Raw genomic sequence first — 137,809 nt, forward strand, 5'->3', positions numbered from 1 at the left:
AGCGCACCCTTGTGGACACATATTGAACTTTAACAGCACTGATTATCTTCTCCTTGTTGAATTGTTGCTATGGCCACAGACTACACTCTCTCACACACACACACACAACATGTACAGTAGTTCTTAACGGGACCTTTATCCATCACAGTAACATTTACTTCATACTTAAATACCTTATCTCTTGTACTGAGGTCACTGAGTGTCTATTGATCGTACCATATTGCGATGACATAGCTTCACATGGAAGCTTCTTGAAAATGACAACAACAATGTCTGATAACACTAGGCCTGTTTCACTGAACCACTTCATGCATATCATGTTGACGATTGCATTGCTGGTTATAGTATGCATATTGTTTATTTATTTCTTGCTGTTTTTTTATTGTGTTTTTATCACATGATCTTGGTGAACAGCCCATCCATTTAACCTGGTAGGACCCCTAACTAAGGATCATGCCTGCAGTCCCGTGGCTCTCAGATGGCCCATAGTGGGCCCCTTCCTGTGTCCTGGGGCCAGGGTACAGAGTGCAGTAAGCAGGTCTCTGATTATTGATGATTAAATCAGGCGTTGGTTCAGTGGAGGCTCCCAGGCTGTCCTGGGCTGTCTGGCTGTCCGGTCTGTCTGGCTGTCCAGTCTGTCTGTCTCACATTCCTGGGTCTATTCCTGCAGTAATATCTGAAGGTATGGCTGTAATATGAGCCAGGCTGCCTGCTAAACGTGCCTCCACTTAGAGAGGCCTCTTCCACAGGCAATGAGAGTCATGGGATGGGCTGGGTGTGATTGGAAGTAGTGTGTGTGTGTGTGTGTTTCTTATATAGGCCTAGTCAGTATCTAATCATGTTTTAAATTGAGAAAATGTCTGCATCATGACACAGATGATTTGTTTTATGACTGGTGTCACACTTTTTGTATTATGCACTGCAAAAAATGTTGATCTTATCTAGATATCTCTTACCATTAGAATGCATTAACTTGACCAGTCACTGGTCGTCTTCAATACATACAATTATATAATGCAGTATCAAGTTTATTAAAGATGCATGAACGCCAGAGTTTAGACAGAAATGGTTTATTCAAGCCATAGTTTACTTTGTGATGGGCAATTCCAAGGTAAAGTTATGCTGAGACACAGATTCTTCACTTTAAAATGTATGCCAAACAAAAAACATTAATTTAGAGTTTAACAAACCATACAATTCTATGCATAATGACAACTTCGAACAATTTACACAGTAAAAAAAAAAAAAAAAGAGTTACTGGAAAAACTGCAGATGCAAAGTTTGGAAACAGAATTACAGTAAAAACTCCCTCAATTTTATTCTGTTACCAAACTTTATCTGCACAGTTCTTCCGGTAACATTTTCTGTGGAAAGTAGTCCTTGTGCATAAAGTTGTATGGTTTAACCTGGTAGGACCCCTAACTAAGGATCATCCCTGCAGTCCCGTGGCTCTCAGATGGCCCAAGTTGATTAAACTTAGATATTTCACTTTAAAATGTATACCAAACAAAAAACATTGATTCCAGAGTCTCAGCGCAATTCCTTTACCATGGAATTGCCATGACCCATTTTTTTTTTTTTTTTACATCTGGAGGCCTCCACAAGTTGTTCAAACTACAGTGTGAACTTTGAACCCTCATGTCACTGTGGTTCAGTCTGTATCTGGGTGCCCAGATACACGTGAGCAGTAGGGAGTGCTGGAAAATGAACCCTCTCTTCCAGGTCAACCAATACCATACGTGTCATGAGGAAAAACACAGCAACTGGCGAAGGGTTTAAGTTTAACGTTGCCACTGGCATACACACACCCACACACACACACACCCACACACACACACACACACACACACACACACACACACACACACACAGATGTATAAATAGCAGCTGCTCGGTATAAAGGTCAGTTCATTTTATCAACAAAGAGAGGTTCAGGAGCCAACAGGCTAGAGACATTAGTTGATCATTGATTCTCTGCGTACACATCTCTGGTTCAAGAAAAACACATTTTCAAAAGAGTAGCTAAGTGATCAGGAAAGTTTTCCAAATCAGCATGTACTTGAAGGTACAGGCTAGTACGCAAGCTGAGGTGGTAACATCGAGAATTGGGTGAAAGGTTAAGGTACAACGTTTGGGAACTGGTAAGGAGTTCAAGATATAATTGACAGTATAAGGATGACTCAGCTCAGAAGTAGGCCTAGCGGACATTTTCAACATAAATGCAGGTTATTAGTGGCCTAAGCATACCCACATATTTACATGAACAAAGACACATTCATAAGATATGAGGATCCCACCACTGGCTGTAAGGATATCCCTCCATGCCATGACAGTCTCCTAATATGGTGGATGTGACACAAACACACATCAGCTACTTTACACACATTCCCAGGTATTCCCCAAATCAATGATCTTGGTAAGGGAGCACCCTAACATGGCAGAGCACCCTGATATGTTTGACACACTGACACATAACTCACCACTCCCAAATATAGCGGGAAAAGGAACCGACATGTTCCCTTCTCTTCAGTCAGCTGGAGAAACGTCATCCATAGTGAACTGAAACTAACTTCTGGCAAACTTATGTTGTTATCCAATTTTAGAGCATTTTACAAGTCAATTGTTTATCATTCAATTGTCGTTTTATTTAAGTTTAAGACATTGTATTATATGTCTGATGGTGATTTGTGTTATTGTTCACTAGACTCTAAATTACATTACCATTTCAAGCCCCAGGCTACTGCCAGTCCAGATTGACAAAATAATAATATATTTTGACACTCATATAATCCTCTGATGGCAATGTTTATACTTTGTTATTCCGTTATTATTAACTATATTAAATATAAACAACAGAAGGTGCTAGAAGAAAGGGGGGCGAGAGAGAGACAGAGGACAGAGACAGAGGACAGAGACAGAGGACAGAGACAGAGGACAGAGAGGCATAGACAGAGGACAGAGGACAGAGAGACAGAGGACAGAGAGGCATAGGAATGGGGCAGAGGGAGGAAGATCCGATTTAAACAGATATTAATGAGTAACGTGTTCTAGAGTAGACCATTGACCCCGGTTCACAGAAGAGCTGTGGGTTCTCATGAAGAAAAAAAACGCTTGTCCTTGCCAAGTTGTGTCTGACACTAGATCAATACAAACACATGACATGACTTTATGTCACAAAGGCTATTAGACTGACTGTTGGTGACAATACTGTAGATTGCTATTTTACATCCAGATGCATCTGTTTTATCATTGAGTGATTATAGATTTCTATTTTACATCCAGATGCATCTGTTTTATAATTGAGTGAGGAGTTAAGCGTATACTTAATCCATCTAGTACTGTAATGGTATTTAACAGTGAATGGCTTCCTTTTAACAACCCGTCCCTCAACGTCACTAAGACCAAGGAGCTGATAGTGGACTACAGGAAAAAGGGGGGCGAGCACGCCCCCATCCACATCAACAAGGCTGTAGTGGAGCGGGTCGAGAGCTTTAAGTTACTTGGTATCCACACACACCCACACAGTTGTGAAGAGGGCATGACAGCGCCTCTTTCCCCTCAGGAGGCTGAAAAGATTTGGAATGGGCCCCTCAGATCCTCAAAAGGTTATACAGCTGCACTATTGAGATAATCTTGACTGGCTGCATCACCGCTTGGTATGGCAACTGTACTGCCCTCGACTGCAAAGCGCTACAGAGGGTGGTGAGGACAGTCCAGTACATCACTGGGGCTGAGCTCCCTGTCATCCAGGACCTTTATATCAGGCGGTGTCAGAGGAAGGCCCAAAAATGGCCAAAGACTTCAGCCACCCAAGCCATGGGCTGTTCTCCCTGCTACCGTCCAGCAAGCAGTACTGGAACATCGGGTCTCGGACTATCTGGACTATCAGCCTTGACCCTATTTTTGCACTGACAGTACTGTATACACACTCACAATACTATCTTGTGATGAGTGTGATGAAAGGAGTCAGGTGCAGGAGGGTAATCACCGAATACAGAGTTTATTCCTTCGATGACACACAAATGTGCTCAAATAGCGATCAACGAAACAGGCACAGGGGAAACTCTAATTCCTGGCAAATACACGGTAACGGTAGAATCCAATAATACATAGGCACAGGGGAAACTCTACCCTGGCAACAAAATGTACGAGTAGCTCCACCGAGCTATACTACTCTCACAACTAACAATCACCCACAAGGACAAGGGGGCAGAGGGAACACTTATACACAGACTAATGAGGGGATTGACAAGACAAGACAAATGTGATGATGATTGGGGCGGCAGTGGTTAGTAAGCCGCTGACGACGAACACCGAAGCCTGCCCGAACAAGGAGAGGAGGCAGCCTCGGCCGAAGTCGTGACATATCTACACACACACTGACACTCTCACACAAACCCACACACACATATACTACATACACACACACACACACACACACACACACACACTACATAACACACACACATACTGACGCCACACATAAACACACAGAGACACACACACATACTTTCAGACTCATCATATACGCTGCTGCTGCTCTGTTCCTTTTTTCCTCTTATTATTCTCCATACTCTGTCTATATGTACTGTCTCTACCTGCACATTGATATGGTACTGGTACTCCCTCTATCTAGCTTAATTATTGTGTATTTCTATTCTTTGTGTTATTACTATAATTTGTCTTGTTTTTTTAAACTGCATTGTTGGGTAAGGGCTCATAAGCAAGCATTTCACGGTTATGTCTACACCTGTTGTATTCGGCGCATGTGACGAATACAATTTTATTTGTTTTGCATATGCTATTCTAAAATAACTAGAAAACCAAATGATACCATTCACCTGCTGACACAACACATATCCATGTGTTTCCAGCCAAAAAAAAACACAAGGTAGTATTTGGTTTCAAAGTCCGAAAGTGTTCATCTAAACACTACTCATATTTCAGAACACACGGTAAGGTTTCAAATGACACCAACACTGGCTTTGTAGTATCTACAGACTCATCGTTGTAGTTTCTTAAAGAAGGCCTGGGTATGGGCAAAATATCAAAATTGTAATTAGTTATTTCTCAATTATTATTTAGAATACTGATTTCAAACAAACCAAAGCCAACTACTTATATACAAGAGTGCAGAGATCAGCTAAGAAATAAGGTAATGTTCATCAGTGTAGTTGATGTTTGATAACCTGCCCTGATTCTACAAGTGGTGCATCCTAATGAGCCTATATTGTACATTGACTCAAAGTAATACTCAATCACACATGAACCTGTGTATTATATTGGTCAGTTTCCCAGACTAAAAAGTTATTTCAATTGAGACTCCTAGATTCCTTTTTCGTCCAAGAGCCCTAGAAGAACTACTAAACTGTACCCACATCCACACACTGGCTACTGTGTGTTCCCAAAATACTGGGGAAGATCATGGGATATCGTAGTGAGTCTTGGCAAAAAGACTACAAAGCTGTAATCTTATCTGATAAGGGAAACAAGTTCTCAAGCTCTCCCTCTGGCTCTATGCCAGTTTTTGTAACTGTATTACAAGTCCAGAGGATGTATGATGCTCACACACAGCATAAGAAAGTCAGGATATACTTCCCTATCACGCTAAGCCGACAGGGAAAGGACTATTACATAAAAAGTGGTAATGGACTTCCATATGGTCAAAATCACTGCAGAGTAATTCCATAAGGACTCAGTGTTATTAGAGCATCTACATATGTAGGATCTTAATTTGAGCCAGTTTGCTAAAGCAGGAAAATAATCCTGCAGCAACAGGAAATGTGAATTATTATGTGGATTATAATTAATGGACATTTTTTGAAAGGGTTATTACATTCTTCGTTAGGGCATTACAAACGTTAAATGCCTTTTTAAACCTTGAAAACACTACAAGTTTGCATTTCCTGCTGTGCAGGAAAATTCTCAGCAACAAAAGAGTGATCAAACTACATCTGTAGTGAGAAACATCCGGTGAATTTTGTTCATAACTCCTCTACACGCTACCGGGCCGGCCGGGTACAACCAGTCATTCAGGGTCTTCTGGATACCACCACAGACATACAACTTCTGGAGAACCAGCAACTTCAGGAGGACCAGGAATTGTTGCACTAAATGTGATTTATGTCATCCACTAGCTGATCTAATGGCTGAATTCATCATAGAATGAATGTGTAAGGGCCAAACAATACTAGCAACTACAGTTATGCTAATTGAACCTGGCTATAGGTTGTAAATGGACAATGGGTCAGATCTTCTTCTGCGGACTTGCATGACAAAGGTCAATACTTCAGGTCAGTGACCACTCATGGCTCACTCTCTCTCTCTCTCGGTCGTCCATACAGAAAGCGGTCAGTCAGTAATGTGATTAGTGTAGAGCACCATGTGGCACATGATCTGGCCTTGTCAAATTGCAGCTTTAATCATAAAACCAAGTGGCGTACGGATTTTATTCTCTAGCTCAAATGAGTAAACTGCATTTTGTCCTTAACTCCGATGGCTCAAGTCACCTCCCAGATGCAGTTCACTTGCACACACACACAATCTATGTATACCTCTCTCATCCAAAGTATTCAGGCCATGTACCCCCACTGTTATGAAAACAAATGTATAGAGGCTAAATAAGGGTTTCCCAAACTCTGACCCCAAGCAGCGCACATTTTGGTTTTTGCCCTAGCACTCCACAGCTGATTCTAATAATCAACTAATCATCAAGCGTTGATAATTTGAATCAGCTGTGTAGTGTTAGGGCAAAAACCAAAACGAGTTTGGGAAACGCTGGGCTAAATCAATGATAAGTAGCATGTTATACCAAGGTTGTGGTCACCAATGTCCCAAATCCTCCTACACACGTCATGCATAAGATGCAAGCTACCAGCATATCCTTATTTTCAAACCCCACTGTGTGTTTGGTTTGTTTTATGTGCAAAAGATCCTAGTTGGTTACATAACAGCTTTCCATGAGGGAGGTCAATATTATTGTATGTATGTGTGATTGACACTCCCTCTGAGCTGAACAAATCTCCAACTCTTGGTATAGGATGCCAAGGGTGTGCCTGTTCACACTGGCCACTATAACAAGGACCTTTTCAAGGCGGCCATGTTGTTTTGGTTGGTAGTAGTCCAACTGAAATGTTTACATAGGACCACACAGTCAGACTTACTTTCCAACCATTCAGTTCAAGAATGCGGTCAGAAGGATATTGCATTGCAAAACACTGACATGCATAACATTTCACTTTAGTGATCTTTGTCCTTACTCAAGAAGTTATCTTAACTTTCACCTCCCTCTAAATCACAGGCTTCACAAGCCTGTTACTTACGCATTCTAAATAAGAACTACCCTGCATTTCAAATTCAATGTTCGTGTCAGTTACGCACTTACAAAGAACAGCAGTTGCAGTAGTTCAGGGAACATGGACGTGTATAAACAGACAAGCTATGCCTTCTGTAAGGCAATCAGAGGCAAAACGACAAAGTGGAGTCGCAATTCAACGGCTCAGACACGAGACGTATGTGGCAGGGACTCCAGACAATCATGGATTATAAAGGGAAAACCAGCCATGTTGTGGACACCTTCTTCGCCCGCTTCAAGGAAAACACTGAGCTGACGATGCAGGACACCACCGCTCACGAGGACTGTGTGCTCTTGTTCTCTGTGGCCAATGTGAGTAAGACATTTAACCCTCGCAAGGCTGCAGGCCCAGACGGCATCCCAAGCCACGTCCTCAGAGCATGCGCAGACCAGCTGGCTGGAGTGTTTACAGACATATTCAATCTCTCCCTATCCCAGTCTGTTGTCCCCACTTGCTTCAAGATGTCCACCATTGTTCCTGTACCCAAGAAAGCGAAGGTAACTGAACTAAATGACTACAATTTGCATACCACTCCAACAGATCCATGGATGACACAATCACCATCGCACTTCCCTATCCCATCTGGACATGAGGAATACTTATGTAAGAATGCTGTTCATCGACTACAGCTCAGGGTTCTGAACCCCACCCTGTGCAACTGGGCCCTAGACTTCCTGACTGGCCGACCCCAGGTGGTGAAGGTAGGCAACAACACCTCCTCCACGCTGATCCTCAACACGGAGGCCCCAAAAGGGTGCGTGCTCAGCACCCTCCTGTACTCCCTGTTCACCCATGAATGCGTGGCCCAACATCGTCTCCAACTCAATCATCAAGTTTGCTGACGAGACAACAGTGGTAGGCCTAATTACCAACAACGACGAGACAGCCTACATGGAGGAGGTAAGGGTCCTGGTGGAGTGGTGCCAGGAAAATAACCACTCCCTCAATGTCAACAAAACAAAGGAGCTGATTGTGGACTTCAGGAAACAGCATAGAGAGCACGCCCCCATCCACATCGACGGTGCCCCAGTGGAGAGGGTGAAAAGCTTCAACTTCCTTGAAATGGTCCATCCACAGAAGGCTGAAGAAATTTGGCTTGGCCCCTAAGACCCTCACAAATTTCTACAGATGCACCACTGAGAGCATCCTGTCGGGCTGTACCACTGCCTGGTACAACAATTGCACTATCCGCAGCCACAGGGCTCTCCAGAGGGTGGTGCGGACAGCCCAACGCATCACTGGGGACACACTGCCTGCCCTTCAGGACACCTATAGCACCCGGTCTCACAGAAAGGCCAAGAAGATCATCAAGGACCTCAGCCACCCGTACCACTGCCTGTTCACCCCGCTACCATCTAGAAGGAGGAGACAGTACAGGTGCATCAAAGCTGGGACAGAGAGACTCCAGGCCATCAGACTGGTAAATAGTCACCACTAGCCGGCCTCTGCCCAGTACCCTAGCCTGAACTTAGTCACAGTTACTAGCTGGCTACCACCCGGTACTCAACCCTGCACCTTAAAGACTGCTGCCCTATGTAGATAGTCATTGAACACTGGTCACTTTAATAATGTTAACATACTGTTTTACCCACTTCATATGTATATACTTTGGATACCATTATAAGACACATCATTGCACAATGTATGAATCACTAAATTGGTTGTCACTCCCAAACAGAAGACAACTGCATTGGTACCAATTTATTTGTAAATGTATCAACTGAAATGTCCCTGTATATACTGGATCAAGGACCACCTACCTTTACAAGACTCACACTACTCCTTTCAACAACAGCAGAAATTACAAATTCCAAGGGTACATCATGAGGTTGGAGTAAGACCTTTAACATACAAAGGCCCAACTGACTGGGATAATTTACCTATTGAAATCAGGGCATTAAAATCACACATAGTGAATTTAAGAAAGCCCTTTTTCAAATGTTAAGATCAAACTGTTTAAACTAATAGAAACATCCCCATGTAAAGATATTTGTAAATATGTATGTATTGCCCTCAGAATAGCCTCAAGTCGTCGGTGCATGGACTCTACAAGGTGTCGAAAGCGTTCCACAGGGACGTTGGCCCATGTTGACTCCAATGCTTCCCACATTTGTGTCAAGTTGGCTGGATGTCCTTTGGGTGGTGGACCAATCTTGATACACACAGGAAACTGTTCAGCATGAAAAACCCAACAGTGTTGCAGTTCTTGACACAAACCGGTGCGCCTGGCACCTACTACCATGACCCGTTCAAAGGCACTTACATCTTTTGTCTTGCAAGGTCACCCTCTGAATGGCACACATAGCTTTCACCTGGATTCACCTGGTCAGTCTATGTCATGGTAATGTTTTGTATACTCTGTGTATATTATAGGTACTTCGTTTTAGTAGTTGTATTAGTAGTTGTAGCAGTAGTTTTATTAGTTGTAGGCCTATTAGTAGTTATACACAACTTTTTTATCCTACTAATGTATGTTTCTTTTCTTATTATTATTACATTGTTATTATAATTATTAAACAGTAGTTGCCATGTCATTATTGTTATTAAGTATTTCATTTTTTTCATTTGGACACTTGAAAATGAGGTGCATCTCAAGAGATTTCTTCAAAGTTTCAAGTAAATAAATAAACTGCATTCTAGTCAAGGCTCATCCTAAATAACTACTGCTGTACACACCTTTCTTATTCATAGCCTACTGTCTATAAATCAAATTCAACTTTATTTGTAACATGCGCCGAATACAACAGGTGTAGACCTTACAAGCCCTTAAGTAACAATACAGTTCAAGAAAGAGTTAAGAAATGATTTACCAGATAAACTAAAGTAAAAAATAATAAAAAGTAACACACTATACACACCATCATATACAGTGGGGGGAAAAAATATTTAGTCAGCCACCAATTGTGCAAGTTCTCCCACTTAAAAAGATGAGAGAGGCCTGTAATTTTCATCATAGGTACACGTCAACTATGACAGACAAAATGAGAAAAAAAAATCCAGAAAATCACATTGTAGGATTTTTAATGAATTGAAAATAAGTATTTGGTCAATAACAAAAGTTTCTCAATACTTTGTTATATACCATTTGTTGGCAATGACACAGGTCAAACGTTTTCTGTAAGTCTTCACAAGGTTTTCACACACTGTTGCTGGTATTTTGGCCCATTCCTCCATGCAGATCTCCTTTAGAGCAGTGATGTTTTGGGGCTGTCGCTGGGCAACACGGACTTTCAACTCCCTCCAAAGATTTTCTATGGGGTTGAGATCTGGAGACTGGCTAGGCCACTCCAGGACCTTGAAATGCTTCTTACGAAGCCACTCCTTCGTTGCCCGGGTGGTGTGTTTGGGATCATTGTCATGCTGAAAGACCCAGCCACGTTTCATCTTCAATGCCCTTGCTGATGGAAGGAGGTTTTCACTCAAAATCTCACGATACATGGCCCCATTCATTCTTTCCTTTACACGGATAAGTCGTCCTGGTCCCTTTGGAGAAAAACAGCCACAAAGCATGAGGTTTCCACCCCCATGCTTCACAGTAGGTATGGTGTTCTTTGGATGCAACTCAGCATTCTTTGTCCTCCAAACACGACGAGTTGAGTTTTTACCAAAAAGTTATATTTTGGTTTCATCTGACCATATGACATTCTCCCAATCCTCTTCTGGATCATCCAAATGCACTCTAGCAAACTTCAGATGGGCCTGGACATGTACTGGCTTAAGCAGGGGGACACGTCTGGCACTGCAGGATATGAGTCCCTGGCGGCGTAGTGTGTTTACTGATGGTAGGCTTTGTTACTTTGGTCCCAGCTCTCTGCAGGTCATTCACTAGGTCCCCCCGTGTGGTTCTAGGATTTTTGCTCACCGTTCTTGTGATCATTTTGACCCCACGGGGTGAGATCTTGCGTGGAGCCCCAGATCGAGGGAGATTATCAGTGGTCTTGTATGTCTTCCATTTCCTAATAATTGCTCCCACAGTTGATTTCTTCAAACCAAGCTGCTTACCTATTGCAGATTCAGTCTTCCCAGCCTGGTGCAGGTCTACAATTTTGTTTCTGGTGTCCTTTGACAGCTCTTTGGTCTTGGCCATAGTGGAGTTTGGAGTGTGACTGTTTGAGGTTGTGGACAGGTGTCTTTTATACTGAAAACAAGTTCAAACAGGTGCCATTAATACAGGTAACGTGTGGAGGACAGAGGAGCCTCTTAAAGAAGAAGCTACAGGTCTGTGAGAGCCAGAAATCTTGCTTGTTTGTAGGTGACCAAATACTTATTTTCCACCATAATTTGCAAATAAATTCATTAAAAATCCTACAATGTGATTTTCTGGATTTTTTTTCCTCCTTTTGTCTGTCATAGTTGACGTGTACCTATGATGAAAATTACAGGCCTCTCTCATCTTTTTAAGTGGGAGAACTTGCACAATTGGTGGCTGACTAAATACTTTTTCCCCCCACTGTATATATTTATTTATATTCCAGACTGACATTGTTTGTTTGGATATTTCTTAATTTAAATTTTTGGGATTTGTGTATATTGTTAGTGTCACGACTTCCTCCGAGGCTGCCTCCCCTCCTTGTTCGGGCAGGTTTCGGCGTTCGTCGTCACCGGCTTACTAGCTGCTGTCGATCCATTTATCATCACTCCACTTGTCTTGTCTAATTAATCACACACACCTGGTCCTTATCCCCAATTAGTCATTGTATAAGTGTTCCCTCTGCTTCCTTGTCTGTGTGGGTGATTGTTTGTAGTGAGCTGTGTGTAGCTCGGTTGAGCTACCCTTACCTTGTTGTTGCCAGGGTAGATATTTCCCCTGTGCCTGAGTTTTGTTGTCGCATGCTTGCGCAACTGTTTATCGATGGAATAAACTCTTTGGATGCATATTACTCTCCTGTGCCTGACTCCTTCAATCACACGCATCACAGAATCACCCACCTGCCACTGTCCCTGGAGCGGGTCGCACCCGGCTCGTGCCGGGTGCTTGATGCCAGAAGCTTGGGGCTCGCCTCCCCGCCTCACCAGGTAAGTGAAAAAACGATAAGAGTTCCACAACGACCATGGTCTCACCTTAGCATTGATTTTCTGACTGATCTTCCCCTCTCCCAAGGTAACACCACCATCCTGGTCGTTGTGGACCGCTTCTCAAAGTCCTGCCGCCTCCTTCCTCTGCCCGGTCTCCCCACGGCCCTGCAGACTGCGGAGGCCCTGTTTACTCACGTCTTCCGGCACTACGGGGTACCAGAGGATATAGTGTCTGACCGAGGTCCCCAGTTCACGTCCATGGTCTGGAAGGCGTTCATGGAACTTCTGGGGGTCTCGATCAGCCTGACCTCTGTGTTCCACCCCGAGAGTAATGGGCAGGTGGAACGGGTAAATCAGGACGTGGGTAGGTTCCTGCGGTCCTACTGCCAGGAGTGGGGGAGTGGTCGGTGTTCTTGCCATGGGCAGAATATGCCCAGAACTCTCTCCGCCACTCCTCCACTAACCTAATGCCTTTCCAGTGTGTTCTAGGTTACCAACCGGTTGTGGCACCAGAGCCAGTCCGAGGCTCCTGCGGTGGATGACTGGTTTCGGCGCGCAGAGGAGACGTGGGATGCTGCCCACATTCACCTCCAACGCGCTGTGCGTCGTCAGAAGGCCAACACTGACCGCCACCGCAGTGAGGCCCCCGTCTTTGTATCGGGGGATCGGGTCTGGCTCTCGACCCGGAATCTGCCCCTCCGCCTGCCCTGCCGGAAGCTGAGCCCGCGGTTTGTGGGGCCGTTCAAAGTCCTGAGGAGAGTCAACAAGGTCACATATAGGTTATTACTTTCCCCTGATTACCGTATTAACCCCTCGTTTCATGTGTCTCTCCTCAGGCCGGTGGTAGCTGGTCCGCTCCAGGAGTCTGAGGTGCGGGAGGTCCCTCCACCTCCCCTGGACATCGAGGGGGCCCCGGCGTACTCAGTCCGTTCCATCCTGGATTCGAGGCGTTGGGTGGGGGGCCTTCAGTACCTCGTGGAGTGGGAGGGGTACGGTCCGGAGGAACGGTGCTGGGTCCCGGTGAGGGATATCCTCGATCCCTCCATGTTACGGGATTTCCACCGTCGCCATCCGGCTCGCCCTGCTCCGCGTCCTCCTGGCCGTCCATGAGGCCGGGGTCAGCGCGCTGCTGGAGCCGCACGTCAAGGGGGGGGGGGGGGTACTGTCACGACTTCAGCCGAGGCTGCCTCCCCTCCTTGTTTCGGCGTTCGTTGTCACTGGCTTACTAGCTGCTGCCGATCCATTTATCATCACTCCACTTGTCTAATTAATCACACACCTGGTCCTTATCCCCAATTAGTCATTGTATAAGTGTTCCCTCTGCTTCCTTGTCTGTGTGGGTGATTGTTTGTAGTGAACTGTGTGTAGCTCGGTTGAGCTACCCTTACCTTGTTGTTGCCAGGGTAGATATTTCCCCTGTGCCTGAGTTTTGTTGTCGCATGCTTGCGCAACTGTTTATCGACTGAATAAACTCTTTGGATGCGTATTACTCTCCTGCGCCTGACTCCTTCTATCACACTCATCACAGTTAGGTATTGTTAGGTATGCTGCACTGTTGGAGCTAAACATAAGTATTTCGCTGCACCTGCGATAACATCTGCAAAATACACTAAATGACCAAAAGTATGTGGTCACTAGGTCGTTGAACATCTCATTCAAAAATCATGGGCATTAATATTGAGTTGGTCCACCCTTTGCTGTTAGAACAGTGTCCACTCTTCTGGGAAGACTTTCCACATGGAACATTACTGCGGGGATTTGCTTCCATTCAGCCACAAGAGCATTAGTGAGGTCAGGCACTGATGTTGGGTGATTAGGCCAAGCTCATCCCAAAGGTGTTTGATGGGGTTGAGGTCAGGGCTCTGTGCAGGCCAGTCAAGTTCTTCCACACCAATCTTGACAAACCATTTCTGTATGGACCTCGCTTTGTGCACGGGGGCATTGTCATGCTGAAACAGGAAAGGGCCTTCCCCAAACTGTTGCCACAAAGTTGGAAGCACAGAATTGTCTAGAATTTCATTGTATGTTGTAGCATTAAGTTCCCTTCACTGGAACTAAGGGGCCTAACCTGAACCATAAAAAACAGCCCCAGACCATTATTCCTCCTCCACCAAACTTTACAGTTGGCACTATGCATTCGGGCAGGTAGCGTTTTCTTGGCATCCGCCAAACTCAGATTTGTCCGTAGGTGTCCCAGATGGTGAAGTGTGATTTTTCACTCCAGAGAACGCGTTTCCACTGCTCCTGAGTCCAATGGCAGAGAGTTTTACACCACTCCAGCCAACGCTTGGCAGTGCTTATGGTGATCTTAGGCTTGTGTGCGGCTGCTTGGCTATGGAAACCCATTTCATGAAGCTCCTGACTAACAGTTCTAGTGCTGATGTTGCTTCTAGAGGCAGTTTGGAACTTGGTAGTGAGTGTTGCATCCGAGGACAGACGATTTTTACGCGCTACGCATTTCAGCACTTGTCGGTCCAGTTCTGTGAGCTTGTGTGGCCTACCACTTCACGACTAAGCTGTTGTTGCCCATAGACATTGTTGCTCGAAGATGTTTCCACTTCACAATAACAGCACTTTTGGGCAGCTCTAGCAGGTCAGAAATTTGAAGAACTGACTTGTTGGAACAGTGCCACATTGAAAGTCACTGAGCTTTTCCATTAGGCCATTCTAATGCCTATGTTTGTCTATGGAAATTGCATGGCTGTGAGCTCGATTTTTTACACCTGTCAGCAACGGGTGTGGCTGAAATAGCCGAATCCACTAATTTGAAGGGGTGTCCACATACTTTTGTTGATATAGTGTATGTGCACGCGACCAATACAAATGTTATTTGATTGATTTGAAGCTTGCTGTAGCAAAGCACAAGCACTATCACGCATCCATTCAAAGCCTGATCACGTGAAAAAGTAGTGATGGGGCGGGATTTAATAACGTACTGCTACACATCCGCCAATCACAGCCTTTGTTTTGCGGCTTCCATTCGACGATAAACATTCTGACCTGTCGCTGTAGCATTCAGTGAGGCAAGGCGTGAAGGCGAGCAATGTAAGAGTCAGGCAGAAGGTGTGCCGGGGTATAAGTATATCACAACGAATTTGATTTATTCACTAGAAAAAGTCATCCACTATGGCAAAATAGTATCCCTGTTAACACGGAAGAGACGCATAGTCACTGTCGAGACCGCGAAGTTTTCAATCCCGGGAAGGCAACGGTTAGTCTGGGAAGCTAGCTAACTAACGCGTTACATATACTCGTTTTTGCTAGCAACTGACCTCCAACACAACACGGCGCATTGGACTAGTGATCAATAAGTTACCCATTCTTTGTCGTCAGGCCCCCTTGTCTCCCAACCCAAAGTGGTGCCCTGCGTACGGGTCCTGGGAATATGAGACAGAATGAGTCAGAGAGATACCCTCGTTCATCTGTTTGCTGGAGGGTGAGTATCATTGCTAATCGCTAGCTAGCTACAGTCCACGGCAACGTTAGTTACCATCATGGAATGGAAGATGAAGCTAGCTAAAGCAAGCTATATAAAATGCAAATATGTCTAGACTTATTCATGACTATACTTATTCATGATGATGTGCCTGCAGCAGCTGTTTTGCTAGCTAACATTAGCTAGCTAAATTAAATGACAACTGACGCTGTCTGCTTTTGGTAGGAAAATCTATTTTGCGGCGCAAAATTGCCAGCTGTTCCATTGTATACGAGTTTTGCTATTACTATTCTCTAAATACAAACGTATATATTGTCCGACTATTAGCCATGACCCACGCTGATGCACTCGTTTTAGCACGTGCGCTCGGATGCCATTGTTTTGACCTTATTTCACATATTCTAACATTATCTAATGTTAATGTTGCCTGTCATCCCTTACTATCAAACAATTGAGCTAATCATGCAACTAATGCACAATTAACGATCAAAAGAACGACGTCGAACATCATGGTAAGCCGTAAACTATCCGGTTTCTCTCACTGAGGTATAAGGGGTTTCTCTCAAAGGCCGCCAGTGGCATCTGGTCAAGATGCGGCGTCAGAACCAAAACAAATGCCCTCCAAGGTCATACCATGGCCAGCTATAAATTACCTGAACTGCCGCAGCCGATGGGGAAACTGTGCAGGCCGAAGTTGTAATGGTAAATACATAGTCATGATGCCCACACTGTGTCGGTGTGACATTGTAGCGAGCTATGAGGACTAGCCCAAGATGTGCTTGTAAAGAGTCTGTTACCGTTACCCCTTAAGGTTCAAGGTATGTTATTTTCAGAGGTAGTAGACTGGCTCTGGCAGCCAAAACAGCCACCTAAACGTGAATCGATTCGAAATTAGCATACGATTCTAGAAACAGAAAGCCCTTTTTCTTTCATATAATATAAAAATAATGTTACATGCAAAATACACACTTACTGTACACTGTTTTAACCGGCCTTCTTTCATTACACTCATGTGTCTGGAGCATGCGTGATAGCTAATTAGCACAGGTGGTCACATCTGTCTTCGGTAAACACGCGCTGTAACATGGAGCTATGGCAGTGTGGGAACACTAACCCTATAAAGGTGTTTATCAATTTAACCTTTTGTTTTTAGAAAATAATTTCATGCTGATATAAAAGATAAGGTCCTTATGCTTCCAAAACCGTGATGCTTGTTAATGTTCAGACCAAGAGTCAGGGCTCTTAACAAAACTTCCCTGTACAGAAGACGCCTTAGTCCAATGACTCTTATGTGTAATGGAATGGAACTGAGAGTCATGACCAAGGGCTAGATGACATTTACATTTAAGTCATTTAGTAGATGCTCTTATCCAGAGCGACTTACAATTAAAAATTAAAAATATTAATAAAGTTTAAAAAATTATGACGACTTGATTTGTAAATAACCACAACGTTCAAGGGCTGTAGCAAAATAATCTCAAAGGTTGACAGGTCAAAAAGATATAGACTCTTACTATGCACATTCATATGGACAATTGCGTGATGCAACAGATGGGATGTTTTCAAGATTATGTTGAAGATTTCAGGACTCAAGTTTCAGCTGGTTCGCTGTAGTGTGTGAAGGCACATGCTGAGCTTGAGGCTGCAGGGCAAGAAGCATTCCTGCATGTTACTCACAGACTCATGGCAGAAGACTGAGATGGATAAAGACTGAGATGGATGAATACAGAGCAGGAGAGCTCCTGAATGCTTGTAAACTAAGGCACATGGCCAATTTCAGCTCAGACAACCAGTTGTGTAATATGTCAGGGAGGATTGGAAGACCCCTACTGTATGTGGTATGAGGGTGACTTGACATCAATACATTAGTGTACCTCCATATTCCTTCCAGAATGGTTATTGTTAGTTCATGATGAGCAGTGGCCTAATCAACAGGGCTGGAATTCCGACGTCACATAAAATTTAGTTTTTATTTAAAAAATACGTATTTTAGCACCCAAAGAATAGCCTGCATTTACACAGTAGAATGTCATTTACACAGTACTATTCTTTGGGTGCTGAATTTGTCCTGTGTAAATGCGGGCTGTTCTTTGGGTGCTGAAATCTGTAGTTTTTGATAAAAATGTAATTTTACGTGATGTCGGAACTCCTGTCAGCCCACAGTAGTCGCTGCTCAACTCCATCGTAAATCGTTGAGTTTAATTGGATGGCCCCTTTCCTGTAACTGTGTCATGCGGGTCTCCATAACATTCGGCTGTGTCTCAAGTCTTTTATTGTCTCCTATCTTTTTATTGACATCATTATAAAAAACACAACAGTTTGTGGCAATACATATGACAGACGTATTGAGAAATAGGCCTAGACATGTTCTCCTTTCCTTCAAAATAACATCAGTCGCTTGACATAGGACTATTGGTCCCAGGTAAGGAAGGGATAGTTTAGCCCCGCACCCTCCCATTGGTTACCTTTTCTAATGTCCTCCACAGTGCTCATGCTCTGTCGCAGTCCACATGTGCCAGGTATGCATGTCGGCTTCCCTCAGTCCCACCTCTGTTTACTGTGGGCATCTCCCTCTGTATCTGCCTCCAATAGAAGTATGGATTAATGGTCAACCACCATACCAACAGAGATAGGCCTGTATCTGTCATTTACTGGGGCTTGGCTGAAAATATTCCCTCACTGTCCTATCATTCAATTGTAATTATTTTGCACTATGGCCTATTTATTGCGTTTCCTCCATAACTTGCTACATTTGAACACACTGTATATATATTTTCTGTTGTATTTTTGACTTTATGTTTTGTTTTACCCCATATGTAACTCTGTGTTGTTTTTATCGCACTGCTTTGCTTTATCTTGGCCAGGTCGCAGTTGTAAATGAGAACTTGTTCTCAACTGGCTTACCTGGTTAAATAAAGGTGAATAAAATTAAAATTCACACTCTTATCTGTGTCTTTTTATAGTTTATGATACAACACAGGGCAATTGCTCAGGGCCGCCCCTAGTCTCCACACTGCTCCCCAAGCCTCCCCTAGTCTCCACACTGCTCCCCAAGCCCACCCTAGTCTCCACGCTGCTCCCCAAGCCCACCCTAGTCTCCACGCTGCTCCCCAAGCCCACCCTAGTCTCCACACTGCTCCCCAAGCCCACCCTAGTCTCCACACTGCTCCCCAAGCCTCCCCTAGTCTCCACGCTGCTCCCCAAGCCTCCCCTAGTCTCCACACTGCTCCCCAAGCCTCCCCTAGTCTCCACGCTGCTCCCCAAGCCTCCCCTAGTCTCCACGCTGCTCCCCAAGCCTCCCCTAGTCTCCACACTGCTCCCCAAGCCTCCCCTAGTCTCCACGCTGCTCCCCAAGCCTCCCCTAGTCTCCACACTGCTCCCCAAGCCTCCCCTAGTCTCCACACTGCTCCCCAAGCCTCCCCTAGTCTCCACACTGCTCCCCAAGCCTCCCCTAGTCTCCACACTGCTCCCCAAGCCCACCCTAGTCTCCACACTGCTCCCCAAGCCTCCCCTAGTCTCCACACTGCTCCCCAAGCCCACCCTAGTCTCCACGCTGCTCCCCAAGCCCACCCTAGTCTCCACGCTGCTCCCCAAGCCTCCCCTAGTCTCCACACTGCTCCCCAAGCCTCCCCTAGTCTCCACGCTGCTCCCCAAGCCCACCCTAGTCTCCACACTGCTCCCCAAGCCCACCCTAGTCTCCACACTGCTCCCCAAGCCCACCCTAGTCTCCACGCTGCTCCCCAAGCCCACCCTAGTCTCCACACTGCTCCCCAAGCCCACCCTAGTCTCCACACTGCTCCCCAAGCCTCCCCAAGTCTCCACACTGCTCCCCAAGCCTCCCCTAGTCTCCACACTGCTCCCCAAGCCCACCCTAGTCTCCACACTGCTCCCCAAGCCTCCCCTAGTCTCCACACTGCTCCCCAAGCCCACCCTAGTCTCCACGCTGCTCCCCAAGCCTCCCCTAGTCTCCACACTGCTCCCCAAGCCCACCCTAGTCTCCACACTGCTCCCCAAGCCTCCCCTAGTCTCCACACTGCTCCCCAAGCCCACCCTAGTCTCCACACTGCTCCCCAAGCCTCCCCTAGTCTCCACACTGCTCCCCAAGCCGCAGATCCTCTGGATTCCATCCACCGTGTATTTCTGTAATGGAATCAGCACCTTCCATCCAGAAAGCCAGTTTGTCTGCTGCTTTTCTCGAGCAGTTGAGTGATTACATGCTGCCACCTCAAAAAAGCATACAATTCTACCTCTGTCTTCGTAGCTGTTCCATCAGTTTGTGTGGGTTGTTTGCTCTGACACACTCGCTCTCCCTCTCTCTACCCTTTCCTATCCCTCTGTTTTCTTCCCCACTCTGTTCTCTCTCCCTCTCTCCGCTCTCCTCCTCTAGGTGTGGGGGAACGGTAGGAGCCATCCTGACCTGTCCCCTGGAGGTGGTGAAGACCAGACTCCAGTCATCCCACATCACACTCTACGTGTCTGAGGTGCAGCTCAGTACCGTCAATGGGCCCAGCGTAGCACGTATGTCCCCTCCAGGACCCCTGCACTGCCTCAAGTGGGTATTATATTCTGCCTGCATAATTTGATTTACTAGCATTGTCATATTAACATACAGTATCAGCTCACAAGATCAAACAGGCGTAGGCTTTTATTTCAATGTCTAGTGATGTTTATTGTTAACCATCAAATACAATAGTTTATGCTTGTGTTATTGGTTTTGATAGTTTTGGATTTATTACTGTCATTGCCCTCTAGCTTTGCACATTAAACTTCACAGTAAACAGTCCTAAGTAGCCTAACGTGTAGAAATCTCAAAATACCAGAGAGTAAAAATGAGCTGGTCTATTTTGGGTGTTTGCACGCCCTCCGCTTTACCCCCTATCCCCTTGTGGGGTTTGGCTGCAGGATCCCTCCCTCCTCACGAAATCCCATGTTGCTCTGGCCCATTTCTCCTTGGCAGGCAGAGCCATGTGGACTGAAATCCAACTCCTAGAGCACCTCTCTCTCTCCTACCTTCAGAGGAAGGCCTGTCTGGGGATCTGTAGCCTACCCCAGCAGCAGGATATATCACATCAGTCCTATCCTATCATACTTAATGTTTTTCTCTCTGCAAGTTGTTGTTGCAACCCAGCAAGGCTTTCGGCAGACCCTATTCCTAGTTCTTTTTTATGAACTCCACTGAAGTTTCAGTGAAAAGAATGTGAGTGTTTGTGTGGTGGGTAAGGGAATTGAGATGTTCTGTTTTTGTCTTCAGGTTGATTCTTGAGAAAGAAGGAGCCCGCTCTCTGTTCAGGGGCCTGGGGCCTAATCTAGTGGGCGTGGCCCCCTCCAGGTAAGCACCTAACATTACTTTTAAAAATGTAGATACAGTTGAAGTCGGAAGTTTACATACACTTAGGTTGGAGTCATTAAACTCGTTTTTCAACCACTCCACAAATGTCTTGTTAACAAACTATAGTTCTGGCAAGTCGGTTAGGACATCTACTTTGTGCATGACACAAGTAATTTTTCCAACAATTGTTTACAGACAGATTTTTTAGCTTATAATTCACTGTATCACAATTCCAGTGGGTCAGAAGTTTACATACACTAAGTTGACTGTGCCTTTTAAACAGCTTGGAAAATTCCAGAAAATGATGTCTTGGCTTTAGTAGCTTCTGATAGGCTAATTGACATCATTTGAGTCAATTGGAGGTGTACCTGTGGATGTATTTCAAGGCCTACCATCAAACTCAGTGCCTCTTTGCTTGACATCATGGGAAAATCAAAAGAAATCAGCCAAGACCTCAGAAAATAATTGTAGACCTCCACAAGTCTGGTTCATCCTTGGGAGCAATTTCCAAACGCCTGAAGGTACCACGTTCATCTGTACAAACAATAATACGCAAGTATAAACACCATGGGACCACGCAGCCGTCATACCGCTTAGGAAGGAGACGCATTCTGTCTCCTAGAGATGAAAGTACTTTGGTGCGAAAAGTGCAAATCAATCCCAGAACAACAGCAAAGGGCCTTGTGAAGATGCTGGAGGAAACGCATACAAAAGTATCTATATCCACAGTAAAACGAGTCCTATATCGACATAACCTGAAAGGCCGCTCAGCAAGGAAGATGCCACTTCTTCTAAACCGCCATAAAAAAGCCAGACTACGGTTTGCAACTGCACATGGGGACAAAGATCATACTTTTTTGGGAAAATGTCCTCTGGTCTGATGAAACAAAAATAGAACTGTTTGGCCATAATGACCATTGTTATGTTTGGAGGAAAAAGGGAGTTGCTTGCAAGCCGAAGAACACCATCCCAACCGTGAAGCACGGGGGTGGCAGCATCATGCTGTGGGGGTGCTTTGCTGCAGGAGGGACTGGTGCACTTCACAAAATAGATGGCATCATGAGGAAGGAAAATTATGTGGATATATTGAAGCAACACCTCAAGACATCAGTCAGGAAGTTAAAGCTTGGTCGCAAAACATACTTCCAAAGTTGTGGCAAAATGGCTTAAGGACAACACAGTCAAGGTATTGGAGTGGCCATCACAAAGCGCTGACCTCAATCCTATAGAAAATGTGTGGGAAGAACTGAAAAAAAAAGTGTGCGTGAGCAAGGAGGCCTACAAACCTGACTCAGTTACACCAGCTCTGTCAGTAGGAATGGGCCAAAATTCACCCAACTTATTGTGGGAAGCTTGTGGAAGGCTACCTGAAATGTTTGACCCAAGTTAAACAATTTAAAGGCAATGCTACCAAATACTAATTGAGTGTATGTAAACTTCTGACCCACTGGGAATGTGATTAAATAAATAAAAGCTGAAATAAATCATTCTCTCTACTATTATTCTGACATTTCACATTCTTAAAATAAAGTGGTGATCCTAACTGACCTAAGACACTGCATTTTTACTAGGATTAAATGTCAGGAATTGTGAAAAACTGAGTTTAAATGTACTTAGCTAAGGTGTATGTAAACTTTCAACTGTAAATGAAATGATAGTACTGTATGATAATTTCATATTTCAGGATAAACAATATCACCAACCACATTTCCATACAACTATTTCATGCGGATGAATTACCTGACGCATGAAAGAAGTCACAACCAGGCTGATGGAAACATTAAATGCCAGTACAATTTTATAAATGCCGACAGACAATTTGTTCATTCGACATGTTGGGATCTTTTTGTTTCTGTAAAATTAATTATGCGAGAAATGGCGGTGGAAACGCCATTATGCGCAAATATTGATATAATAATCACAATTTTGAAGTAAACTTTGAGTCACACAATGATATGTTGTGTGGTCCTCCCACTACGACTCGAGAGAGCATGCAGTTTATTAGGCTACAGATTAAATAAGATGAACATCACAGGGTGGTGAAAGTGCAAGGTGATGAGCTTGATGCTCCTTTCCAATAAATATCAAGGGTCTTATTCTGGTGACATGATTATCGATGCTTGGCTGCCGTTTGACAAATGCAAATAATATCACTCTTATCCAATAATAATAATCTCATGTAGACTAGCCTACCCACACTGTATCTGCCAGCTGTTGGCTAGAGCGCATGTGCCAAGACGTTACATTTTAGTCATTTAGCAGACGCTCTTATCCAGAGCGACTTACAGTTAGTGAATGTGCCCAGCACATTATATATCTTTTTCCTACCCCCTGTGGGAATCGAACCCACAACCCTGGCGTTGCAAACGCCATGCTCTATCAACTGAGTTACATCCCTGCCGGCCATTCCCTCCCTTACCCTGGACGACGCTGGGCCAATTGCGCGCCGCCCCATGGGTCTCCCCCGGTCGCGGCCGGCTACGACAGAGCCTGGATACGAACCAGGATCTCTAGTGGCACAGCTAGCACTGCGATGCAGTGCCTTAGACCACTGCGCCACTCGGGAGACAGACCAAAGGTATTCACTAAGTTGATGGTTTATATTTAGAATAATGTTTTACAGCTTTTTCCTTCCATCTAAAATCACCTCATTAAATTTGTTCATATATTTTACATGTGATAAGGCCACACGGAGGACCAGAGACTATTAAAGACACTTGTGATAATCTAAGGTACCCACAAGGGCAGCTAGATATCTTGTGATATATTACATAAAATCCTTGATAGATACCAAAATTCTGGTAGTTTACTGGTTAACTTAAAAAGTTTCCAGTAATATACCCTCCCTTTACAACTCTAATCTAGCCTATGTGGAAAGAGCTACTATTAACATTATCTGACATTGACCCACTGGCAGTCAACTGCACTTTTACACACAGACACACAGTCAATGTTAGCACTGGAGTCTTTGAGTTCTCAGTTGTCGTGTAGGAATGTCTGAGGGGTCACTTTGTTGCCATTTGTTAATAGAGTCAAAGTGTTCTGGGAGGTTACTGTGTCACTATGGGGTTTGGGGTCATCAAGTTGACGGGGGTCCATTTTACATCTTACAATGGTGCTTTTACAGAGAGGAGTTCTGAATCAATCACTATCACAGTGATTATCTTACTCTTGGTTCATCTTTTAGACTGGACAAACAGCACTAATGCCCAGCGCTAATGCCCAGCACCAGGCTGTCCATCCCACAGGTTTAAGGCTGTTACATAACACTGTCGGTCACTGTGGAGGATAAAGGAGAGGAAAACAACCAAACTAGGGTTTCTGGATGAGAGAGAGAAGCCGATCACAGCTGCAATGATCAGGGCTCTGAGTAGCACTGTACTCTAGCCAGCGAGTTAGCCAACCATCTGTAGGAGTGAGAGAGAAAAGATTAGATGCTAAATTGCTACTAATGCTAATTAGCCCCTGGCCCGCTGCTGATGACGAGTCTAGGTGGTAGCTAATGGTAGACTCTAGCTAATAGTTAATGGTAGATGCTAGCTAATGCTACGTCTAACAAAAGCTTGTGCTAAGCATATGCAGAGTGCTTTGTTGACACTCAGGGTAGACGCTGATGCAGATCTCTCCCAGGGTCAAACCACCTGGGCCTCTGACGCAACACAAAACGTATAGCCTAGGCTACACACACACACACTGACTGATAAGCTTTTAGTGGTCAGTTCTGAAGTGGTTTTTAGAATTTGTTTTGCTCAGGGCAAGTTTGACATAACATGTTTGATGGATGGAGGTATAAACTACCTGTAGTGTGCCTGACTGTCTCTGCAGTTAACAATGCTACATCTCTGCCAAGCCAAACACAGTGAGACAATGACAAATTGGCTGAAGAAGCAGAAACAGCCTGGCACCGGCTAGACACAAACTTTGTCACTTTGAAAATGTGCTTCTAGACCTACAGGTATCTAATTGTTGAAAAAAGACTAAGAGATTAGACCTAGTACTTGTGTGTGTACTGAATGTATTTACTTAAGGTTTGCAAAATTCCAGTAACTTTCCCAAAATTCTTAGGTTTTTCATAAACCCTGGTTGGAAGTTTCCCAGTACCAAGAGGGAATAAGCAGGATTCCGGAATCCTCCAACCAGGACTTCTGGAAAACTGGTGATAAAAAAATAAATATATATATATATATATATATATATACACCAGAATTTTGCATTCACTACTCTTTTTAGCACTGTGTGTTTTGTCCAATAATGCCTATTTAAACTGAAACGCTCAGCCCAGTCGTTTGATGCTGTTGGCTTTATTCTTAATTAGCGGGTGTGTAATTTACATTTACATCATTTAGCAGACGCTCTTATCCAGAGCGTAATGGTTCACCAAATCCACGGTTCGTTATATATTGCAGTTTTGGGGTCACGTTTCGGTACAGCGGGAAAGTGAAATGCCAACAGTAACTATATATATAAAGATGCACTATGCAGAAATTGCTCAGCCGTTTCCTGGTTGCTAAAATTTTAATAGTTTGCCTAATTTAAGTTTATGTCACAAAACAAGTATATTGTAGAGAATCATTGTACCATCTAAACCGCTGTGAAATATATTTTCTATAATCAAATATATAGTATGTTTCAGCTCTTGGAAGCTAATGCACAAAACCGAAAGTAAAAGACGCAAAAACGAAACTTAAAAACGGGAAGCATAGAAATATCGCACATCGAACAGATCTACCGCTTCTTAGACTTACTTTCAATGAGAATTCACATTTCCCAAAAAAAGTTAATACAAAGTGTTAACTAATTTATTTGGCCCGGTCAGAATCAGCTGCGAAGGGCTGCTTGAATGCAGAAGGGAGACTAAGTTTTTATTTTTTGCGTTTCCGTCTTGCTCTGATGGTAGGAATACTGGGGTGACGTCGGTGTAAATGTGTCAACATGTTTGAGGTGTTGGCAGCTGCATAGGTTATTCTCGTTGAGCAGTAGCGACTTACTGTTAACGTTTTATCCACAACTCTCCATTGCCATTGTAATCTACTGGGAAACCAACATTTTTCTCAAACTGGAGATCTAAACAATGATTGAGAATCCTCCTGGTTTATCGACCCCACCACTCACCATCATACAAAACTAAGACTGTTTTGAAATGCGGAAATTTAAGATTACAATGTTGATTACAATGTGTGCATAGGCTCTAGTTGTTTTAACAGAATAGCCTGAAATGATTTTTTCAGCTGTGATTTACTCTGAGGCATACAACACAGCGTAGACATTGCCTATAGGCCTAGTGTTTTAAATGTTGATATATTTTTTATGTGTTGACCGAACCAAGGTCCCCATACCGAACGGTTCAGTAGGAATACATGTTACACCCCTATTAATCAGCCCAGTCGTTGCGGCTGTTGGCTTTATTCTTAATTAGCCCAGTCAGATTAGTAGGTAGCTGGACAATAACGTTTAGTGTGTTTAGTAATGTTGTCATTAATTAGCTACACTGCTGCTGGAAGAAGACTAGTGGCTTACATGCGTAAGAGGCTGTTGTTCTTTACATAACATGGGTTACGAGAGCGACTAATTAGTTTTGCACTAAAGATGTTGCCTAACCGTAACGTTCAATACTTTATTTTCTTCACTGTGTTTGTATGTGGTGTGTAGGCCTTCTACTGTTTTTTGTAAGTTCCTTGGCAGGACAAGGGATTCCCCACCAGGGACGGTGAAGATATTGATTCCTGTGCTGTACAGTCTGTTTAATCCCTGGACCCTGTCTCCTCCTCCAGAGCCATCTATTTTGCTGCGTACTCCAGTGCCAAAGAGAGACTGAATGAAGTGTTTGAGCCTGACTCTACACAGGTCCACATGGTATCTGCTGGCTTGGCAGGTAACAACACCAACCACCCACTTTCTAACACTATACCATGTAGTCTTTTTTTTAAACCGTTTTATTTATAGATTTTTCATTGGTAGGTATACTTTTCAGTCATTTAATTTTTCTGTGAGTATTTAGTCAACTGTAGCTAGTAAAATTGGATGATAGCCTAACCTGGAGTGTCATGTGATGTGACCACTTCTAATGTGTTAGTCAGACATGCCAGAGGACTGGACCTGACTGGGTCAGTGGTGGTAAGTCCAGTCAAACCCAGACTGACTAGTTCTGTAGAGGTCCCCTACCTCACCTTCCTATTATAGGGTTAGGTTTCTATATTCTAGTCTCGGGCTACAGTATACAGTTGAAGTCAGAAGTTTACATACACTTAGGTTGGAGTCATTAACTTGTTTTTCAACCGCTCGACAAATGTCTTATTAATCAATCAATCAATTTTATTTTATATAGCCCTTCTTACATCAGCTAATATCTCGAAGTGCTGTACAGAAACCCAGCCTAAAACCCCAAACAGCTAGTAATGCAGGTGTAGAAGCACGGTGGCTAGGAAAAACTCCCTAGAAAGGCCAAAACCTAGGAAGAAACCTAGAGAGGAACCAGGCTATGAGGGGTGGCCAGTCCTCTTCTGGCTGTGCCGGGTGGAGATTATAACAGAACCATGCCAAGATGTTCAAAAATGTTCATAAGTGACAAGCATGGTCAAATAATAATCAGGAATAAATCTCAGTTGGCTTTTCATAGCCGATCATTAAGAGTTGAAAACAGTAGGTCTGGGACAGGTAGGGGTTCCATAACCGCAGGCAGAACAGTTGAAACTGGAATAGCAGCAAGGCCAGGCGGACTGGGGACAGCAAGGAGTCACCACGGCCGGTAGTCCCGACGTATGGTCCTAGGGCTCAGGTCTCTCAGTTGGCTTTTCATAGCCGATCATTAAGAGTTGAAAACAGCAGGTCTGGGACAGGTAGGGGTTTCGTAACCGCATGCAGAACAGTTGAAACTGGAATAGCAGCAAGGCCAGGCGGAATTAACAAACTATAGTTTTGGCTAAATCCTATAGAAAATGTGTGGGCAGAACTGAAAAAGCGTGTGCGAGCAAGGAGGCCTACAAACCTGACTCCGTTACACCAGGAGGAATGGGCCAAAATTCACCCAACTTATTGGGGAAGGTTGTGGAAGGCTACCCAAAACGTTTGACCAAAGTTAAACAATTTAACGGCAATGCTACCAAATAGTAATTGAGTGTATGTAAACTTCTGACCCTCTGGGAATGTGATGAAATAAATAAAAGCTGAAATAAATCACTCTACTATTATTCTGACATTTCACATTCTTAAAATAAAGTGGTGATCTTAACTGACCTAAGACAGGGAATTTTTACTAGGATTAAATGTCAGGAATTGTGTAAAACTTAGTTTAAATGTATTTGGCTAAAGTGTATGTAAACTTCCGACTTCAACTGTATCTGCCCAGCAGCTCTTAGCCTATTGTTTCCTGTGACAGCTCCCCATATTACCTAATCCTCTAGCCTAGTGGCTAAACTAGTTTCTGACATGAGGCGTCCCTCTTTGTCTTTCCATGTGCATGTAATTAGGACATTATTGTTTTTTCAAAGGCAAGGGAGTAGAATAAAGTATATTTATTTTTGACGTTCCATCTGCAAAGCCTTTTTCAAGAAAAGTCTCAGTTAGGCCTAATATAATGCAAGACCTCAAACCTAGACATTCCCCTAGGCCTCCTGTACGCAAACACTGGCTTATCCCGTTTCCCCTGGCCGTTCCCCAAGTAAGCATGCCTATTATCATAAAATTATATTGTAAAACTCATACTTGTGCGCAATTCCACACACACAGACGGACAGACAGACATACACTGGCCTTTTCTAGATGAGGAAATAGTCTCTCTAGACGATTCGTTCTGTCCAGTGTCACAGTGATCCTAGGAGGAATGCAATATGTCATGTAGCCTAGACTCCTGGCTTCTACCCTTTTAGAATTTAGGTCTGTCAGGCAAGCTGGGCTTTTAAAGAGCGCTGCGTGTTTGTGTAACGTGAACGTGAGACTGTGTTTTTGACAAGTTAACGTTAACACCCTATCCTTCTGAGCAACATGACTCGGTCCTTCCACCAGTCAAGTCAAGGTCAGCTCTGCTTTATTTATTCTGCTCATGTATGCCCCAAATACCCCCTCTAGTGGCCACGCCATGAGGTGCAGCTACCTGTAGAACCAGTATTAGCCACCTAACAGGCTTTCTCTGTGATACAGGAGCTCAGGGAGGGGAATAGACTGGCTCCAGTATGAGAGTGATGTGTTGACAGGCTGGTGAGAAAAGACGCCTGTTTGCCATTGGTACATCGTAGTTATGTGATACAGAGAGCTGTGTAGCCAAGTGGCTTCTGCAGAGCTAGGAATAACCCTGAGATCAGTGTCAACATGACTCCCGGGCTAAAGTAGCCTAATACTGATATTATGGGAGTGTAACCTTTACACACACTAACATGCACACACGTTACATCACACATGCTGTCACAACACAGATATCCTAGGCCTTGTCATACTGTGGTATGTTCATGAGCTCCTCTCTCTCTTGAAAGTGGTGTTGACAGTTAATTTAACCTGCCACTATTTCTGATCGTTTTAAATTCCCCTGCACATTTTATTTATTTAATGACTGGTGCTTCAGAGAAGTTTTGGACAGTGTTTTGTTCTGCAGCTTGGTAGACAAACACTCCTAGTGTTTGTGCTGTTAGTCTATTAAGTAAAGTGTGTCTAAATGTGAGCTCTTCTCCTTCCTGTCAGGGTTCACAGCCATCACAGCTACCAACCCTATCTGGCTCATCAAGACTCGTATGCAGCTGGACTCCAGGTAAACACACACGTCTGACTCGGTAGTGGCTAGAGGTGGGTTTAGGATGTGGTGTCGGTGTACACCGTCTCTGTCGGCTGTACCATTAGTAAATCCCTATTACACCTGCCTTTCATAGGAACCGCGGGGAGAAGCCCATGAACGCGTTTGAGTGTTTGCGGCGGGTGTACCAGACAGAAGGCCTGCGAGGGTTCTACCGGGGAATGTCAGCGTCCTACGCTGGAATCTCAGAGACTGTGATCCACTTTGTCATCTATGAGAGCATCAAGCGTCGCCTCCTGGAGGCCAAGGCCGCGCAGCACATGGACGAGGAGGGGGAGTCGTCCAAGGATGCCTCAGACTTTGTGGGGATGATGCTCGCCGCTGCCACCTCCAAGACCTGTGCCACGTCCATCGCTTACCCCCACGGTGAGAGCATTGCATCCTGGGAGCAGGAGGGTGGGAGTGGTCTGAGTGGAGGATAGGGGGTTTATAGTCAGTTGTGTGTTTGTAGTCCTTAGACTAGTTAGCACCTGTAGTTAGTATTGGTTGTCCTTAGACCATGTTACTGTGAGAGTAAAATATATTGAAGTCCAGTATAGAATCTAGTATTGGGAAAGTATTTATTTTGAATGTACCAGGAAATGAGTGTGCTCCTTCTCCCCTCTACAGAAGTGATCCGGACCCGGCTACGGGAGGAAGGCACCAAGTACCGTTCCTTCTTCCAGACTCTGACCACGGTGCCCAAGGAAGAGGGCTACCGGGCGCTGTACCGCGGCCTCACCACCCACCTGGTGCGCCAGATCCCTAACACCGCCATCATGATGTGCACCTACGAGTTAGTGGTCTACATGCTGAACGGTTAACCTCTGACCCTTGACCTAAGACCCAAGATGAAACCCCAGAGAGAGATGGGCCGACGCCCCACGTGGACAGATGGCATAAAGAGACCCCCGAGAAACTAAACTCCATCCTGTCTGTCTTAAACTAAACAGGAGAGGGACCAGGGACTGTCATCTCTCCCACCTCCAGTCCCTCCATCCTGTCTGTCTAAAACTAAACAGGAGAGGGACCAGGGACTGTCATCTCTCCCACCTCCAGTCCCTCCATCCTGTCTGTCTAAAACTAAACAGGAGAGGGACCAGGGACTGTCATCTCTCCCACCTCCAGTCCCTCCATCCTGTCTGTCTAAAACTAAACAGGAGAGGGACCAGGGACTGTCATCTCTCCCACCTCCAGTCCCTCCATCCTGTCTGTCTAAAACTAAACAGGAGAGGGACCAGGGACTGTCATCTCTCCCACCTCCAGTCCCTCCATCCTGTCTGTCTAAAACTAAACAGGAGAGGGACCAGGGACTAGGGACTGTCATCTCTCCCACCTCCAGTCCCTCCATCCTGTCTGTCTACAACTAAAGCAAATTGTCCCAAAAGCACCCTGTTTTTTGGGATGGAGAGTTGGGTTGTTTTCAGGGGTGCACGACACAGGAAGAGGGGTTGGTAGACAGGAAATCACTGTTTGTTTTGGGGATATGGTTTAAAGGTGTTTAAAAAGAAGCGGTCTCATTGAAAATTAGTCCTTAGGAGCCCTTTCTCTCTCTCTCTCGTTTTCTTGACCTCTCCTCTCTTGTGTCTCTCCTAAATAAGCTTCTTTACAAGCGCATAGCTTACTGGAGCAGGTACATTGGGGAGAACACTCGAGCTGTTTTTAGAGTCTAACAATACTAATACTTTCGCTGGTTTGTGTGTCAAGGGGGCAATTGGTAGTAGAGGCTTGTTGAGTGCAGGGAGGTCTTGAGGTGAGGATAGGGTTGGAGGTTGGAGCAAGGTGGATAGGGGATGTGCCTTGCCTTGCGTAAAGATTTGAACTGACCTGTATAGATGCACAATAGTGATGTGAGGCTGAGGAAGAGGAGGAAAGGTCAGACCAGCACTGGTTTCTGGATCTCAGTAGACCACAGTTGGACCGCAGTCATTCAGAACCACACAGTGCTGGTCGGGTCCATTTTGCACTCAGGACCAAGCCTGGTCCCCTCCACCGCAGTTTGTCAACATACACACAGATCCTCCCTACAGGGGCTAGTCCACTCTGACAGGCCTAACCTAACATTGATACTCTTGACTCATACTGGAAGCTTAGACATATGCAGCAGTCTTTACTGTAGGGCCTGATCAGTGTGGACAGCCCTCTGGCCCTTTCTCTGTGTGTGTTCTGTCAAGTGACTAGGGTGATAGTAAGAGCCTGACCCCTGACCTACTCCCTCAGCACCCAGACTGACCAGAACCATCTGCCATTTTTAACTACTTGAATGTTAACCAACACAAGGAATAACAAACTAAAGAGTATGGGAGCATTGTCTCACGTCAAAGTGGCCAGAAGCCATCTCTGAAGTGAGACTCTGCTATGGTAGTGAAACAACCACCAACCTTGTGAATATTCTAAGAAAGAACAAATATTAACAGAAAAAACATAAAAAGTTAACAAACTTAACAAGACAATTATACTGAACAAAATATAAATGCAACAATTTCAATGATTTTACTGAGTTTATAGCTCATAGAAGGAAATCTGTCAATTGAAATAAATTCATTTAAGCCCTAATCTATGGATTTCACAAGACTGGGCAGGGGCATAGCCATGGGTGGGCCATATGCCCTCCCACTTGGGAGCTAGGCCCAGCCAATCAGAATTCGTTTTTTTTTTTCCCACAAAAGGGCTTTATTACAGACAGAAATACTCCTGTTTCATCAGCTGTCCGGCTGGCTGGTTTCAGATGATCCCTCAGGTGAAGAAGCTGCATGTGGAGGTCCTGGGCTGAAGTGGTTACACGTGGTCTGCGATTGTGAGGCCGGTTGGACGAACTGCCAAATTCTCTAAAACGACGTTGGCGGCGGCTTATGGTAGAGAAATGAACATTTTAAATGATCTGACAACAGCTCTAGTGGATATGCTTGCAGTCAGCATGCTAACTGCACGCTTCCTTAACTTGAGACATCTGTGGCATTGTGTTGTGGCATTATCTTGGCAAAATAGAAATGCTCACTAATAGGGACGTAAACAAATTTGTGCACAAAATTTGAGCGAAATGAGCTTTTTGTGCATATGGAAAATTTCTGGGATTTGTTATTTCAGCTCATGAAACATGGGACCAACACTTTACATGTTGCGATTTATATTTTTGTTCAGTATAATGATAATTATATTAAATAGTATATATTAATGTCTTCATAAGATGTACCATTGTTGCATTTTTCTGCCCAGTCATGGGAGCGTAAAATATGTTTTTGGGGGGATTGGGGGGTGAACCTCTGAACCCCCAAGGTTTCCGCCCCCCTTAGACAAATGTGTGATTCTTTATGCACTTTTCTGTAGACCTGCTCTGACCTACAGTTGCATCTCTTCTTTCTCTGCCTCAGAATCCAAGCAAGCGTTACAGATGAGACAATCCTCTGTCCAGTGCTCACTTTGGAGTCGTGTTGTTGTACAGTTTAGCCAGCGTGTGAGAATAGATGGGAATACTCTTGAGTGAAATGCTACAAGATAAGGAGACCCTATGTTTTCTATCCCCATATTTTATGCAGTATATGTGTAGTTTAAAAAGTGTTTTTAAAGAAAACAAGACTGCATTTCAAACCGATTTTCTAAAATGTTTCATTTTGAAACTTCTTTTTTTTCTTGTTTTGTTTCTCATTTTTTATTGGACAGTTTTTCGATGAAAACAGAAAGATGCTTGCACTCTACTTACTTCCCTTCCCTTTATTTAGCTGTTTTTCCTGTTATTTTCTGTTTGTCATTTTAAAACTGTGAGAGCTCAATGTTCATCATCTCCTTGTCTACCTGTTGTTTACATTCAGCCTTGTGTAACCATGGAGACGCCCTCACCTACTGACCTTTCCCCGCTCACATGATACGAGCACAAAGAGCCTTTCCAGCACATGTCAATTTCACTGCAGCCATTCAGTCAAATATCCAACAGGTCACACTAACGCTAGAAATAAGAATTAGGTTCATAACATGTTGACAGTTCCTTAAAAACAAATGACTGTATTGCTACTCAATATTCACTCTAGAACCCAGCAAATTCAGAGAGGGTAATGACATAACTGGAGTTGGATTACCATCTAGATAAACTGTAGCTCATTTTCTCTTGAGATGTGTGCACTGCTCAAATGCATCTCTTCACCCTCCATGCCAACTGAGATCTGGGTGACAGGGCTGAGACAATCCCTCCTGTGTCATCATGAAGGTTTTAGAACAACTAAAACAACTAAGGCTGTATGTAGAAAGCCCCATGTCTAAAGAGGGTCAACGGTGAAATCCACTTATGCTGTATCTTCCTCGCTGAACATTCACATCTTACTGCACACACATGAAGTATGCATTATCGGATAACTGCACTATTATAATTAATGCATAGAGCAGGATAAATATCGATAGATTATTGATAGGTCTGTTCAATTTGCGCAGCAATCTCTGAACCCTGAGCAAGTGTAGTGGGTGGTTCCATTGCTGCTAGTACACCCACTGGCAGCAGACAAACTCTGCAAACTAAACGATCTCTCTGTTGGATACCTCTACTGAGTGACTCTACACCAGGGGTTTCCCAGTCCTTTCCACAGGGACCACCTGACGTTTCACATATTTGTTGTAGCCCTAAACTGGCCCACCTGATTCAGTCAACTATCACCAAGCCCTTGGCTAATAATATGTGAACCATCTGGTGGTCCCTGAGGAGAGGTTTGAGAAGTATTACTCTACGCCAGGGATGGGCAACTTTGATGGGGGTGGGGCCACTAAATCTGAACTCCTTGAGGGGCTCGCAGGTCTGCGTACCATACATCCATTTAAAACATCATATTAAACACATTGCACACAGTGAGTCCATGCAACGTATGTGACTTGTTAAGCAAATTTTCACTCCTGAACTTTAGGCTTGCCATAAAAAAGGGGTTGAATACTTATTGACTCAAGACATTTCAGCTTTTACATTTTTATTAATTTATAAACATTTCTAAAAACACAATTCCACTTTGACATTATGGGGTATTGTTTGTAGGCCAGTGACACATCTCAATTTAATCCATTTTAAATTTGAGCTGTAAAACAATGTGGAAAATGTCAAGGGGTGTGAATGCTTTCTGAAGGCACTATAATTTCATGCAATTCTACTCATTTTGCCATAGGGCAAAGAGGAAAAGGAGCTGTTTTACAGCTAATTTCCTTAAATTCTACACATTTTGACAGAGTGGCGAGAAATGTTTGCAGTTAATATATCTGAGTAAGACTGACTAACAAAATCAGTGGGGCCACACGGCTGGTAATTCGACCATGATTACTAAGTAGAGCTGGCCGCTAGACTAACTTACCAATCTAATTTTCAGTGGTGGAAAAAGTACCCAATTGTCATACTGAGTAAAAGTAAAGATACCTTAATAGAAAATGACTCAAGTTAAAGTGAAAGTCACCCAGTAAAATACTACTTGAGTGAGAGTAAAAGTCAAAGTATTTTGGTTTTAATATATACTTACATTCCTTATATTAAGCAATCCAGACGGCACAATTTTCTTGTATTTTTTTAATTTACGGATAGCCAGGGGCACACTGAAACACTGACATAATTTACAAACAGCATTTTTAGTTTAGTGAGTCCACCAGATCAGAGGCAGTTGGGGTGACCTGGGATATTCTCTTTATAACTGTGTGAATTGTACCATTTTCCTGTCCTGGTATGTATTGAAAATGTAACAAGTACTTTTGGGTGTCAGAGAAACTTTATGGAGTAAAAAGTACATTATTTTCTTTAGGAATGTAGTGAAGTAAAAGTTGTCAAAAATAGAAATAGTAAAGTACAGATACTCCAAAAAACGACATAAGTAGTACTTTAAAGTATTTTTACTTAAGGACTTTACACCACTGGCTGACGTGACTGACATAACAAGAGAAAAACTGCTGATGCACAACATTTCCAAATTGCACCTTGTATATTGTACAAATTCTAACTGTCAGTAAGTTGCGACCCAGAGTGAGTTCCCAAAATAATATATACAGGGAGCTCCAAAAGTATTGGGGCAGTGACAATTTGTTGTTGTTTTGGCTCTGCTTTTTGAAATGATACAATGACTATGAGGGTAAAGTGCAGACTGTCAGCTTTAATTTGAGGGTATTTTCATCCATATCGGGTGAATTTTTTGTACATTCCCTCCATTTTAAGGGACCAAAGGTATTGGGACAAATTCACTTGTGTATTAAAGTAGTAAAAAGTTTAGTATTTGGTCACATTCATAGCACGCAATGACTACATCAAACTTGTGACTACAAATTTGTTGGATGCATTTGCTGTTTGTTTTGGTTGTTTCAGATTATTTTGTGCTTTTGTAAATAAGAGTAGAATATATTTCTAAACACTTCTACATTTAATATTGATAATCCTAAATGAATCGTGAATAATGATAAGTGAGAAAGTTAGACACACAAATATCGTACCCCCCCCCCCCCCCCTCCCATTATTGTAATGGTGAGAGGTTAGCATTTCTTGGGGGTATGATATTTGTGCATCTTAACATTCTCAGTCATCGTTATTCACGACTCATTTAGGATTATCCGTAATCATGGTGGCATCCACATTAATATAGAAGTGTTTAGTAACATTCTATTCTTATTTACAATAAAAGGGACCAAATACTAAACGTTTTACTACTTTAATACACAAGTAAATTTGTCCCAATACTTTTGGTCCCATAAAATTGGGAGACTATGTACAAAAAAATTGTGTTATTTCACCTGATATAGATGAAAATATCCTCAAATTAAAGCTGACAGCCTGCACTTTAACCAAATAGTCATTGTATCATTTCAAATCCAAAGTGCTGGAGTACAGTGCCAAAACAAATGTGTCACTGTCCCAATACTTTTGGAGCTCCCTGTATAATATATTTTTTTATTGATCCATGCGGGCCATCAGTTACCAATTCCTGCTCTACACGTACTTGCTTCTACTCTGGGTGGATTGCTGTGTGTTTTTATCCAGAGACATTTGGTACACAGTTCCTTCACATGGGTCTGTTCTCGTCTTGCCCCTGAATGTCTGAATTGTGTGTGTGTGTGTGTGTGTGTGTGTGTTTGAGAGCGAGAGTGTGTTTCCGTTCCATATGATTCTCGTCATGCCCTTTTCTGTTTTGTGGGTGTGTAAGTACGCACGCAGTCCATTAACAACAGTGTTGTTTTCCTTTTCCATGTATTTCCTATTGTTTCATGTCTGGCGAGCCTCCTAGAAGTGTGGCTGACTTTCCATTCTCTTCTCACACCCCTGGTTTTGTCAAATAAAAATCTATAAAAAGGAAAGAGTGGTTGGGGTGTTTTGTCATTTTTGTGTGGTTTGATTGTGTCCAGAAAATTACCATACGATTCCCTTATCAAATGTCTGTCACACTTTACCGATAGAGGAAAGAAACAGTTCACTAAACTGTTTTTATAACCAGCAGATGGCAGTATTGACCACAGGTGCCAGCAGCTCTACCAAGTCACTCATAACACACAAGTTTCAAGTTTTATTAGTCCTATGTACGGGATACACATGGTATACACCATCCAACTAAATGCTTACTTGCATGTTCCATCTCAACAACGCAACATGAAATAATAAAAGATAAGAATACGAACAAAGTAAATAGCTCATAATAGAATAAACGTTTCAGCATAAGTATAATACAGGAAGGCACAATGTATATTCCAATATGTGTTTTGGGGATTGGGGGCCAAGTGTTCAAATAGTGCAGTTTTTAGCAATCATAAGAGTCTGGTAGATGCAGTTGTGATGTGTGTGCAGTATGAATGTACATGTGTGTGTAGATGAGCGTGAGTGCATATGCGCTAAGGTGCAGATAATCAGTGCAGGTGGTCAGTCCAGTTGAATTGTTCCGCAGGTGCTAAAAGAGTGTGATTGTGTCACGGGTCTAGATGGAGGATATTCACATCAGCCAGACACTGAACAGGAAAACCATCCCCCCACAGCTCCAAACATGACATGCACTGTACTTTCAGTAGAATTACCTTCACACAATACCATCTACCACGTGGTGGACGTCAAACCATAGCGAAGTGCTCTTTTCACTAAAATGTCCTCTCTTTCAACAATGTGCTTGTACTTTCCATTCTTCGTACAGTTTTCATTGACGTCACAGCAACAATGTCTTGTAATGTTCTTTTCAATGTGGCAGCAGCAGTTGTTGAAAGGGACAATGCTCCTTCGTCTCCCCTGCTCTTCCTTCCCCAGTCCATACCCACACAGTACCTCAGTAAACCATTGACTTTCCTTTGTGTGTCGCTTCGGTTGTTTCCCCTGAGTTGACAATAGCCCTCAGGTTCATTCACAGGTCAGTGTGTGCCTGTTAGAATGTGACCACGGAAGAAGAGACGCCATGCAGCCTCGTGATGACAGCCATGCGCTGAGAGTGCGCTGCTGACCTTTACTGGGATGCCTCTAAGTGCTAGTGGTTTTGCCAGTTCTGTTCCATGCCTTCACTGACCACATTCACAGCCCCCTTCACTGGCTGCAATGACTCATGGTTATTTAAAATGTTCTGATTGACAGCTACCTACAGTGAGTAAAGGGCTATTTTCTGTGTAAATGTGTGTGCCTTGTCTAGAAGACTGACTATGGGGAGTGTACCCTGTTTAAAGTTCATTCAAATAGGTCAAAGAGAAAAGTCTAGCTTTGAGAAGTCAAGCACTCATTCATTTGATCTGCTTTGGAGAGAGAGACAAACAGACCAGAGAACCAAACTAACTTTTACATAACGCTCTGCAGGAGAAAAGAAGCGCAACCCTAAACAAGATTCTTTTTTAGGAATTATACATTTCTTCATCTTCCCTCCATGCAGCCTCTGTGGAAGACAACAGCCCTTCAACTGCTACAGTTCTCCCCCCACCTCCGCCTCACTCAATACAGGACGAGAGGGAAGGAGAGGAATGAGGGAAAGAAGAGGGAACAGAGAAGAGCGAAAGGAGCAATGATGATGGGCATCATGGAGAGTGTGAATGCAGTAGGATAGAGAGGTGGGGGACAGGTTACACCTTTCATGATTAAACTGATTGGAAGAACAGGCATGAGAGCTAAAGGAGAGGAGAGTGCACAGTATTAATATGGACGATGATGGAAAGCTGGTTGGAGAGGGTGAGAAATAAATGGTTAAGGATGGAGCCAATAGCCACTGTTGTAAGATTATACCTCAGTCAACTGGATAGATCAGAGGTCAATTGTAATCAGCATTGTAGTGCAGCTGCCACAACAAACTGTCAAGAAACAGGGGGTGTATGGGTGTATCATGGATAAGCCCCTTTTAAGTAGATCAAACAACTTGAGCTCCAGCTTTTCTCCTCATTTGATCCTACCTTTCCGCGAGGGAGTAAATCCATTACTAAGTTCCAAGGGCAGGGATGATATTATTTTAAACTGATATTTGATTTCCAATGCCTGGTCAGCCTCAAACTGTGATGCGGTGTCCAGCATCATTCCCTGAAACGCTTCCTTTCCTTCAAATCCTCGCTTCTCAACCTGCATTTCAGCACTAAAGCCTTCGCCTGAGATATATATATATATTTTACCAGGTAAGTTGACTAAGAACACATTCTCATTTACAGCAACAACATGGGGAATAGTTACAGGAGAAAGGAGGGGGGATGAATGAGCCAATTGTTATAACAAGCTTATGTACCCTTCTGGTAATGGGCAGGTAACTATGGCCCTGCAAGATCATCCCTACCAAGCCTTCCTATTGAGGGAGTAAGATGATTGTAACCATTTAGGGAAATGTTTCCTTCCCTACAACCGCACTCACCACTTGTGTTAAATCATCTCATCAGTGCCACTTTGCTGTCCTGGTGTGATCTTGATATGATCAACAGACTGATGTATGCCGTAAAACATTAATGGGTTTTCTGAACAGTCAGGAAAAGGAAAGCTGCTTTGACTGAACTTTGATCACATAACAGGCTTTGTTCTCTGTTCAAAGCCTACCGGCCCCATGGGACATCAGGTTCAGAAAACATCACTTTGACTAAATATCAAATACAGGCAGCCAACTACAGCAGCATATTTTAAACATTTAAATAAATGAATTACTATATTTTTGGTTCAAAGGCTTAGCGTTGTGAAGGTGCTGGGCAGCATTGAGACTTCCCTTCATTTGGATGAGACTGGCATGCTGAAGTGACAATAGGTCCAATTGGACAGAAAACGCCAGTGTGAATGTGGTTCAGTTTGTGTTTTATTCACATTTAAAAAGATGCTCATGGCAGCACAGTCTCTTTCAGCGAGACTTCCTGTCTCACCTGGGTCACTTCCTGTTCGGCAAATAGATCTCAAAACCATAGAAAACAAAATCAAATCAGAAATAAACAAAAGCCTCAGTCATAAAAACAGAAAATATACTTAAAGGAATAATCACCATCAGGATAAGAACAGGAGTAAAAAAAAAAAAAAAAAGCAGCATGTACATTTTTCTAAAATCGTCTTCTGTGACAGAGGTGTCGTGCGTTTTCTCTGAGCAGGCACATAAACAGTAATAGCAGATTGGCCCTCCGATCAACCTCAGCTTTAACGCATCACACTAACTGACAACATCCCAGGTATGTCCACAATGGCACCCTATTCCCTACATAGAGCACTCCTGATCAGGTTGATCAAACATAGTGCACTATGTAGGGAATAGGGTGCCATTTTGGATGCATCCTCAGTCACTCACCCAGACAGAGACATGATGGAAGCCTGGATCCAATGAAACCCACTGATAAATAAAGGGAGACTGCTAGTTGAGAGGGAGGTGTAGTGCAGCAGGGGACTAAAGAGAGATCAGGGCTGCAGTGTCGCCAAACTCAGTGGGGTCAGAGTGGGTCTGACTGATGCCTTGGGGTGCCTGTTGAGGAGCAAGGTCAACACGCACCAACCCACACACGCATAAAACCTCACACACACACTCTGAAAACAGCCCCTCTGAGAATGAGCGAGTGTTTGCATATGCATACGTTGAAGGATGTTCGCCTGCCTGTGTTTCCATCCTCTAAATGCCTGTGGCTAGGGGGCTGGTGAGCCTCAGTGGAGCCTGCTATAGGGTATAAATATAAATATCCACAAGTTCAGAGAGGCTTCCAGAGAGTCTGTATAGATGTACAGTAACTATGTCTGTGTGCATCATCCCCAAACCCCCTGTTCCTCCAGGCATATATTCTAGAAGCTTCCACACTATAGACCCATAGACCCAATGAGAAGCCAGCATCATAGCCCAACACTTTTGCTACAGTCCTGTCTCAAGCCCATCTCTCTCTGTCCATCAAGCCATCATCCGTCCATCTGTCAGACGGGCGACAGCAGTGAGCAAATTAAAAAAATTAGTTAAAAATGGACACAAGTCCTAAAAGGAAACTCGGAACTCCTTTATAGGCTTCCTCCCGACCATCATCACACTCAGTAGATGTCCGATGGTTCAGGGTTCAATTGTTTGGGGTTGACCGTAGTGAAATGTAACCATCGTCAAGCAGTCGTTCATTGTCCTGGTGTGTGTGTGGGGTCACTGGTACTGGAGGTAGTTCTTGATAGTCTCTGGCAGAGGGAGGGTGTCTATCTGGTTGACTCTGTCCCGCCCCAGAGCCAGCCTGGCCACTCGCCTGCACAAGTCCATCAGGGGGAGGGGCTCCGCTGTGACAGACAGAAGAGAGGACATTAAAAACAGGGTAAAAAAACTGGAATGTTTACATACATTAACAGATTTAACATACGCTATTTCAGAGGGACTGGCAATGAGTGCATTTAATATTAGTGTAGACTGAGCAATATGATATCCTCCTCAGAAGAGCTTTTAAGTGCATGTGTTTGTGTCAGAGAGGTCTTCCCACACACAGAGAAACTTTGATAATGACAATGCCCTTCATGGACGTCAGCTTGACCGTTCCACCTGCAGTGACCATCTGTTTGTACTGGACTCACAGAGCAGACACTCTCCTGAGCACTCTGTGTGAAGGTGATGCTCAGGGGCTCACCACACACACACACAGACTAAAGTGCACACACTGCTGAGTCACTGGCCACATGGCTTGGAATAGACGGGGTGGACGGTGTCAAGGGGGACCTTAGGGAATCCTCCAAATGGACTGGTGCCCTTGTAGCTACGTGACCACTAGACAACACACAGAAAGAAACTTGCAAGGTGTTGGATTGAGTAAACAACTTCAAGGAACAGTAACATAGCATGTGATTCAGTAGAGTTATGGAAATTGCATGGGAGGGATGATGATAATTATGATGCTGCTGCTTCCTGGAAACGGTCCAATCGCCCAGCTGGCACGACCTCTCCCTAAGTGGCCACCGGCGACAAGTGGTCCCATCAAACTGCGGGAATCTGAGCAGGAGCCTGCTATTGTCTGCTGTCAATCAACTGTCTGGCTGAGCTATCAACACACTGCTCCGGTGAGTGTAGGTGTTTGTCTGCGTTTTTCAAGTTGAGGAGTGTGTTTGTGCATGTGCTTGCAAGCGTGTGCGAGCATGGAGAAACTTGTACGGTGCTCATGTCTTGGGAATCATGCTTAGTTTGAAATGGTCTTCAGAAAGAAGAAGAGCAAAGGGACAGGAAGGGCAGAAGGCCCACACACAGAGCCCGACCGAGTCCTACATGTTGGACCAGCATGTCTGCCTTGGATTGCTGAACTGCATGCCATGTGGGCTCATAAAAACCCAAATTACACTTCAAACATGGGAAAAAAAGCTAACAGGACAGGGGGATATTACGTATTAATGGAAGCAAATTAGCTGGAAGTGGTTCGGTTAAATGGACTAGAAAGTATTTTCTCATCTCTCCATCCCGCTCTTCCTGTCCCATTTATGTCCAGCCATCCTCCTCTCCCCTGACTCAGTCTCTCTCTCCCTGGGGTTCTCTGACTGAGTCAGACATGGCCTAGGTCCTACCCACAGTAGTCCAGGGCCATAGTTCTGGGAAGATCAGGAGCATGCACTTGGCTTGTATGTAGGTGGAAACGCATATGACATACAGTACCAGTCAAAAGTTTGGACACACCTACTCATTACAGGTTTTCCTTATTTTTACTATTTTCTACATTGTAGAATAATAGTGAAGACATCAAAACTATGAAATAACACATATGGAATCATGTAATAACCCAAAAAGTGTTAAACAAATCAAAATATATTTTATATTTGAGGTTCTTCAAAGTAGCCACCCTTTGCCGTGATGACAGCTTTGCACAGGTTTGTCACTCTCTCAACCAGTGTCATGAGGTAGTCACCTGGAATGCATTTCAATTAACAGGTGTGCCTTCTTAAAAGTTAATTTTATGTCAAGAACAGCTCAAATAAGCAAAGAGAAACGACAGTCCATCATTACCTGAAGACATGAAGGTCAGTCAATCCGGAAAATGTCAAGAACTTTTAAAGTTTCTTCAAGTGCAGTCGCAAAAACCAAGCGCTATGATGAAACTGGCTCTCATGAGGACCGCCACAGGAAAGGAAGACCCAGAGTTATCTCTGCTGCAGACGATAAGTTCATTAGTGTTACCAGGCTCAGAAACTGCAGCCCAAATAAATGCTTCACAGAGTTCAAGTAACAGACACAGCTCAACATCAACTGTTCAGAGGAGACTGCATGAAATCAGGCCTTCATGGTCGAATTGCTGCAAAGAAACCACTACTAAAGGACACCAATAAGATGAAGAGACTTGCTTGGGCCAAGAAACACGAGCAATGGACATTAGACTGGTGGAAATCGGTCCTTTGGTCTGACGAGTCAAAATTTGAGATTTTTGGTTCCAACAGCTGTGTCTTTGTGAGACGCAAAGTAGGTGAACGGATGATCTCCGCATGTGTAGTTCCCACTGTGAAGCATGGAAGAGGTGGTGTGATGGTGCTTTGCTGGTGAAACTGTCAGTGATTTATTTAGAATTCAAGGCACACTTAACCAGCATGGCTACCACAGCATTCTGCAGCAATACGCCATCCCATTTGGTTTGCGCTTAGTGGGACTATCATTTGTTTTTCAACAGGACAATGACCCAACACACCTCCAGGCTGTGTAAGGGCTATTTGACCAAGAAGGAGAGTGATGGAGTGCTGCATCAGATTACCTGGCCTTCACAATCACCCGACCTCAACCCAATTGAGATGTTTTGGGATGAGTTGGATCGCAGAGTGAAGGAAAAGCAGCCAACAAGTGCTCAGCATATGTGGGAACTCCTTCAAGACTGTTGGAAAAGCATTCCAGGTGAAGCTGGTTGAGAGAATGCCAAGAGTGTGCAAAGCTAAACCTCAAATATAAAATATATTTTGATTTGTTTAACACTTTTTTGGTTACTACATGATTCCATGTGCTATTTCATAGTTTTGATGTCTTCACTATTATTCTACAATGTAGAAAATAGTAAAAATAAAGAAAAACCCTTGAATGAGTAGGTGTGTCCAAACTTTTGACTGGTACTGTACATATAGGCATACACATACATGCAAATACAAAGGCCGGTGTAGACAACAACCGTGTGCGTGCATGCATGCACTCACGCACACACCTTCCTATGACTAACACACCGAGCAGTCCCAGTACAAAGTAAGTACCAGTCATTACCTGAGATAGAGGAAGTAAGGGAATTTGGGACAGCAACACAACAGAGCTGTTACTCTCTCCCTCTCTGTGTGAGAAGAAAGCAGACTGTCTGGTGCATCGAGGCGCCCGTCACTGACCCACCATCCTCCAAGCTATTTCAGAGCTACTGGATGCAGGTGACCCAAAAAGTGTGTGTGTTCAAAACACAACCCACTTCTGTCATTTCAGGAGATGAGCATTGAGAAGGTCTCTTGATCCTGCTGTTCCATCTTTATCTCGGATCAATCTCTCCCTCCATCTCTCATTTCCTCTCAGACTCACAATCAGTCTTTGCGTGCAGCCAGGAGCGATGCCAATAGACCTGACGTCAGGATATTCAGTGTGGAACACAGACTTGTTGACTCCAGACTCAGAGCTTATCTAATCAATATGGAGAACTGTGTCAGGGGAGCATGTGGAGATGGATAACAATCTCAAACTGTGCACCAGTTCCAATGACCACCTCCTGATTGTGTGTGTGTGTGTGTGTGTGTGTGTGTGACGTCAATGTATAACATGAGCACCTCATCCTGACAAGGAATGTATGCGTGATTTATTTTTCCAATAAGTATGCATGGGAAAGTACATACAACAGAGACTATGCAGTAATGGAGCATCTCCGAGTCTAATTCATTGACCAATCCCCAAGGGAACATCACAGGTAGAGTGAGAGAAAGAATAGAAAGAGCGGTGAGGAAGAGCGAGAGAAAGGGCAAGCCTCAGCCTCTCTCAAATGTCAGTGTCCAAATTGAATTGTTGACTTGAGCTGAATCCAATTGCTCACTGACCTAACAGACGGTCACAATTTCCCTCTCCTCTTCTTTCCTTGGGGCTGGAGCGTTATTACCAGACAGAACCAAATGATCCAGCCACTGATCCCCAGACAGAACCAAATGATCCAGCCACTGATCCCCAGACAGAACCAAATGATCCAGCCACTGATCCCCAGACAGAACCAAATGCTCCAGTCCATTTAGCCACTGAACTCCAGACAGAACCAAATGCTCCAGTCCATTTAGCCACTGAACTCCAGACAGAACCAAATGCTCCAGTCCATTTAGCCACGGAACTCCAGACAGAACCAAATGCTCCAGTCAGAACCAAATGCTCCAGTCCATTTAGCCACTGAACTCCAGACAGAACCAAATGCTCCAGTCCATTTAGCCACTGAACTCCAGACAGAACCAAATGCTCCAGTCCATTTAGCCACGGAACTCCAGACAGAACCAAATGCTCCAGTCCATTTAGCCACGGAACTCCAGACAGAACCAAATGCTCCAGTCAGAACCAAATGCTCCAGTCCATTTAGCCACTGAACTCCAGACAGAACCAAATGCTCCAGTCCATTTAGCCACTGAACTCCAGACAGAACCAAATGCTCCAGTCCATTTAGCCACGGAACTCCAGACAGAACCAAATGCTCCAGTCCATTTAGCCACTGAACTCCAGACAGAACCAAATGCTCCAGTCCATTTAGCCACGGAACTCCAGACAGAACCAAATGCTCCAGTCAGAACCAAATGCTCCAGTCCATTTAGCCACTGAACTCCAGACAGTTCCAAATGCTCCAGTCCATTTAGCCACTGATCCCTGCAGTGCCTCTACACTCTGGTCCTCAGCATAATAAAGCCTGTAATAGTCCTGATTACACTCACACACTTTTGAAAAGTCTGTACCAAGCCATGAGCATTATGAGAATATGAGAGCTATTGTCTGAGTAACTATTCAGAGACATTTTGAGTCAGATGCTCTAAAACACTAACAGAAAGGTTTTAATACCTCTGCGTAAGACATTAAGGTTACACGCACACAATAACTGTTGTGGATAGTCATTCATATAATAGTTTAAATCGTTTACATGCTTTGCAAGAATAACAATTTCCCTAATAATCCTGATGGGACTTAAATGCAGAAAATCCCCAATCAAAATAAACTTTCTACCACAGTGACAATGTTATTTTTACGAAGCCTATTTGATTCAGAGTTCGGACATATAAAAAGTTTGTATGTGAAAACTATTTCTAAGATACATACTTTCAGTTTTTCTGAACTCACTTCACTCACGCATAAGAGGGAGGTTTGCGCTACTCGGTGCTGGCAGATGAAATACACCACTGGAACGCCAATTAAGCTGTTTACATGTCCTAATAATTTTAAAGATTGCTCAGAAAACCAGGTGTTTTAAATCGCTGTATGCTTACTTCGAGTTTGACCTTACACCGATTAAGATAAGCAGAGTAAAGTGCTTATCTTAAATCGGTATAAGGTCAAAATCGAACTAAGCATACGCCGATTTAAAACCTGGTTTTCTGAGCAATCTTTCAAGTTATTAGGACATGTCATAATCAGTTTAATATCAAATTATTAGTGTGCATGTAAATGTACTCACTGTCTGTGAATCTATTCTCCACACTATCAGGAGACACAGTAGGGTTTTATGGCTCCGAACAAGCAGAGCAATCCATTCCCAGCCCAGATCAGCCAGCCCCTGCCTAGATCTCCCTCCCCAAGCCAGCACTTACTGTACTGTCTCCTCTCCCTATTCAGCTAAACGGCTTCTACAGCAACTCCCTGCCATGATTGGAAGTGTAAATATTGAAGCAGGAATTTCAGCATAAATGAAAGAGTGGGAAGTGAGTGACAGAGAAAGATCGGGGGAGAGAAAGAAAGAGCCAGCGTGAAATGGTGTTCATTTCTAAACTGAGGTTTTGCAAAGTGATGGCCTCTTGTTATTTTGTTGTTTAGCTGTGAATGAGTTTGGCTGCTGGCAGTCTGGCTGGGGATGGTGTGTTGTGCCATCTTGTTATGGGAACAACAGTGCCATAAGAATAGAGCTAGCAGGACAGCCTCATCCCCGCTCTCCCATTGTTGTCTATTTACAGGCTTTAGGGAGCAACAGAAACACACAAAAAAATCGATAAAGCTTTTATCCGTGTGAAAGTCGTGTGGGGAAGAAACTAAGTGTTCGGTGAGAAAGACAGGATCAGAAAATTGCATTAACTGTGTGTTAAGGGACAATTTTGAGAGAGGGATGGAAAAGTGGAGGGACATCTCTTCACACTATTTTATTGCAAGAGCGAAAGAGAAGACTCCTTTACCACAGTGCGTCTAAAACGGAAATATGGAAAAGCTACCTGGGGGAATACGAGTCAATGCCAGGCATCTCAGAGTATGCATACTAATATACTGTCTGCATTTTCCTGTTGCCCCATTTCCACAGCATAATTAAGCATTAAGGCCAGAGGGGGTGTGGCAGGGCCTGTTCTCAGGCATGACGCGCATATATCAAACCCCAGGTGCCTTATAGCTATTATAAACTGGTTACTAAGATCAATAAATAAGTCTTCTTGCGTCGGACCAGTGGTATATTACTGCTGCTCTTTAATTATGTTATTTTTCTTCATTATTATTATTTATTTATCAATTTTTACTTAACACTTATTTTTCTTAAAACTGCATTGTTGTTTAAGGGCTTGTAAGTAAGCATTTCCCTGTAAGGTCTACACCGGTTGTATTTGGCGCATATGACAAATACAATTTGATATTGTCTGATATACCCCCGGCTGAAATGCTGTTTCAGCCAATCAGCATCCAGTACCCAAATTACCCAGTTTATAATATACCATGCTTTCCTCTGGAGCATTCCAGCAGAACAAATAAATACTCTTAACATCACTGCAGAGAGCAGAGGACACACACAGGATCCCTACATAATGTCTATAGAAGGCTAACATGATGAGGCTACAGTTCATATGAAATACATTCATTATGGCCCTAATCTATGGATTTCACATGACTTGGAATACAGATATGCATCTGTTGGTCTCAGATACCCTTCAAAAAACAACAACATGGGCCTCAGGATCTCGTCATGGTATTTCTGTGCATTCAAATTGCCATCGATAGAATGCAATTGTGTTCGTTGTCTGTAGCTTATGCCTGCCCATACCATAACCCCACTGCCACCATGGGGCACTCTGTTCACAACATCAGCAAACCGCTAGCCCACACAACGCCATACATGTGGTCTGCGGTTGTGAGACCAGTTGGACATACTGCCAAATTCTCTAAAACGACGTTGGAGGCAGCTTATGGTAGAGAAATTAACATTCAATTATCTGGCAACAGCTCTGATGGACAGAGACACCATGCCCTATGATAAACCAACACTACAACCCCTCCTTTGTCCTCTTGAAAGTAAACCAGTTGATAAAGAATAGGCCTTCTGTTCCAATGGGCCATAGATAAATGCATTAATGTCACGTTCTACACAAACAGCCCAGTGTGTTGGTGTGTGAGATCGAGACAACAAGAAAACCATGCAACAGAGGGTGACTGTATGGGGCACAATAAACACACACACACCTCCCTTTGCAAGGCCAGACGTTGAGCTCAGAGGCACACTGGGATTGCCTCCAGAATTCCTCCACTCCTGGCTCCCTTCCGTGAACTCACACACTAACACCTGGCTTGCAGACATGGAAATGTAGTTTATGTCTGACCGTCTAAGCGCCCTCGTCCTGCTTTGGGTCTTTCTGTAACATATACAGTGGGGGAGGGTGATAGTGTCACATAATCCAAAGGGACAGAACGGTCCTAGATGACTCCCACAGTAGGTGATCTTCATATCATCTGCTATACTTAGACACCCCCCCCCCCCCCACACACACACACAGACAGACATTAGGCTGCTTCCTATGGGTAAACACGTCTTTTTATAGATCACAGCAGGGACGGACAGAGAAACACACCAGCAGGCCCTCCCACTTTCTCTCCACAGTAGCGGAGCCAGTTACTCCACCCTAGAACTGTATACGGTCAACCCAGCCAGCCTGCAGTATAAAACACTATCCATCAGCCAGTCTCTCTGTGCGGACAAGACACTGATCAGTGTACTGGAGGCTGTAGATTGACAGAGACCATAGTGGCAAACTCTCCTGGAGAGCTACTGTGTATTCCAGCTCCTGCTCCGGCCTTGCTCTAACACAGCTGATACAGCTAATCTAGGTCCTGATGAGCAGCTGATTGGTAGAATCTCAGTAACCAATAGGTCTTCAGGAGGCAGGTAGGCCACCCATGGTATACAGCATTTCTAGTCAATCTGTGACTGTCACAACTACAGTATTATTCAGACAGAGTCTCTGGGACTAACCTAGTGAGGAAACAGTCCCTTATTCTCTTTGTCTCAACACACAGCCTCATCGTCTCCAGTCCATTATGTCCAAAACCCATGACTGACAGACAGACACACAGATGATTACCTCCAAAATGTCTTTCTCAGTCAACCTTTTTGAGCAGGTTTCTCCAGTGGTTAGCTTCAAGGAGGACTATTCTGGACTGATGTGCAGAGTGCTTTTTTTGACACCTTTGCAGATGTTGTGACTTCACCCAGGTGGGTGCTACACATCGGTAGTGGGGGGGGGGGGGTCTACCCATGGAGTCTGACTTCAGAGAGTACTACTGAGAAACGCTGCTTCAGCAACGGCACCCTGATAAATGGTTCTGGACCAGTCTGAAAGCCCCTGGATGTGACCTCCCTCTGTTTCATCTCCGAACTGCCTCTATCCTGCTGGCGCTGACTGCTCAAGCCATTAATGAACTACCTGCCTGCCATGATCGTCCATTAACTATTTGTTTTTCAAAATGGAGTCTTTTTAATTTTTATGCTTAAAGCGCTTTGAGATTGTAATGAAAAGTGCTATACGTTTAATTTATTACTAATCACTCGCCCCCTTACTCACCTTCACCTCTCCATCTCTCCCTCCCCCCATTCTCTTTTCTTCCGCCATCCCTCCATCTCTCCATCCCTCCATCTCTCCATCCCTCCCTCCCCCCATTCTCTTTTCTTCCTCCATCCCTCCATCTCTCCATCCCTCCTCCTGGTCATATTCTGGGCTGTGTCGCTGTGCTCTGTGCGGGTCGATTAAGCAGAAATCTCCCCCTTGGCCAGAGCAGCTGCCTCAGCACTTCGGAAATAAACCCCGGCTCCAAACACAATGTCATTGTGCTGCTCAACATTTCCTACAGATGCCTCCCTCCCTCCCTCCCTCGCCTCCCCTCATCTACAAGGTAAGCAATTCAAAGTGAGCTCTTGGAGTATTCAGAGAGACGGAGAGGGTATGGGTGTATGAGTCACTGGCTTTCGACATTGGCTCTTGTTTAGAAAACAAAGCACAGAGAGAAAGAAAGAAAGTAAAGTGAGCACCGTTAAGGCATAATTTACCATTGACCTGCTGATATTATAGTTGCTTTGAGCTACAGTATCACAGAATACATAGCCTTGTCTGAGTATGCTATGCTGTATGTATGCTGACCGAGGTATGCAAAACCACAGCAAAAAAAACAGAAAATCACACAATATCATGTAGACAGACAGAACACACACAGAAGACAAAACAGCCAGAGAGAGAGAGCAAGAGGCAGACAGAAAGGAGAGAGGAATAGAGCGAGGTAAACAGAAAGAGAGAGAGAGAGAGAGAGGTAGACAGAAAGAGAGAGAGAGAGAGAGGTAGACAGAAAGAGGGAGAAAGAGAGAGGTAGACAGAAAGAGAGAGAGAGAGAGAGAGAGAGAGAGAGAGAGAGAGAGAGAGAGAGAGGTAAACAGAAAGAGGGAGAGAGAGAGAGGTAGACAGAAAGAGGGAGAGAGAGCGAGGTAGACAGAAAGAGGGAGAGGAATAGAGAGAGGTAGACAGAAAGAGGGAGAGAGAGAGAGAGAGAGGTAAACAGAAAGAGAGAGAGAGGTAGACAGAAAGAGGGAGAGAGAGAGAGGTAGACAGAAAGAGGGAGAGGAATAGAGAGAGGTAAACAGAAAGAGGGAGAGAGAGAGAGGTAAACAGAAAGAGGGAGAGAGAGAGAGGTAGACAGAAAGAGGGAGAGAGAGAGAGAGAGGTAGACAGAAAGAGGGAGAGGAATAGAGAGAGGTAGACAGAAAGAGGGAGAGAGAGAGAGAGAGGTAAACAGAAAGAGGGAGAGAGAGAGAGAGGTAAACAGAAAGAGGGAGAGCGAGAGAGAGGTAGACAGAAAGAGGGAGAGAGAGAGAGAGGTAGACAGAAAGAGAGGAACAGACAGTAGGGTGAGAGAGATGTTTCCCACTGTCAGGGCATAAGGACAATGACTTACGATCCAGTCCATTGACGTAGCGGATGGAGACCTCACAATGTCCCCACACGGCGCTGACGATGGGGTACAGCTTCTTGCCTTTTAACCCTCTGAAAGCCACGCCCAGGTACTGGCCGTCCACCATGAAGCTGAGCGTGCCCTCGTCCATGTCCAGCACCACCAGCAGGGCATCAGGCAGAACAAACGACTCGTCTGCCTCCAGGAAACACGGGTACGTTGGTGCCGAGGTGGAGGCAGGCCGGTTCTTACTGTCGTGGTAGAGTCTGTTCCGGCCCAAGTCCCAGCCCCATGACTCACAGTCAGAACCCACCAGGGCTGTGTAACCCACAGAGTGTAGAAGAGAGTCAGCCGTGCCCACCCCTACGACAGCATGTGTTCCTCGCTGTCTCGCCGGCCAGTGGATCCGCCAGACATGGAGCCCCCGTGTGTAACCCACCTGGCCGCGGATGCAGTCGGTGCTCTGGGCCACCGGGTGGCGGTGGAAGGTCAGCTTGTCGTCCTCCTTGACAAAGACGTTGAGCGAGCGGTCCTCTGGGTTCCAGGCGTGGTGGAGCTGTAGGTCAGAGGTCGCAGGGGGCATGTCCAGAAGTAGGTCCAGACGAGGAGGCCGGCAGAAGTCTGGACCCCGCAGCTCACGGCGGACAGGCCGGTATGAGGGCTCGCCCCGTGTGTCAACCGACTTGATGCTGCCCGAGATCTTCTGACCCATCGCCGGAGAGGGGGATGGGGGGAGGGATAAAGGGGAGTGGGGGTGGAGGGCGGAGCGAGGGTGGTATGGGGCTTCCCGCCGTTACCTCATGAGCGCTGTAGCCAGAAGGGCAGTCGTCCCTGGCTGAGAGACGCTCTCACAGAGACACTCAGTCTACTGTGAAAGTAACCTTGCTCCTAGAGGAGAGACAGAAGAAAACATTACTTGACTTTATCATCATGACATATTCTCACTTTCCCAAACTCATGTTATACACTGCGGCTATGGCAAGATAATACAACAAGGCCATTTTCCTTACATATCAAAATTCAACTCTCAAACAGACAGGCTAATGCAGCTGCAACTGAAAAAAGGCTTCCTTCACCCAGAATAAAAACAGTCAAGAGTAGAGAAAGGGGGAGGAGAGGAAGCGCACAAGAGAAAGAAAGATGTACCAGTCTGAAACAGCCGCAGGCTGCTCTGTAGTTCCTAACAGCACTCTGGAAGAAGAGGGGGAACATCTGAGCAACAAAAAGGGAGGATGAACTCTTCTTCTCTTCTACTGACTCACTCAAACACATGAAGACATTCCTCCTCAGTTACCAGCCTCACACTCCATCCAAGATGGCGAAGTAGTGCAGTTCTGTTTTTGTCGTGCGTCTGTAAATAGCCTGTAAATACCCTGTTTTTTTAGTATTTTTCGTACATATTTCCCTATCAGACTTTTCATCCTTCTACAAAATATACTTTCCTGCAACCCGCCTCACTCAATGTGGAACGGATTCTATTATTGACTTACCTTTTATCTAGAATCTCCAGTTGAAACTAGCTAGCCAGCTAACTAGCTACTTGCTATTACCCACAGTTAGCGGTATTTCACCCAGAACATTTGATTTTTTTTCTGCTGGATTAATTTAATCACTGGATATTAATCACCGGATATTCGGCCAGTCTGCACAGCGAGTTATCGACCCAGAACATATCCGTTTTTCTGCCGGAATCACTGAATCACTGGACCTTTAACTCCGGATTCATCGCTACCAGCTAGCTTCAACTAAATGGACGCTGTGGTCTGGCTAATCATCCTGAGCTAGGCCCATCTCCCGGCTATCTACCTCTCTGTCAACCGGACGGGACCACCTAGTGTTGACACGGAGCCCCGCCGATCCTACACGACTGGTCTGCCGACGAAATCGTCTGATGTGGTTACGACGACGTCGACCACAAAGATTCCATCTGCTAGCCCCGGCCCGCTAGCACACGCTAGCCGTGGCCTCTTACCTGCTAGTGCTTTAGCAGCCTCCGAACTATCCTATTGTTGTTCACCGGACCTTATGATAACTCAGCTATACAGCTGATGTCTGCTGGACTGTTCCTTTTTACAGTACTACATCCTGTTTATGTTTAGCCTCAGCCCAAACATGGTTAGCTTATTGTTGTTTCGGTTATTTCTAATTGTACTATTTCACTGTAGATCCCCCAGCCCAACTAAACCTGCCTTAGATAGCTCCTTTGTCCCACCCCCCATACACGCAGAGACCGACTCAATTGGTGCCTCTAGTGATACTATCTCTTTCATTGTTACCCAACGCTTAGGTTTACCCCCACTTTACTCATATCCTTCCATATCCTTGTCTGTACATAATGCCCTGAATCTTTTCTACAACACCCGGAAATCTGCCCCCTTTATTCTATGTACCCAACGCACTAGAAGACCAGTTCTTAAAGCCTTTAGCCGTATCCTTATTCTAGTCCTCCTCTGTTCCTCTGGTGATGTAGAGGCTAACCCAGGCCCTGCAGCCCTCAGTATCACTCCTACTCCCCAGGCGCTATCATTTGCTGACTTCTGTAATCGCAAAAGTCTTGGTTTCTTGCACGTAAACATCAGAAGTCTACTTCCTAAGTTTGAGTTATTCACTGCGTTAGCACACTCCGCCAACCCTGATGTTCTAGCAGTGTCTGAATCCTGGCTCAGGAAGGCCACCAAAAATTCTGAAATGTCCATCCCCAACTATAACATTTTCCGTCTAGATAGAACTGCCAAAGGGGGTGGAGTTGCAATCTACTGTAGAGATAGCCTGCAGAGCTCTATCATACTATCCAGGTCTGTGCCCAAACAGTTTGAGCTTCTACTTCTAAAAATCCACCTTTCCAGAAATAAGTCTCTCACTGTTGCCGCTTGCTACAGACCCCCCTCAGCCCCCAGATGTGCCCTGGACACCATATGTGAATTGATTGCCCCCCATTTATCCTCAGAGTTCGTACTGCTTGGTGACCTAAATTGGGATATGCTTAATACCCCGGCCATCCTACAATCCAAACTAGATGCCCTCAACCTTATCAACAAACCTACCAGGTACAACCCTAAATCCGTAAACATGGGTACCCTCATAGATATCATCCTGACTAACATACCCTCTAAATACACCTCAGCTGTCTTCAACCAGGATCTCAGCGATCACTGCCTTATTGCCTGCGTCCGTAACGGGTCCGCGGTCAAACGACCACCCCTCATCACTGTCAAACCCTCCCTAAAACACTTTAGCGAGCAGGCCTTCCTAATTGACCTGGCCCAGGTATCCTGGATGGATATAGATCTCATTCCGTCAGTAGAGGATGCCTGGTTGTTCCTTAAAAGTAATTTCCTCTCAATCTTAAATAAACATGCCCCATTCAAAAAATACAGAACTAAGAACCGATATAGCCCCTGGTTCTCCTCAGACTTGACTGCCCTTGACCAGCACAAAAACATCCTGTGGCGTACTGCATTAGCATCAAATAGCCCCCGCGATATGCAACTTTTCAGGGAAGTTAGGAACCAATATACACAAGCAGTCAGGAAAGCAAAGGCAAACTTTTTCAAACAGAAATTTGCATCCTGTAGCACTAACTCCAAAAAGTTTTGGGACACTGTAAAGTCCATGGAGAATAAGAGCACTTCCTCCCAGTTGCCCACTGCACTGAGGCTAGGAAACACTATCACCACCGATAAATCTACAATAATCGAGAATTTCAACAAGCATTTTGCTACAGCTGGCCATGCTTTCCATCTGGCTACCACTACCCCGGCCACCAACTCTGCACCCTCCGCTGAAACTTGCCCATGCCCCCCCCCCGCTTCTCCTTCACACAAATTCAGACAGCTGATGTTTTGAAAGAGCTGCAAAATCTGGACCCCTACAAATCAGCTGGGCTAGACAATCTGGACCCTTTCTTTCTAAAACTAGCCGCCGAAATTGTCCCAACCCCTATTACTAGTCTGTTCAACCTCTCATAACGTCTGCGATCCCCAGAGATTGGAAAGCTGCCGCGGTCATCCCCCTCTTCAAAGGGGGTGACACTCTAGATCCAAACTGCTACAGACCTATATCCATCCTGCCCTGCCTTTCGAAAGTATTTGAAAGCCAAGTTAACAAACAGATCACCGACCATTTCGAATACCACCGTACCTTCTCCGCTATGCAATCCGGTTTCCGAGCTGGTCATGGGTGCACTTCAGCCACGCTCAAGGTCCTAAACGATATTATAACCGCGATTGATAATAGACAGTACTGTGCAGCCGTCTTCATCGACCTGGCCAAGGCTTTCGACTCTGTCAACCACCGCATTCTTATTGGCAGACTAAATAGCCTTGGTTTCTCAAATGACTGCCTCGCCTGGTTCACCAACTACTTCTCAGATAGAGTTCAGTGTGTCAAATCGGAGGTCCTGTTGTCTGGACCTATGGCAGTCTCTATGGGGGTGCCACAGGGTTCAATTCTTGGGCCGACACTTTTCTCTGTGTATATCAATGATGTCGCTCTTGCTGCTGGTGACTCTCAGATCCACCTCTACGCAGACGACACCATTTTGTATACATCTGGCCCTTCATTGGACACTGTGTTAACAAACCTCCAAACGAGCTTCAATGCCATACAACACTCCTTCAGTAGCCTCCAACTGCTCTTAAACACTAGTAAAACTAAATGCATGCTTTTCAATCGAACGCTGCTGGCACCCGCCCACCCGACTAGAATCACCACTCTTGACGGGTCTGACCTAGAGTATGTGGACAACTACAAATACCTAGGTGTCTGGTTAGACTGTAAACTCTCCTTCCAGACTCACATAAAGAATCTCCAATCCAAAGTTAAATCTAGAATCGGCTTCCTATTTCGCAACAAAGCCTCCATCACTCATGCTGCCAAACATGCCCTCGTAAAACTGACTATCCTACCGATCCTTGACTTCGGTGATGTCATTTACAAAATAGCCTCCAACACTCTACTCAGCAAATTGGATGTAGTCTATCACAGTGCCATCCGTTTTGTCTCCAAAGCCCCATACGCTACCCACCACTGTGACCTGTACGCTCTTGTTGGCTGGTCCTCACTACATGTTCATCGTCAAACCCACTGGCTCCAGGCCATCTATAAATCACTGCTAGGCAAATCCCCGCCTTATCTTAGCTCATTGGTCACCATAGCAGCACCCACCCGTAGTCTGCGCTCCAGCAGGTATATCTCACTGGTCATTCCCAAAGCCAACACCTCCTTTGGCCGCCATTCCTTCCAGTTCTCTGCTGCCAATGACTGGAACGAATTGCAAAAATCTCTGAAGCTGGAGACTCTTATCTCCCTCAATAACTTTAAGCATCAGTTGTCAGAGCACCTTACCGATCACTGCACCTGTACACAGCCCATCTGAAATTAGCCCACCCAACTACCTCATCCCTATATTGTTATTTATTTTGCTCTTTTGCACCCCAGTATCTCTATTTGCACATAATCTCTTGCACATCTAGCATTCCAGTGTTAATACTATTGTAATTATTTTGCACTATAGCCTATTTATTGCCTTACCTCCATAACTTGCTACATTTGCACACACTGTATATATATTTTCTGTTGTATTTTTGACTTTATGTTTTTACCCCATATGTAACTGTGTTGTTTTTAATCGCACTGCTTTGCTTTATCTTGGCCAGGTCGCAGTTGTAAATGAGAACTTGTTCTCAACTGGCTTACCTGGTTAAATAAAGGTGAAATAAATAAAAAATAAACACTCCAAGGGCCCCAACGCTACAGATACACTCTGCGTGTGTGTGTCAAACCAGACATGAACTTTCAAACTATGGGAGACTGCACCACCCCAGAAATGTAGTCGCTCAGTCTCAACCACACACACTCACCAGATAATGAACAGAGGACCATACATTGTATAACAAAACACCCCATGACTATTGTGGGGTCACTCACATGCACATACACACAATGAAAAGGCCTGTGTGGGTTCTTAAAAATGAAGTATATCCTAGACAGAACGCTAACATTCCTCTGGGTGATTCAGATTTTATGAGGGCCCTTTTAGGACTGGCGACTAAACAAGACCAAAAAGATTGGAGAAACCATTCCACAACAAAGACTTCAAAACAGTCAGTTACCGTGACAGATTTTACATGACTATCTCTGGCACAGTCATCCTGCCACTTTATTTCCCATAAACCCACTGACACCCCTGTGCGTCCATGTTTCCCAGCCCTGGGCCCAGCTGTTCCAAATTTCCTGTTCCAAAAACACTCCCTCCCTGTTTGAGGAAAGAGACCTACTCTAATTCCAGAGAACAGATAGAGAGGACACTTAACTGGCACCTTGCACCTCCCTGAGAGAGCAGAGCGGCTGCTGGGACACACTCTGAACCCCAACACCAGGGGGGTGAGGGGGAGAGAAAGAGAGAGGTGGTGAGGCAGAGGAGGCTAGCCAGCTCCAGATTTAATAACCACATAACAAACACTGACAAACTACTGTCTGTGCGAAGTAGGACGTACGTGCCTGTGTGTTTCAGACCACATTTACACTGCGCTGGCTCTATACAAATTAAAGCTACACATCTTTCATTAACACATTTTTTCATTTATAAGTCTATAAATGACTCATGGTGCCATTTGTAATGGAATGAAGGGTGTGATTTATCACAACGCATAATGTAATGAGGCCCACTGAGACTTACTGATCAGTGCTACTCCATCAGATAGTCTGTCTGTCTGCCTGCATCCTGTCTGGTGTGTCTGTCTGCCTGCATCCTGTCTGGTGTGTCTGTCTGCCTGCATCCTGTCTGGTGTGTCTGCCTGTCAGTCTATGTCTGGCTGGTGTCTGCCCGGTGTGTGTGTGTGTGTGTGTGTGCGTCTGTGTGTCTGCCTGGTCTGTGTGTCTGCCTGGTGTGTGTGTGTGTGTGTCTGCCTGGTCTGTGTGTCTGCCTGGTGTGTGTGTGTGTGTCTGCCTGGTGTGTGTGTGTGTGTCTGCCTGGTGTATGTGTGTGTGTGTGTCTGTGTCTGCCTGGTGCGTCTGCCTGGTGCGTCTGCCTGGTGCGTCTGCCTGGTGCGTCTGCCTGGTGCGTCTGCCTGGTGCGTGTGCATCTGTCTGGTGTGTGCGTCTGTGTGCATCTGTGCATGACACAGACACTTGCTTGCTGACTGAGCTAGCCCGTCTTTTGCAATGAGTGTTGCGTCTCGTCTTAGGGAAGCTACTAGTCATCAATATGACCCTTGATATGACCCCTGGGGGGAAACACCAGGGCAGACAATTAGATGACAAACTAAAGAGAGAAGAGAGGAAAGAAATTGAGGTCAATGGTGCATAATGGAGCAGCATTGAATAGAAAGAATGACCATTACTCTCCTGATCTCAACTTTATTACCAAGATGTCTGCAGTCACGTGTGTGAAGAAGTACAATCTCTCTGTGTGTGTGTGTGTGTGTGTGTGTGTGTGTGCGCACTCTTGACCCTTGTGGCCAGTGTGTGAAGGCACACACACCAAACCATCTGGAGTTTATACTAATCAGGGCCTCTATATTCTCTTGAATATAGTTTGAGCTGTGGAGGAGAGGAAATGTGGGAGAGAGAGCAAGCGAGAGAGAGATGACAGGAGAGCAGATGGGTGGAGGAGAGGCAATGAGGAAGGGAGGAGTGGAGAGGACAAGATGAGATGGGTGGAGGAGAGGTGATGAGGAAGGGAGGAGTGGAGAGGAGATTGGTTGTAGAGAGTGAAAGGGGGATGAGGAATAGAAAAAGAAGGGGGAGAGCGAGCCCGTAAGAGAGGAGATGGGTGTAAGGGAGCTCAAACACTGGAACGAATGTTGATCTGCCGTTTATCTGCCGTTCGTTCGCCATTCGCTTGGCGCAATGTTTTAGGAATCACCCCGCCAGTGGGTGTCTGACTGCCAACATTTGTGCAATTCTACATGTAGAATCGGTTTGCAAATTACATCTAGCACTCTGTTCAGAGGTGCTAAGTACTCTCGGCCAGCAAACACTACCGGTGTGTCCGTGCCTTAAGGGAGGAAATATGGAGTGATGAACAGAGGAGAGAGGAAAGGAGGGAGATGACAGGAGGGGGGAAGAGTAAAGGAGTAGAGAAAGGGATGAAGAGCAGAGTAGAAAAAGCAGAGGAATAGGAACATCTAGTTATTCTGGTAGACCTCTCCTCTGTTAGTATAGGTGAGAGGAGCTGGCATATAGATGGCCACTGCTAGCTGGCTGGCGTTGGCAGTGTCGTTGTTAGCATATCAAACACAGAGACTGGCCGGACAATACAAGGCCACAGACAGACTCATACGCGCCTTGAAGACGCATTATAGCAGACAATATCAAACAAGTGACAGCAGTTTTGAACCGACACAGGCACAGACAAAACGGACATGAACAGATACGTAGTTTTGCACACGCAGAGCTATTAAAATGGCAGATTCTCTGATTTTAAGTTAATTTTACATCCTATCCTCCCTGTCTCCCCTTAGCTCTCATCTCTCATAGCCACGTCCCTTATCGCCAAGATTGTTGTGCTTCCCTCCCTTGTTCCTCCCCTACATCTCATGTGCTTTGTGGAAGAAAGATGTCCGTCACACAGTCCTAACTCAGTGTAAATGGATTCCTATTACATTGTGTTGTTGTCAGTGTCACGGGCAATTGGCTGGCCGGGAGATCAATGCAACTCTACTGGAGCTCAACCTCTTTAGATATGACTATTGAGCAGAGGGGAAAACAGCACAATGATATGTGGGCATATTGGAAGATGAGGGGTTACATTGTTATTAGTGTGAGATTCTGAGGATAACTCCATTGATACACTAAAAGGTGGGCGGAGTCTGAGCTATTTCAGTGATCCAGTCCATCTGAGCCAGGACTAGCAAACACATACACAGAGGTGTGAATGAACTGTGTTAGTGATAGGGTGAGCACATCACTAGCTGTACACACTCGACCTAACACAAATATTACTTGCTCTAACCGTAACTTAAATACAACACTGAGGGATTTACCGCGAGAATGAATAATTGTGCACTGCCACAGTGCAAGTATGACAACAAACCATAGGATACTGTTAGTGATAGAGCCAAGGTGAAATCCAATACTTTAAGACTTTGAGCACAACATCCTGATAGGGAGTATGCTTTACTGCTTACTGTTAAAATCATCATCTCACACTCTCCTACTCTCCAGCTAATCATCTCTCATCCCAACCCAAACTTAGAGGAAGTGCCTTCTCTCTGTGTTAGCCAAACAGCTGTGGAATGGCTAGAGTACCACACAGCTCCCTTAATTTTACATTCCCTATACTGAGTCCCTATAGCACGCCAGCGCGACGTAGCTTGAATACAACTGTACCACACACACACGAGAGAGAGACAGAGCAAGACAGAGAGCGAGAGAGGGAACATGGAGAAAAACAGAATGAGACTTCTTACCATGCGAAGCGATATCCAAAGTCAAGCTGGTCTCAGCATCTGGCTTTCTCACGACTCAAGGCAATGCGCACGCAAACACTAGAGGAGGAGAGGGAATCTCAGACTTTTCCTAAAAGCCTTGTCCAACTATGGCCAGAACACAGTGGATCGAGAGAGAAAGACAGAAAAGGCGAGAGAGAGAGAAATAGAACAGAAAAGAAGTATGTCAGTAAGTGACGTCACAACAGGAAAACAGTCTTGCCTCAGTCCGTTCCCAGCTACGACAGGAAAACAGCCGCTGGAAGGCGGGAGGAGGGGGCTAAGCACGAGGCCACAGAAAGTATTTCCCAACAATTACAAAACAACCCAGTCTCTCTCTCGATATGTGCTTCAAGTGGAGCAAGGGAACAAAGAAAAAGCAGGAAAAAAAGCAGGAAAGAGAACAAAAGAGAACGAGAGAGAGAGCGAGAGAAACAGTCCCTCACTGACTAATAGACGAGGCCTGAGGATGACGGAAACAACAGCAGCTGAGAGAAAATTGAATAGGATGTAGAGAATCACAGCTAGTCTTGTTGTTGTTGAGTGGAGGTTCTGTCGACATGCCACTGACCCAACCGTCTAGAACTCAGAGCTGAACGCCACCCTGGATGTAGAGAATCACAGCTAGTCTTGTTGTTGTTGAGTGGAGGTTCTGTCGACATGCCACTGACCCAACCGTCTAGAACTCAGAGCTGAACGCCACCCTGGATGGAATGTACTTCGCTGGTTGCTGCAGAGGCAGCCTCATCATGAGTGAGGGAAAGAGAGAGAGAGAATGCGCTGTAGTGTTACTTCAGTAGGAGAGACTGAATAGAGGGAAACTGAGGGAGAAAGAGGAGAGAGGGAGGGCAGAATGATGGTGGGAGAGCTGTATCACGTTACTCCTCCTCTCACACAGACACACGTCACCTTACAAGTATGGAGAGAGCATGAAGACATACCTGTTCATGTCAACATTTCAACCCTCTCCTGTCTAACCTTCTCACTGTTGAGCTTTGCAACCTGCCGCCTCTTCTCTACCCTTCTCAGTGCCTATCCATCCCCCTTTCCCTCTCATGTTTCTCCCCTGAGACACAAAGCCTTCCCACCATCTCTGCTCCCACACACACACACACACTTTAGAGCGGCATTCCTCTCACCATGCCCTTTCCTCAATCTGGAGTGGCTTAATCACACAAGCTGTATAGACCAGAGTCAAGTCTATATACAACACACAAACACGCCACACACCGACTCTACGACCACCCGATAATACATTGGAATGCATACTGTATAAAAAGCCCAATGCAGCTTCTACGTATGAGAGAGCACATTAGGACACACTGACCTGATGTTTCTGCGCCATTGCTTTGTTTTGACGTGGGCTCCTGTTTAGTGACAGCAGTGCTGCGTGTGACCTCTGTGTGAACTCTGCGTGAGACAAAAGATCTCCCTTCGTCAGAGCAGAGGAGGCCCGAGGCCAGCACAGAGCACAGGCTGGAAAACCTTTCAACTCCACTGGCACTGTGTGTGTCTACATTCCAGTCAATTTCAACCCTCACCACACAACGTTGCCAAAATACACACAGTTAACCATGTATGCGTCAGTCAACTACCTAGTTACAACCTTTGCCTCAAAACTCTGTCAAAAACACATAGCACCACACAGAGAAGGGAGCATGAATCACTGAAATGAAGAGCGAGAGGGAGAGAAATGGGGAGATTGAGTGAAGTTTTACTACAGGAGGTTCCATTCACTCCACCACCAGGAAGCGAGTAGAAAAGGCACTCATGTGAGAGATCAGAGAGAGTAAGGAGAGAAGAAAGAGATGGCTAAAGACGAGGAAGGCAGAGTGGGGGAGAGGAAGGCAGAGTGGGGGAGAGGAAGGCAGAGTGGGGGAGAGGAAGGCAGAGTGGGGGAGAGGAAGGCAGAGTGGGGGATAGGAAGACAGAGTGGGGGAGAGGAAGACAGAGTGGGGGAGAGGAAGGCAGAGTGGGGGAGAGGAAGACAGAGTGGGGGATAGGAAGACAGAGTGGGGGATAGGAAGGCAGAGTGGGGGAGAGGAAGGCAGAGTGGGGGAGAGGAAGGCAGAGTGGGGGAGAGGAAGACAGAGTGGGGGATAGGAAGGCAGAGTGGGGGAGAGGAAGGCAGAGTGGGGGAGAGGAAGGCAGAGTGGGGGATAGGAAGACAGAGTGGGGGATAGGAAGACAGAGTGGGGGAGAGGGGACATGGTGGGGGATAGGAAGACAGAGTGGGGGATAGGAAGACAGAGTGGGGGATAGGAAGACAGAGTGGGGGATAGGAAGACAGAGTGGGGGATAGGAAGACAGAGTGGGGGATAGGAAGACAGAGTGGGGGATAGGAAGACAGAGTGGGGGATAGGAAGACAGAGTGGGGGATAGGAAGACAGAGTGGGGGATAGGAAGACAGAGTGGGGGATAGGGGACATGGTGGGGGATAGGAAGACAGAGTGGGGGATAGGAAGACAGAGTGGGGGATAGGAAGACAGAGTGGGGGATAGGAAGACAGAGTGGGGGATAGGAAGACAGAGTGGGGGATAGGAAGACAGAGTGGGGGATAGGAAGACAGAGTGGGGGATAGGAAGACAGAGTGGGGGAGAGGAAGACAGAGTGGGGGAGAGGAAGACAGAGTGGGGGATAGGAAGACAGAGTGGGGGATAGGAAGACAGAGTGGGGGATAGGAAGACAGAGTGGGGGATAGGAAGACAGAGTGGGGGAGAGGGGACATGGTGGGGAGATGAGAGAAAGCAGTCAAAGAGCAACAGAACATGTGTTGCAGAGGAAGAGAAGGAGGAATGGTAGAAACAGATTATGAATCAGACTGTGTGTGTGTGTACACACTACATCAAAAAAGTTGAAACAGCAAAACCTTGCAGGATGCTAGCTATAAAAGAGTATCTCCTTCACAACACCTCATCACAAACAGCCATCTTGAAAGACTAGTGCTACTTTTATCTCCTCTTCAAAACAGACCCACACAGACCGTGAAGATGAATCACTTTACAACAAAGATCAAAAGGGGGTTGCCAGCCCGGGTTGGTCAATGAGAGGCCATTTGTCCAAATTACTTCCAGTCTCATATACAAAAGAGACTGAAGAGCACAATATCACCCCCTAACCCACTGCATCTTCTGTAATCCAGCTGCTCCAGATATGCACCCAGCCAAGAGCAGAATGGCCAGTACACTATAGAGCTGGATTACAGAAGAGCTAAATCAGACTGGCATCATACCCTAGCACTGCTCTGGGGGTCAGTAGGTGCATTGCTACTACTTGGATCCAGATAGTGAAGTATTTGAGACCTGGCCCCAGTACAGACATAAAGCCGCTTGTTCCAAGTCCTGTCAGACTTTGCAGGAGTCGTTTAACTGGAAGCACAAGGTGTATTCTAGAGGCTTAATCTACACACACCCACACAGCCAGGCGCTATTAATGGAGGTCAGTCAAGGTGAAAGGTCAGCAGGTCAGGACATTGATGACTCTCTTTCACAATTCCTTCTCTCATACTCTTCCTTTGTAAACTCATAAAATCCCTGCGCGACAGTACAGCTGCCTGCCTTGCCAGAGCCACAAATCCCTCCCATCAGTGGACAGTTGGGAAATTAATGGATAGATTACAGATATTGATACTTGTCATCACATCACACAACAGCACCGTACAGGCAACAACAAAGCCCAGAAAAACAGGTTTGAGTAGCGCCTGGGAACTGACTGTGGCAGGTTGATGCTACACATGGGTAGAACTAGTGTATGAGACGAGAACCTCCTATACAATTTATAAAGGGCTTGGGGTACATGGTCAAATAATGCTCTAGAATGCAATCAACAATGGGGTGATGTGGGTTAGCGACGTAGGCTAGCGCTCACTGTATTGTCATTGTGGTCCTAGTATCATACAGTAGGTTAAAACCCAAGGCATTCTCTCCAGGTCCATAGAGCATTTCAGCTGATTGGGCTGGGCCCTGTTCAAATATTAATAGGTACTCAGGATGAAGGCTATGGTTACCTGGGCCAGCAGGTAGATAAGCCCAAACTGGTCTGATCAGGTTCCCCACCCTGGCCCCTGGGTCACAGAAACAAACTTTCAAATAACTCATTGGTGGATCCATCAACAGGAATGAGCAATCAAAAGCACTCTGAGCCAATTGGCATCATGACATGTTCAGGATCTTTTATTAGTAAAACGACAGCGGCTCATCTCTGCTGCTTTTGTTGTGTCAGGAAGGTGTAGTGTTTTTATATCATGCATAATCAAAGTCCACTCCTGTTTAGTGCCCATTTTACACTTTGAATGGGTCTGGAATGCAGTCAATGACCAATAAAGGAGTGGAATTGGGTCCATCAACTGTAAGGAGCAAATTTTTAGTAGATGAGTGTTCTGCTGGCTGTGGGTGAGCTCACCTGTTAATCCATCGGAGAGATGGCGTCCGCAGCGAACCACCACATCAAGTCCTAAGGTCACAGGTCAATCGCTTGACAGTGGCCCTGCCTACTTCCTGAGGAGAAACAGAAGGGGCCCAATGAGACAGCAGGTAGAATAAGGACAATACATGTAGACAGTGTCTGAAAAGGTTACTAGCGGTCAAATCCTTGCTACCTTAGTCCTTGTTTCCTCACCTCTCTTAAAAGTGGATTGAGGAGAGGAGCCAATGAGACAGCAGGTAGAATAAGACAGGACACAGGCCTAGACAGTGACGTGAGGATAAGGCAGGCGCCTTGGGAGGTGCAAGATAAGGACACTAAAATGTAAGGTACTAAACTTGAGTGTAGGGCAATTCAGAGTCAAAACAGTGACCTAGTAAACTTGAGGGTAAGGAACTTTAGTAACCTGGATGTGCAGTACACTTGGTTACTTTAATGGGCTTAAGCACTGGACACTCCCCCAGACCAGATCACAGGACTGAAGGCTCTAACCATTACATAGCCAATGTCTGCTGAAGGCAGGTCCACATGAGGCAAGCAGGTGACATTACACAGGGAGACAATCTGTACCAAGTGGGAATAGCTCAATACCAATGAACCTAGGTCCAACCAGAGGGAAGGTAGTCAGAGAGAAAGGAGAGCGAGAGAGGACTGAGGTATGGAGAGAGTGAAACCGTATTCATGAGGCGTTGCAATCTTAATGTTCATCACATTTTCAGGTGACTCCTCTTCAAACATTAACCAGGTATGTAGTGCCGCACCGACTGTCGTTTCCTGGCTAAATTGGCCATTAGGCCGGGCGGAATTGATGAAATGACTCCGTGGGCTGCGTCGACGTAGTACATTTCTCAGCCTCAGGCAAACACGGCCTCTAATCACAATGTGACTACAAGGACTCGTGTACAGAATGATTACCAGCCTCCACACACACCTTTCTCCAGACAACAAACCTATCCTCACAGTGCCCCTGCTCCTTCCACCTTCCAGCAAACTAGACCCAAACACACACTTAACAAGTCCAAAATACCACCAAACCTCTAAACCAGCAGTAACTTCAATTCTCAACCACCTGGTGAAACACTAGACTAGACTACCCAGCCAAGACTACATCCATCTGCTATGTAAAGTGCTGCAGCCTCCGGAGTCACTGGGTGGAAGCCTTTTAAAATTGGGAGTTTCTATCCACCTGCTGAGTCTCCAGATGTTTCCGGGCGGAACTGGGGGCTCTCTGCCACTTGATGAGACTAGAGGGGATGAGAGATGTCAGGCCTGATTAATACATCACACCTTTCTCATTACAGCTACCTTCACCCCTCTCCCTCACAATCTCCCCGCTCACTCTCTCTCCATCTCCAGGGGTCAGCAGCAATTAAGAAAAATGAGGATTGTAGAGAAGGCCATTTGGTAGCCAAGGCGCTAAATAAAACCTTGTGAAAGCTGTGGGAGCAGGCCCAGGATGTGATATCTATAGACTGTAAAAGGAAGATAGTCTAAGCAGAGGCTTTTTAACAGTTAGACAGCACAGCTGAATAGCAGCAGCATCCTTTTCACTACACTAAAAGTTATCTTGAAAAAAGGTACTGTGTTTTGTTCAAAAGAGTTCCAGGTATGCCAGTGTGCTCCAAGAGATAGTGGTGTGGTTCTCAGATTCCTGTGGAGAATAATCCAAAGGACGCTCAACATCAAATGAGCAGAAAAAGGACTTAAAAACAAACAAAAAAAGATTCATCCGAGGTAATATGTACAGTTGAAGTCGGAAGTTTACACACACTTATGTTGGAGTCATTAAAACTTGTTTCTCAACCACTACACACATTTCTTGTTTACAAACTATAGTTTTGGCAAGACGGTTAGGACATCTACTTTGTGCATGACAAGTAATTTTTCCAACAATTGTTTAGACAGATTTCATTTTTTACATTTTAGTCATTTAGCAGACGCTCTTATCCAGAGCGACTTACAGTAGTGAGTGCATACGTTTTCATACTAGTCCCCCGTGGGAATCGAACCCACAACCCTGGCATTGAACACCATCCCAACCGTGAAACACGGGGGTGGCAGCATCATGCTGTGGGGGTGCTTGCTGCAGGAGGGACTGGTGCACTTCACAAAACAGATGGCATCATGAGGAAGGAAAATTATGTGGATATTTTGAAGCAAAATCTCAAGACAGTCAGGAAGTTAAAGCTTGGTCGCAAATCATTCTTTAACTAAATATACTTTCCTGCAACCCGCCTCACCCAACGTGGAAAGGATTCTATTATTTCTTTCATCAAGAACCGTAAGCTGAAAATAGTGGCTACCTGTTATTAGTCACCGTTAGCGTCTTCACCATTGTCAATCAATCAATCAATCAATTTTATTTTATATAGCCCTTCTTACATCAGCTAATATCTCGAAGTGCTGTACAGAAACCCAGCCTAAAACCCCAAACAGCTAGTAATGCAGGTGTAGAAGCACGGTGGCTAGGAAAAACTCCCTAGAAAGGCGAAAACCTAGGAAGAAACCTAGAGAGGAACCAGGCTATGAGGGGTGGCCAGTCCTCTTCTGGCTGTGCCGGGTGGAGATTATAACAGAACCATGCCAAGATGTTCAAAAATGTTCATAAGTGACAAGCATGGTCAAATAATAATCAGGAATAAATCTCAGTTGGCTTTTCATAGCCGATCATTAAGAGTTGAAAACAGCAGGTCTGGGACAGGTAGGGGTTCCATAACCGCAGGCAGAACAGTTTAAACTGGAATAGCAGCAAGGCCAGGCGGACTGGGGACAGCAAGGAGTCACCACGGCCGGTAGTCCCGACGTATGGTCCTAGGGCTCAGGTCTCTCAGTTGGCTTTTCATAGCCGATCATTAAGAGTTGAAAACAGCAGGTCTGGGACAGGTAGGGGTTTCGTAGCCGCAGGCAGAACAGTTGAAACTGGAATAGCAGCAAGGCCAGGCGGACTGGGGACAGCAAGGTGTCATCATGCCCGGTAGTCCTGACGTATGGTCCTAGGGCTCAGGTTCTCAGAGAGAAAGAGAGAACGAGAGAATTAGAGAGAGCATACTTAAATTCACACAGGACACTGGATAAGACAGGAGAAGTACTCCAGGTATAACCAACTAACCCCAGCCCCCCGACACATAAACTACTGCAGCATAAATTCTGGAGGCTGAGACAGGAGCGGTCCGGAGACACTGTGGCCCCATCCGAAGAAACCCCCGGACAGGGCCAAACAGGAAGGATATAACCCCACCCACTCCGCCAAAGCACAGCCCCCGCACCACTAGAGGGATATCCCCAACCACCAACTTACAATCCTGAGACAAGGCCGAGTATAGCCCACAGAGGTCTCCACCACAGCACAAACCAGGGGGGGGGCGCCAACCCAGACAGGAAGATCACGTCAGTAACTCAACCCACTCAAGTGACGCACCCCTCCCAGGGACGGCATGAAAGAGCACCAGCAAGCCAGTGACTCAGCCCCTGCAACAGGGTTAGAGGCAGAGAACCCCAGTGGAGAGGGGAACCGGCCTGGCAGAGACAGCAAGGGCTGTTCGTTGCTCCAGCCTTTCCGTTCACCTTCACACTCCTGGGCCAGACTACACTCAATCATATGACCTACTGAAGAGATAAGTCTTCAGTAAAGACTTAAAGGTTGAGACCGAGTCTGCGTCTCTCACATGGGTAGGCAGACTGTTCCATAAAAATGGAGATCTATAGGAGAAAGCCCTGCCTCCCGCTGTTTGCTTAGAAATTCTAGGGACAATTAGGAGGCCTGCGTCTTGTGACCGTAGCGTACGTATTGGTATGTACGGCAGGACCAACTCGGAAAGATAGGTAGGAGCAAGCCCATGTAACGCTTTATAGGTTAACAGTAAAACCTTGAAATCAGCCCTTGCCTTAACAGGAAGCCAGTGTAGGGAAGCTAGCACTGGAGTAATATGATCAAATTTCTTGGTTCTAGTCAGGATTCTAGCAGCCGTATTTAGCACTAACTGAAGTTTATTTAGTGCTTTATCCGGGTAGCCGGAAAATAGAGCATTGCAGTAGTCTAACCTAGAAGTAACAAATGCATGGATTAATTTTTCTGCATCATTTTTGGACAGAAAATTTCTGATTTTTGCAATGTTACGTAGATGGAAAAAAGCTGTCCTTGAAACAGTCTTGATATGTTCGTCAAAAGAGAGATCAGGGTCAAGAGTAACGCCTAGGTCCTTCACAGTTTTATTTGAGACGACTTTACAACCATCAAGATGAATTGTCACATTTAACAGAAGATCTCTTTGTTTCTTGGGACCTAGAACAAGCATCTCTGTTTTGTCCGAGTTTAAAAGTAAAAAGTTTTCAGCCATCCACTTCCTTATGTCTGAAACACAGGCTTCTAGCGAGGGCAATTTTGGGGCTTCACCATGCTTCATTGAAATGTACAGCTGTGTGTCATCCGCATAGCAGTGAAAGTTAACATTATGTTTTCGAATAACATCCCCAAGAGGTAAAATATATAGTGAAAACAATAGTGGTCCTAAAACGGAACCTTGAGGAACACCGAAATGTACAGTTGATTTGTCGGAGGACAGACCATTCACAGAGACAAACTGATATCTTTCCGACAGGTAGGATCTAAACCAGGCCAGAACTTGTCCGTGTAGACCAATTTGGGTTTCCAGTCTCTCCAAAAGAATGTGGTGATCGATGGTGTCAAAGGCAGCACTAAGGTCTAGTAGCACGAGGACAGATGCAGAGCCTCGGTCTGACGCCATTAAAAGGTCATTTACCACCTTCACAAGTGCAGTCTCAGTGCTATGATGGGGTCTAAAACCAGACTGAAGCATTTCGTATACATTGTTTGTCTTCAGAAAGGCAGTGAGTTGCTGCGCAACAGCTTTTTCTAAAATTTTTGAGAGGAATGGAAGATTCGATATAGGCCGATAGTTTTTTATATTTTCCGGGTCAAGGTTTGGCTTTTTCAAGAGAGGCTTTATCACTGCCACTTTTAGTGAGTTTGGTACACATCCGGTGGATAGAGAGCTGTTTATTATGTTCAACATAGGAGGGCCAAGCACAGGAAGCAGCTCCTTCAGCAGTTTAGTAGGAATAGGATCCAGTATGCAGCTTGAAGGTTTAGAGGCCATGATTATTTTCATCATTGTGTCAAGAGATATAGTACTAAAACACTTAAGTGTCTCTCCCGATCCCAGGCCCTCGCAGAGCTGTGCAGATCCAGGACAGCTAAGCCCTGGAGGAATACGCAGATTCAAAGAGGAGTCCGTAATTTGCTTTCTAATGGTCATGATCTTTTCCTCAAAGAAGTTCATGAATTTATCACTGCTGAAGTGAAAGCCATCCTCTCTTGGGGAATGCTGCTTTTTAGTTAGCTTTGCAACAGTATCAAAAAGAAATTTTGGATTGTTCTTATTTTCCTCGATTAAGTTGGAAAAGTAGGATGATCGAGCAGCAGTGAGGGCTCTTCGGTACTGCACGGTACTGTCTTTCCAAGCTAGTCGGAAGACTTCCAGTTTGGTGTGGCGCCATTTCCGTTCCAATTTCCTGGAAGCTTGCTTCAAAGCTCGGGTATTTTCTGTATACCAGGGAGCTAGTTTCTTATGACAAATGTTTTTCGTTTTTAGGGGTGCAACTGCATCTAGGGTATTGCGCAAGATTAAATTGAGTTCCTCAGTTAAGTGGTTAACTGATTTTTGTCCTCTGACGTCCTTGGGTAGGCAGAAGGAGTCTGGAAGGGCATCAATGAATTTTTGTGTTGTCTGAGAATTTATAGCACGACTTTTGATGCTCCTTGGTTGGGGTCTGAGCAGATTATTTGTTGCGATTGCAAACGTAATAAAATGATGGTCCGATAGTCCAGGATTTTGTGGAAAAACATTAAGATCTACAACATTTATTCCATGGGACAAAACTAGGTCCAGAGTATGACTGTGGCAGTGAGTAGGTCCAGAGACATGTTGGACAAAACCCACTGAGTCGATAATGGCTCCGAAAGACTTTTGGAGTGGGTCTGTGGACTTCTCCATGTGAATATTAAAATCACCAAAAATTAGAATATGATCTGCTATGACTACAAGGTCTGATAGGAATTCAGGAAACTCAGAGAGGAACGCTGTATATGGCCCAGGAGGCCTGTAAACAGTAGCTATAAAAAGTGATTGAGTAGGCTGCATAGATTTCATGACTAGAAGCTCAAAAGATGAAAACGCCATTTTTTTTTTTGTAAATTGAAATTTGCTATCGTAAATGTTAGCAACACCTCCGCCTTTGCGGGATGCACGGGGAATATGGTCACTAGTGTAACCAGGAGGTGAGGCCTCATTTAACACAGCAAATTCATCAGGCTTAAGCCATGTTTCAGTCAGGCCAATCACATCAAGATTATGATCAGTGATTAGTTCATTGACTATGACTGCCTTTGAAGTGAGGGATCTAACATTAAGTAACCCTATTTTGAGATGTGAGGTATCACGATCTCTTTCAATAATGGCAGGAATGGAGGAGGTCTTTATCCTAATAAGATTGCTAGGGTGAACACCGCCATGTTTAGTTTTGCCCAACCTAGGTCGAGGCACAGACACAGTCTCAATGGGTATGGCTGAGCTGACTACACTGACTGTGCTATTGGCAGACTCCACTAAGCTGGCAGGTTGGCTAACAGCCTGCTGCCTGGCCTGCACCCTATTTCACTGTGGGGCTAGAGGAGTTAGAGCCCTATCTATGTTGGTAGATAAGAGGAGAGCACCCCTCCAGCTAGGATGGAGTCCGTCACTCCTCAGCAGGTCAGGCTTGGTCCTGTTTGTGGGTGAGTCCCAGAAAGAGGGCCAACTATCCACAAATGTTATCTTTTGGGAGGGGCAGAAAACAGTTTTCAACCAGCGATTAAGTGCTGAGACTCTGCTGTAGAGCTCATCACTTCCCCTAACTGGGAGGGGGCCAGAGACAATTACTCGATGCCGACACATCTTTCTAGCTGATTTACACGCTGAAGCTATGTTGCACTTGGTGACCTCTGACTGTTTCATCCTAACATCGTTGGTGCCGACGTGGATAACAATATCTCTATACTCTCTACACTCGCCAGTTTTAGCTTTAGCCAGCACCATCTTTAGATTAGCCTTAACGTCGGTAGCCCTGCCCCCTGGTAAACAGTGTATGATCGCTGGGTGATTCGTTTTAAGTCTAATACTGCGGGTAATGGAGTCGCCAATGACTAGGGTTTTCAATTTGTCAGAGCTAATGGTGGGAGCCTTCGGAGTCTCAGACCCCGTAACGGGAGGAGTAGAGACTAGAGAAGACTCAGACTCAGACTCCGACTCGCTACATAATGGAGAAAACCGGTTGAAGGTTTCTGTCGGCTGAATGAGCGACACCGGTTGAGCATTCCAACAGTATTTCCCTCCAGAAGCCATGAGAAAGTTGTCCGGCTGCGGGGACTGTGCGGGGGGATTTATACTAACGTTACTGTCTGTACTTACTGGTGGCACAGACGCTGTTTCTTCCTTTCCTACACTGATATTACCCTTGCCTAACGATTGCGTCTGAAGCTGGGCTTGTAGCACAGCTATTCTCGCCGTAAGGCGAGAATTCTCCTGTATATTATGAGTACAGCGACTGCAATTAGAAGACATCATGTTAATGTTACTACTTAGCTTCGGCTGTTGAAGATGTTGATGAACCATGTCCAGATAAAGCGTCCGGAGTGAAAAAGTTGAATAAGGGAAAAAAGTTGCGATGGAAAAAAGGAAAATAACGTAAAGTTGGCAGCTAAAACGCACAGGAAAATGACTCTTCTGTCTCGGGATAAACGTCCGGGGTGAAAAAGTTTAACGAAAAAAGATGAGTGAGGACCAAACTGTCCGTGGCCTACACTATCCACCAGCCAGCTCTAGCTAGCCTGGGCAATTCGTCGGCCAGTCTGCACAGCGTGCTATCGACCCAGCGTGCTATCGACCCAGAGCTTATTGGACTTTCTGCCGGAATCACTGGACCCTAGTGCCGGATCATCACAACCAGCTAGCTAGCTGCAACCTGTTGTTGGCTGATTACCATTACCATTGCCATATAGCAAGCACCAGTTAGCCTTGAGCTAGCCTCAGGCCCATCTCCCGGCTATCTACCTCTCTGTCAACCGGACGGGACCTCCTAGTGTTGACACTGAGCCCCGCCGATCCAACACGACTGGTTTGCCGACGAAATAGTCTGATGTGGTTTCAACAGGCTTCCCGTTGCGACGACCACGAAGATCCATCTGCCACCCCCGGCCCGCTAGCACACGCAAACCACAACTGTGCTCCCTGCTAGCTGTGCTGAAGCACCAATTTGAACTGCTCTCGGACTCACATATTGCTGTTCACTGGACCTTATGATCACTCAGCTGCACAGCTGATGCCTGCTGGACTGTTCCTTTACACGGTACCCTGTCCTGTTTATTCTGTTTAGTCTTAGCCCAAACGTTATCGCTATTTCCAGTTGTGTCTTAGCTCTCTCTAATAACACATGTGACTGCTTCATGCCTCTCTCCCATGTCAATTATGCCTTGCCTATTGCTGTTTGGGTTAGTTCTTATTATACAATTTCAATGTAGAACCCCTAGTCCCTCTCAAACTGCCTCATATAGTTCCTTTGTTCCCCCCCCCATACACGCCGAGACCGGCTCAATCGATGCCTCCAATGACGCTATCTCTTTCATTGTTACCCAACGCTTAGGGTTACCTGAACTGTACTCATATCCTTCCATATCCTTTTCTGTACATAATGCCCTGAATTTTTTCTACAACGCCCGGAGAACTGCCCCCTTTATTCTATGTACCCAACGCACTAGAAGACCAGTTCTTAAAGCCTTTAGTCGTATCCTTATTCTAGTCCTCCTCTGTTCCTCTGGTGATGTAGAGGCTAACCCAGGCCCTGCAGCCCCCAGTATCACTCCTACTCCCCAGGAGCTATCATTTGTTGACTTCTGTAACCGTAAAAGTCTTGGTTTTCTGCACATAAATATCAGAAGCCTCCTTCCTAAGTTTGAGTTATTCACTGCGTTAGCACACTCCGCCAACCCTGATGTTCTAGCAGTGTCTGAATCCTGGCTTAGGAAGGCCACCAAAAATTCTGAAATTTCCATCCCCAACTATAACATTTTCCGTCTAGATAGAACTGCCAAAGGGGGTGGAGTTGCAATCTACTGTAGAGATAGCCTGCAGAGCTCCATCATACTATCCAGGTCTGTGCCCAAACAGTTTGAGCTTCTACTTCTAAAAATCCACCTTTCCAGAAATAAATCTCTCACTGTTGCCGCTTGCTACAGACCCCCCTCAGCCCCCAGCTGTGCCCTGGACACCATATGTGAATTGATCGCCCCCCATCTATCCTCAGAGTTCGTACTGCTTGGTGACCTAAATTGGGATATGCTTAACACCCCGGCCATCCTACAATCTAAACTAGATGCCCTCAATCTCACACAAATTATCAACGAACCTACCAGGTACAACCCTAAATCCGTAAACATGGGTACCCTCATAGATATCATCCTGACTAACTTACCCTCTAAATACACCTCCGCTGTCTCCAACCAGGATCTCAGCGATCACTGCCTTATTGCCTGCGTCCGTAACGGATCCGCGGTCAAACGACCACCCCTCATCACTGTCAAACGCTCCCAAAAACACTTCAGCGAGCAGGCCTTCCTAATTGACCTGGCCCAGGTATCCTGGATGGATATAGATCTCATTCCGTCAGTAGAGGATGCCTGGTTGTTCTTTAAAAGTAATTTCCTCTCAATCTTAAATAGACATGCCCCATTCAAAAAATACAGAACTAAGAACAGATATAGCCCCTTGTTCTCCTCAGACTTGACTGCCCTTGACCAGCACAAAAACATCCTGTGGCGTACTGCATTAGCATCAAATAGCCCCCGCGATATGCAACTTTTCAGGGAAGTTAGGAACCGATATACACAAGCAGTTAGGAAAGCAAAGGCTAACTTTTTCAAACTGAAATTTGCATCCTGTAGCACTAACTCCAAAAAGTTTTGGGACACTGTAAAGTCCATGGAAAATAAGAGCACTTCCTCCCAGCTGCCCACTGCACTGAGGCTAGGAAACACTATCACCACCGATAAATCTACAATAATCGAGAATTTCAACAAGCATTTTGCTACGGGTGGCCATGCTTTCCACCTGGCTACCACTACCCCGGCCACCAGCTCTGCACCCTCCGCTGCAACTTACCCATGCCCCCCCCGCTTCTCCTTCACACAAATCCAGACAGCTGATGTTCTAAAAGAGCTGCAAAATCTGGACCCCTACAAATCATCTGGGCTAGACAATCTGGACCCTTTCTTTCTAAAACTAGCCGCCGAAATTGTCGCAACCCCTATTACTAGCCTGTTCAACCTCTCTTTCGTAACGTCTGAGATCCCCAGAGATTGGAAAGCTGCCGCGGTCATCCCCCTCTTCAAAGGGGGTGACACTCTAGATCCAAACTGTTACAGACCCATATCCATCCTGCCCTGCCTTTCAAAAGTTTTTGAAAGCCAAGTCAACAAACAGATCACCGACCATTTCGAATCCCACCGTACCTTCTCCGCTATGCAATCCGGTTTCCGAGCTGGTCATGGGTGCACTTCAGCCACGCTCAAGGTCCTAAACGATATTATAACCGCGATCGATAATAGACAGTACTGTGCAGCCGTTTTCATTGACCTGGCCAAGGCTTTCGACTCTGTCAACCACCGCATTCTTATTGGCAGACTAAATAGCCTTGGTTTCTCAAATGACTGCCTCGCCTGGTTCACCAACTACTTCTCAGATAGAGTTCAATGTGTCAAATCGGAGGGCCTGTTGTCTGGACCTATGGCAGTCTCTATAGGGGTGCCACAGGGTTCAATTCTTGGGCCAACTCTTTTCTCTGTGTATATCAATGACGTCGCTCTTGCTGCTGGTGACTCTCAGATCCACCTCTACGCAGACGACACCATTTTGTATACATCTGGCCCTTCATTGGACACTGTGTTAACAAACCTCCAAACGAGCTTCAATTCCATACAACACTCCTTCAGTAGCCTCCAACTGCTCTTAAACACTAGTAAAACTAAATGCATGCTCTTCAACCGAACGCTGCTTGCACCCGCCCACCCGACTAGAATCACTACTCTAGACGGGTCTGACCTAGAGTATGTGGACAACTACAAATATCTAGGTGTCTGGTTAGACTGTAAACTCTCCTTCCAGACTCACATTAAGAATCTCCAATCCAAAGTTAAATCTAGAATCGGTTTCCTATTTCGCAACAAAGCCTCCTTCACTCATGCTGCCAAACATGCCCTCGTAAAACTGACTATCCTACCGATCCTTGACTTGGGTGATGTCATTTACAAAATAGCCTCCAACACTCTACTCAGCAAATTGGATGTTGTCTATCACAGTGCCATCCGTTTTGTCTCCAAAGCCCCATATAATACCCACCACTGTGACCTGTACGCTCTTGTTGGCTGGTCCTCACTACATATTCGTCGCCAAACCCACTGGCTCCAGGCCATCTATAAATCACTGCTAGGCAAATCCCCGCCTTATCTTAGCTCATTGGTCACCATAGCAACACCCACCCGTAGTCTGCGCTCCAGCAGGTATATCTCACTGGTCATCCCCAAAGCCAACACCTCCTTTGGCCGCAATTCCTTCCAGTTCTCTGCTGCCAATGACTGGAACAAATTGCAAAAATCTCTGAAGCTGGAGACACTTATCTCCCTCACTAACTTTAAGCATCAGTTGTCAGAGCACCTTACCGATCACTGCACCTGTACACAGCCCATCTGAAATTAGCCCGCCCAACTACCTCATCCCTATATTGTTATTTATTTTGCTCATTTGTACCCCAGTATCTCTATTTGCACATCATCTCTTGCACATCATTCCAGTGTTAATACTAAATTGTAATTATTTTGCACTATAGCCTATTTTATTGCCTTACCTCCATAACTTGCTAAATTTGCACACTGTATATTATATGTATTTCTGTTGTATTTTTGACTTTGTTTTGTTTTACCCCATATGTAACTCTGTGTTGTTGTTTTTATCGCACTGCTTTGCTTTATCTTGGCCAGGTCGCAGTTGTAAATGAGAACTTGTTCTCAACTGGTTTACCTGGTTAAATAAAGGTGGGGGAAAAAAATGGGTCTTCCAAATGGACAATGACCCCAAGCATACTTCCAAAGTTGTGGCAAAATGGCTTAAGGACAACAAAGTCAAGGTATTGGAGTGGCCATCACAAAGCCCTGACCTCAATCCTATAGATAATTTGTGGCCAGAACTGAAAAAGCGTGTGCGAGCAAGGAGGCCTACAAACCTGACTCAGTTACACCAGCTCTGTCAGTAGGAATGGGCCAAAATTCACCCAACTTATTGTGGGAAGCTTGTGGAAGGCTACCCAAAATGTTTGACCCAAGTTAAACAATTTAAAGGCAATGCTACCAAATAGTAATTGAGTGTATATAAACTTCTGACTCACTGGGAATGTGATGAAATAAATAAAAGCTGAAATAAAATCACTCTACTATTATTCTGACATTTCACATTCTTAAAATAAAATGGTGATCCTAACTGACCTAAGACAGGGAATTTTTACTAGGATTAAATGTCAGGAATTGTGAAAAACAGAGTTTAAATGTATTTGGCTAAGGTGTATGTAAACTTCTGACTTCAACTGTAGCATACATGTAAATGTTTCCATAGCAGAGCAGACTATAGTGCATACAATTAGGGATTTCAATCTATATCGAGGGCACTTTGCGTCATATGGGAAAATGCACAAAAAGCCTAAGCGGCAAGGGGGGGGGGAGGGGTAGAGAAGGTGGAAGTGCTGGGCAGATCACAGTACCCTTCCCTCAGGCGTCCAGTCCAGCATCATCATCATCATGACTGATCTACTGATTAGAGGCATCATCTCTCCCAGCACATCAGGCCCACAGGCAAAAACACACAGACGGAGTGATGAGAGATAGGCAGCAGGTTGGAACAGCGAGAGACTGATGCCTCTTATTGCTCTTCCTTTACAATTCACCGCCTGTTTCCTCCCCCTCACTCACTCACTGAATCTTCTTCAGTAAGGGTCTTTATTGTTCTACTGTGTCCCCCCCCTCTGCCTTACACACACACGAGGTTACCCTGACTCCAGCACTGAAATCAATAACCACTATGTGGACAGACCGGTATGAGGGTTGAATGGGCGTTGAAATGAGAATGCCACTAAGGTCACAGCGAAAACACAAACAGTGGGGGGAAAAAAAGGTCTGATTCCTCCTTGTTTGTTTGGGTACTGGTTTCTCTCAACACTAAAGTCATTATCTTTAGGTAAGTCCCTAAATGACTGAGGGGGGAGGGGGATTTAACTTTATTTTCAAGTAGATATAGTTTACCCAATAGCAGTTTCTTATTTTTACATGAAGCGGGTAAAGTTGGTAATCATTTTATGAGCACAAGGAGTGTCAAAGCTTTGTTGTATTCATTAGGTATGTTGTAGCAATACCATAAGGCATGTCGTGGCATTATGATGCACTACAATCAAAAAAAAGAAATGCCAACTGTGGCTATTTTGCATGACAAGTAATAGTTACCCAAAATGCCATAATCGTCACAGCCCTAACCAACAACATGTAATGGTAAGGTACGACAGACCTCACCTTGCCCTTTTCTCAGTCTTCTCCAATTATAGAAGAGACTAATCATAGCAGCGCTGTGACTGAGGCTGCATCAATTTAGCTCAAATGCACTTGGGAACGCAATTTATAGGACGAGGTGGTGGAGGATGAAAACTCCATGGTACAATTGAGTGCTTTGCAGGTCATGGGGAGAGAGACGCTGGAAGAGTGAGTATTGTTTTCAATGGTTTGACATTTGTACGTCAGTGGGAAGACGGGGCCAGCCATTTATCAGTGTGAGCCACTGGGGATATAAAAATACCTCCCTTCAACCCTGTGCTCCTTCGCTCCCTCTTTCTCCATCTCTCCACAAAACACTCAGGGTGAGTTTCTCCCCCAGACTGTACTTGACTTGTATACGAGCGCTGGGCTGAATAGCGGCGTAGGCATAAACACTAAATTGTGAAATAAAAAGCAGCGTGTCATGCCGGTGCAGCTTGGAGATGAATCACCCTGGGTGCATCTCATACCCCCCTCCCTGCTCCCTCCTTCCCCTCTCTACCCCTCACCACCCCCTTTAGCTTCCAAAATACCAAGCCGGCCCGCCAGAGATGACAGCATGAACCTGCAGACAGAGGGACTCTATATAAGAACACAAATCATCCTGAGACATGAGGCTCTGTTCCAACCACTACTGGTCCACCCTGGCAGACAGCACATTCATAGGCCTATGACTGATAACAGGAAGAATAATCAAGTAATGAAATATTAAGAGATGGTTTCTCATGTTAATAACAACAAACATTTGAAGCCCTGAGCCTCGGACTGAGAACCCTCTGAGACTGAGAACTAAAATAAGGATGCAAGCACAGTAAACCTTCACTTCACTACAAACTCCACCTGTTGTCAGTAATTTCTCAACTAATTTGGAGCAGTCAGTTAATTGTACTCCACAAAGCCTTGGAGACTAGAAATGATGCATGTGGATTCATTTTGAACAAACAAAGCGCAGGCAAACATAATTGGGGAGAATAGACATGCCCGTTTTACCATGGGACATGATCTGCTTCCACAAAGCTTAGCCGAATGGGCAAGTCTGCTTAATGTAGGCCAATCACTGATTGAAGAAACTATGGACTTAAGACTTATGCAGTCTAAAGTTCAATCCCGAGCCCAGTAGCCCCTAACCCTTTTGGTGTAAGTGGATTTCAATAGCCTTACATTTTCAAATTTCTAGGCTTTAGCTCAGCGGGCAAAAATAGAATTGTGACTCGGAGACCCATGTCCAAAACCCCGTCTGTCACACTGACAACCAATTAGTAGCTTGTTAGTGTGGATCATAACACACTGACCACCTAATGAAATCCCCAAAACTATATATGACATGGTAGTATTTTGTGATCACACTATGCACTGTGAGCTTTCAATTGACATCGGGCTTAATTGGGGACCATGTTAGCAGTTCACTTTAGCAGTTAAATTAGCTACACACACACACACACACACACACAAACTAAAGTCATTAACTGCTGTAGCAGCAGGCACAGTGTATTGTTTGTAATATAATTTATGGGTAGCTCAGCTTGGCCCCTTGACAGCATCCCTAATTAAAAATGAAAAACCTTGGGAGACAAATATCATTTCAGTTTTGCAAGTCTTTGATCCTGGCCCTGGCTTATTCTGCGTCACTGAGCTCGTCAAAACACCCCCCGGAAGAGATGACACCGTTAGGGATGGACAGACAGCTATCCCTCATCTAATCTCAACCCAGTCTACAGAGCTGGGTGATGTGGACAGGGATGTGATGCCCTCTACTCATAACAGGGCCCTGCCATTCTAGCTTGACACACACACAGCATAAACACATCACAGATAAACAGGCAAACACAAATACTGTATGCATCAACAGGCAAAACATGCACAAACACCGACCTCTGAGAATAAAACATTTACAGCATATATGGTCTGTCACTGCAAGAAGCCCAACTCTAGGCCAGAGCAAGCAAAGTTATATTTACGTATTTTAAAGTATGGCAGTTAATAATAGGGAAGGTTGTACAGAAGAAAGAATTTCACAGATAAGACCAACTGCTGAGAACAAAAGATACATTAGATTGTGCAGAGTGGCAGGAGCCAGTAGGGATCGGGATCTGGTGGGTTAGAGGAACGCTAGGCCCTGTGCAGAGCACATCACTGAACACACAAGACAATTCTATTATTAATGCTGAAACTGGGCAACTAGCAACGGTTTACACAGAGAAAACTGGTGAAACCGGAGCTAGTGTTGACTCTTAAAGGTCCAAAAAATAACATTTTCCAGCTCTGCATTACTAGTCATGGCTGGCCGGTGATTGACTGAACACTGAAGGACTTGTGTATTGTTCAGCATATGCCGGTGCTCAGGGGGGCTTTGGGAAGCATTGTTCAGTCACAATCGTTTTCCGGTCGACCAGACTCGCTGTGCGGGGACCACAGTCGAGTCACACCTGCTGGCAAAGCCTAGACTGAGGCTACTGCTGCCTAGCAAACATAGCCTAACAGGAGAAGCAACAAACTCAAGGCAGCCATGACGGTGGGGATAGTCTTTGAGGAAGCATATACCCTTACAGCACTGCCTTTTACCATTAACAACTACCTCTAGATGTTGCAATTCTTGTACCGTCCTGTCCTATGTTGTCCTGTCCTGTCGTGTCCTATGTTGTCCTGTCGTGTCCTGGCGTGTGTTGTCCTGTGTTGTGCCGTCCTGTGCCGTCCTGTGCTCCTTGCTGCTGCTCCTCTCCCGGTGGTCCTATGGTCACCCCTCTGTTCTGTTCGGTGCTGTTCAGGGCTTGACATGAACCTTTTTTTGCCTCTTGTCCTTTGGACAAGTAGGACATATTTTTTTTACTCAAATCACAATACAAAATTGTGTTGTATGATGCAAGGAACCACTTCACAAAATAACATTAATTATCATCACTGGTATTGACAATGGAAGGCTACTGGTCTCTGGTCCCATCTATTACACAGTATCTCCTGCCGTTGTGGCCTTGAGCAAGGCACTTAAACCCCCCCCCCCCACCCAAAGTAAAATACTGCACTGATAGGCGACTGTATAAAACACATGTGGTCCGTCAACCCTCCATCTGGAAAGCTACTGGGTGTGCAGGATTTTGGCCAACCCTGCTCAAACACACCAGTCAGCTCATCAAGGACCTGTTGAGCAGCTGATTTTTTACAATGTGGTGTGTTCATGCAGGGCTGGAGCAAAAGCCTGCACCCCAGTAGCTCTCCTGGGACCTCCTGGAGGATGGTTAGCCACCCTGCAACATTACAATTACAACCAAACACTTTATGTCTTTATCAAATAATTATCATTCAATGAACCAGGGATCAAATGGCTAAGGTGGGCGAGGTAGCTAACTAAGATGTGTCTATTTGTAAGGTTAAAATATGTAGAGTTCAGGGGAGATCTTGACAGCATAGGAGTTACTTGTCAATTAGGCTATTCTAATACATTTTTAACTTTGACAGAATTACATGGCCAGTATTGAGTATTGAATTTTGAGCGCTCAAGATACATACGGTTTTACAACCGGAGTATGCAGCATTGGATTCATCAACTGAGGAACCGTATCAACTGCGTGTCGGCCATTTGCAGATATACACGGTGCCAGTGGAAAGTTATTTTAGGACATCGGACGCGACAGCGACATTAATACATGCTAATAGCTACATAGTTAAGCAGCTAGATAGCCAATTCAAAACAGTGTAGTTTGGCTGGTTATCTAGTTAGTGTGTTGTACATCAAACTGGCTAAATAACTCACTAACTAGCGATGAATATCAACAAATGTGCACGCGGCAAGGGTCGCTATGATCTCAAAAACATCTCGACTGCATGATTGAAAGACCGCTCGTGCCAGTCTATGCAGGACTACAATATTATAGGCCGATGCGCTCTGCAGAGATTGGGAGGACAGTGTGCAACACATTGCATCCGGACGACACTGATCCAATTCTGATTGGAGTAGCTTAATTATTTGATACCTTAAATCTATATTCTTCTTGTCCAACTATTTTTTGTATTTGCCCCCCAAGCAAGCGTTATTGTCAAGTCCTGCTGTTCCATTAGGCTGAGATGAGAAGGGGGAAGTGATACGTGACTGACTATTCTAAGCAGGTCAGTCAGGGTGAGAATTATCTTTGTGGGTCCGTCTGTAGATTGGAGCCCCCGAGACTGCCCTGTGTCTGACCCAGACAACGGGTACAACACTTTGCATGCCAGATAGAACAGACTGTAAAACAGACGAGAAAAAAGGAGTGGAGTGGCAGCTGGGGTGAGGGGTGAGGTCTCACTGACATCCTGGAGGAAATACTTCCTGCTTCCGGGTGCATGATTTAGCGACGACACAGCGATCTCTCGACCTACAAGACTATCGTTAACCTGACCATCCGCTGAACGAAACTGAAAGACCAACCTGGTAGGAAAACCCAATTAATGCCATACATGATTATTAGAACTTTACTAAACTCCCATCCTTTCAGATCTACGTCACAGGGGACTAGGGGCTTGATCTGAACAGCACATGACTAACATGATACAGATAGTTTGTTTGGGGCAGTGCTTTGTGTTAGAGTTGGCTGAATCCAAGTGGTCCGTCATGCTACTCTATTTCTCTGTAATGCAAATTAGGAACGCGTTGATCTGCCACTTAGACACACGAGGAGAATCATACATATTTCTCAAAAGCTGCCCCGGACTCTCGCTCACTCTCTAATTATCAATGCTACCATCGTTCTCATAAAATCAACAATTTTCTATTATCTTTATAGGCGGCTACTGATGATAACTGTCAAGGTTAGAAGTGCCCGTCTCAAACTATAATTGATTTTAAAAAAGGAGGGAAATTGCAATCAGTCTTTTAAAAATAATTCTCACTGTCAGATCCATTTTTTCCCCAGTCTTACTCCCATGTCTCCAATCAAATGTATTTATAAAGCCCTTTTTACATCAGCAGATGTCAAAGTGCTATACAGAAACCCAGCCTAAAACCCCAAACAGCAAGCAATGCAGATGTAGAAGCACGATGGCTATTAAAAACGCCATAGAAAGGCAGAAACCTAGGAAGACACCTATAGAGGAGCCGGGCTCTGAGGGGTCGCCAGTCCCCTTCTGGCTGTGCCAGGTGGAGATTATAACAGTACATGGCCATTAAGGCCAGATTTTTCTCCAAGATGTTCAAACGTTCATAGATGACCAGCAGGGTCAAACAATAAATCACAGTGGTTGCAGAGGTTGCAACAGGTCAGTACATCAGGAGTAAATGTCACTTGGCCTTTCATAGTCGGGCATTTAGAGGTTGAAATAGCAGGTGCGGTAGAGAGAGAGACTTGAAAACAGGAGGTCTGGGACAAGGTAGCACGTCCGGTGAACAGGTCAGGGTTCCAAAGCCGCAGGCAGAAGAGTTGAAACTGGAGCAGCAGCACGACAAGGTGGACTGGGGACAGCAAGGAGTCATCAGGCCAGGTAGTCCTGAGGCATGGTCCTAGGGCTCAGGTCCTCCGGGAGGGAGAGACAATCCATCTGTCTCCCTCTCTACTTTTATTGATCCCTCTCTCCCTCCATCCCCCTCTCCTCGTTTCTCCCTCCATCCCTCTCGCTTTGTCGCAGTCCATTTCCCTGTATCCATCTCTCCATTTTCCATTCCAGTCAAACTGTGCTTTCCTGCTCCCCTCTGCTCTCCTTCAGTTCAGACTCATGCAAAACCATATCAGTGGTCTTTTGCATGCCCTGTCCGGTCTCATCTGATTTAGGGGGGGGGGGGGGGGGGGGGGGGGGGGAACATGCTGTACATCAAGATTAACATGAAAGAGCCTGCCGACTGACTAATACACTAAAACACACAGTTACGTTAAGTGTGAGTAATAGATACAGTTGAAGTCAGAAGTTTACATACACCGTAGCCAAGTACATTTAAACTCAGTTTTTCACAATTCCTGACATTTAATCCTAGTAAAAATTCCCTGTCTTAGGTCAGTTAGGATCACAACTTTATTTTAAGAATGTGAAATGTCAGAATAATAGTAGAGAGAATGATTAATCAGCTTTTATTTCTTTCATCATATTCCCAGTGGGTCAGAAGTTTACATACACTCAATTAGTATTTGGTAGCATTGCCTTTAAATTGTTTAACTTGGGTCAAACATTTCGGGTAGCCTTCCACAAGCTTCCCACAATAAGTTGGGTGAATTTTGGCCCATTCCTCCTGACAGAGCTGGTGTAACTGAGTCAGGTTTGTAGGCCTCCTTGCTCGCACATGCTTTTTCAGTTCTGCCCACAAATGTTCTATAGGATTGAGGTCAGGGCTTTGTGATGGCCACTCCAGTACCTTGACTTTGTTGTCCTTAAGCCATTTTGCCACAACTTTGGAAGTATGCTTGGGGTCATTGTCCATTTGGAAGACCGATTTGCAACCAAGCTTTAACTTCCTGACTGATGTCTTGAGATGTTGCTTCAATATATCCACATAATTTTCCTTCCTCATGATGCCAACTATTTTGTGAAGTGCACCAGTCCCTCCTGCAGCAAGCACCCCCACAGCATGATGCTGCCACCCCCGTGCTTCACGGTTGGGATGGTGTTCTTCGGCTTGCAAGCACCCCATTTTACCTCCAAACAAAATGATAGTCATTATGGCCAAACAGTTCTATTTTTGTTTCATCAGACCAGAGGACATTTCTCCAAAAAGTACGCTCTTTGTCCCCATGTGCAGTTGCAAACCGTAGTCTGGCTTTTTTATGGCGGTTTTGGAGCAGTGGCTTCTTCCTTGCTGAGCCGCCTTTCAGGTTATGTCGATATAGGACTCGTTTTACTGTGGATATACCTGTTTCCTCCAGCATCTTCACAAGTTCTTTTGCGGTTGTTCTGGGATTGATTTGCACTTTTCGCACCAAAGTACGTTCATCTCTAGGAGACAGAACGCATCTCCTTCTTGAGCGGTATGACGGCTGCCCCATGGTGTTTATAATTGCGTACTATTGTTTGTACAGATGAACGTGGTACCTTCAGGCGTTTGGGAAGGATGAACCAGACTTGTGGAGGTCTACAATTTTTTATCTGAGGTCTTGTCTGATTTCTTTGGATTTTCCCATGATGTCAAGCAAAGAGGCACTGACTTTGAAGGTAGGCCTTGAAATACATCCACTGGTACACCTCCAATTGACTCAAATGATGTCAATTAGCCTATCAGAAACTTTTAAAGCAAAGACATTTTCTGGAATTTTCCAAGCTGTTTAAAGGCACAGTCAACTTAGTGTATGTAAATTTCTGACCCACTGGAATTGTGATACAGTGAATTATAAGTGAAATAATCTGTCTGTAAACAATTCTTGGAAATAATAGGTGTCATGCACAAAGTAGATGTCCTAACCAACTTGCCAAAACTATAGTTTGTTAACAAGAAATGTGTGGAGTGGTTGAAAAACTAGTTTTAATGCCTCCAACCTAAGTGTATGTAAACTTCCGACTTCAACTGTATGTAATTGGTCTCAATATCCAAGACCAGAAAGATGTGCAATGCATATAGATTGTCATCCCACTCATCACAAATATAGATGGTTACCAGAACCAACGTACCAATATGGACATGAATACGTGCTCACAGCAGTCAATATGCTGTTGCGTGCCTGTGTATGGTACCACAGTTTCAGCATGCATGATCAGTACAGTATGAGTATAGAAATGTGTGGGCATAAGTCTTTTCCAGGAGCCTCTCTTTCACCCTCAGATCTGGGGAAGAGATGAATGATTGTTTTGCTGCATCTCTCCTCCACTATGGAAAGAGGCATCCATCACCTGTAGGTGGGTTGTGTGTGTGTCACATACCAGGGGGGGGCATAGGGACTCAGATCACCACTAGACTACACCATACCAAGTTTCAAGTAAAATGAAATGGCTTTCTTGCAAGCTCCAAACCCAACAATGCAGTAATCCATAGCAATGTAGTAAAATAAGGTAGAATAAAAAAACAAGTAAAAAAGCAACAGTTTATTAGGTACACCACATTCAAGAAAATGGTTAGCTCCTACAGACAGTGAGTCACGTTGCCGTGGCTTGCTATATAAAGCAGGCAGAGGCATTCAGTTACTGTTCGATTGAACATTAGAAATGGGCAAAATGAGTGACATAAGCGACTGAGCGTGGTATGATCGACGTTGCCAGGCATGCTGGTTCCAATATCTCAGAAACGGCCGGCCTCCTGGGCTTTTCACGCATGCTATTGTCTAGCGTTTACCCAAGAATGATGCAACAAACAAAAAACATCCAGTCAGCAGCAGTCCTGTGGGTGAAAAAAGTTTGTTGATGAGAGAGGTCGAAGGAGAATGGCAAGAAACGGGCAATAACGGCGCAGTATAACAGTGGTGTGCAGAACGGCATAACTGAACGCACAACTCGTTGTCTGCTGCAATAGCCCATCCGTGACAAACACTGACTACACTGGGTTCCACTCCTATCAGCTAAAAACAAGAAAACGGCTCCAGTGGGCACGCGATCACCGACACAAAGTGGCGCCAAAGTGGCGCCGGAGAAGATGGCTGCCGTTTTACAGCCCTCTAACCAATTGTACTATTATGTGTGTTTTTCCGCGTTAGTTGTAATTTATTTTGTACATAATGTTTCTGCCATCGTCTCTTATAACCAAAAAGAGCTTCTGGATATCAGGACAGCGATTACTCACCTCGTATTGGACGAAGATTTTTTCTTCAACGAGGCGGCCGCGAAGGATATCATACAGACACCCGACAAGGCCCAAATCCCCGTCATTCGCGTGAGGAAGAGACGGCGATATCGTGGACGTAGATCGGGGTGCCTTGTAAGGATCCGACGGCGAGCGAGTAAACTGCCTCTTCCATCCATCCTATTAGCCAACATTCAATCATTTGAAAATAAATTGGATGACCTAAGATTACGGTTATCCTACCAACAGGACATTAAAAACTGTAATATGTTTCACCGAGTCGTGGCTGAACGACGACATGGATATCATACAGCTAGCGGGCTATACGCTACATCGTCAGGATAGAACGGCTGACTCCTGTAAGACAAGGGGTGGCGGTCTGTGTATATTTGTAAACAACAGCTGGTGCACAAAATCAAATACTAAGGAAGTCTCGAGGTTTAGCTCGCCTGAGGTAGAGTATCTTATGATAAGCTGTAACCACACTATTTACCAAGAGAGTTTTCATCTATATTTTTCATAGCTGTCTATTTACCACCACAAACCAATGCAGGCATTAAGATTGCACTGAATGAGTTGTACAAGGCCATAAATCAACAGGAAAACGCTCATCCAGATGCAGCGCTCCTAGTGGCCGGGGACTTTAATGCAGGGAAACTTAAATCCGTTCTACCTAATTTCTACCAGCATGTTAAATGTGCAACCAGAGGAAAAAAACTCTAGACCACCTTTACTCCACACACAGAGACGCATACAAAGCTCTCCCTCGCCCTCCATTTGGCAAATCTGACCATAACTCTATCCTCCTGATTCCTGCTTATAAGCAAAAACTAAAGCAGGAAGCACCAGTGACTCGGTTAATAAAAAAGTGGTCAGATGACGCAGATGCTAAGCTACAGGACTGTTTTGCTAGCACAGACTGGAACATGTTCCGGGATTCTTCAGACAGCATTGAGGAGTACACCACATCAGTCACTGGCTTCATCAATAAGTGCATCGATGATGTCGTCCCCACAGTGACCGTACGTACATACCCCAACCAGAAGCCATGGATTACAGGAAACATCCGCACTGAGCTAAAGGGTAGAGCTGCCGCTTTCAAGGATCGGGACTCTAACCCGGACGCTTATAAGAAATCCCGCTATGACCTCCGACGAACCATCAAACAGGCAAAGAGTCAATACAGGACTAAGATTGAATTGTGCTACACTGGCTCTGACGCTCGTCGGATGTGGCAGGGCTTGAAAACTATTACAGACTACAAAGGGAAGCACAGCCGCGAGCTGCCCAGTGACACAAGCCTACTAGACAAGCTAAACCACTTCTATGCTCGCTTCGAGGCAAGCAACACTGAAGCATGCATGAGAGCACCAGCTGTTCCGGATGACTATGTGATCACGCTCTCCGTAGCCGATGTGAGTAAGACTTTTAAGCAGGTCAACATTCACAAGGCCGCAGGGCCAGACGGATTACCAGGACGTGTACTCTGAGCATGTGCTGACCAACTGGCAAGTGTCTTCACTGACATTTTCAACATGTCCCTGACTGAGTCTGTAATACCAACATGTTTCAAGCAGACCACCATAGTCCCCGTGCCCAAGGACTCTAAGATAACCTGCCTAAATGACTACCGACCCGTAGCACTGACGTCTGTAGCCATGAAGTGCTTTGAAAGGCTGGTCATGGCTCACATCAACAGCATTATCCCAGAAACCCTAGACCCACTCCAATTTGCATACCGCCCCAACAGATCCACAGATGATACAATCTCTATTGCACTCCACACTGCCCTTTCCCACCTGGACAAGAGGAACACCTACGTGAGAATGCTATTCATTGACTACAGCTCAGCATTCAACACCATAGTGCCCTCTAAGCTCATCACTAAGCTAAGGATCCTGGGACTAAACACCTCCCTCTGCAACTGGATCCTGGACTTCCTGACGGGCCACCCCCAGGTGGTAAGGGTAGGTAACAACACATCTGCCACACTGATCCTCAACACGGGGGCCCCTCAGGGGTGCGTGGTCAGTCCCCTCCTGTACTCTCTGTTCACCCATGACTGCATGGCCAGGCACGACTCCAACACCATCATTAAGTTTGCCGACGACACAACAGTGGTAGGCCTGATCACCGACAACGATGAGACAGCCTATAGGGAGGAGGTCAGAGACCTGGCCGTGTGGTGCCAGGACAACAACCTCTCCCTCAACGTGACCAAGACAAAGGAGATGATTGTGGACTACAGGAAAAAAAAGAGGACTGAGCACGCCCCCATTCTCATCGAAGGGGCTGTAGTGGAACAGGTTGAGAGCTTCAAGTTCCTTGGTGTCCACATCACCAACGAACTATCATGGTCCAAACACACCAAGACAGTCGTGAAGAGGGCACGACAAAGCCTATTCCCCCTCAGGAGACTGAAAAGATTTGGCATGGGTCCTCAGATCCTCAAAAAATTCTACAGCTGCACCATCGAGAGCATCCTGACTGGTTGCATCACCGCCTGTTATGGCAACTGCTTGGCCTCCGACCGCAAGGCACTACAGAGGGTAGTGCGTACGGCCCAGTACATCACTGGGGCCAAGCTTCCTGCCATCCAGGACCTCTATACCAGGCGGTGTCAGAGGAAGGCCCTCAAAATTGTCAAAGACTCCAGCCACCCTAGTCATAGACTGTTCTCTCTGCTACCGCACGGCAAGCGGTACCGGAGTGCCAAGTCTAGGTCCAAAAGACTTCTCAACAGCTTCTACCCCCAAGCCATAAGACTCCTGAACAGCTAATCATGGCTACCCGGACTATTTGCACTGCCCCCCCACCCCCATCCTTTTTACGCTGCTGCTACTCTGTTAATTATTTATGCATAGTCACTTTAACTCTACCCACATGTACATATTACCTCAACTACCTCAACTAGCCGGTGCCCCCGCACATTGACTCTGCAACGGTACCCCCCTGTATATATAGCCTCCCTATTGTTACTTTATTTTACTTCTGCTCTTTTTTTTCTCAACACTTTTTTGTTGTTTTATTTTTACTTTTTTTGTTAAAAATAAATGCACTGTTGGTTAAGGGCTGTAAGTAAGCATTTCACTGTAATGTCTGCACCTGTTGTATTCGGCGCATGTGACCAATACAAATTGATTTGATTTGATTTGACAATTAAGGAGTGGAAAAGCATTGCCTGGTCCAACGATTCCCGGTTCCTGATGCGTCATGCTGATGGCAGAGTCAGGATTTGGCATAAGCAGCATGAGTCCATGGCCCCATCCCTGCCTGGTATCAACGATACAGGCTAGTGGCGGTGGTGTAGTGTGGGGAATGTTTCCTGGCACACATTAGGTCCCTTGATACCAATTGAGCAACGTTTCAATGCCGTGAAGAATTCAGGCTGATCTGGAGCCAATGGAGGGTCCAACCCGGTACTAGGTGGGTGTACCTAATACACTGACCACTGTGTAAACTGAACAAAAATATAAAAACGCAACAATTTTACTGAGTTAGTTCATATAAAAGGAAAATCAGTCAATTGAAAAATATTAGGCCCTAATATATGAATTTCAAATGACTGGGCAGGGGTGCAGCCATGGTTGGGCCTTGAAGGGTATAGGCCCACCCACTGGGGAGCCAGGCCTAGCCAACCAGAATTAGTTTTTTTTCCCACAAAAGGGCTTTCTTACAGACAGAAATACTCATCAGCTGTCTGGGTGGCTGGTCTCAGACGATCCCGCAGGTGAAGAAGTCAGATGCGGAGGTCATGGGCCAGCGTGGTTACACGTGGTCTGCGGATGTGAGGCCGGTTGGACGTACTGCCAAATTCTCTAAAACAACGTCGGAGGCAGCTTATGGGGTGAGAAATTATCAATTAATTATCTGGCAAATGCTCTGGTGGACATTCCTGCAGTCAGCATGCCAATTGCACTCTCCCTCAAACCTTGAGACATCTGTGGCATTGTGTTGTGTGACAAAACTGCAATTTTAGAGTTACCTCTTTTTGTCCCCAGCACAAGGTGCACCTGTGCAATGATCATGCTGGTTAATTAGCTTCTTGATATGCCACACCTGTCAAGTGGACGGCTTATCTTGGCAAAGGAGAAATGTTTACTAACAGGGATGTAACAAATTTGTGCACAAAATGAGAGAAATAAGCTTTTTGTGCGTTTTATTTCAGCACATCCCAAAGATGTTCGATGGGGTTGAGGTCAGGGCTCTGTGCAGGCCAGTCAAGTTCAGCCACACCAACCTCGACAACCCATTTCTGCATGGACCTCGCTTTGTGCTTGAGGGCATTGTTATGCTGAAACAGGAAAGGGCCTTCTCCAAACTGTTGCCCCAAAGTTGGAAGCACAGAATCGTCTAGAATGTCGTTGTATGCTGTAGCGTTAAGATCTCCTTTCAATGGAACTAAGTGGTTTAGCCCAAACCATGAAAAACAGCCCCAGACCATTATTCCTCCTCCACCAAACTTTACAGTTGGCACTATGCATTGGGGCAGGTAGCGTTCTCCTGGCATCCGCCAATCCCAGATACAGCCGTTGGACTGCCAGACGGGGAAGCGTGATTAATCACTCCAGAGAACACATTTCCACTGCTTCCTGAGTCCAATGGCGGTGAGCTTTACACCACCCTAGCTGACGCTTGGCATTGCATAGGGTGATCTTAGGCTTGTGTGTGGCTGCTCGGCCATGGAAACCCATTTCACAAAGCTCCCGACGAACAGCTCGTGCTGACGTTGCTTCCAGAGGCAGTTTGGAACTCGGTAGTGCGTGTTGCCGCCGAGGACAGACGATTTACTTCGCGGCTCAGGCATTGTTGCTCCTAGAAGTTTCCACTTCACAATAACAGCACTTACAGTTGACCGGGGCAGCTATAGCAGGGCAGAAATTTTACAAACTGACTTATTGGAAAGGTGGCATCCTATGACTGTGCCACGTTGAAAGTCACTGAGCTCTTCAGTAACGCCATTCTACTGCCAATGTCTGGCTTTGAAGATTGTACGGCTGTGTGCTTGATTTTATAAACCTGTCAGCAACGGGTGTGGATGAAATAGCCGAATCAACTAATTTGAAGGGGTGTCCACATACTTTCCGAAGGCACTGTATATAAAAAGGTATTCAGACCCCTTGACTTTTTCCACATTGTTACGTTACAGCCTTATTCTAAAATGGATTTTTTTATTTTTTTATAATCTACAAACAGGTTTAGAAGTTTTTGCAAGTGTATTACAAAACAACAAATACCTTATTTACATAAGTATTCAGACCCTTTGCTATGAGACTCGAAATTGAGCTCAGGTGCATCCTGTTTCCATTGTTCATCCTTGAGATGTTTCTATAACTTGGAGTCCACCTGTGGTAAATTCAATTGATTGAATATTACTTGGAAAGGCACACATCTGTCTATATAAAAAGGTCCCACAGTTGACAGTGCATGTCAGAGCAAAAACCAAGCCATGAGGTCGAAGGAATTGTCCGTAGAGTTCCGAGACAGGATTGTGTTGAGACACAGATCTGGGGAATGGTACCAAAACATTTCTGCAGCATTGAAGGTCCCCAAGAACAGTGGCCTCATTCTTAAATGGAAGAAGTTTGGAACCACCAAGACTCTTCGTAGAGCTGGCCGCCCGGCCAAACTGAGCAATCGGGGGAGAAGGACCTTGGGTCAGGGAGGTGACCAAGACTCTGATGGTCACTCTGACAGAGCTCTAGAGTTCCTCTGTGGAAATGGGATAACCTTCCAGAAGGACAACCATCTCTACAGCACTCCACCACGCAGGCCTTTATGGTAGTGGCCAGACAGAAGCCACTCCTCAGTAAAAGGCACGACAGCCTGTTTGGAGTTTGCCAAAAGGCACCTAGACTCTGACCATGAGAAACAAGATTATCTGGTCTGAAGAAACCAAGACTGAACTCTTTGGCCTTAATGCCAAGCGTCACTTCTGGAGGAAGCCTGGCACCATCCCTACGGTGAAGCATGGTGGTGGTAGAATCATGCTGTGGGGATGTTTTTCAGCGGCAGGGACTGGGAGACTAGTCAGGATCGAGGCAAAGATGAACGGAGCAAAGTACAGAGAGATCCTTGGAAACCTGCTCCAGATTGCTCAGGACCTCAGACTGGGGCGAAGGTTCACCTTACAACAGGACAACGACCCTAAGCACACAGCCAAGACAACACAGGAGTGGCTTCGGGACAAGTCTTTGAATTTCCTTGAGTGGCCCAGCCAGAGCTCGGACTTGAACCCGATCGAACATCTCTGGAGAAACCTGAAAATAGCTGTGCAGCAACGCTCTCCATTCCAACCTGAGAGCTTGAGAGGATCTGCAGAGAAGAATGGGAGAAACTCCTCAAATACAGGTGTTCCAAGCTTGTAGCACCATACCCAAGAAGCCTCAAGTCTAATCGCTACCAAAGGTGCTTCAAGAAAGTACTGAGTAAAGGGTCTGACATTTCTGAAACCGTGTTGCTGGTTTTGTCATTATGGGGTATTGTCATTATGGGGTATTGTGTAGATTGACGAGGGGAAAAAACAATGTAATCAATTTTAGAATAAGGCTGTAACCTAACAAAATGTGGAAAAAGTCAAGGGGTCTGAATACTTTCCGAATGTATAGGGGTAAGGTGCCTAGGCTTCAGGATATATGATAAACAGAGTAGCATCAGTGTAAATTATGATAGTATACGTGTGTGCATGTAGTCAATATAAATGTGTGTGCGTGTTGGAGTGTCAGTGTGTAGAGTCCTGAGAGTGTGCATAGAGAAATAAAAATCACAAAAAAACAACCAGATCCCAAGTTAGTTGACAACATACAGAGCAAACCTGTAATAACACACACAGTACCTTCCAGTATGATAGCCTTGACAGGCAACCCAGTTCAGCCACTGGTGGCTTAGCCATTGCTAATGTAACCTTAATTTACATGAAATTGGACATGGCAGATTACAGATAAACAAAATATATGCAAACCCGTTTTTATCGTTATTAGCACAGGACAAGTAGGGCTGTGGCGGTCATAACATTTTGTCAGCAGGTGATTGTCAAGCAAATAAGAGCGTTGTGCCAGTAACCGAAAGGTCGCTGGTTCTAATCCCCGAGCCGACTAGGTGAAAAATCTGTCGATGTGCCCTTAAGCAAGGCACTTAACCCTAATTGCTCATTGCTCATCTAAATGACTAAAATGTAAATGTCTAAAATGTAAGGTAATTTACCGTTAATTAACATAAACACGTTTAGCATCTCCTGGCTTCCACCCATAGCCTACAAGCCACTGATGCAGACCTTTGGAACAGCTACATTTAAAAAAGTCTAATAAATCCATGTAATATAGCCTACACCATCACAATAAATCCATTATTTATTTTAGACAGGTCTAAAGAAGCATGATATGAAGAAAATGTAGTCTATTTCAGAAGAACAGAATAGCATACTCTGAGTTGTCCTTTTGTTAGGCACTGATCTGGCTATGCCAAATGGCTGTGGGCTACACTAGTTCATTTAGCAGACAAGATGTGTTTAGAATTCCCTGGCATTGTTTTTTATAGTATGAATACAATTGATCATAGCTCAATAAAATATTAAGTATATTTTCTCCAAACAATTTCAAAGGAAGTGCGCACATGTGGCTATTCTGTGTTGAGCGGTTATCAAAGAAACTGGTCCTCCTATATGATTAATTTAGAGTTATTTATGCAAATTTAGTTGTGATACAAACGTTGGGCTATGTTTTGAATTATAATACACTCTAAGGCTGCATGACAGGAAAAAAGTCGCATGAAAGGCATGACCTCTGATTTGTTACTTGTTCAAGCTGCACAAACTTCAGTCTCTCATTTACAATTTGACAAGCACTTGATAATATTCTCACCAGGCATCCCACTTGTGAGGCCATAATGCCCCCTAAAAAATCCATGCTTTTTGCAGCCAAAGTGGCCGTTGTGCCCTTGGGCTGAATATAATAATTATAATTCCCTTCTCCCGGCTGCTGTGCTCCGAAGCACCTCTCACTCACATGGCTCTCTCGGATCTCTCAATTCTTATTAAATCAAATTGTATTTGTCACATGCGCCAAATACAACAGGTGTAGACCTTACAGTGAAATGTTTACTTACAAGCCCTTAACCAACAATGAAGTTAAGAATACCCCCCCACCCCCCCAAAAAACAATATAAAATAATACGAAACAAAAGTAACAAATAATGAAAGAGCAGCAATAAAAATAACAATAGCGAGGCTATTGTGCGCCTCCCGAGTGGCGCAGTGGTCTAAGGCACTGCATCGCAGTGCTAGCTGTGCCACTAGAGATCCTGGTTCGAATCCAGGCTCTGTCGTAGCCGGCCGCAACCGGGAGACCCATGGGGCGCCGCACAATTGGCCCAGCGTCATCCAGGGTAGGGGAGGAAATGGCCGGCAGGGATGTAGCTCAGTTGGTAGAGCATGGCGTTTGCAACGCCAGGGTTGTGGGTTCGATTCCCACGGGGGGCCATTATGAAAAAAAAATTAAAAAAATAATGTATGCACTCACTAACTGTAAGTCGCTCTGGGCCAGAGAGCGTCTGCTAAATGACTAAAATGTAAATGTAATATACAGGTGGTTCTGGTACCGAGCAAATGTGTGGGGGCACCGGTTAGTCGAGATAATATGTACAATTGAAGTCGGAAGTTTACATACACTTAGGTTGGAGTCATTAAAACTCGTTTTTCAACCACTCCACAAATTTCTTGTTAACAAACTATAGTTTCGGCAAGTCGGTTAGGACATCTACTTTGTGCATGACAAGTAATTTTTCCAACAATTGTTTACAGACAGATTATTTCACTTATAATTCACTTTATCACAATTCCAGTGGGTCAGAAGTTTACAAACACTAAGTTGACTGTGCCTTTAAACAGCTTGGAAAATGTCAGAATAGGCTAATTGACATCATTTGAGTAAATTGGAGGTGTACCTGTGGATGTATTTCAAGGCCTACCTTCAAACTCAGTGCCTCTTTGCTTGACATCATGGGAAAATCAAAAGACATCAGCCAAGACCTCAGAAAAAAATTGTAGACCTCCACAAGTCTGGTTCATCATTGGGAGCAATTTCCAAACGCCTGAAGGTACCACGTTCAAACAATAGTACGCAAGTATTAACACCATGGGACCACGCAGCCGTCAAACCGCTCAGGAAGGAGACGCATTCTGTCTCCTAGAGATGAACGTACTTTGGTGCAAAAAGTGCAAATCAATCCCAGAACAACAGCAAATGACCTTGTAAAGATGCTGGAGGAAACAGGTACAAAATTATCTATATCCACAGTAAAACGAGTCCTATATCGACATATCCTGAAAGGCCGCTCAGCAAGGAAGAAGCCACTTCTCCAAAACCGCCATAAAAAAGCCATACTACGGTTTGCAACTGCAAATGGGGACAAAGATCTTACTTTTTGGAGAAATGTCCTCTGGTCTGATGAAACAAAAATAGAACTGTTTGGCCATACTGACCATCATTATGTTTGGAGGAAAAAGGGGGATGCTTGCAAGCCGAAGAACACCATCCCAACCGTGAAGCACAGGGGTGGCAGCATCATGCTGTGGGGGTGCTTTGCTGCAGGAGGGACTGGTGCACTTCAAAAAATAGATGGCATCACGAGGAAGGAAAATGATGTGGATATATTGAAGCAACATCAAGACATCAGTCAGGATATTAATGCTTGGTCGCAAATGGGTCTTCCAAATGAACAATGACCCCAAGCACACTTCAAAAGTTGTGGCAAAATGGCTTAAGGACAACAAAGTCAAGGTATTGGAGTGGCCATCACAAAGCCCCGACCTCAATCCTATAGGAAATGTGTGGGCAGAACTGAAAAAGTGTGCGTGAGCAAGGAGGCCTACAAACCTGACTCAGTTATACCAGCTCTGTGAGGAGGAAATGGGCCAAAATTCACCCAATTTATTGTGGGAAGCTTGTGGAAGGCTACCCAACATGTTTGACCCAAGTTAAACAATTTAAAGGCAATGCTACCAAATACTAATTGAGTGTATGTAAACTTCTGACCTACTGGGAATGTGATGAAAGAAATCAAAGCTGAAATAAATCACTCTACTATTTTTCTGACATTTCACATTCTTAAAATAAAGTGGTGATCCTAATTAACCTAAGACACCGAATTTTTACCAAGACTAAATGTCAGGAATTGTGAAAAACTGAGTTTAAATGTATTTGGCTAAGGTGTATGTAAACTTCCAACTTCAACTGTAGGTAGAGTTATTAAAGTGACTATGCATAGATAATAAACAGAGAGTAGCAGCAGCGAAGGGGGTAGCCATTTGATTTGATGTTCAGGAGTCTTATGGCTTAGGGGTAGAAGCTGTTTAGAAGCCTCTTGGACCTAGACTTGGTGATCCGGTACCGCTTGCTGTGCAGTAGCAGAGAGAACAGTCTATGACTAGGAGGGCTGGAGTCTTTGACAATTATTAGGGCCTTCCTCTGACACCGCCTGGTATAGAGGTCCTGGATGGCAGGAAGCTTGGCCCCAGTGATGTAATGAGCCGTACGCACTACCCGCTGTAGTGCCTTGCGATCAGAGGCCGAGCAGTTGCCATACCAGGCAGTGATGCAACCAGTCAGGATGCTCTCAATGGTGCAGCTGTAGAACCTTTTGAGGATCCGAGGACCCATGCCAAATATTTTCAATCTCCTTAGGGGGAATAGGTTTTGTTGTGTCCTCTTCACGACTGTCTTGGTGCGCTTGGACCATGTTAGTTTGTTGGTGATGTGGACACCAAGGAACTTGAAGCTCTCAACCTGCTCCACTACAGCCCCGTCGATGAGAATGGGGGCTTGCTCGCTCCTCTTCTTTTTCCTGTAGTCCACAATGATCTCCTTTGTCTTGATCACATTGAGGGAAGAGGTTGTTGTCCTGGCACCACACGGCCAGGTCTCTGACCTCCTCCCTTACAGGCTGTCTCGCCGTTGTCGGTGATCAGGCCTACCACTGTTGTGTCATCGGCAATCTTAATGATGGCGTTGGAGTTTTGCCTGGCCATGCAGTCATGAGTGAACAGGGAGTACAGGAGGGAAATGAGCATGCACCCCTGAGGGACCCCCATGTTGAGGATCAGCGTGGCGGATGTGTTGTTACCTACCCATGCCAGTCAGGTGATCGGGTCCTTCTCACAGGTATTTCAGCTAAGAAGTAGGCTACAAGTGAATGAAGACAGACACGTCGGGGACGCAACCTCGTGCTTCACTCATCAAATTCCGAGGCGCATATTGAAGATGTTAGACATTTACTTTTCGGCAGCCAAAAAGATGAGTAGGCCTAACGAATAGCAAAAGCACTAGCCTGTCAATCTACTATCCCCCATAGTACAAAAGTTTACCTATTCTATTGGTCAACTTGTCCTTCTGTGCAATAAATAAATATTCCAAAACATACTCTGCGACAGTTGTGGGATGCGAAAAATCCCAAATTAATAAAACCACTGATATCAAAAACCTTTTAAAAGCAATGAGGCTGATGCAACAGATCAGAACGTTTAGCTTAAAATGTTGATAAACTATTAGGCTATAAGCGCGAATCGTCCAAAATGCAATCAATTAGCGGGAAAACACTTCTCGAAAGTGACGGCAAATGCGATTATGCATGTAATGCTTTATTATAGAGGCGCATTTTTTTGGTGAAAATGATCTTGGCCAAACTTGAAACTCACGCGCAGCCTATGTATGCCAATTAGGCTCTACACCGCTTATGAAGCAGATTAATGTGCTTAAATTGTAAGAAGTTATTTCCGCACTTTAGTTGTGATACAAACCTTATTAAAACATATATGCCTATGGGCTAGGCTACATGAGTTGTGCGACTATGATTTGAAAAAGTGTGGGAGTGTGGGGGGGGGGGGGGGCACGCGCTGTTTCTTGCCTTACTGGACAAGCTGGGCATCATTCACAAGTGATAGGCTAATATTGTCACCCATCAGACTATTCTTAATTTAAACGTTGTCTATACATATACTAAATGATATATGTGTGAAATTAGTTTTGATTTAGAATAGACCATTATCATGGAACAGGGGCATGGGGAAAAAAATACATGTCATCTTGCACTTAATTAGTGAATGGAGGACTATTTTCCCGTGGTTCATTTTCATGCCAGCCAGGTAGGCTATTCTCCTGTTGTAAAGCTTAGCAATGTGCTTAATATTAGGAAAGTTGCTAAATAAATAAAATATAGTAGGCCTAGCCTATAGAAAGCTGATGGGATCCTCCTCTTTTTAATAGAGGCCATCAAAACTCTGTTTTCTCACACAATTGCACAGCCTATAGAAATGTTGGGCAACATGAGCTCTCATGAAGTGTTTGATTAGATTTTCAATACATTTGCATTGATGTCAGAGTGATTAGGAGGGACAACAGAGTGCTGAGTACCCGGCAGTTAGCAAGTTTGGTAGGCTACTAATGACCATCAGCAGCATCAGAGCTTGGAGAAGCCTAGTTACCGTGACTACACGGAGTGGTGGTAATACACACAAGTGACATCAGTAAGAGTAGCCTATAACTATAGCACAAAAGTGGCTATGAAAAAGCAATTATCTTTGTGATCGAGTCACACACACCTACTAAACGGCGCAGACCAAGTGAGTCCAAAACTGTTAAAAACGCACTTGGACAGTAAATTAATATGCGAGTCAAGCTGCAACTTGAGCAATTAAATTCATTAAAACTACTACATTGACTGTATGATATTACACAGTGTAAACATGAGGCCTTTAAACTGTCCCGCTGTCCCTTACAGCCCAGTGTGTCATTCAGTGACCGATCACGTTTAATGGGATTTTTAAACATTACCATTTGACTCACTCAGCAGCACTGGCATAGTGGCAACATGTCCCTCCCTGACACTGATCCGTGTGTGTGTGGGAGGGATGGAGGGACAGAGGGCTATGGGACACACAGGCACAGCCGATAGGACTAGTGCTAGTGTGTCACGACTCTGGACAGCTGACTGACTGCTGGCTGACACAGCATTGCTGGTTTGTGTGGAGATTAAAAAGCATTCATCACCAGACAGGGTGGAGCGGAGGAACCGCAGTTTGCCGTTCCTCCTTGACCGTGAGTGTCCCTCCCGGGCTTTGATTGAACAGACCGACAGAAGAGGATGTGAAATGATTTGTGCGGTTCTGAACTTTATGTTCCTGGAAGCTAGGTTCCCAAGATGGTGATCAACATGAATAGCATGCACCTGTCTGATGGAGGGAGATGGAGTGGCAATCTGAGGGGTGGCAGTGGCACTGACTGGCAGTATAAAGATGACAAAATGTAATCTTGGTTGCTATTCTTCAGAGTCATTCAAATTAGTGAATCAAGCAATGTCACTTAACTGTTATGCAATGCCAGTCAAGACCTCATAATGCCAGTCATTGAGAAATAGAAGGCAGGTGGGTTAAAAGAGAAAGAAATTAAGACTAGAAAGAGAGCAGGAAAGAAAGAGAGCGAGAAACCGATCGAGAGAAAGAGTGAGGGGTCATTATACATTCTGTATGTCACCACAGCGGTTTGTTGGGACGACTGATTGCTGCTCCACACAGGGCCTGACACGCCAGTCATTTGCAACCTCATTTGTCACAATAAATTAGCCAAATATCCCAGCAGCAATAAAGTTGTCATGGCAATAACCGCATCATCATCAAATTAGCTACAAAACATTGCTTATTCTGCTTCATAAGCTCCTACTCAGTCCCTGACTGCATCTCCATAGCTCTTCCCCTCAGTGACAGAAACATGTGGGAAGCTGAAACAAGCTGCCAACGCTTCGTTTCCCAGTGGAGGGGGACTATTTAATCAGAAACGCCTCTCTCAGGATGGCCGTGAGCCACAACAGCCCCCGTACTGAGACTGCGAGGGGAGAAACATAACCTGACTATCACATAACCTGCTCACAACAATGTTAGGGTGTCCTGTCAGTGTCAGCGCAGCTCACTTACTTACTTTATGGTAGGGTACAGTGAAAACAATATAGCTAGCAACATTAGCACCAACTGACCGAGTGGGCTGAAGCAGGATTGTGACAGGGTAGGATATTCTGTTTCCCTCAACACACCACCACTTCATTAAACACACATTTAGGAACCACAGCCCTGTGTGGGATGTTTATTGCAATATAGTAGCCACATTCACACCCTGTTTGTACTACATGTGACAGTAGGCTATGCAACAAACACCACAACATAAACTGGTTCCATTAAAGTGTATTCAGGGGTGGTGTGCTGAAAGAAAGCGTTCCATCACAATCTTGCTTCCAGGATCTAGCCCACTCTCTCAAATTAAGTCTACCACTCAATGGCTGTCCTGAGAAGCAGTCTAAAAGATAATACCGATGTGTTCCACCTGTGCTTTTACCTAATATGTTAAACTACACCCCATCTGTTAAACTACACTATCGTTCCCCACTAGTCATTTTCTTATTTCAGGTAAATATACAGAAGGCATCCTTTAAGGGGGTTGTAAAGGGTTTAAACTAATTTATAGACCGTTCATTATTAGTTAATGTAGTTTATAAGGTAAATCCACACAGAGGATGGACAAAGACACTCAATGCCCAACGTGTAGGCCTAGAAATAATCCTATCCTTCTTTGCACTGATCCAAGCTATCCTGACATCTTAAATCCATTCTCAGACCAGGAGAGGACATTCTGCCTATTTGATTGAGATTTTATTAGGATCCCCATTAGCCGACACCAATGGTGACAGCTAGTCTTACGGAGGACCGACACATTATGAAAAATACATTACAGACAAGACTTTACAATTTAAATACACTTACATGTAGTGTGTGTGCATCTATCAGTTACACATACATCAGTACATACTAGGGTTGGGCATTATCCAGATTTTCATAACGTTTCTCTCATACCGAGATATACGGTATCACCGGCTTAGTACACAAGGGGGCGCCAAAAAACGCAAAAAAGCCCATTGGGCATCTGTTACCAGAATGCTAACATAATTAGCACAAGTAATAGCATTTACAATGACATTTACAAGCGAATGTGAATGAGAGACATTGTGCAAATGATTTTGACGCATGCTTGTCTGAAGGAAGAACAGTACTGGCTCTGGAGCAGCATGTGTAGTCTACACGCTGTGTCTGTGTGGAGTCGCTAGGGCAACGGGCCTGCCTGCTCTACTCAGAGAAGAGGGGAGAGTGGCTGCTATACAAATAACTCATCCAAAGGGCTTTGACTTCTCAAACACAAAAGAAAGCTAACACAATATGATGCCCCGTCACCTTATTAATTCAGCCACTTACTTAGATTAACTAGCAAGTTAATGCAGAATTCATAATTCTTTCCTGCGTGGAAAAACACGTAACAAATATCTTAAATATTAAATTATTTTTACTGTAAGTTCTGATCGGCATCAGATTCATTTCGTGCTTCAGTTGCACTTCACTCAGATGACAATTCACAAACGGCCATTCTATCAGCAGACGTAGTTTAAAAAAAAAAAAAATTATTTAACCTTTATTTAACTAGGCAAGTCAGTTAAGAACAAATTCTTATTTACAATGACGGCCTACACCGGCCAAACCCGGACGACGCTGGGCCAATTGGAGCTACATATCAGTCAGACATAGCTCTGACTGATGTGGAGTTACTTTTCTCCAGTTACTTTTCTCGGTGTAGCCAGCCTACTTTTCTCAGGTAAAATGCAAGATGAACTTTAAGAAAAACATTAGGAAATGTAGCTGGCTACATTCTTTCTATGATAAACATTAGAAATATGACGGCCATGCAACATTTTTGCAAAAAAGACCTTGCTTTTTCATTGTACGCTAATTTACTTGTGTGGCTGCCAGACAAATAATGTTGCACTTTGTTGTCATCTGATTAAAATGAAGCTGCACTAATGTATTTCCTGTGGAAGACAACGATATAGTTGCACGTCCCATCCCGTACGGTATATATGGCATACCGCCCAAGCCTAGTACATACACACAAAAACTAGGTCACATGGGGGAGAGGCGTGCCGTGAGGTGTTGCTTTATTTGTTTTTTGAAACCAAGTTAGCTGTTCACTTGCGCTATATGAGATGAAAGGGAGGTCCATGCAATCATTGTTCTGTATAATACTGTGTGTTTCCCTGCAATACTTGCTTTGTGGAGTGTGGTGTCAAAAAAAGCAGAGCATCTCTTTATCACAGACAGACCTCCCCCAGCTTTACAACCATTGAATCAATATGTTTTCACAATGACAGTTTACAATCTAAAGTAACACCAAGTAATTGAGTCTCCTCAACAGCCACACAATTCATTACCAGATTCAGCTGAGGTCTAGAACTTAGGGAATGATTTGTACCAAATATATTGCTCTTAGTTTTAGAGATGTTCAGGACCAGTATACTACTGGCCACCCATTCTAAAACTGACTGCAACTCTTTGTTTAGGGTTGCAGTGATTTCACTAGTTGTGGTTGCAGACGTGTATAGGGTTGAATCAGCAGCCTACATGGCCACAGGCTTTGTTTAATGCCAGTGGCAGGTCACTGGTAAAAATATAAAAGAGGGCCTAGAGAACTGCCCTGCGGTACACTACACTTTACATGTTTAACAGAGACTCTTCCATTAAAGAAAACCCTCTGTGTTCTACTACATAGATATCGTGGATTCAGAGCTATGGCAGAGGTTGAAAAGCCATAACACAAGTTCTCAACAACAGGTTATGGTCAATAATATTAAAGGCTGCACTGAAATCTAACAGTATAGCTCCCACAATCTTCTTCATATCAATTTCTTTCAACCAATCATCAGTCATTTGTGTCAGTGCAGTACATGTTGAGTGCTCTTCTCTCTAAGTATGCTGAAAGTCTTAATTTGTTTACAGAGAAAAAGCATTGTATTTGGTCCCCAAAAAAATCCAACAGTTAGCCTATCCCAGCTCTGCATCTGTGTGGTCATGATGCACTATGCATGTAGCCCACCCAAATGGCTATAGGTCACCTGACATGACTGAGGTCATGGGTTCAAACTCCAGATGTTAATAATTTGGAGTGTGAGGGCCGTGAATGGTTCTACACTAGCAAAAATCGGAATAGTTCCACCCCTGGGGATCATTCATTGATTAGGCCTATATACAACCGCCATAAACTGGTAATGGTTTTCCATATAATGGGTTAGTTGGAGGCCTAGTCAAAAGACTAAGCAAGGCCTACTCTGGTGACAAAGAGGTTTAATGTACCATCCACTAAAACGCATTAAGGAAAGAAAAATAAATATCAATATGATAACTGGCTCCTCCACTGGTCCATCGCACCATAACATGTCAGCCACTTCATCTGGACAGTGCCCATGCCAGGCAGATGGTGTGGTTACCGGCTACTCTAGGGGATAAAGCATTTACCATTTAAAATGGCCAACAAACTGCAACAGATCCACTTGTATAGGCGTCCGATTTGGTAAACCCACTTCAGCAGTAAAATAGACTTGCTCACAGACTAGACAGAAGTCAACTCAGCTGTGACAATGGGAAATCAAATTGAAACTGAAACCAGACATGAAAGTTCTGCAAAGGAGTAGACAACAATACAGTTTCTGCAAAAAGTTATTTTCCTAATGTAAGTAACAACAATTACGGTGGCCTATTTGGTGTCCCAGTTGTCGACAGTATGAGGTGCTGAATATTCTGCATGTTGTCAACTATAAAAATGTTTGTTAATTATGTTTATTTGCTTGCAGTCACAGAACATTTTCAGAATATCGTTACGAACACATTCTAATCATAATCAGTGTATTCATCTTTTGTCATTATTTACCAAGCTAAACGGTGGGATGAATGAATTAAACATTGTTCATTACAAGTAAAATGCCAAATACAAGTTATAGTTTCTCAAGTTACCACGCCTTGCTTCCCAGTCGACTTAATTTAATTTCGCTTTGTTTTCAAAAAGTCGTAAATTAGCCTTGTCATGCGAACGGTTTATTGACAAAATATATACCAAAAAACTACCCAGTGCGACAAAGTTGTAAACACTGCCAAGTTTTCTAAACGTCACGAATATTGAACAACACTATCGAATGTGTTCAAACCTGATTATATTCGACGCAATAAAATGAAACAAGCAAGATATGTTTGTTTTTACTTACGTTCCAATGTAACCAAAAGCCTCGCCTGGCGATCGACAAAGCTCTCACGAGGCCAAGTTCCCTCCTTGAGTGAAACAAAACCAAAACCGTTGGACTTTGCGTCGAATATATTCATTTGGTTTCACTAAGCCTTACCAACTCAAATCTTATGTGCTGATTTATCAGCGAATTTTCTCTATCGACGGGAATTCGAGACGGGCGCTTTTGTTCAGCGAGCCATTCCGTGGATATTACCATTCATGTGTCTCTAACACACACTGATTGGCCACGTCGCTCGAAGGATAGGATCGGGAATAGGTGATGGCTAGGGCACCAGCAGAGCCATTTCTTTTCGCCGTCCTAAAGTCTGCCAGATTTTCGCAGCAAGGATATAACGATAAGACTAGCTAGTTTTGCTCACAACACTGACCTCGGCGAGTGAAGAAGTAACTTAGTCTAAATTTGACAAACATCAATGTTGAGAGAGAGTTGAAAGTGGTCAGGAAAATAAATTAGTTATTTACATTTTAGTAGACGCTCTTATCCAGATCGACTTACAGTTAGTGAATGCATACATGTTTTTTTTTCTCCATACAGGCCCCCGTGGGAAACGAACCCACATCCCTGCCGGCCAAACCCTCCCCTACCTTGGACGACGCTGGACCAATTGTGCGCCACCCATGGGTCTCCCGGTCGCGGCCGGCTGCGACAGAGCCTGGACTCGAACCAGGATCTCTAGTGGCACAGCTAGCACTGCGATGCAGTGCACTACGCCACTCGGGAGTCAATTTATATTATGCAGCTAGCCTAAATACAACTTAATATACTGTACAAAAATATAAACGCAACATGTAAAGTGTTGGTTTCATGAGCTGAAATAAAAGATCCCAGAAATGGTTCACACTCACAAAAAGCTTATTTATCTCAAATTTTGTGCACAAATTTGTTTACATCCTTGTTAGTGAGCATTTATCCTTTGCCACGATAGTCCATCCACCTGACAGGTGTGGCATATCAATAAGATGATTAAACAGCATGATCATTACACAGGTGAACCTTGTACTGGGGACAATAAAAGGCCAGTTCTAAAATACAGTTTTGTCACACAACACAATGCCACAGATGTCTCAAGTTTTGAGGGAGCGTGTAATTGGCATGCTAACTGTAGGAATGTCTACCAGAGCTGTTGCCAGATAATTGAATGTTCATTTCTCTACCATAAGACGCCTCCAACGTCATTTTAGAGAATTTGGCAGTACATCCAACCGGCCTCACAACCGCAGACCACGTGTAACCACGCCAGCCCAGGACCTCCACATCCTGCTTCTTCAACTGCGGGATCATCTGAGAAAGTAGAGAGAGAGAAAGAATAGGAAGGATTTTTATTCAGGGTCCCTGATTTCACCCTCCCTTATGTGATGTGGTTTTGCAGGTCGTTAATGGCTAGGATTAGGGGAAGCTGGTTGTTAATGGTTAGGATTAGGGGAAACTGGTCGTTAATGGTTAGGATTTAGCCGTATCCTTATTCTAGTCCTCCTCTGTTCCTCTGGTGATGTAGAGGCTAACCCAGGCCCTGTAGCCCCCAGTATCACTCCTACTCCCCAGGAGCTATCATTTGATGACTTCTGTAATCGCAAAAGTCTTGGTTTCTTGCACATAAATATCAGAAGTCTACTTCCTAAGTTTGAGTTATTCACTGCGTTAGCACACTCTGCCAACCCTGATGTTCTAGCAGTGTCTGAATCCTGGCTCAGGAAGGCCACCAAAAATTCTGAAATTTCCATTCCCAACTATAACATTTTCCGTCTAGATAGAACTGCCAAAGGGGGTGGAGTTGCAATCTACTGTAGAGATAGCCTGCAGAGCTCTATCATACTATCCAGGTCTGTGCCCAAACAGTTTGAGCTTCTACTTCTAAAAATCCACCTTTCCAGAAATAAGTCTCTCACTGTTGCCGCTTGCTACAGACCCCCCTCAGCCCCCAGCTGTGCCCTGGACACCATATGTGAATTGATTGCCCCCCATTTATCCTCTGAGTTTGTACTGCTTGGTGACCTAAATTGGGATATGCTTAATACCCCAGCCATCCTACAATCCAAGCTAGATGCCCTCAACCTCACGCAAATTATCAACGAACCTACCAGGTACAACCCTAAATCCTTAAACATGGGTACCCTCATAGATATCATCCTGACTAACATACCCTCTAAATACACCTCAGCTGTCTTCAACCAGGATCTCAGCGATCACTGCCTTATTGCCTGCGTCCGTAACGGGTCCGCGGTCAAACGACCACCCCTCATCACTGTCAAACGCTCCCTAAAACACTTTAGCGAGGAGGCCTTCCTAATTGACCTGGCCCAGGTATCCTGGATGGATATAGATCTCATTCCGTCAGTAGAGGATGCCTGGTTGTTCCTTAAAAGTAATTTCCTCTCAATCTTAAATAAACATGCCCCATTCAAAAAATACAGAACTAAGAACCGATATAGCCCCTGGTTCTCCTCAGACTTGACTGCCCTTGACCAGCACAAAAACATCCTGTGGCGTACAGCATTAGCATCAAATAGCCCCCGCGATATGCAACTTTTCAGGGAAGTTAGGAACCAATATACACAAGCAGTCAGGAAAGCAAAGGCTAACTTTTTCAAACAGAAATTTGCATCCTGTAGCACTAACTCCAAAAAGTTTTGGGACACTGTAAAGTCCATGGAGAATAAGAGCACTTCCTCCCAGCTGCCCACTGCACTGAGGCTAGGAAACACTATCACCACCGATAAATCTACAATAATCGAGAATTTCAACAAGCATTTTGCTACAGCTGGCCATGCTTTCCATCTGGCTACCACTAACCCGGCCACCAACTCTGCACCCTCTGCTGCAACTTGCCCATGCCCCCCCCGCTTCTCCTTCACACAAATTCAGACAGCTGATGTTTTGAAAGCGCTGCAAAATCTAGACCCCTACAAATCAGCTGGGCTAGACAATCTGGACGCTTTCTTTCTAAAACTAGCCGCCGAAATTGTCGCAACCCCTATTACTAGTCTGTTCAACCTCTCTTTCATAACGTCTGAGATCCCCAGAGATTGGAAAGCTGCCGCGGTCATCCCCCTCTTCAAAGGGGGTGACACTCTAGATCCAAACTGCTACAGACCTATATCCATCCTGCCCTGCCTTTCGAAAGTATTCGAAAGCCAAGTTAACAAACAGATCATCGACCATTTCGAATACCACCGTACCTTCTCCGCTATGCAATCCGGTTTCCGAGCTGGTCACGGGTGCACTTCAGCCACGCTCAAGGTCCTAAACGATTTTATAACCACGATTGATAATAGACAGTACTGTGCAGCCGTCTTCATCGACCTGGCCAAGGCTTTCGACTCTGTCAACCACCGCATTCTTATTGGCAGACTAAATAGCCTTGGTTTCTCAAATGACTGCCTCGCCTGGTTCACCAACTACTTCTCAGATAGAGTTCAGTGTGTCAAATCGGAGGGCCTGTTGTCTGGACCTATGGCAGTCTCTATGGGGGTGCCACAGGGTTCAATTCTTGGGCCGACACTTTTCTCCGTGTATATCAATGATGTCGCTCTTGCTGCTGGTGACTCTCAGATCCACCTCTACGCAGACGACACCATTTTGTATACATCTGGCCCTTCATTGGACACTGTGTTAACAAACCTCCAAACGAGCTTCAATGCCATACAACAATCCTTCAGTAGCCTTCAACTGCTCTTAAACACTAGTAAAACTAAATGCATGCTTTTCAATCGAACGCTGCTAGCACCCGCCCACCCGACTAGAATCACCACTCTCGACGGGTCTGACCTAGAGTATGTGGACAACTACAAATATCTAGGTGTCTGGTTAGACTGTAAACTCAACTTCCAGACTCACATAAAGAATCTCCAATCCAAAGTTAAATCTAGAATCGGCTTCCTATTTCGCAACAAAGCCTCCTTCACTCATGCTGCCAAACATGCCCTCGTAAAACTGACTATCCTACCGATCCTTGACTTCGGCGATGTCATTTACAAAATAGCCTCCAACACTCTACTCAGCAAATTGGATGTAGTCTATCACAGTGCCATCCGTTTTGTCTCCAAAGCCCCATACACTACCCACCACTGTGACCTGTACGCTCTTGTTGGCTGGTCCTCACTACATGTCCGTCGTCAAACCCACTGGCTCCAGGCCATCTATAAATCACTGCTAGGCAAATCCCCGCCTTATCTTAGCTCATTGGTCACCATAGCAGCACCCACCCGTAGTCTGCGCTCCAGCAGGTATATCTCACTGGTCATTCCCAAAGCCAACACCTCCTTTGGCCGCCATTCCTTCCAGTTCTCTGCTGCCAATGACTGGAACGAATTGCAAAAATCTCTGAAGCTGGAGACTCTTATCTCCCTCAATAACTTTAAGCATCAGTTGTCAGAGCACCTTACCGATCACTGCACCTGTACACAGCCCATCTGAAATTAGCCCACCCAACTACCTCATCCCTATATTGTTATTTATTTTGCTCTTTTGCACCCCAGTATCTCTATTTGCACATCATCTCTTGCACATCTAGCATTCCAGTGTTAATACTATTGTAATTATTCTGCACTATAGCCTATTTATTGCCTTACCTCCATAACTTGCTACATTTGCACACACTGTATATATATTTTCTGTTGTATTTCTGACTTTGTTTTTTTTACCCCATATGTAACTCTGTGTTGTTTTTATTGCACTACTTTGCTTTATCTTGGCCAGGTCGCAGTTGTAAATGAGAACCTGTTCTCAACTGGCTTACCTGGTTAAATAAAGGTGAAATAAAATAAAAAATAAAAAAAATTAGGGGAAGGGGAAGCTGGTCGTTAATGGTTAAGATTAGGGGAAGGGGAAGTGGGTCGTTAATGGTTAGGATTAGGGGAAGCTGGTCGTTAATGGTTAGGATTAAGGGAAGCTGGTCGTTAATGGTTAGGATTAGGGGAAGGGGAAGCTGGTCGTTAATGGTTAGGATTAGGGGAAGGGGAAGCTGGTCGTTAATGGTTAGGATTAGGGGAAGGGGAAGCTGGTCGTTAATGGTTAGGATTAGGGGAAGGGGAAGCTGGTCGTTAATGGTTAGGATTAGGGGAAGGGGAAGCGGGTCGTTAATGGTTAGGATTAGGGGAAGGGGAAGCTGGTCGTTAATGGTTAGGATTAGGGGAAGGGGAAGCTGGTCGTTAATGGTTAGGATTAGGGGAAGGGGAAGCTGGTCGTTAATGGTTAGGATTAGGGGAAGGGGAAGCTGGTCGTTAATATGTGTTTATGAGTAACGTCTACTTCCAGTGGCTCACCTTCCCAGAGCAGTTATCTGTATGTCACTGCTGAAGAGGATGATAATGGGAGATTCCCCTATGGGTTTATTGAAGACTGGTGTCTCCCCTCGTCCTTTTACACTCACCCTCCCTCTCCCACCAGTTATTTCTCTGCAAGATGGGAGGTGCCTCTGCAATGCTGGAAAAATGATAGCAGGGCAGAAGAGAAGGGATTCAGAGAGACAGGCAGGCAATGAGAAGTGACATTAAAGGATAGAGGGAGATGGGGAGAGATTGACATCAAGTATACTTTTGAGAGTAGGAAGGGTGAGAAAGAAGATGGGCTCTTTCTTCTCCTTCTAGCTTGTTAGTTCTCGGAGTGAGCACAGCACCAGAGATGTGCAGAAGAATAGTTTCTTTATTTAGCCAAGAGAACAAAAACACAAGCCCCTAAGAGTAATCTACTAAGCCTGTTTGAGATACTCCCCATCGACAACGATGGGAAAACGTCAAACAACAGCCTCTCTCTCTCTCTCTCTCTCTGTCTCCTTCCTCCCTTTTCCAAAATGATGATACAGCTTAGCAGCTTGCTGCATCTGTTTTTGCAGGGGTGTTGTGGTGTTACTGTGTATGTTGATGCCCAATTCCAAACAAAGTCCTAGCCACTACCTCTAGGCGCTGTAGTTATTCTGGGAGGATTGGATAGTGGATTTACTACTATACCAATAACACATATCCTTTCCGATTAAGTGCCATTGGGTAGCGGCTCGGACATTGAGTATACAGTATGTGTTGAAGGTGTTGCATTGAGATTGGCCTATCATACTATTGGTACTGTTTGTGTGTATTGAAGGTGTTGTCCATTCTAGTCATAGTGAGCTAGCAGTGGAATGATAAAAAAAGATTATATGTTTGTGTAGGTGTCCACTCCAGTTAGCCAGAGGGTAGATACTATACTCCACATGCTGTATACCAGCAGGACAGATAAACATTAAACACACTTCTCAGTATGGTGCTCTCCCTTATCTAACTGTAACTCTCTTTAACTCTCGTTAACTCTCTTTAACTCTCTTTAACTCTCTTTAACTCTCTCTCTCTCTCTCTCTCTCTCTCTCTCTCTCTCTCTCTCTCTCTCTCTCTCTCTCTCTCTCTCTCTCTCTCTCTCTCTCTCTCTCTCTCTCTCTCTCTCTCTCTCTCTGTCTCTCTCCATCTCTCCATCTCCCTCTCTCCCACTGCTTCCTTTCCTACCTCCTACTTATCGCTTCTTCTACATCCCTTATTATTCTTGAATAAATATGAGTTTTGCATAACTGAATACTGCGAGAACAGATGTTGAGAGATGGAGGAGATTGAGAAGAAAATAGAACGCACGCACGCACACACACACACACACACATACACAGAGTAATTAGAGGTGGTACCGGTGACATTGCCTAAACCCCTTACAGCAGTGTGTGTTTGTGTGTGTGTGTGTGTGTGTGTGTGTTGTGTGTTCTGCAGATGACATCAACACCTTTGGATGAGTGTATGGCCTCCTGACTTTACAAACGAACACAATCTTATAATGCACGCACGCATGGATTAACAATGAGTCACTGTGCCAAAGGATCACAGGCTGGTTTCTACTGTATGGGAGAATCTCAATTGCCTACTCCTCGCGTCCTCTCTCCTCTCTTCCTTCTCAAAACCCATTGGAGGAGAAGGTCAGAGGGGCGGGACTTCTGGCTTTCTCATCCAATGGGTTTTGAGAAGTTGGCGAGGAGAGGGGACACGAGGAGTATACAATTAAGATTCTCCCTCTGTGTCCACAAACATCACCCCTGCTGTGTTTGTACTGACGTCAGCCCTACAAATGTATGCAAGTCACTTGTGCTCGGCATGAGTCCCATTTCCTCTGACTTTGCATGCTACAATCTGTTATTATACAATCATGATCATCAGCAAAAATTCTGATGAAGGTCGAAACCTTGTCATAATAAACTCAACTGGAAGTATAGAGTAGTTTTATTTTTTTGTTGATGCTGAATATTTGCCATATTTTGTCCAATTCTGGTAATTGCAACCATTTCACTTGTCCATTAGGAGCAGGCCTACTGCACTGTAACATTTCAATTCAAGTCACATTCTCATATTCCTACAGTACAAAAGCAGGTAAAATTACAGCATTATCTCTGATGAATCCTCAAATAACACTGTGCCAATCAATCCTCTCTTTCTTCACAGACAATGGTTATGGTAACGATGATGATAAGGATGATGATTGATAAGATGATTGCAGTATGTAGATTTAGAAGAAAAGAGGAAAGATTAGATTAGATTATGATCAAAGTGTACACCTCGGCAAAGAACACAGAAAAGCTGATGAGAAAGACAGCACTATAAGGCTGCGTTTACACAGGCAGCCCAAATCTGATCTTTTGCCCAATTATTGACAAAACAGCTGATCTGATTGGTCAAAATAACGATTAGTGGGAAAATATCAGAATTGGGCTGCCTGTGTAAATGCAGCCTAAGTGTGTGTGTGAGAGAGACAGAGAGAAAGAAATATAGAGAAAGAGAGTGATGCCAGTAGTGAGTTTGCAGGACAGTGACTTAAAAAAAAAAAATGTAGTGTGATATTGCAGGTTAACAGCCTCTCATAGTGGAGCAGATTACTCATATTACAGCACTGAAACCATGTTCACACTACAGACTCTATCACCCAGACCAACCCTCATATAACCAACCACGCACCGGTGAACCGGTAATCAGCCAAACAACTGTCACACACTCCTCTCTCGCAAACACTACTAACCCTACACACGCGCACACGCGCACGCGCACACGCACACGCACACACACACACACACACACACACACACACACACACACACACACACACACACACACACACACACACACACACACACACACACACACATACACACACACACACACACACACACACACACACACCACGATGTAACACCTACGTGACACTCTATCCACTCATTAGCATATATCTTACATAATTTTTCCGGACAGTGCACATTCAGCAGTGTTTTAATTAGAATGAGTGGATTACCATGTCCTTGAGAGTGGTGTGGGCTGTAATAGCAGAGTGCTGCTGTTGCTTCTGGGGGTAATAGGAGGTAATTATTTAATGTTGTATAATGAGAGGGTCACCTAGGACTCGTTAGCCTGATGCTAATGAGTGTTTTGTTTCATAGGTGATTAAAGAAGGATTTCCACTGTTTGCGTTGGGCACCGAGACTTGACTAAAGACTATAATATAATAATATGCCATTTAGCAGTTGCTTTTATCCAAAGCGACTTACAGTCATGCGTGCATACATTTTTGTGTATGGGTGGTCCCGGGGATCGAACCCACTACCTTGGCGTTACAAGTGCTGTGCTCTACCAGCTGAGCTACATTGTCAATGTAATTTGTTTTAACCTTTAGTTATCCAGGTGAATTAGTTAAGGTGTGCATTGTGATGGGTGACAAAATGGAATAACTCACGTTTTCAATGTGGCTTGCTTTATTTTTATTATGCAATGTATGTTTCTGTTTGATAATGTAAAGTGGTATGTGTAAAAGGCAGATTGTAAGTAGACATATGTAGTATGACATTTGATGTGTGGGATGTTCATTTCCTGTTGTAAGAGTTAGATTTCCTGTGTCACGGCTGCCTTGGCCTCGTCTCCCTGGCGCTCGGTGTTCACCTGGGAACAATGACAACATGAACACAACTCAAGTTAGTTGTCAGTAATACTCCTGTTTCTAAAAATAGGATTGGGCTCACAGTCAGTCAGTGAATGTCATTGGTCAAGTATCGTACCCTGTAGGAGGAGCTCCAATCCCCGGCCCCGTGGCTGTTGACAGAGCGTGCCCGGAACAGGTAGTGTGTGTCTAGGCGGAGCCCGGCCGTCTGCAGGTTGCAGGTCTTCAGCCCCACCAGGACCACTCCCTTCCCCTCCTCCATGGCCATCCCCACGATAACAGCATCCTGGAAGTGGACGTCAAAGGTCTCCACCTCCTCGCCCATGGGCAGCATCCAGAAGATCTACACAGACAGATAGAGAGTTATCATCATATTGGATAACTTTACATAGATATAAAACAATACATTTGAAGTTTAATTTCTGAATAAGCCCCTAGTTACTGTGCAACTGTACCTCCACAGTGGCTCCGCTGACGATGTGCTGGTAGATGATGGGGGGCCTGGGCAGCAGGTGGCGCTCCTTATCGCTGCAGTCCCCAGCCAGCAGGCACAGCTGTTCCTCCATCACCAGCTTCCTGGGGCTCCTGGGGGTCCGGGGGCTCCGGGGGGAGTCCGCCAGGGCCCGGGTGCGGTGGGGGGTCCCTGGGCAGGATGGCACCGGCACCACCTCGCAGCACCCCTCCAAAACGGCTGCCTCCACGCCGTTCACCACGGAAACCACTGCAGCCACTTCTGGGCTCTTCCAGTGGAGGTGGGTCCCCAGCAGGCCCTGCAGGTCTCTAAGGAGGGCATCAAAGTCCATCTTCACCCCCTTGAAGGGCTCCCCCTCCTGGAGAGTCAGGGCAGGGCGGTGGATGTCCCTGTTGACCCTCTGCAGCCACTGGGTCAGCGCCACAGCCCCGGTCAGGAAGGCCACTGTGTCGGGCTCCAGGAGGGCCTGCTCAGAGATCACCTCCAGCCCAGTCAGGGAGCCCAGGAGTGGGGCAGAGGTCTGGAGGAAGTCCCTGGCTCTGCTGCGGGTGCTGGAGGTCAGGTTGTCCAGGTGGGAGAGCAGTGCCGCCTCCTGGTCTAGCAGGACATTACGGAGAGACAGGAAGCCCTCGCGCACGCGGCGTCTCAGCTCGGCGCCGTCAGAGCCCGTCCGGGCCCTCAACTGATCCATGGACACCATGTCGGCTTCACACTGGGACTTCACTACAGCCACGTGACAGGGGTGCAGCAATAAACATCTGATACAAACTTAACTTCCTGTATTAACTGTAAATTAATTTACTTTGAGTTTACTCTGTTGCACAATGGAGTAATCTGTTTGACATAATGGCTGCCATTACTGAGGTTCACAGAGATGTGATTTGGAGAATGTATTTTAGATGTGAAAGCTTAACTCTGCTAGATTAAAGCTAATTAACTGAACAAACGCTGTTGGTGCAGCAACATTAAGACTTCAAATTAACATAAATCCATAAAATGAATACAAACAAAAACAGCCCTCAGTGGAACTTGTAATGATATAAAGACTCAGAAACAATAGAGTAGTAGACGTGACCTTACCCTTCCCAGCCTGCTCCAGCTCCCTGCGGGCGTGGGCCTCATGGATGGGTGACACGTCGTGTCCCCGGTGCCCCTGTTCCATGCACCCCTGGCACCCCAGAGCTCCGTCGTCTAGGCAACAGTGGGACAGGGAGCGTTCATGGTGGGTGGGGCACGGATCGCGGCACCCACCCTCCACGGGCTCCGTCAACACATGGGCCTGGAATGCCCGGTTGCCATGGAGTTTTCTCAGGCACTTGGCACAGTAGTTGAGGCCGCAGGTGCGGCAGTAGCGCTGGGCCTCGCGTTGCTTAGAGCAGATCTCGCAGGCGGTCACCCTCAGGGCTGTCTCCTTGGCCCGGGTGTTTTTGGGCTGCTTCACCCGCCTCAGGCCCTCCAACCTCTCCAGGAGCTGCTCAGATACGTTGGCCAGAAGAAGGTTCTCTGGGAAGGTCCAGGCCCTGCCGGGCTGGAGGGAGTAGTGGACCAGGCAGCGGGGGCACTGGGAGCAGGGCTGGGGCTGCTGGGCATCAGAGGCCTTGGTGCTGGAGTGCTTCTTGTGGACACCTTCCAGGCAGGGCTGGCAGAGGCAGTGGCCACAGGGCAGAGACACAGGCTGGAGGAGGAGGGTGTCACAGGCTGGGCAGCACAGGTGGAGAGCCAGGGAGCGGGTCACCGGGTCTAGCTCAGCTTTGGTCTGGGCATCCTATGAGCTAGAAGGGGTAACAGGCAGGCTTAGGGGTCAGAAATACTATGTAGCCTACATAAATTACATTTTAGTCATTTAGCAGAGGCTCTTATCCAGAGCAACTTACAGTTAGTGAGTGCATACATTGATAAATTTTTTCATACTGGCCCGGGTGGGAATCGAACCCACAACCCTGGCATTGCAAACGCCATGCTCTGTTACACTACAATATCATCCCCCCACAACTAGGCCAGCCATTTTCAGATGACTACTACTGTTATTCCTGTCCATGCAAACATAAAAATCATATTTGGCACTACTTCAGCACTTGTTAGGCTTTTTAAAAATCAGTTTCAGGCTTCATACCCTATCTCCTTTCCCGCGTGTTTGGCTTTGGGGTTGGAGCGGTTCTTCGAAGACCTCGAGCGCGGCCAACAGCCAGATTCAGAATCAGTACCAGGCATAACTGTATTAGATAACTGATTCCTAATTGTATTTCATGCGCTGAGATATCCTAATGAAAACAAAGTCATTATTTGATGTCACTCATTAGGCTAGCCTACTTTATATTTCATTTATTAGCCTCCATTCTGGTTGCAAATTCTAATAGAGATCTTTATATTTAACTGCCCAATGTTGACACTTTAACACAATTAGCCTAATCTGGTTAATTATTTTGCATTTTTAATTGGATTGCAGATGGACGGCTACTGAGGCACTTACGTTCTTCAGCACGTCTGATGTGTGTGATCAAAATGTGAATCTTGCGGAAATATCTAAGCTGTTTTACTATGACGTAAACTTGCGGCGGTCTATGACGTAATTATTGCAGCGTCCGCGGCGGCCGAATCATGTCGTAATGCGAGGAAATTCCAAGCACTACAATAGGTCCGCTATAGCCAGGGGTGCACATAACTGGTACGCAGGTACGCAAGCGCGACAAAAATCAGGAAAGCGTAATGCCACTTGTGTTACTACGCGCCTTTGCGTACTTGACCGATCTTCTCATCTAACCTTACACATGACATGTTGCTTGTCAACTACTGTCAGGGATGTCCAAAAAGCAACAGACATTAAGCAGCTTCTTTGGCGTTTCGCCACCTACAAAGAAACGCCAACTGGAGCCAGAGCCGAAGAAAATACTTTTTTCGGAAAAGTGGCTCCAAGATGTGCAGTGGCTTGAAGCTAACGATGAGCGCACTGAAATGTGGTGCAAGATTTGCCGCTCAAATCCACATCTAGCAGACAAAACGGGTGCATTTTATAAAGGCTCAAAGAATTTCAACCATCCTTTATTTGACAAACATGAAAAGAGCAAGGAGCACACGAATGTGGCGCAAGCCATTGCTAAGCTAGCCGAGAAGAAATGTCCAGTCGCCCACTTGACAGATGGCGAGACAAGCGGAGTGAAGAACAGCGGCAAGCTCTGTTTAATATTTATCTCCTCGCCTTCCATAAAGCTAAACACGCACGTCCCATGTCTTCCTATTCTGAGGATGTTCCTTTACTGAAGCGGCTAGGAGTAAATGTCGGAGGTGCATATCATTCAGGTGAAGGGGGCACACGGATCATGCAGAGCATCGCTCACACCATCATCGGGGAGTTACGAGCCAAGTTGCAGTCTGCTGAATTTTGGGGGCTGCTTTTTGATGGATCTGAGGACATCACAAAAACTGAGCAGGAAATCATTTACATTGTGTCTGTGTCCAGCAACGGAGAGTTTACTTCTGACTTTATTGGACTGATTGAATTGGGTGCTGACCGAACCGCGCAGGCCATAACAGACGGACTTGTGAGACTTTTCCAGGACACAGGCTTGGATGACTGGACAACAAAGTTGGTCGCTGTGTGCACAGACGGGGCTGCTGTCAATCTACAACGGCGTTGTGCCAAAACTCTGGCAACTTGCTGCAGTTGGAGACTCCCTTGTGCACATTCTGTGCACCGCACACACACTGGAGAATTGCGCGAAATCAGCTGATCGCAACGTTCCTTACTGTGAGACATTTAATCGCTCTGTGGTCAAGCTGCTGCAGTTTTATTTACAAAAAGGTGGAGCAAAAAAAACTGCTGCACTGAATAAGCTATGTGAAGAAAATGGGATCTCCTTTGTGAAACTGGGTAAGTTTCATAATATCAGATGGTCTGCATGGAGGCATGGAACACTGTTAAAAATATCAAGACTATTGCCAGCCATTAAAATGCAACTGGTTACGAGTGATAACAGTGACTTGCAGCATATCTGCACAGAGCGTTTTCAGTGCTTTCTGTCAAACATGCTTGACATTTGCAAAATTTTGAAGACCACATCCATTAGGTTTCAGAAGGAAAAGCTGACCATTGAACTCATGGTGGCCATTGGACAGTTCACACTTCTGCTTGATGGTGAAAGCCACAGGGCACACACTGTTTCCAATGCTGATGCTGACAGAGACAAGACACACTTACTCAGGGGGTTAATTGAAGAGTTTGAAATCAGATATGACTCCCTCAAGTCATGTGATCATTTCTTACTATTTGATCCTTCAACATGGCCTCAGTAAATGCAAGACCTCCACAGTTTTGGAAACACAACAGTTTGCAGCATTCTCAAGAAATATGAGGCCACCTTGCAACTTGACAAAGATACCACTGTGACAGAATGGATGCGCTTAAAGCAGGCAGGAAAACGCTTGGGAGCCTCTTCTGTGTATGACTTGGTCCAAATAGTAAATACAAGTAACCCAGATGCTTACTCCAAAATCAACAAGGTGGTTAAGCTGTCTCTTACACTGCCTTTAAGCAGTGCAGCTTGGGAGAGGGGATTCTCACATCTCAACATAATAAAAACCAAGTACAGATCTCGTCTGTCACATGCTCGTCTCTCAGCCCTGATGCACATTCACCTGTCAAAGCAGACCACAGAGACATTTGACCCAAAGCCTGCTGCTAGACAGCTAATCGGAGGCTCAACCAAGGACAGGGAGGTGCATCTGCAGCATCTTCATCATCTACCATGCAGGAAGCTGAAGCAGAGGACAGTGGGGGCGACACTGAAGAGGACAGTGGTGGCGGCACTGAGGAGGACAGTGAGGAAGACTGCACTTATTAAGACCACGCTACATATGGGATGAGTACCAGACACCATCTGCTGGTACTCACCTGAGTAACTCACTGAAAAAGTTATGTGCACCCCTGGCTATAGCCTATTTCCTCAGTGAGGAAAAAGTTGATGAAACACCACCAATCAACACACCACTAGAAATATCCACTAGATGGAGACATTGGATAAAATTTGAACTTTCAAATCAGAAGTTGCAGGTGATTCCTCTTCGGGCTATGAAGATGCTGTGTTGAGTATTGCCCTCAGTTTAAAATGGTTAGATAGGCCTAATACCTTTCATAGCTTTGAAATGCCATTGCCTGAAATGTCCATAGTCTTAACTATATGACTAACTAGTGACCCCGCTGCTGAGTATTTCCCACCCCATTTTAATTCCCCCTAGTTGTTTTCTGTATTGAACAAATTGATATGTGACTGCAGAATGAAAGAGAGACACAGATTCTAATGAGTATTTCCCACCCCATTTTAATTCCCACATTCTATAGGCCTAGTTGTTTTCTGTTTTCTAAAACAACTCTATTGGTCAATTTACAGAAAGTGCTGTAGTGACCATCCAAAGGAAACTAAGAAAAACAGTCCAAAGAAAACGTCAAGAAAAACTAAAAAAAGGTTTTACACATTTTACAAGGTTCATATTTATTTTCACCTTCCTCCTCTTCTTCTAAAACAAACGTTGGGAGAACATTGGGGAGGGTTGATGCAAAGTCCAGCAAAGGTTCCAAGGGGTAGGGGTACAGGTGTGAGAGGGGTTCAGGAGCTGAAAGTAACATGGTGGAGGTTGGGGACAGGGTCTCACGTCACAAGCACAGGTGTAACCCTACACAACTGTTGAAAACTTTACATGAACATGTAGCTAGCTATACACAGGCTCTTCAAGACAGGGTTCTCCCAGCTAGAACCGAAGGACTATCCCTGGAAAGGAATACATCAAGCAGGGTCACAAAGTCAAATACCCAAATGAAGAAAATAGAAACTTTCAATTTCTGTTCATGCCAGGTAAAGTCACATTTTATATTAGGCAGACTGTGTAAGATAGGGGGAAGGGGGGTTGCTGGTATTGACTACAGAAATATAGAAGACAATGCCTTATACATGCCCATTAGCCAGTTTAAATTGGGCTTAAGTTGGTTTAACTTGCCTGTCTTAGCAGAGACAGAAAGCACAGCCATTCGGAATGAACTGAACATTGAGATACAAACACAGAGAGAGGGGCGGGGTTTGGTGTGATATGTAAAGATTTAATTGACATGGGCGGGGTTATGTGCATACATACAGATTAACAGAGGGAGGGGCTTAACTAGGTTCAGGGCGGGGTCACCTACTCTAATCAGTATTTACAGGTAAGAGGAACATATAAAAATGTACAAGGTTCCTCCTCTCTCGTAGTGTGTCCAAAAAACAGAACAGAAAAAGTCATCTTTCACCTGGGTGTTTATTCAGTTGGGTGCAATGTATATACAGAATATTGAAGATAGAATTTAAATGCATAGAGCTGACATGGTTATTGTTTTGCATGACAGAGAAACGTGTCTGTTCCATGCAATACCTTTCTATCTGAACATTCTGTAATATTGCACCTGCATGACTATGCCTCAGGTAAGTACAACATCTCCAACAGCACATCAATCAAAAAACTAATAAAGATCGTTTAGTGCCGTTGGGTTACGACATATCTCTTTAAAATCACCTGGACACCTCATCCAGGCTTAAATTAGCAGTGCTAAATAAAATATATTCCATTGCAATAAACCCCAAAATATTTTTCAGGTATTAAAATACTGCAATAATATTTTTGTCTTATTTTGACTTACATTTTCATTCGATGCAATGGACAGAAGGTATGATATACTGTACACAGATACCAAGGTAAGGTTTGAAGGAGTTCCCCTATATTGGACTGTAACATTTTCACTATCCCACTGTACCACACTAACTCTAGCACAGTGGACTGTACCACTATGGGCCTATGGGAAAGAAACCATTACAAAGGATCACAGCGACCTATAGGACCACAGTTTCTCAGACAAGATTTTAGACCCTGGAAAAATAGGTGGAAAACAATTTCAGTTGTATACAGTATTTGAACATTTATTTTGATTTTTTTCAGAGTCTCAGTATAAAACAGTAGGTAAGCTGTCAGCTTGTGGACTAGGGTTTGAGGTCTGGGGTACTCAGGACCACAGGATCGTATTACTGCATTGGAGTACCACAGGGTAGCCTAAGCCTTTAGTTAACACCAGATGGTTTGACATTAAGGAAAGGAGTCTTTTTAAATGGAGTACAGGCTGGCGTTGTTCGTGTGTATGTGAGTGAGTGTGTGTGAGTGTGTGTGTGTATGTGAGTGAGTGTGTGTGAGTGTGTGTGTGTATGTGAGTGAGTGAGTGAGTGTGTGTGTGTGTGTTTGACGTGTGTGTTATCACTTTAGTGCTCATTCTATTCTCAGCCCCATCTCCATTTTCACCAGTAGGGGGAGATGTTAACTCAATTGAAAGAAATCTCAGGTAGTCTCTCATGATTAAACAATTGATTTTATGGTAGTGTGTATGTTGATGCCTCAGCGTGTGTGTATGTACATTAGTGTTTGTGTGTGCGTCAGTGTGTATGTGTGATTGTATTCAGTAGGTTAATGTAGCGTTGTCCCAGTCCAGCTGGCCCCTCTTGCTGCCCTGTTGTACACTGGGAGCTCCTGGGACCTCCTCCTCCTCGCTGTCGTCTGACTCAGCGCTGGTGATGTCATCGTCTTCCTCTTCATCTTCCTCCTCCTCATCCTCCTCACTGGCCTCTTCCTCAGCTCCCTGGGGCTCCTGGAAGCTCTGCATAGGGCACAGAGAGGCAACAGGTGTGTGACAGGTTCTGGAGCTGATTACTGTGGCCCTTGTGTATCCTACTCTGTTTCACTATCTCCCATTTCTCCCTTTCTCTCCTCTTCCCTGCCATTCCTCCCTCTGTCCTCTATCTTCCGTTACGCTCTATTTCAGTCCATTCTCTCTTTTCTCACTGTGACCAAGCTGACTCAGTAGCTCTCGTCACTAATTATTGAATTCCCCTTCAATTGTTTAGCACGTTCATGTTTCCCCATATCTAGTAATTCATTTATCCTAAAGGTATATACTGTTGTTCTTTTCCTCTTTTGCCAGTATCATGAATATTTACTGTGCGTAAGAATAATAATGTGTCAAGGAAATGTTTGGTCAAGTTGCATTGTGACGCATTTCGGTTTCATATTTTAAAATGCAGTAATTACCCTTTTGCAATCCTCCAAGTGGATGCGATGTTCAGGAATACAGTGTAGACATTGATAATGTTGTAAATGGCTATTGTAGCTGGAAACGGCTGATTTTTAATGGAATATCTACATAGGCGTACAGAGGCCCATTATCAGCAACCATCAGTCCTGTGTTCCAATGGCACGGCAATTGTGGGTTCGATTACAGGCTCAAAATGGCCAGAAACAAATAACTTTCTTCTGAAACTCGACAGCAACCATCAGTCTATTCTTGTTCTGAGAAATGAAGGCTTTTCCATGCGAGAAATTGCCAAGAAACTGAAGATCTCGTACAACGCTGTGTACTACTCCCTTCACAGAACAGCGCAAACTGGCTCTAACCAGAATAGAAAGAGGAGTGGGAGGCCCCGGTGCACAACTGAGCAAGAGGACAAATACATTAGAGTGTCTAGTTTGAGAAACAGACGCCTCACAGGTCCTCAACCGGCAGCTTCATTAAATAGTACCCGCAAAACACCGGTCTCAACGTCAACAGTGAAGAGGCGACTCTGGGATGCTGACCTTCTAGGCAGAGTTGCAAAGAAAAAGCCATATCTCAGACTGGCCAATAAAAATAAAAGATTAAGATGGGCAAAAGAACACAGACACTGGACAGAGGAAGATTGGAAAAAAGTGTTATGGACAGACTAATCGAAGTTTGAGGTGTTTGGATCACAAAGAAGAACATTTGTGAGACGCAGACCAAATGAAAAGATGCTGGAGGAGTGCTCGATGCCATCTGTCAAGCATGGTGGAGGCAATGTGATGGTCTGGGGGTGCTTTGGTGGTGGTAAAGTGGGAGATTTGTACAGGGTAAAAGGGATCTTGAAGAAGGAAGGCTATCACTCCATTTTGCAATGCCATGCCATTCCTTGTGGATGGCGCTTGATTGGAGCCAATTTCCTCCTACAACAGGACAATGACCCAAAGCACAGCTCCAAACTATGCAATAACTATTTAGGGAAGAAGCAGTCAGCTGGTATTCTGTCTATAATGGAGTGGCCAGCACAGTCACCGGATCTCAACCCTATTGAGCTGTTGTGAGTACAGCTTGACCGTAAGAAGTGCCCATCAAGCCAATCCAACTTGTGGGAGGTGCTTCAGGTAACATCAGGTGAAATCTCTTCAGATTACCTCATCAAATTGACAACTAGAATGCCAAAGGTCTGCAAGGCTGTAATTGCTACAAATGGAGGATTCTTTGACGAAAGCGAAGTTTGAAGGACACAATTATTATTTCAATTACAAATCTTTATTTCTAACCTTGTCAATGACTACATTTCCTATGCATTTTGCTATATTTCCTATTCAAACTCATTTCATGTATGTTTTCATGGAAAACAAGGAACTTTCTAAGTGAACCCAAGCCTTTGAACGGTAGTGTATGTGATTTAATGCCTGTTACATGATTTAATGCCTGTTACATGATTTAATGCCTGTTACATGATTTAATGAGTAAATAGCTCCATGGTTAATGGTATGGTCCATAGGGAGGGGCCATAGGTATAAAGGTACCTGTTTTACCTGTCAGCTGGAGTGATGTTCTAGCTCTGGTATGTGAGCTATGTGGGAGGCTGTCCATAGCCTGGTATACCCCAACCTGCTAGAGTTGGGTTGGCAGGGTAGGCCTGCTTGAGACTTAGGTTTTTGATTTCTATTCAAACCTTTATTTCAAGAGTCTGTTTATTTAGTAAATATCTTTGTAGATTATGTAACTATTCATACGATTTTGTAATTCACCTGGAACCACCTTTCACTGTTAATAAACTGGACAGTATTTTGCCCCTGATCCTTACTGCACTTAAGGCTGTTCCAACATCTGGTCCCTACAACACACCTTCTTTCCTTTATTGCTCCCTCGCCTCTCCCCCACTGTTCTGTTTTCAGTCCCCCCCCCCCCCTTCCCCTTACCTCCATAGGATTGACTGTGATATTGAGCGCTGAGTCGTCCCAGTCCAGCTCTCTCTCCTTCGTTGTGTCTGAGCTCCTACCCTCCTGTTGGTGTGTCAGGTGAATACGGTAGATGCCTAGCACAACCACCACCACCAGGGCGGCGATACAGATCACTATCACCACTGTGGCAGCACTGGGGACTCCTGGGGGGAGAGGAAAGGTAATGTTAATATACTGTATGTTAAGTAACATGGTGCACCCACACGCATACCAAATATTTGGTTATGCACACAACCAAAACATCTCAGATGTACAGTATGCACACATACATAACGAGTGCATTACCACACACACACACACACACACACACACACACACACACACACACACACACACACACACACACACACACACACACACACACACACACACACACACACACACACACACACACACACACACACACACACACACACACACACAGAAGGTCCTTGATACTCTCAAAATAAGATCAACACCCTGCCTCCACTCTCTCCCCTTCAGAGAAGATATTATAAGTGTGTGTGTTCACCCAGCTACAGATTGCTTTTTTAATTGGTCATTTGATTCAGTCTACTTCCTTATTACAGATAGAGGGGGGGGGGGGGGAGTAGAAAGAAAAGAGAGGAGAGAGATGATCTTCTAAACACCAATCCATAGCCTTTGATCTCTCTCATGTAAAATGCCCCCCAGTATATATACATTAATGCACACAGAATGTTACTAGAGGGTCTGTGCGTATCCGGTGGTGCTGGGAATTCCCTGGTTGAGTACCCATGATCCTTCTATTTCGTGGCAAGAGAGGGCTCTTAAGGAGTGGTCTGCCCAGTGTGAGAGGAGATGTTTGGGTGTTTCCGTGGGGGCGACCTCGGTGGAGAGTCCAAACCAGGTGTCCTCACTGCGCATTCCCGCTGAGTATGAGGATTTGGCACTTGTGTTTAGTAAATCGAGGGCGACGCGTTTGCCTCCTCATAGACAGGGGGATTGTGCGATAGACCTTCAGGCAGGAGCAGCGCTTCCGCGGAGCCATGTGTATCCTCTGTCCCAAGAGGAGAAGAGGGCTATGGAAACTTACATAGCCGAATCTCTAAGACAAGGATACATACGGCCCTCCACTTCTCCTGCGTCCTCGAGCTTCTTTTTTGTGAAGAAAAGGGATGGAGGGTTGCGCCCGTGCATAGATTACCGTAGTCTCAATCAGATCACTGTGAAGTACAGTTATCCACTCCCTCTGATTGCGACTATGAGTCTTTGCACGGAGCCCGTTTCTTCACGAAACTGGATCTCAGGAGCGCATATAACTTGGTGCGCATTAGGGATGGCGATGAATGGAAAACGGCATTTAGTACCACCTCGGGTCATTACGAGTATCTCGTCATGCCATACGGGTTGATGAATGCTCCTTCAGTCTTCCAATCCTTCGTGGATGAGATTTTCAGGGACATGCAGGGGCAGGGTGTGGTCGTGTACATAGATGACATCCTGGTTTACTCGCCTACCCGAGACGAGCATGTTGCCCTGGTGTGTCGTGTGTTGGGTAGGCTGTTGGAGCACGACCTGTATGTCAAGGCAGAGAAATGTCTGTTTTTCCAGGAGTCGGTCTCCTTTCTGGGTTATCAGTTATCCGCGTCAGGGGTGAAGATGGAGGTTGACCGGGTGTCAGCCGTGCGTAATTGGCAAACCCCAACCACCGTGAAAGAGGTGCAGCAGTTCTTGGGTTTTGCGAATTACTACTGGAGGTTTATCCGGGGTTTTGGACAGGTGGCAGCTCCCATAACGTCTCTTCTGAAGGGGGGTCCGGTGCGATTGCAGTGGTCAGCGGAGGTGGACAGGGAATTTGGGAGACTGAAGGCCCTGTTTACCTCGGCTCCAGTGCTTGCACATCCGGATCCCGCCTTACCATTTCAGGTAGAGGTGGACGCGTCTGAGGCCGTTATAGGGGCCGTGCTATCACAACGGTCCGGCACGCCACCTAAACTCCGCCCCTGTGCTTTCTACTCTAAAAAGCTCAGCCCGGCGGAGCGTAATTATGACGTAGGAGACAGGGAGCTGTTAGCCGTGGTTCAGGCCCTAAAGGTGTGGAGACATTGGCTTGAGGGGGCTCAACACCCTTTTCTCATTTTGACTGACCACCGTAACCTGGAGTACATTCGGGCAGCTAGGAGACTGAACCCTCGCCAGGCTCGGTGGAACATGTTTCTAACCCGGTTTGTATTTAAAATCACGTACATCCCTGGGTCCCAGAACAGTAAGGCAGACGCCCTGTCCCGGCGGTATGACACAGAGGAGAGGTCCGTTGAGCCCACTTCCATACTGCCGGAGTCTTGTCTAGTGGCACCGGTAGTGTGGGAGGTCGATGCTGAAATCGAGCGGGCGTTGCGTACCGACCCTAGCCCTCCACAGTGTCCGGTGGGTCGGACGTACGTTCCGCTCAAGGTTGGGGATCGACTTATTTATTGGGCTCACACGTCACCCTCCTCTGGACATCCAGGTATTGGCCGGACTGTGCACTGCCTTAGCGCTAAGTACTGGTGGCCAACGTTAGCCAGGGATGTGAGGGTTTATGTCTCCTCCTGTTCGGTGTGCGCCCAATGTAAGGCGCCCAGACATCTGCCCAGGGGTAAGTTACAACCCCTGCCCGTTCCACAACGACCCTGGTCTCACCTCTCGGTGGACTTTGTTACAGACCTTCCCCCCTCTCAGGGGAATACCACCATACTGGTCGTTGTGGATCGGTTCTCTAAAGCCTGTCGTCTTCTCCCAATGCCAGGTCTTCCCACTGCCTTGCAGACCGCTGAGGCACTATTCACCCACGTCTTCCGGCATTACGGGGTACCCGAGGATATAGTGTCTGATCGAGGTCCCCAGTTCACCTCCCGAGTCTGGAGAGCGTTCATGGAGCGCCTGGGGGTCTCGGTGAGCCTTACCTCGGGGTACCACCCGGAGAGTAATGGGCAGGTAGAACGTGTGAACCAGGATGTGGGTAGGTTTCTGAGGTCGTATTGCCAGGGCCGGCCGGAGGAGTGGGCGAGGTATATTCCCTGGGCAGAGATGGCCCTGAATTCTCTTCACCACTCCTCCACCAACCTAACCCCTTTCCAATGTGTGTTAGGTTACCAGCCGGTTCTGGCACCGTGGCATCAGAGCCAGATCGAGGCCCCTGCGGTGGATGAGTGGGTAGGGCGCTCAGAGGAGACGTGGAACGCTGCACACGTCCATCTGCAGCGGGCCATCCGTCAACAGAAAGCGAGCGCCGATCTCCACCGCAGTGAGGGGCCGGTGTACGCACCTGGAGATCGAGTCTGGCTCTCGACCAGAAACCTAACCCTCCGCCTGCCCTGCCGGAAGCTGGGTCGGCGGTTTGTAGGGCCCTTTAAAGTCCTGAGGAGATTGAACGAGGTGTGTTACAGGTTACTACTCCCTATTGAGTATAAGAATATTAACCCCTCGTTCCATGTGTCTCTTCTCAGGCCGGTGGTAGCTGGTCCACTCCAGGAAGGTGAGATAGCGGAGACTCCTCCGCCCCCATTGGACATCGAACACAGTTCGGTCCATCTTGGATTCGAGACGTCGGATGGTGGGTCTCCAATATCTTGTGGAGTGGGAGGGGTACGGCCCGGAGGAGCGGTGCTGGGTGCCGAGGAGGGACATCCTAGACCCGTCTCTCCTGACTGAGTTCCACCGTAGTCACCCTACGCGCCCTGCACCGCGTCCTCCTGGTCGTCCCCGAGGCCGGGGTCGGCGCACGGCTGGAGCCACGCGTCAAGGGGGGGGGTACTGTCACGGAATCTGCCGAGGCTGCTCCTCCTCCTTGCTCGGGCAGGTTTCGACGGTCGTCGTCCCCGGAATACTAGCTACCACCGTTGTATGTTTCTATGTTCGTTTGCTTTTGTCTGATTGTGGTACACCTCTGATTAGAATGAATAATATCCGACAATACCTTTTTAATTCTATGCGCTATACATTTTGCTAGAATTTTTGCATCACAACACTGAAGTTTAAGGGGCCTCCAATTTTTTTAATGGACTGGATCTTTATATTTTCCACTTGTATCCTGTTTCAGTAATAATGAGATCAGACCTTCTTCTTGAGTGTCAGATAATCTACCATTTACATAGGAGTGATTAAAACATGCTAATAACGGTCCTCTTAGTATATCAAAAAAGGTTTGCATTGCTACTGAGTAACCCTTCAATTGTTCTCCACTAATTCCCCCGCTAAAGCCCCTCCCCATCCCAAGTTGAGCCGTCATCCCAGTGATCGGCATCCCACCCACGTCCCTCCGGATCCCTATTTAAAAAAATAATGCATATCCTATTTTCCATCATTATCAATTAATATGTGTAATAATGTCGGCAGTTCATACGTAGAATTTTAACATATAACCCGGATTGCCATTGTTTAACATTTAATTTATTGACAAGAAATTATTATCCTAGCAAATAATTACCGTGGTCCTTCCCCACCCTCCCACAACAGATGCCGGACAAACACACACGCACATACTCACATCCTCCAACACACTCAACCCCCCTCCTCCACAATCCACCATCAAATCAGATACTCAACGGCTGTTATATCCCAGAGCCCAACTCAAGAAAGGACCTGATTTACGAGTGCACATACAGTTACAGCTGAATGAGAAAGCATGCAAGATTGAGCAGAAATTGACAACAATGTCAGATTTGATTAATCTACTTAATCTATGTCAAGTCCTAGGTGATGGAGATCAGATCCACCCTCTTCACTTGAGACACAAACACTCTGATCCCCTGTTGTAACCATTTTTCCCAAGCATTTCTGTGCAGTCAGACCTTTGATTATTTTGTGCCACCTGGGCCACAATGATAAACCCCCTCTCTGATTGTCCGAGTGTGACCCCATCCCCATGGGTTACTGCAGCCAGTGTTGCCAGCACTGCCACTACCTGGGTGGGGGTACCCCACCAGAATCCCCACCGGCTAGGTAAAAGGTCGTCAAGGTTCTCATTAGCAGCTTTGAGAATTTCCTTGTATATAATACTCTCCCATCAGGGGGCGCTGGCTTTGTAGGACCAACCCTGTCAGGCAGGCTCAGAATCTTGAGGGGGCGGTGCTGCTCAAGTAGGTCTCTGATCGCATTTATTTCTCTGTTTAGGCTGCATACTCACAGCAGGTCCATAAAAGAGATGGGAACTTCTCTTTGGTGTATGGGTCACTCAGGTGGGTGTCCAGGATATAGGGTTAGGGATCTTTCCATCATGATAGGACAATAAAAAATTAGATTAGATGTATACTATATTTAGAAATGTATATCCCTCATCTACACAAAATTGAAAGCTCTCTCTCACTACCCCTGCTCATAAACCCCCGTCGGCTCTGGGATATGCAACCCTTTACCCTCTCACTCACATTTACGCCGCACCTTTCCAAACACAAAAATGCACACCACATGGTTGACTACGGAAGAAATGGGCCGAGCGTGCAAACTCACCTGCATCCACACCTGCCGCAAGGGGGAAAGGACGCCAAAGAGAACACAGGACCAACCACAACAACCATCCGCCAAAACAACAACCGCCCGCCAAAAAAGCCATGGTCTAATTAGTTGTATTTGAAGATGTATTATTCTGCTTGTTATCTTTTCTTGTTATATCGTTTTATCCTTTTATAAAATACTATACTTACTATAAATGTTCTTTAATATTACAATCCCTATCATTGCTAGTATTGGGTGTTCCATTACTACACACACACACACACACACACACACACACACACACACACACACACACACACACACACACACACACACACACACACACACACACACACACACAGGTGTGTTAAAAGTTGTGTTAATGTTGGAACATAATTATCCTATGGTAAGTCCTACCTGAGCTGTGTGTGGGGTATAGACTGATGATTCTATAGTCTTACCTGAACTGTGTGTGGGGTATTGACTGATGATTCTATAGTCTTACCTGAACTGTGTGTGGGGTATTGACTGTGGACCATGGCCAGATGAGGAACAACTTGCATGTACTGGGGCGGGGCTGCCATGTGATTGACATGCGCCCCAGCCTCTGATTTGTGGAGTACACTGATCTGGACCGGGCAAGAATAGAGAGCAAGGTTACAGGTATAATAAGAGAAAATATAAGAGTAAACTCCAAATAAGGACTATTAGACACAGAACCTTCAGAGCTTTTCTGGGTAGAGGAAGATGAAAAGGAAAAGGGTCTCAAGTCAGGAAATGTTACATCAAATATATTTTCTGAAAGCACAGGAGTACATGAACAGGAATCCCTGTGTCTTCATCGTTCCGCTCTCTCGTCCACTGACCTCCAGGGTGAACTCGTTGCTGGTGTAGCGTCCATTTAGCTCGGAGCAGGTGAGACGGAACTTCCTGTCTGGGGTCTGGGCTGGGTGCCAGTTGTGGTAATGCACCTGTCTGATCACCTGCTCATAGTTGGACATGGAGTCCACACCTGAGAGAGACGATGGACACGTTTCTATGGTCACTACCAGTTTCACAGATATAGGGGTTACAGATATCGAGGAAGATAAGGGTTATGGTTAGGTGTTTGCATGGTAACATAGATGGAGACATGCCAGAGGTGGAGTTGGAGTTGGGGTAGGAGTCAGAGGTTAGATAGGGATTAGAGGTCAGGAGGTTAGGTTTCCATGGTAACTTACCGTATATAGACATGCCGGAGGTGGAGTTGGTGGCGTCCAGGTGTTTCCCAAGCAGGGTGCTGCGCTGCAGCTGGAGACTCTCCTGCTCCGGCCTCAGCTCCTCCCCCAGCACCAGGATGTCACAGTAGTCCAGGTTATGAATGATCTCCTCCTGCACCCCCAGCCTGCCCGCTGAGACACACATACACACACACACACACACATGAGAATGCATGAATACACACACACACACACACGCACAAACACACACACATAGACACACACCAGTGGAGGCTCCTCAGAGGGGGAAGGGGAGGACCATCCTCCTCAGTGAATTGTATAAAAATAGTAAAAAAATTTATTTAATGTTATCATTTTTAGATAAAACTATACTAAATATCTTCATGCCATCAAATAATTTATTAAAACACACTGTTTTGCAATGAAGGTCTACAGTAGCCTCAACAGCACTCTGTAGGGTAGCACCATGGTGTAGCTGGAGGACAGCTAGCTTCCGTCCTCCTCTGGGTACATTGACTTCAATACAAAGCCTAGGAGGCTCATGGTTCTCACCCCCTTCCATAGACTTACACAGTAATTATGACAACTTCCGGAGGACGTCCTCCAACCTATCAGAGCCCTTGCAGCATGAACTGACATGTTGTCCACCCAATCAAAGGATCAGAGAATGAATCTAGTACTGAAAGCATAAGCTACAGCTAGCTAACATAAACTGCAGTGAGTAGTTAACTTAAAGAGAGAGAAAGACGAGTTGAACAGTTATGAACACATTTTAATTTCTTCCAAAATGAAGGAGAGGCAAGAGAGAGATAGAGAGAGATTGTCCTTTCTTTCACTTTCAGTTTCACTTACTTAGCTAGCAAATGCAGCTAGCTAGTTTAGCCAACTCAAACACCCTGCTCAAACAGAGGGATGCTATGTTAGCTAGCTGGCTATGACTATCGATGTAGGCTGTGTGTAGCAGTTATGATATGGTTTGGCTTGGAAAGTTTTTTTTGCCTGGTCACATATAGCTGATGTGTTGTGCATTGAAGTCCACAAATGAAGGGACAAGGTGAGAAGAGGAGAGCGCATAGATGCGAGAAGGAATACAACATGGCTGCAATGAATGTGAACTGTATATATATAGTGTGTGTATATATATATATATGCTCAAAAAAATAAAGGGAACACTTAAACAACACAATGTCACTCCAAGTCAATCACACTTCTGTGAAATCAAACTGTCCACTTAGGAAGCAACACTGATTGACAATAAATGTCACATGCTGTCGTGCAAATGGAATAGACAACAGGTGGAAATTATAGGCCATTATAGGCAATTAGCAAGGACTGGTTTTGCAGGTGGTGACCACAGACCACTTCTCAGTTCCTATGCTTCCTGGCTGATATTTTGGTCACTTTTGAATGCTGGCGGTGCTTTCACTCTAGTGGAAGCATTAGACGGAGTCTACAACTCACACAAGTGGCTCAGGTAGTGCAGCTCATCCAGGATGGCACATCAATGCGAGCTGTGGCAAGAAGGTTTGCTGTGTCTGTCAGCGTAGTGTCCAGAGCATGGAGGCACTACCAGGAGACAGGCCAGTACATCAGGAGACGTGGAGGAGGCCGTAGGAGGGCAACAACCCAGCAGCAGGACTGCTACCTCCGCCTTTGTGCAAGGAGGAGCAGGAGGAGCACTGCCAGAGCCCTGCAAAATGACCTCCAGCAGGCAAATGTGCATGTGTCTGCTCAAACGGACAGACTCCATGAGGGTGGTATGAGGGCCCGACGTCTACAGGTGGGGGTTGTGCTTACAGCCCAACACCGTGCAGGACGTTTGGCATTTGCCAGAGAACACCAAGATTGGCAAATTCGCCACTGGCGCCCTGTGCTCTTCACAGATGAAAGCAGGTTCACACTGAACACGTGACAGACGTGACAGAGTCTGGAGACGCCGTGGAGAACGTTCTGCTGCCTGCAACATCCTCCAGCATGACCGGTTTGGCGGTGGGTCAGTCATGGTGTGGGGTGGCATTTCTTTGGGGGGCCGCACAGCCCTCCATGTGCTCGCCAGAGGTAGCCTGACTGCCATTAGGTACCGAGATGAGATCCTCAGACCCCTTGTGAGACCATATGCTGGTGCTGTTGGCCCTGGGTTCCTCCTAATGCAAGACAATGCTAGACCTCATGTGGCTGGAGTGTATCAGCAGTTCCTACAAGAGGAAGGCATTGATGCTATGGACTGGCCCGCCCGTTCCCCAGACCTGAATCCAATTGAGCACATCTGGGACATCATGTCTCGCTCCATCCATCAACGCCACGTTGCACCACAGACTGTCCAGGAGTTGGCGGATGCTTTAGTCCAGGTCTGGGAGGAGATCCCTCAGGAGACCATCCGCCACCTCATCAGGAGCATGCCCAGGCGTTGTAGGAAGGTCATACAGGCACGTGGAGGCCACACACACTACTGAGCCTCATTTTGACTTGTTTTAAGGACATTACATCAAAGTTGGAAAATTCCCCATTGTCCTTGTCGATTATTGTCCCATGTCCGTTGGTCTTGTGAGTACTGTGTATTGTGTAGAGGTTACACCTAGCTCTTTTGTTTGGGTTACATCCTTTGTTATATATATTACGGGTTTGTTTAGGGCTTCGTCCCCGTCGTTTTCCATGACGTACCTTGTGTTGGAAGGAGTAAATAAAAACCCTAATACGTATTCCTGCGCCTGTCTTCTAATCATTAAACAATGTGACACTATCGCTGTTACATTGAACTACAAAAGAAAGACAAAGGGAGAAGAAGAGAGCAAACAGGGAAACCTGAAAAAGAGAGAGAGAGAGAGAGAGAGAGCAGATGATGGAGAGAATGAAATCTGTATTTCATATTGTATGAGATCAAGTTTCTATGTGCCCACTGTGTGTGTGTGTGGGTGTGTGCACATCTCCAACAATCCCACTGCTGCATTGAGCAGTTTAACGACTGGTGACCCTTTCTCCACACTAAGTACAGTCTAATCCTGCTGTGCAAGCCAAACTTCTGACTTCTAAAGGAACTGTGAATGGTGGGGGAGACACAACAGAGTCGGCCTGTACTACTGGCCTTAGGACTTGCTATCCCTCCCTCTCTCCCTCCCACTATCCCTCCCTCTCTCCCTCCCTCTCTCCCACTCTCCCCAGCCTCTACAGTCCAGCCCCACTGCTGACTAAGACCTCTGCCTACCAGACAAATGATTCCATGGGTTCCTGTCTGGCTGAACTGCAAATGGAAATGACATTTAAATCCCGGCTCTAGTCTTAGAGCAGAGACTGGGAACAACACAGAAGAGCAGTGCTCTGACTCAGCCTCAACGCTATAGCTGCCAATTAGACAGCTATAATCAGAGGTTTCGCTCACTCCATTGTCAGGGAGGTGGAAAAAAACCCTGCATCGCTTTCAGGACTCTCTCTCCTTCCTCCTCTCATAGTACCTCTGAAATGGAGGCCCCAGATGGAGGCTGTAGATTAGCCAAGTCTTGTGTGACTAGGAGTGTGTGGCTAATGGTGTGTGTGTGTGTGTGTGTGTGTGTGTGTGTGTGTGTGTGTGTGTGATCGAGAGGAGTTGATGAAGTTCCATAATCAGAGGAGATGTTGTGCTCTCCAGAGTCTAATCAAATAGTTTTGTGGTGGTAAGCAGTGTGAGTACTTTGGACCATCATCATCATTACAGCCCCTTCCCTCTGCTATTCTTTGGCTATTTATCTCTCTCTCTCTCTCTCTCTCTCTCTCTCTCTCTCTCTCTCTCTCTCTCTCTCGCTCTCTCTCTCTCTCTCTCTTCTCTCTCTCTCTCTCTCTCTCTCTCTCTCTCTCTCTCTCTCACACACACACAGACACACACAGACACGCCTCTATGCCTGTACCCTGTACCTGTATGGTGTGAGGCTGTGTCTCCCTTGGTGACAGTACTGATGATGTGAAGGTCTTGGAACAGATTGAGTCCTGCTGGTCCTCTGAGGTCAGCTGCTGGCCTTGTCAGTCTGTCCACCCCAGCAATGGTGATCCTGGGTTCATTGGGCTGCAGCACCATCACCACTGCATCAATGTCCGGGATGGAGATACACGTGTCCTCCCCAAAACACCTGGAAGATGAAGAGTAGGGAAGGGTTAAATCAATAGAAAGAGAGAGAGAGAGAGAGAGAGAGAGACGGCTGAGGAGAGAAGGAAAATATAGCTAACAAGGGAGCTGTGCAACTAGGATGTTTTTCACATACATGTAGTTACAGAGGAGGAAGATTAACATCTGTCAGGGGCCGGGACTGGGAGAGGGAAGAAAAAAATGCTGCACGACAACAGCTTTTAATTCAGTTGGATCTTTGCAGAAAAATGCACAAGCATAAGGAGGTTCTGACTCCTTCATAATTACCTGTGATTACCCATCATACGAGTTTGCTGCTAGCCTATTCCTTGTTTTATTTCACGCCTAAACACCGCTGTAAACTTCCTCACATAGCCTGTAAACCTCCTCACATAGCACTAATACACAGGCGTTTCAGAGCCATATCTCCCCCTTTCTGGTGTAAAAAAACATGTTTTCAGTCAAGCGTGGTATAGCCTAATCTCCCTTTCTCTTTCTCTCTCAAGCGGTGATGCGCATGTTGTGTCTTTCCCCGCCTCAGCAGGGTATTGTTGTGGAGAGGAGGCAGAGACAGCAGAGCGTGGAGACAGCGGGCGTGTGCCATGGTGAGGACTTGGACCCCAGCCAAACTAATTAAAGAAAATATGACAAGGTAGAATAAAGGCCTGCATAGATTAACACTAGTTACTTTTTCCTGATGGCTGCAGTAATTGCCTTTTTAAATTGAAAACACGCTTAAGTGTGTTTTAAGGAATTAATTAACGACTCTATTTATTTGTTTACAATGATATGGCACTTACGGGGAAATTTCCAGAAAATAGCAGCATTCCTCAGGAGGAGCTTGTGTTTGGCTGCAGCCTAACAGACAGGCTGATTTAGTTACTCTGCAGGCGTATTTACTGGATGTTGTTCTAAATTAATTCTGTTTAGATTAATCAATGCCTGCTGATTTACAAATTATTGTTATCAAAGCTTGTCTTGGACAACTACCAAGCCTTCTCTTCATGAGCAACAGTTGGAGAGCAACAAGGTTCACAGGCAGTGCAGACCACTGGATAGCCTGTGCACCACAGCCCCAGCCACCCGCCCACACACAACCAGAAAACGTTATTAAACAACATCTAGAAATACAAGCTTAAGCATAGTTAGTATAATGTATTAATTTCTAATCGGTGTGCCTGCAGCCCAGTCGACCCCTCCTCTTCCTAGCCCCCTCCCTTCCTTGCTAAGCTAGCTGAAGGGATGGGCCCGCAGCCCTGCGTCGAACCCAATAGGGGGGTGGAGTACACCCCTCCAGGGTTGAGCTGTGGGGGGCTGCACATATTTAAACCTGCTATGAATATTCACCACAGCCCGCCAGGGATGGCTGTTATACAATACCATCCAGCCTCACTCTATCTATCTCTCTCTCTCGTTGGCCTCTGGCAAAACCCAGACAGAATTATTAATAAATAACATGAAAATGTAAAAACTTGCCCCAGGTGGCGATGTGGAACAGAGAGAGTGGTGGATTAAAGAACAAAAGAAGTGAAGAGGGGAGAGAAAGAGGGAGAGGGAGATGAGGAGAGGAGGAGAGGGAGAGGAGGAGAGGGAGAGGAGGAGAGGGAGTAGCTAACTAGCTACATGAGTGTGTGTGAGATGT

At 45.3% G+C, this 137,809-nt stretch overlaps 2 protein-coding genes and 2 pseudogenes across 7 annotated transcripts in view; 1 reads left to right on the forward strand and 3 right to left on the reverse strand.

The window, feature by feature from the left end:
* Positions 1 to 15,379: 15,379 nt before the first annotated feature.
* Positions 15,380 to 33,668, forward strand: LOC311106129 (solute carrier family 25 member 36-A-like; the record flags this gene model as incomplete). Of its 2 annotated transcripts, none has more annotated exons than XM_084148449.1 (7): positions 15,380 to 15,807; positions 20,195 to 20,359; positions 21,059 to 21,136; positions 26,908 to 27,008; positions 29,807 to 29,873; positions 29,992 to 30,281; positions 30,525 to 33,668. In XM_084148449.1, 7 exons carry the CDS (start codon positions 15,767 to 15,769, stop codon positions 30,716 to 30,718), a joined length of 936 nt encoding a protein of 311 aa, XP_084004575.1. In that variant the 3' UTR covers positions 30,719 to 33,668. The 2 variants fall into 2 exon arrangements, with proteins under 2 accessions (XP_084004575.1, XP_084004574.1); XM_084148448.1 differs by lacking the exon at positions 15,380 to 15,807 and adding an exon at positions 19,953 to 20,008.
* Positions 33,669 to 40,096: 6,428 nt separating this feature from the next.
* LOC311106130 (SPRY domain-containing SOCS box protein 4-like) lies at positions 40,097 to 106,183 on the reverse strand. 3 transcript variants are annotated; one of them, XR_014610296.1, is made up of 5 exons: positions 105,912 to 106,183; positions 65,437 to 65,531; positions 51,608 to 52,492; positions 40,576 to 41,541; positions 40,097 to 40,494 (listed from the first exon to the last, which is right to left on the reverse strand). XR_014610296.1 is itself a non-coding variant. In XM_084148450.1 (4 exons), exons 3-4 carry the CDS (start codon positions 52,314 to 52,316, stop codon positions 41,414 to 41,416), a joined length of 837 nt encoding a protein of 278 aa, XP_084004576.1. In that variant the 5' UTR covers positions 52,317 to 52,492; positions 65,437 to 65,531; positions 105,912 to 106,180; the 3' UTR covers positions 40,097 to 41,413. The 3 variants fall into 3 exon arrangements, 2 of the variants coding, with proteins under 2 accessions (XP_084004576.1, XP_084004577.1); XM_084148450.1 differs by having other exon boundaries at positions 40,097 to 41,541; positions 105,912 to 106,180; XM_084148451.1 differs by lacking the exons at positions 65,437 to 65,531; positions 105,912 to 106,183 and adding an exon at positions 61,018 to 61,171 and having other exon boundaries at positions 40,097 to 41,541.
* An 8,640-nt stretch (positions 106,184 to 114,823) lies between these two features.
* LOC311105413 (tripartite motif-containing protein 42-like) lies at positions 114,824 to 117,561 on the reverse strand (annotated as a pseudogene). Its single transcript has 5 exons — positions 117,464 to 117,561; positions 116,431 to 117,122; positions 115,334 to 116,073; positions 114,997 to 115,221; positions 114,824 to 114,880 (listed from the first exon to the last, which is right to left on the reverse strand). The product of its transcript is annotated as a tripartite motif-containing protein 42-like (transcript).
* A 5,254-nt stretch (positions 117,562 to 122,815) lies between these two features.
* LOC311106211 (calsyntenin-2-like) overlaps positions 122,816 to 137,809 on the reverse strand; it is a 141,542-nt pseudogene continuing 126,548 nt past the window's right edge. The window contains exons 10-15 of the transcript in view: positions 135,960 to 136,171; positions 132,075 to 132,245; positions 131,721 to 131,866; positions 131,360 to 131,483; positions 125,377 to 125,561; positions 122,816 to 123,013 (exon numbers count right to left, since the gene is read on the reverse strand). The product of the transcript in view is annotated as a calsyntenin-2-like (transcript). The remainder of the gene's footprint in view (positions 123,014 to 125,376; positions 125,562 to 131,359; positions 131,484 to 131,720; positions 131,867 to 132,074; positions 132,246 to 135,959; positions 136,172 to 137,809) is intronic.

Source organism: Coregonus lavaretus (assembly GCF_964263955.1).
Source record: "Coregonus lavaretus genome assembly, chromosome: 30".
Lineage (NCBI taxonomy): Eukaryota > Metazoa > Chordata > Actinopteri > Salmoniformes > Salmonidae > Coregonus > Coregonus lavaretus.

Coding starts and splice junctions, on each gene's coding strand:
- LOC311106130 (XM_084148450.1), bottom strand. CDS start 52,316: ATGGGTCAGAAGATCTCGGGCAGCATCAAGTCGGTTGACACACGGGGC. Junction 41,542..51,607: donor CTACGTCAATGGACTGGATC/GTAAGTCATTGT, acceptor TGTCTGTCACAG/CGGAGCCCCTCCCCCTGATG.